The 144,179-nt window shown below is 41.5% G+C and overlaps 3 protein-coding genes across 4 annotated transcripts; 1 reads left to right on the forward strand and 2 right to left on the reverse strand.

Annotated features, from left to right (window-relative positions):
• Window positions 1-16,513: 16,513 nt before the first annotated feature.
• rnf144aa (ring finger protein 144aa) lies at window positions 16,514-67,882 on the reverse strand. Of its 2 annotated transcripts, none has more exons than XM_033642566.2 (8): window positions 67,307-67,882; window positions 30,755-30,905; window positions 27,598-27,702; window positions 26,517-26,577; window positions 24,514-24,730; window positions 21,639-21,786; window positions 21,232-21,321; window positions 16,514-17,842 (listed from the first exon to the last, which is right to left on the reverse strand). In XM_033642566.2, exons 2-8 carry the CDS (start codon window positions 30,887-30,889, stop codon window positions 17,711-17,713), a joined length of 888 nt encoding a protein of 295 aa, XP_033498457.1. In that variant the 5' UTR covers window positions 30,890-30,905; window positions 67,307-67,882; the 3' UTR covers window positions 16,514-17,710. The 2 variants fall into 2 exon arrangements, with proteins under 2 accessions (XP_033498457.1, XP_078031200.1); XM_078175074.1 differs by lacking the exon at window positions 67,307-67,882 and adding an exon at window positions 31,007-31,125.
• A 3,165-nt stretch (window positions 67,883-71,047) lies between these two features.
• Window positions 71,048-74,190, reverse strand: rsad2 (radical S-adenosyl methionine domain containing 2). The gene is made up of 6 exons (XM_033643332.2): window positions 73,788-74,190; window positions 73,544-73,705; window positions 73,206-73,435; window positions 72,961-73,110; window positions 71,597-71,629; window positions 71,048-71,455 (listed from the first exon to the last, which is right to left on the reverse strand). The coding sequence occupies exons 1-6, from the start codon at window positions 74,107-74,109 to the stop codon at window positions 71,291-71,293; spliced, it is 1,062 nt and encodes a 353-aa protein (XP_033499223.2). The 5' UTR covers window positions 74,110-74,190; the 3' UTR covers window positions 71,048-71,290.
• A 2,697-nt stretch (window positions 74,191-76,887) lies between these two features.
• Window positions 76,888-83,892, forward strand: cmpk2 (cytidine monophosphate (UMP-CMP) kinase 2, mitochondrial). The gene is made up of 5 exons (XM_033642253.2): window positions 76,888-77,572; window positions 79,292-79,406; window positions 79,814-80,015; window positions 80,222-80,455; window positions 82,530-83,892. The coding sequence occupies exons 1-5, from the start codon at window positions 76,979-76,981 to the stop codon at window positions 82,648-82,650; spliced, it is 1,266 nt and encodes a 421-aa protein (XP_033498144.1). The 5' UTR covers window positions 76,888-76,978; the 3' UTR covers window positions 82,651-83,892.
• The last annotated feature ends 60,287 nt before the right edge of the window (window positions 83,893-144,179 follow it).

The raw sequence follows: 144,179 nt of genomic DNA on the forward strand, positions 1-144,179 counted from the left end.
TGTCAGGCTCAGTATCTAATGTGGTTTTATGCTGTGCTGAGCTTGGTGTATGCCTGTGGTGAGTGATGAATCAAAGTCTAAACACCAAATATCATCTTTAAACATATTCTGTATTTACATAGTCGTCTACCTGAAATGGAGGAGAGTCTAAAAACTAGTCAAAGCACACATATACAAAATACATCATGTGCATCATTTGGGATGTCTGTGCTCTACTCACTCTTTTACTTAGCTGTATGCTGCTGCTGCTGCTGCAGTGCTCATTTGCAAATGCTTGCTCTTACAGCGGCTGCTGCAGCTGGGTTTGTACTGCTGAGCTTATTATAGCTACTTCGTGTATGTAGCATTTCAGGAGCCCCGCTCTCACCCTAGGGTCCACCTGTAGGCTCTGAAGGCACCAGCATTTATCAGAAGTGCTTGTCGGATGGTCACCTCTCTAATGTCGGAATCTAGGTGCTGCATTCAACAATGTCTGTAACTTTCAGCAGGCAACAATCTGACATCCACACCCACTTCACACCAGATTGGCCTGTTGTGTGGAGATGAGCAAGTGGGTAGGGTCTGAACTCCTCTCTTAAGCCCTCCTTTTTCATTCAGCACAAAACAAATATATATCAGTTTTTGTGTTTATAAATGAGTATGACTTATCAAATGCTTCCCAGGAGAGACTGTATGAAAATGTGTGCTCTTAGCGCCTTTCTCCCGAGACAATCATCATGTCCCACACTTGTCTATGACGGCATAATATTCAGCCCACCTGCAAATGTGGTCATTTGGAACAGCTATAAAAACATTTGGTGTAGATATGGTCAGAAGACAGGTTGATAAGCCAGTTCATTTTAAGCATAAACCAGTTCAGTCAGGAGAGACAGAAGAGTGATGTAACGATAATGTTTAATACAGAATAAGAGTGTACAGATTACCAGATATTTTTTGCTGCTTAAGGTTTAACAGAAGTCTTTGGCGCTTGGACACCAAAGGGAGATATTTTGTGATCAAGGGACATCTGAGCGGCAGCAAGATAAATCCCCCTATGGAGTCCAGACACTGGTGGTGGTGGAGGTGGCTGATGACTCTGAGGCTGATGACTGCTGAGGTGTATGAGGCTGATGAATCTGTAAAGACTAGGTGGTGATGTGGAGGTGGAGGGCGCGCACAACTGCAGCAAGAAAGAACTACGGCAGACAAAGAACCATGTTTAAAATGAGGAGCAGTAAGATGATAGGCTGACAGAGAAGGTGTGTCGCTGTGCTATTGGTTGATTGTGAATCAGCTGAGGACTCAATTGACCTACCGAGACAATGACACCTAGAGATAGTGAGTGAGCATGCGTGCAAGGAGTGAATGGCAGCGTAAGAAAGAAAACGTACGGCCTGAGCATGAAAAGTATTGTCTTCCTGACTGAGGAAGACAATACTTCGCCAGAGCCTCAGTTCTCATAGTGATGGAGTTTTTCCAAAGGCCAAATATGAATCGCTTTTGCTTTGAGATTGTCTTCACGGTAAGACATGGTCACTTTTTGTTTTAAACCTAATTCAGTGTAGCTCATCTGCACATTTGTGGTCCCCTTGGTCTCACTGAGATTTCTATAGAATACCAAAAATACACTTATATGAGATGTTGATGGCGGGTTTTAAAGAAAGAAAAAAAAAACACAGTTTAACTTTATATGATAATGGACATTCCAGTAAGTGGAAGAGTAAGACAAGTACCTTGAGCATACGTGCCTTGTGCGCCTCAATAACACAACCACTAGTCAGGTAGTTATATTTTATAGAGTGGTCTTGGCATTCTTGGTCCCATCTTCATGAAGCGGAATGGGATAACTTGTTGTTGTGCATGTTTGTGTATCTTTTCAGAGGGAGCACTTTGGCAGGCACCATTACCGCCCAGCAGTAAATTGCCTTGTAAATTACAGTGCCGGGGTAATAAAGCCAGATTTGTATATCACCGGGAGTGGAGACTGTGTCTGTCTTGTAAATTTAATTAAACAGCAGGTGCAAAATCAGGTCATATGGCTTTGATGTGCCCCATGTGAGAATGACAACCAGACAAAGATTCTAATACGAGCAGCATTTACATATTTTTGCATGCGGCGGGCGGCTTGTATGGAGGTAGGGGGAGCCTTGCCTATCACCTTGTAGTGTATTAAATTTCTCCCAAATTAAAGAGGATTCAAATTAGCTGTCACCTTCAATTTTAATAGATCTACAGCGAAATGAATGGTTGAGCTCTTCGAAACGCAGCCTCATGCTTGCTGAGAGTGTGCACAAACTCAGCCGTTACCAGCACCTTGTGCCGAATGAAACACTTTCAGACTAATTGGCTTTTATTGCCTGTCTACTGTACATTACACAACATCAGAACCAACCCATTAGAATGAAATTAACATACTTCTCAGGAAGTTCAGATAAACAAGATGTGACATTAAGCTAAACTAGCGCCTGCAGTATAGTATATTGGCAAAACTTACTTTCTTGGCAAGTAGAATTGTGCTTTAATATAGATCTCTGCCTGGCTGATGTGCACTGAAGCCAAAAATCATCCTCTTATGGCTGTGCTTGACCTATGACACTGTCAACGTGCTGTCTGGGCTCCAGAAGGCCCTTTCCCGTACGTCGGTTTGAGCTCACTGCCAGAGAGCCTACGAAGGTGTCAGCGGCATCAGTTGACCTGACGGCAACACCTTGGCTTGTTTCTTTTTTTTGTGTGTTGGGAGGTAGTGGTTGATAATTACCACCTAGGATGTAGCCATCTGTGCCGCCCTTTCACGGCCTGTTAAGCTCGCTTTTCAGAAAGTTTACTGTTGACAGAGGGCACGCGAGAGGAGTGAACGCCAGAGCGCGTTAAAAAGACTGCACACTCAAGCATTATTAAAAGCAGCGCTAAGGAGCTGATTTACAAGCAGAAGGTGGAGGGGGAGGCGGTAAAGAATAGAAGGAGCAGGGCAGGGGGGGCAAGGAGTAGGTGCAAAAATATGGAGCGGGCCTTGGAGGAATTGGTGAGACTGGGCACACACATTCATAAACTGAAATTGGGGAAACATATCTAAGTACAACTAGTGAACGTCAAAACATTTGAACCAGATTGACGGAGTATTGTCATCGTTGAGTCAGTTTCACAGTGACCTCACACAGGCTTGTTTTTGTCCCAGCATGCACACTTTCCACTTGTTCCAGCTCTGTAACTTTTCATCAAACCCGTCCATCACTCAGAGCTGCCTATTGTCGTCAGCCATGAGGGACACCTGTGTTTCTGCCATAAGGCAGCAGTTATCATCAAGCTGTCGGATATCTGTCACTATGGCAGGATCTATGTGGAAACCTTCGCTGTCAAAGCCTGTCAAATTTCACTGAGTCTTTAATGAGAAAAAGCCAAGTTGAAACCACAGGCGCAGACATGTATGTGTGTGTGTGTGTGTGTGAGAGAGAGAGATACAGCAGGCTGAGGGAACAGGTGCATGGCTGGAAGCTGTGGTGGTGGAAGGAGCAGTAGGGGCTCAGTACAGTACGTCATCTCTGATCGCTGACGGTTCCAGTCCCACTAATCAAACATACATCAACTGCCAGTGACTAAAAGACACACGACTGACATTACATAAAGAGCAGTGGGCTGTAAATTGATCCAACTCCATTTCACACGTTAAACCCACAGACGGGAATATTTCTTTCTACTGTAGCCTCAGGTATGTAAAAAAAAAAAAAAAAAAAAATCAATTTGTTAGCTGTATGAAAAGAAAAAGTTTCTTGCTAAACCAAATATAAATAGAGCTTGAAAACACTTTTTGAGTGATTTCCCCACAGTTCTCTTTCCACCTGGCAATATCGTAATCAACTCCAGTCTGTTTGTATTTGACTGTGCGCTCATTGCGAAGTGAATCCCTAAGGTCTTTGCTGTTCTCAGGTATGTCATCATGACAGAAAACAGAGTTTGTTACTTTCCCCTGCGGCCCTCGACAACCGTTATCCTCACCAGGCAGGCCTGCCGTCCCAACAGGCCTGTCAGAGGCCAGGTGAGGAGGCTCAGGTGAATGACCCCAGGCAAACTTCTCCCAGATAAAATTGAGAGGAAGGAGGGAGAGCGGGGAATGAGACAGGAGGCAAGTGGAGCAGGAAGGCAAACACAGAGGGGCGTTGTAGAACAAGAAGTGGGATGAGGTAGATGAGTTTTCTTAAGGTGCAGAATGTGGCAAGAGGATGAGTTGAGCAAAACTGAAGCTATGTGACACATGAAGAGGGGTAGAAAGAGAGTGGAGGGAAAATGGAGGGCATGCAGTTGTTTCTCTCAGTGACACTGACAGGTCCTTATGCAGGAGCCTCGTGCAAATCTACAGTTTATTTAATATTCTGACATATGTCATACAGTGCTGATTGTAAAAGACAGTAACCATTTCACATTCGTTTGATATGAGCATGATTTTTTGTTTTTAAAATTATTATTAAAGGAATAATTTGACATTTTTGGAAAAACACCTTTTCACTTTCTTGCTGAATTAAATAAAAAATTGTAACCACTCTGATTTCTGTCCATTAAATACGAAGATTTACAGCCAGCAGCTAAGTTGAGCTTTGCAAAAAGATTGGAAACAGGACAAAATAGCTAGCCTGGCTTTGTCCAAAGGTTTACAGAAGTCCACCTGTCACAGTGTTAACCGCTTCCCCCCTAGGGTAGGTTGCTAAGTGTACAAACATCAGTTTGGGGTTTTACAGAGGATTATATGTCGAATCATTTTTTGGCCGGGAGCAGTGACTTCTTGGAGACTCACAAGTATTCAGGAAGATACTTTTTTGTACAGGTTAAACAAACAACATATTGTACAAAAAAGTAGTTCCCGATCAAGGAATCTGATTGGTCGACAAGACATTTAGAATGTGCTCAAATCAGCGTAACACCACACCTGACTCATCACTAAAAATATTACTCCGCCATTTCCATGACAACGTTTATCTTATACATTTTTGTTCTTTATTTCAAATGACCTTAAAAGCTGATTAGCAAAAAGCCACAGAAAAATAGGTTATTAGGATATGCAGATGACACGGCGCTACCAGTTTGAAAATACATGTGAAGTGTGTGGATGTAGGAGCTAAATGTGTAAATGAAAAAAAAACATTCTCAGTAGATATCTTGGTCGTAACAAGACTGAGCTAGCCAAGCAGTTTTGTGCTTATATATGTGGTATTTATGTAGTGTGGGAAACCTGATGATGTCTAGGAAGTAATGAGCTCGTATTGGCTGGTGGACTGAACGGGGACTAGAAAACGGGTCTGTTGCTAGGTCGTTACTATCATTCAACTTACTTGCTAGAGTGGTTTAATAGGTTTTATTACATATATTAGTCTACTGACGTGACTGAGTCTTTTCCAGTTATCAGACCCTATGGCTTCTAGTTTCCTGGCACGGTGCATGGTGGCGAACCCCATGCAGAGCTAGTTTCGAGCAGCGCAACCCGAGGTGCACTCAGTTTGGTAGTTTGGCAGACCGAGGTGCGCTGACATGGGTGTGGCGGCGCAGCAGGGTGAGGTGTCGACAGATCCAGCTTGGCGCAGTGACAGTTTCGTGCCAAAAGGCTTCGCTGAAGGTGCACTAAAAGCTCGCCAGCTGAAACCAGGTCTACTGTCAGCGCAGGTGGAGCGCAGCCGGTGTAAGCCGAAGTTTGGCTGACCGGCGGACGGTGCGCACACGTCACCAAAACCACACAGGCAGGTTTCCAGAATGTCAGGCACATTAACAATAAAATAAATAGCCACAAAACCACTATTCAATGCAACTATCTGCAATCAGCACATAAATGTATCTCAATATCGACTGTCCCGTCACATCTGATGTCAGATCAAAGGTGATTGGCACCGTTTGGCACGTTTGGCACGCGTAATGGAAACCCAACCTGATTTGATTAACACAGTTGCAAACTAATGAGTTCACATCCCTCTCAGCCAACCACAAACAGCCACAGCATCAATATAGGGAGTATATATTCAGCATCTGTCATCTTAGAAAAGTCAAAAGAAAAGAAACAGTGAGACTGCAAGAGAGAAAGAGAGAGCGCGCACGAGAGAAACGCAACATTGATTTACAATTGTGGTGACCTCCTCCCAGGCTACCTTTGCATCATCAGCCCGTAGAGGTCTGCTCGTATTTCCGTATATTCGGGCACTGTGAGCTTGGACCTCCCGGACCAAAACATCAGTTTCCTCCTGGGAGAAGTTTGGCCGTCTGACGCTGCTGCTCTCTTCTGCCATGGCGAATTGAGTAAACTCTCATTACGCCTTTGTGCGGCACATTTAAGGGCGAGGAGAGGGGCTCATTTGATTGGTGTGATGTGTGTAAAACCCACTCCACGCCTTCTCTCCTCCCTCTTTCTGACTTGCGCAGGTAGGAGGGACGGAGGTGGGAAAGAGGAGTAGCTGCGCCAGCCAAACTTGCAAAATCCGCCTGGCCACACCCAGTTGGCGAAGCGCAGGTGCGCCGCGCCTCCGCCTCGCCCGGTCTGTGAAACTAGAAGCCTATGTATTTCAATGTAGACAGAGACAACAGTTGCAAAATGTTTTTTTATTAATATATTCTTTCATTATATTTCCATATTAGTCTGGATAAAGCAAATTAAATATGTGACCTGAGTTTGTCACATCACAGAAAAGTTTGTAATTAACCAGCCGAATTTGAATGATTAAAAAAAGTATCATGAAATTAGGTGTAAAAAAGATTGTCAAAATCAAGCAGTATTCTCTGTTCTGAAATGCTTAGAGTGTCCACTGTAGATGCTCAGCTAAAGAACGAGCTGCTGCAAAGCGACTGCCTCTCATTCAGCAAATAACAGCAGCTAACTTTGGCACAAAACACACAACAGGCAGAAAATGCTGTGTCCGGTTGCCAATTCGGGCTGATAGACTGAAATGTACATTTGTGACGGCATTTGACAAAGATGTCAATTTATGTATTTATTAGACTGAAAGAGCGAAAAGAGCTTATGAAACGTAGCAAACACTCTATTGTTACTAGCTTTTAGCAGGGGAGGGGTTATGTTAAGGATAGATCCAGAGATCGAGCTATGATTTCATTGCTGCTCAAAAAATCCTGGACACCAAACTGTTGAAAAACAGTTTAACAGTCTCAATTGTTTCACGTTTTCAACAAGTAGGAAAGAAATAACTGATTGCACTTTACCCAACTTTAATTGACACACACAGACGAGTGGTATCAATCTGCTCGTCTAACACTGAGCAAGAAAGCTAATATTGTTATTCGAAATGTCAGACTATTCCTCAGATGTGTACTATACAGGAGTTGGTTAGTTGCTGTTCAGTCTTGGCCCATCCTCAATAAACTACTTAGCTACTATTGTAGAAATGTTATATTTGTTTTAATAGAAAAGCTGATTCTTGAGCAAGCTACAGTAACCTAGCTAACTGCTAGCACCTACCTGTCCAACAGAATACAAGCCAACTCCATGTTGCTCACCTACGAAAGTGACAGCCAACCCAAGATTCACTCACATTTTGGAACAAGCTTTGTTCTCTTGGTGTTGTTTCCAGCGCTGTGTTCGTGGTTTGTGTAGCTTCCTCATGGATGCGAGCCGCTACTTCCTGATGGCTGCCTTTTTATAAAGTTCTTATCTCGCCTGCGTACAGTTATTGGCTGGGGGCTACATGCTATAAATGTCCTGAAGACAACAAAATATACTGCCACAGACCTCTAGTGGGTCATAAGTGATGATAGATCTGAATCTTTACATTGTTTTTTTGTAAATCCTGCACAGCATACTTTTGAATCTTGCTCTAATATTCAGCTGATACATTCCATTGATGTTCTCTGTGTCAGTGCTGTTTCCTTGAAGTGAATTTTTCCAAGTCACAACCTAAGCCAATGATTGTTAGAACAACATCAACAAATACTGTACATCCTTTGTTGCTGATTTGACAGCTTGTCTTGCTGAACCACGGGGAGCTAATGAGGGCTAATAGGTGTCCGCAGGCTTAAGGGACAATGAGCAGTACAACTGCACGCTGGGATAAAATAGATCAGAGGCGGGGACCCTGTCATCTTATGTCAGTCACTAGCTGATGTACAATGGCCCCTGGTCACAATTAGAACCCTGTGTGCTGTGTGTGCAAGTATGAGCAAATGCACATGCCTATTATTAACCCTTAACCCCCCATCGAGAACTGGCAGGGCGCTCTTAGCTTTTAATGTCAACGTGTGTTTACTTGAATCCTTCCTCGGCAGGGGCAAACGCTGCCCGTCAGCGTGACACCTCGGGACTGAAAAAGGACCCTCTAAAATAGGCATCAATGCTCAGTGAAACAGAAAACAGTGTGTTGCTGTATACTACACTGAAGACTGCCCTCAGTGACACATGAGCGAACAAATAAGAGTGACTGAATCTCTGACCTGTTTGACCCTAGCTGCTCTGAAATTTTGTGGCACTGAGGACATTTCACCTCTCAGTATTTGATGTATCAACAGTCAGTGTGTGTGTCATTGTTGACAAACAGGATGTGGTGTTTTTACAGCTCTCTAGTTCCCTCTTCTGGCAAACAGATTTACCTTTAACATCAACACAATTATAATATTACTCACAAAACAGCTTTGTAATGACCTTCTGCCATACCACTGTGCTGGAGAACTTACCTGTGGGTACTAAGATGCCTCACTATGAATTCTAGTCATGACATTCTTGGACTACATGTTGCAGATAATAAGGCAAACATTAGGTCATCCTAGTTTTGTACATGGAAAAAATATCACCACCAGCTTTGGTCACTACCAGTTTACTAGCAGTAAACTGGTAGTGTAGCTGCTGGTGTAGACTAACAAAGAGCCATTAATCAACAGTTATGATGAAGACAACTATGATATATTTAACTTTATGTGGTCTTCTTTCTTAAAGGTGTCTCTCCTGCTCAGAGTGCTAGATGGCTTCCAGGAGGTAAGGTTTTCCTGTTTCTATAAACTATTGCTGAATTTGCATTTATTTACTAGATCTTATATGGACTAGTGGTTCCCAACATAGGGGTTGAGACCCCTACCATGGGTCATAAACTGAATCTAAGGGGTTGTGAGATGATTACACAGGCAGGAAAATAATAATTATAATGATTTATGCTACAGAGTGTTGTGAATTTTTCAAACTTTTTAAGATCTGCCCTTTTTCCTGTGAAATACTGAATAGTTTTATCTCCTTTCACCTCAAAAAAAGGTATGAAAAACAATCTAATAAGGTAAAATATCAGTTTTGATTGAAATGCTAACAGTTCAGAGACATGCATCCTGTGATGAGGGGTCACAAGTAGGGCTGTCAATCCATTCAAATATTTAATTGTGATTAATCACATGATTGTCCATAGCTAACCCGCTATTAATCGCAACTTAATTGCACATTTTTTAATCTGTTGAAAATGTACCTTAAAGGAATATTTCTCAAGTTTTTAATACCCTTATCAACATGGGAGTGGACAACTTTTTTAAGCAGCTCGATGTACTCTGGCGGTAACTGAATTCACATCGACAGTAAATACAAATAGCTTATGGCAGGGCTTTGGAGCTGAACTTGCCATTCAAAAGATGCCTTTCTTTATCTTTTTCTGCTAACAAAGGTCGTTTCTGCTAGCCATCCATAAAGTCACTGCTGCATCGCTTCCTGATTTCCCAAACAGGTGGGCCAAGGGTCATAATTATAAAAAAGGTACATGTGTTAATTGCATATCAAAAAAATTAGTGGCCTTAAAAAGAGTTTGCGTTAAATCGTCATTAAGGCGTTAACTTTGACAGCCCTAGTAGATTTTGTTTCATATGTAGAGGTCATGTGAAAAAACAGACAAGAAACAGCTTTACTAGACCACAGTTTCCCAAAGGGGTGCTGCAGGGCGTACATGTCATTGTTTTTAAAGGTCTAGCATGTAGGATTTAGTGGCATCTAGTGGTGAGGTTGCAGATTGCAACCAAATGAAACTTGTCGTGTGTGCCAAGCGTGAAGGAGAACTTTAGTGCAAAAACATTTATTTTGTTCATTCTAGGCTACTGTAGAACAACATGGAGGACCCGCTTCATACATAAATGTAAACGGCTCATTCTAAAGTGATGAAAACAGAACGATTCTTATTTCCAGGTGATCATCTTACCTTAACAGATTAAACATAAGGCTTAATGCACCCAAAAAAAGCAATCATGACCTCTGACTGAAATCAAATTTTCTACACTCCCTCTCACAGGGCTACAAGGTTAAGAGTTTTTTGGTTGGTTTCTGAGTGCAGAGCAGCAGAGGAGAGGATGCTGAAGGGGAGCAGGAGGAGGATTTGGCAGCAAGGTGTTGGAAGGTAAAGCCAGAGCAGACCAGCCTGATCGGCCTGCAGCCAGCACACGTGTGATAGCAGAACCTTGTGTTCTATACAGAGCAGGTGCAAAGGCCTTGTCTCTTCTCTTTTCATCCATCCCTCTCCCAGCTTGGCTCTTTGTCTTCCAGGCGCTGCACTCCTCCCGGTCTCTCTCTGTCCATCTCTCCATTTCCGTCCTCACACCCCCTGCCCCCACCCCCACCCTTCTCTCTCCCTGTATCATACTTCATTTGCTCCAGATAACACATCAGCTTCAACGCCCATCCACAAACTCTGTCACCATGATGCCCACAGATGGCAACTTCCTGTGGTCCTGCCCGGTGATTGGTGGAGAGACTTCCAAACAGAGAACAGCTGGTGAGGGATGATATATCACCGAGCGTTTGCACTTTCATTTTCAGGGTTGTCTTGTTAATGCTCCCAATCCAGCATCTGGCAGGAAATAGACACAAAGGCAGAGAGAGAGGGAGAGAACAACCTGTTCTTTGGCAGACCTTAACAAAAGGCTGACACACGTCTGATGAACACACAGAGCTGTAATAGAACAGACAGAGCTGCCGTGAATATGAACGAAAGATGCTTGACGCAAGTGTAACAAAGAATACATAAGAGGATGTGAACGTCCTCTACAAAAGGTCATTGTTAAGAAAAGGACATGATAAATAGTGACAAAAAAATTCCCGTCATCTTTTTAGCATGAAGTACAGATAATTAAAAAGCTGGTTTTATTCATTGTTATTAATTTTGTAATCTTTTGCAGACTGATTTAGAAATATAATCTCTTGTTTTACCGAAACTAAGGATGTTCTTGTGCCATACAGGGTGTCTGCATGGTCTTAAAAAGTATCAAAAATCTTAAATGCCGTTTTCCCAAAGATTAAATCTTGCAGCTTCTTTTCAAAATATATATTTGTCCAAATTTTGTAGGCTAAAATTTTCATGATTTTATTCATTGCATAGGCGTGTAGCGGGATTCTGTTTCAGTTTTTATATGGAATCCCACTAGTGCTGCCATTGAGAGTTGTAGTTTGTGAAGGCCGCTTGGTGCGTCTGAGGTTGTGTTTCAATCCCTGTTGAGGGTTAGTAGTACCCAAAATCAAACAAAAAAGTATAGTATGTCAAATCTTTTTCTTTTTTTCATACTAAAGTAAGACGTATTTTATGGTTTTTTTTATTTTTTATTTTTTTTAAAGATTATTTTTGTGGGCCTTTTTGCCTTTAATGACAGGACAGAGAGTTAAATGGGGAGAGGGAGTGGGGAATGACATGCAGCAAAGGGCCGCGAGCTGGATTCGAACCCGCGGCCGCTGCAGCGAGGCAATGCCTCTGTACATGGGCAACCGACGCCCCATATGATACTATGTATACTATACTATGACATATTTTATGATTTTTTGCGACATACTATACTATAACATTTTTTTGGCATACTGAACTATTACTTTTTTTCATGATTTTTTTTTTAAACACTATAACTTTTTTTTCCCCATACTGTACTGTATGTATTTTATGATTTTTTTGCGACATGCTACACCATGACTTTTTTTTTGCATACTATACTATGACATTTTTTTGGCATAGCTAACTATGACTTTTTTTGCATACTATACTATAAAGTTTTTTACTTTTTTTGACATACTGTACATACTGTACTATGACTTTTTTTGGCATAATATACTATGACATTTTTTTGGGGATACTATACAGTATCATTTATGTTTTTTTTTCCCCGACATACTATATTATTAGATTTTTTTCGACAAACTATACTTTGACAATTTTTTTGCATACTATACTATGATGTATTTTATGATTTTTCTCAACATTCTCTACTATACCTTTTTTTTGGAATACTATGCTGAGACTTACTTATGATATTTTTTTCGACATACTATACTATTCCAACTTTTTTTTTTAGCATACTCTACGAAGATGAATTTTATGATTTTTTCCAACATACTACATTATGACATTTTTTACAACATACTATACCATGACTTTTTTCATGATTTGGTCGACATACTATACTATGACTTTTTTCATGATTTGGTCGACATACTATACTATGACTTTTTTCATGATATTGGACGACATACTATACTATGACTTTTTTTCATGATTTTGGACGACATACTATGCCATGACTTTTTTCATGATTTGGTCGACATACTATACTATGACTTTTTTCATGATATTGGACGACATACTATACTATGACTTTTTTCATGATTTGGTCGACATACTATACTATGACTTTTTTCATGATTTGGTCGACATACTGTACTGTGACTTTTTTTCATGATTTGGGACGACATACTATACCATGACTTTTTTCATGATATTGGACGACATACTATACCATGACTTTTTTTCATGATTTGGGACAACATACTATACTATGACTTTTTTTTCATGATTTGGGACGACATACTATACCATGACTTTTTTTCATGATTTGGAACGACATACTATACTATGTCTTTTTTCATGATTTGGGACAACATACTATACTATGACATTTTTTCATAATTTGGGACGACATACTATACTGTGACATTTTTTAATAATTTGGGACGACATAATTTACTATGACATTTTTTAATGATTTGGGACGACATACTATACCATGACTTTTTCATGATTTTGGACGACATACAATACTATGACTTTTTTCATGATTTTGGACGACATACTATACCATGACTTTTTCATGATTTTGGACGACATACAATACTATGACTTTTTTCATGATTTGGGACGACATACCATACTATGACTTTTTCATGATTTGGGACGACATACCATACTATGACTTCTTCATGATTTGGGACGACATACAATACTATGACATGTCTTTTCAACATATGATAGCATAACATTTTTTGGCATACTATACTATGATGTAGTTTATGATTTTTTTTTACATACTATACTATGACATTTTTTTTCAACATACTATACTATACCATTTTTTTGGCATACTGTGCTATGACGTATTCCATGATTTTTTTTTTTACATACTATACTATGACATTTTTTCTGACCTGCTATACTATGGATTTTATGATTTTTTACAACATACTATACTATAATATATTTGAAAATTTCACAACATATTTTTTTTATAACATAATTTACTAGGACTTTTTAATGACATACTATACTATAACATTTTTCATGGCATACTTTACTATGTCTTTTTGTGACATACCAATGTATTCCATTTTTATGGTATGATATACTGTAACTTGTTACATTTTTAGTAAATCACTGTAGTATGATATGGGCCATTTTTGTGCAGTGTATTCTTCTATGGCATGAAATTTTTCATGTCATAGATGTAAAACATTTTTAATTGCATACCATACTATGACTTGAAGGTCTCTCAGTCAATGTAAAGGAGAACTATACACTTTCAACACCAGAGGGAGTCATTTCACAATCACATGGACTAAAACACTTCCTTTTTGTGTGTCTGACATGAAGAATTGTAATATCTAAACACATTGGTGTGAATCAATGAAGAGAACAGAATCACAAAAAACAACAACTTTTATTATCTGGTGTCACAGTGTTAGTGGAACTGTAGATATACTGAGATGCCGAGTCTAAGTTGTACAGAACTGATCCAAATATGTCATTTTACAGTGTTGATATCTTTGTATCACCCAGGTCAATTAACTTTCAATTACTGACGACATTGTTTATCATCTCTAAATACAAAAGTCTTGTGTACAGACAGCATTTCCTTTGACAATAATCCACTTACTGAGGTGACTGATTGAAATTTAATTGACCAATCAGGCCTGAAGAATTCTGCTCTTTTAACAGATTATGCAAATACAACAAACTATGATGTAAAACAGGCGTATAAAAAAAGAATCAACAAAAAAGTAACAGACATATCAAGCCAACCTGCTGAACGGAGGAAGGCCGGCCAACACTATATAATATGGCTGTAAATCAAAACATATTTTCTTACAAAAAGGGGGGGATCAAACAAAACTAAAATAAAACCCAGACAGCTGAGTGACAGAGTGACAACGCTACCATTCCAAAGATCTTTAGAGGCTACAATATTGTAATATTTAACATGTAGAAGTCAGAGAAAAATCATGCAGCTTCATCTCTTGACACAACTGGTTATAAAATATAAATCGCTGCTTGTAACCAAACATGATCTTAGGATAGTTGCAAAGTAGATCAAAGTGAGCTCTTGTAAGATAAACGTTGCCTTGCTTCTCATTCAAGGGTCAAATCTCAGAAGCAAGCCCTTAACTCCGTCAAACTGTCCTAGTCCAACACCTGTGCTGATGTTTCATGTAGGTTTTTATACAGGCCTTTATATTGGAGCCCTGACAAGCCTCTGGTGTAGAAAACAATATGCAATGTAACACTGCCGTGATTGTAATGTTTGCTGTTTGGCCCTTTTGTGTTTGTTGCATAATACAGTATCTACCTGGTCAGTGGTGCCAGCAAACATAGGTAAAGGAGAATGGAGAAAACAATGGAGATGGCCATGATTTTGTTTGACTTTAGTTAGTTTGTGCCTGTTGACATTGATGATGGTGATAGTTTTGTGTTTAAATGAATATTTTGCACTATTTGAGCTTTGTCTTTACCCTGGTGATATCAGAGCCCTGATGACCTTAACCCCTTTAAAAAGTACATTTGCAGTTTCTGTTGAGTAGACATTGATTTCAGCTGCTAACCTCCTCCATTTAAACACAGCAGGCACCATACCACGCACATCACAGATCATATTAAGAAGGAAAACAATGAAACCTCATATACAGTGCAGCGTTGACACAAAGAAGCGTTAAAATATTTTTTTTTCTTCCACCCTGTAAAAACTGTTAATACATTACAAATACATGGTCAAAATGCACATACAGTAGACAGCTCTGTTTCCTTATCCCTTCCAGGAAATCTGCTTGGCACGATTGTCATAAAAACAACAAAAGCTTGGGGAATTTAAACTATTTTTTTTTTTGGAGGGGGAAAGCACCAAACTTCAAAAGTAGAAAATTGGCCTGGCTTTGATATCAAATTATGCTCGTAAAGCAGGTGAGGTCAGTGAACGCAACACAGGCTACAGGTAAGGAAATGAAAATTTAAGGCTACTAATAATTAGAACTCCTGCACTGTATGTCGGAGCTAAATATATGAGGATTGGAGATTGGCTACTGTTTAGCTTTGATTAGCTACTTTTGTTAACTACTGATCATCTTTTTTTTTTTTTTTTTTTGGTAACTGTAGCCACACGTGTCATGAAATGCTACATAAACACTGGTAAATGACACCAGAAGGAAGGGGGAAGTAAGCAGTAGTAAATGGCTTATTTAAAACATTATAATGGCTCTGCATGGACACAAAAAATGATCCGACAGAACACCAGCAAACAAACTGAAATCATTGTTTCGATCAACGCCCCCCACCCCCCAAAATCAAGACATTAGCAAGTGAAAAACGGCCAAACTCTGTCCTGCTTTTCAAGCTCTCTAACTTCAAATATCGCTAAAAGACAGACAGGTAACAGCAACGTAGAAGATGAATATAAAATGGATAGTTTCTAAATAACTCCCTGATTAAATAAAAGCCATGATATGCACATATATGGTGACATTCTGCAGCTTTCACTATATAAACCTACTCATGACGTACAGTTGTTTGACAAATCGATAGAAGAATGGTAATGTACAAACTTGCATAGATAAAGTGATATAGTATAGAGCAGCTTCATATTTAATGTGCCCAAAAAACGGAACATTCGTTTTTTTTAAACGTACTCCATAGGCTTTTCCGATGCCCCTGCAGGGAGTAGCTGCTTGTTGTTGGAGGTCTAACTACCAACAGAAGAAAACATCGACACTCGGACCACTAACATATGCAAGTTTGCAATTCGGGGCAGGTATTTGTTAAGCCTCTAAGAATCGGAGATCTGAGTTTGGATCATTTGTGATGACGATGCAGCTCTCCTGCTTTAAAAAGGCTTAGGAAATACAAACCCTGGGTTACACAAAACATTAGGACTGTTTTTTTTTTCCTTTTTTGTTTTTTTAACAGTATGGCTATTAACAGTGTGGCATATGGATGACATCATAGAATCATCTGGATATAAAGGGACTTCACTGACTGTCTGTAATGCTTTTAAAATACTGTTAAACATGCTTTCCCTGGGATTATTTGGACCTTTTAAACTCGTTTGTAATGCACAGGGGGGAAATGCCTGATTTTGGCTATTCTCAATTTAAGGCTATTCATTTCTATTTGGCTAAACCACCACCTGGGGGGACTGAGAATTACAGGAGTGACATCTCTTTTAGTGTTGTATTAAAATGGCTCCACAACACATAGATACAAAGTCCTCATAGACTTGAAATTTATGTTGAACTTAAAGGGGAGCACCACTCAATTTGGGACATTTCTGGATCTGAGATTGTGGAGATCTTTCGGAAACACTCGCACAAAGTTGTACAATGACTGGAGGATGAATTTGGAGAGAAAACAGAAGCTGAACAAAACTAGTCTTTGTCACTTTAACCAAAGAAACTAAGTGTATTTTTTTTATTTGAGTGGCAATCCCCTTTAATAAGTGTACCTTACAGTTTGGAAAACACCCAAAAGTACAACACATAGACACTACTCTGAGCACAGTTCTATTAAAAGCAACAGGTTATAAAACATTGACATCATCAAGAGGACGTGCTGTACATTGAGTTGTGAGTGTCAACAGCCTCCCGTCTCTACCTCAGTCGCGAACATGACGTAGGAATCATGTCCCGTGTGCAAATCGAGTGAACACCAAACATGCGTGGTGTAACTCTAATGCTACTGACTGAACCTGTAGAGCTACATCGAGTGTGGTGGTGGGTTGGGGGGGGGGGGGAGCTTTTGTTGCGTACGACAAACTGACAAAACAGAGCGATAAAGTAAAGTTCTCTCTAAGGTGGCTCCTGCATTATGTTGTCCATACAAGAAGAAAAGCATTTCTTAACTTTGATTTTTCCTTTGTTTGTAGTGACCCACACCACAGTAACCCACTACTAAGAACCACCTGAAGTGGCCCAGACTTCCTCCACGTGCCCAAACCAACAATGTCTAAAGCACGGACACAGTGGTCCTCAGACAACGCTGACCTCCTCTGACCTTCGACCCCGCACCTCTCTTCAGGCCAAGGTGTAGGGTCCCTTTTCTACCATGCCTCTCTCATGCAGAGCGATGGATCCCGAAGCGGCCAGGGCTGGTGCAGGCTCAGCCCAAAAACAAATGAAGCACTCAAAGCTGGTGGGAGGAGAAGAACATAAAGGGGTGAAAAGGAAAGAAAACATGGCCCATCCATGAAGCGGCTCTGCGCTCCAGCTCTGATGGTGTCTTTAGGTTGGCAATGGGTCGTCATCGCCCTTGCTGCACTTGCACTTGCAGCAGAGGACGATGGGAGTGGCCAGGAGGAGGAAGGGGGAGGCAACCAGCAGGAGCAGGCCGAAGCCGGCAAATATCCCCACGACCTGTAGGGAGACATCAGGAAGAAAAATGTAAGTACAACAATCTTTTCCGTACAGTAGCAGGTACATGCTGTGGTTGGGCACACTTAAAGTGACGGTTGGTAACTTTTGTAAAATAACCTTTTGTCATATTTGCAGCACATACAGCAGTACCATAAGACAGATGATCTGTGAGAAAAAAAATCACATTGCTCTGCCTCCTCGTATTGCTTCTAATGACCTAAACACAAGTGAACAAAAACATCCAATCAGAGCTGGAGTCTCTAATGCAGCTGTCAATCATTTCAGTCCAGGCCGCACTGATCGAATATGAACCCAGAATCTGTTACTGCAGTGCCTATTTCTCACCTCAAACCTTTACAGAAACATATTTTAGTGTACTGTTTAACTGTAAGCGATGTGGGAGATACTTCATGCATCATTTCTCTTTTAACAGCTAAACAGTACACTAAAGTATGTTTCTGAAACATCTGAGGTGAGAAATAGGCAATGCAGTAACAGAAACCTGACTTATTATTAATCTGTGCTGCTAGTTTGACAGTTTGACCACAGTTCACAGAATGATTGACATGATTGACAGCTGCGTTAGAGACTCATCAGCTCTGATTGATTGTCTTCAGTGCGCTATGGTCAACAAATATAACCAAAAGTTATTTTCATAAAAGTTATCAACTGTAGCTTTAAAGTGGACTACTTGACGGAACTGGGCCAAAATGTATTAAGTATTTTTTAAAACTTTATGTTGTGCAAGTTATACTGAACCAAATGTAACCCTCTTTTCTAGATTATTGGTGTTCCCCAGTTCTTCCAGGCAGGCTACAACATTTGCTTCATTTAATTTTCACCAACACGACAAGACAGTATTGATACACCCAAATTTAGGGGTACAGCAACTTTTCTTCACTGTCAATCATGAGGCACTCTCTCTGGTGTATCAGTCATACCTGTCCCCACAAAACAAGGGCAGGTAGGAACCAATTAGCTCATAACCAAGGAAACCTAATGACCCTACTCAAACACCTCACATGAAAATACAAATGAAACAATATACAAAGTGCTATAAATGACAATGAAATAATAATTTACCAGTAACCCTATAATGCTGAATCTATTACTACTTACATATAAATAATGTACCCATTAATAAATAACACAATAACTTAAGTAATGAAAATAACCCAAAAATGTAATGTGTGCAGTAATTATGGATACAAGACTTTCACAAGCTCTTGCACTGAATCCCTTTAACAACTGCAATACCACAAACTGGCCTGCAGATGGCACTCAATGCTTGAAATCAACAAAACCTTTTGACCACAGTCGATTCAAAATGCTTCACAAAGCCTTTTCCCCCCAACTTAACAATTAAAGGCGCATTTATTTTTAAAACTTAACAGCAAATTAATTAAGCTCCCCTTCCTACTGACTTTCTCTCCAGGTACCAGTAACTTACATTCTACTAATTTATGTTACAAGGACAGGTACCTCTTTGTCATTTTGAGAGAAAACACAGGCAAAGATATGGGAAGTGTTGGACGAACCCACTTGATCTGGTGCAATGGAAGCAACATTTTTGAAAAAAACCCAATACAAACTACAGGCACTGAAAAATGTTGCAATGTGCAATGCAAGGGGAGGAAGACATTTTGACTTTCTAGATTCAGTGTTAGGACAAAGACTGGCAAACAAACTTGACTGTGACATTTAACTTGTAACAGCCATGACAGCCATTGAGTTAATTACCTCTGCCAAGGAGGTTATGTTTTCGCCGGTGTTGGTCTGTTTGTCTGCAAAATAACTTACAGAGTTCTGAACGGATTTTGATGAAATTTTCAGGGAAGGTTGATAATGGGACAAGGAACAGATGATTTGGTGGTGATCGGTTGAAGCGAAGTGGATAAAATAATAAAAGGGCGGGAAATCTGAGCTGCTTGGCGGAGGTCTGCGCTCTCTGAGTGCTCTAGTTTACCTATGTATTTTGGTGTTGGAGGTTGAAATATGCCATGGTTAATGTGGTGCAGTGAGAATTTGCTGGGGATCTCCAAAATCTTGTGACATTAGTAAAGCTCTACAGGTTCTCTGTTCAAGCATTAACACCAGTAAAGCTGTTAATGGGCATATCTAATTTGGGTTGTGAACACATAATGCTCTGAACAAATATTTGCATATCCTAACTAATCATGGATTTAAAAAATATTCTGAGCAATCCAACATTATCGAAGCAGAACTCTTCACTGTTACGAGCAAATCAAGTATTTATATTGACCACATGGGGGAGCCAAACACCAACAAGTCCAGAGCCTCAAAATGGAATACATAACACGCAGTCACATGCAACAGTGACTTATAATAGCGCAGTGCTTTTCCTCCCATTGTGAGGGCAAACAGACACCTTTCTGGGGTACCGCTTGCAAACAGGTTTCTGCCAGTTATTCAAGAACAAATTACTAACGGTACGTCTTACAGCCTGGATACAGGCCGTGTTGTACAGGAGAGCACAGTGTGCTCTGATTAACAGCCCCACATGATGCTTACATGTTTAGGACATGACCATCCCTTATCTGATGGTAGACATGGATGTCAGAAGCAGATAGGGAGAGATTTCTTTCTTCTTCTTTTTTTTTTTTGCAAGATAGGTTTGCCCTGGTACATGTTGTATTTGTGAGGGAGGCTTTTTAGATGTGAAAGAGCAAGGAGGGGGGGTGAAATGAGGAGAGCAAGAGAGAGACACAGAGAGCACTGAAGCTATAGCTGCCTTCCACCAGCTGAACTGTAATCATATGACTCAGTCTGCCCCACTGGGCAACAGATGCCAGTGTGTATGCTAATGTTGACAAAATAACAAGTATGTTGGACAAAGGGACGTGCCACCCCATGAATACATTATTTGGCTAAGGAGAGATACTGAGGAGAAATTTGGGGACTGAACAACAGAGTGGCCCTCGGTGGAAGACTGGAACACATGTCATATCTAATCCTGGTCATGTGTAATTCACAATTTCACATGTGGGAAATTATGTCATTTCCAATCCTTTATATGTAAGCTGTCATTACATTTGCTAACCTATCTGTAAAGAAGACCTTGGGTTACGTAAACATTTTTTTCTAAAGTAAAAGGTGAACATAATAGGCTTAGTTGAAAACAGCAGGACGCTGACCATCAGCCACTTGTCACCGCACGCGGACCAAGCTGTCCTTTTCCTATTGTGCCGTCAAGATAATGCGAGTCCATCATTGAATGGGAGTGTGCGAGCCAGAAAGAGGCAAAGCAGGGAGCACGTGTATGGCAACATGCTGCAGTGTGGTTTAAGGAGGGGAGCCCTGAGTGAGTGTGAGACGGGGGGGGGGGGGGGGGGGGGGGTTGTTCTGGTTTTGGCAGATGGGTTTCTCACCTGTGTTCTGTGCCAGATAACGGACGCCCTGGAGTGTCCCAGTTTGTTCCGACAGGGCCCTTTGTCATAGTGGATCAGGAGAAAGTCGTCCTGTCGCGCAAACACACACATGCACACAGCACAGATAAGATTGACCATTAGCAGCCTGAAAGACGCTGTCAGCTGTTCTGAGAAAATTGCTTTCTAAATGACCTGTGTGGTCCGGTCCACAATTAAGATTACATAAGGCACTGCGGCTCATAAGTCACCCTTATCCAAGCTCGATTTATAGGAGGAAAAAGCAAAAAAATCCTTTCTTATCAAGGTTAAGCTACAGTTGCTGTCACGAGGAGACAAATGATATCTGCATCCAGGATTATCAAAAAGCAATACGAAACAAAAGTTAGAAAAAAAATGCATCCACTCACATCCAGGGACTCCAGACAGTACCAGCAGAAGGCGTGTTTGCAGTTCTTGCACATCATCTGTGCACAGCCCTCGTCCCTCTCGATGTAAACTTTACACTTAGGACAGCGCTTGATCGGTGCGTCGTCCTCTTCATTCTTATAGAAAGAGCTGCGAGGAAGAGAGACACGAGGCCCGCTGTGATTTTCATTCCAAACACGACACAACATCCCAAATCACCCAACATTCACTTTACAACAAGTGCTGTGGATGAGATTGCTTTAATGCAGCGATCAATATTTACAATCTGTGGAGTAACAGGATTGTGTGAAGCCGCGAATGGCTTTAGCTCAGGCGCTGACAACTCTTCTAAAAACCACCAGTCGCTAAATGGCATTGAACTCCCTCCCGACACTCTTATTCTTCCATCCTGTTGGTGTCAGTTTGTCTCTGTCTATTTCTCCGGTGTCAGTAAAATGCTGACACCTGAAATCTGGAGGCGAGCAGGTAGCTGTCATTCTGAACACTGTCCTGCGACAGGTAACATTTCTAGCGGAGGGCACAGTCATTTTTTGTGAAGACGAATCCAGCTTTTAGAGACAAGTGTAGTTCAAATGCTGAGGCTCTTTACAACTATAAGAGTAGACCTGCTAATCCTCTCTCCCTCCACTGTGGCCTTTGAGCTTGGTCCTGAACCTGTGCAGATAGAGAAAAGCTCTGCAAAGCTAATGACGTTTCCAGAGTAAGAGGATATCGCAAAGAAACGGGTCAGCCGCACATGTCCCCCGGCGGCCCTCTGCTAACCTCACAGGCAGCTCCTGTATCATTAAAAAGGAGTAATAAGTCCATCCCAGACTGCTTTACTGCAGTTTAGTTTCAGCTGGTTGTTTTATATCTGCCTATTCATTTGGGCTGGAGCCCTGGCTGATGCTCAACTGAGCAGTGGCTGCAAAACAGCCAGCCAGGCAAGCTGTCAGTCTGTATTTAAGGACGCGCTGAATGAATCCTGCTGTGTATTGACAAGTCAGAGCTCCACTCAGGTGAACTGAACATGATGTATGGATCGCTACTCCACTTCTAAGAAAATGAATATCACTTCTAGGGATTGCATCTGCAGTGACTTTATAGCAGCTGATTCGGTTACAGATGCCAAAACGAGATGAATTAATATCTTTCTGAAGAGGAAGTAAAAACATTCAACTGATGTAAACAAATCATTACCAGAATAGATACTGCTACTTTTAACCAATGATGTAATAAAACTTTAAATAGATGGATGACTTAAGTAAACATTTTTGATCTTTGTTGTTAAAACTTTAATTCATATTTTTGTATCAGTTAAAAGTAAACTGATTTTAAGACAGATAATAATCAGATATGCACATTAATTTATACCTACATGACAGAAAAATGTGTGTGTACAAAAATATGTTTTCCATCTGACCTGTAGAGCTATTTATATGGGTTATGGGAAAAACATCAATACAGCAAAGTATCGCGATACTTTTGTGCAACAATACCATATCGTCACACAGTGCAGAGTATCGATTTTTTTTATAATATACCTAATTGAATATTAAAAAAATCAATTGCTTTTTCAGTCCACCACATACATTTTGCTGCAAATACAATGAGTGAAATGAGATATAAAGAATGAAAACTTAATCTTACTAGATAAAACAGATGCTGACAAAGTGTTCCTAACTTACAATTGAAAAAAGGTAATAAATCGCCATATATCGCAATACTATTGTATCGTGACTAAAGTATCATGATAATATCGTATCGTGGATCCTCTGGCGACTCACCCCTATTATTTATCAGTCTAAAATGTTTTGGTGTGAGTTGCCGAGTGTTGGAGATATCAGCCAAAAGATGTCTGCCTTCTCTCCAGTATAATAAAACTCCATGGCACTGTGCTTGGGGTGCTCAAAATGCCAAAAAAAAAAAATACATTTGCAATGTGCGTCTACTCATGGACGTGGTGCTTTTGACAGCATGAGATGTAACATTAATGGCGTCTTCTGTGGCTGAGCTGTAACTTTAGCTAGCTCAGTGGTGCTAGGTGAGCTAGCAGTAGATGCATGCTACCTTCTGCGCATTGATACAGTTGGTGGGTGTAGTTCAGTAAAGAGAAAATAGTTCCTACATGAAACTGCTCACAACAAGGTCTGTGGATTATCTTGAGTAACCGGGTCAGGATTTCTGGAAAGAGACATTGCTGTTGAGTTTTTCAAATGTATTTTTTGGGCACTTTGAGCACCACAAGCTGAGTGCCATCTAGTTCCATTATATTCTCTACTGCTGATATCTTCAACACTCAGCAACTCGCACCAAAACAATCTAGATTGATGAATAGCACTATAGGTAAGAGGAAAAATATGTATTTTTGATTTTGGGATGCACTGTCCCTTTAGTAATAGGGCTGCAACTCACAATTCTTTTCTTTGCTGATCAATCTGTCAAGGATTTTCTCAATGATTTATCTAATAATTGTGTTCTTGATTATGACCCATAAATAGTCAAAGTCCAAAACCCAAATACATTTTGTTCAATATTATAAAACAGTAAGAATACCAGCAAGTATTCACATTGGAGAAGTTATAACTATATAATTTTTGGCATTTAGTTTAGTCAATTGTAAAAATACATGCAGAATCATTTTCCAAATTGACTAATCTATTAATTTTGAGAGCCTTAATGACCTGGGGAGAAGCATGTACGAAGTGTTAACCAGAGTATAAGGTATGTGGAGGACAGAGTACACACCTTACACAGAAATATTCTAATAACTCATCTGATAAATAACATAGATGAGAGAGAAATTGGGAAAACAAGTATCTCAAATTCAACACAACTCTTAGTCGTAAACGGATGAACACATAAAAAACGCAGTACCTGTTTTCTCCTGGTAAGAAGGAGGTAATAGGCAGGTTGTTCTCCTGGCAGGCCTGTCCGGGGTGCCAGTTGGCCTTGCAGGCCGAGCAGAACTCGAGGGCACAGACGGCGCACTGGACCAGCTGGGGCAGCGCAGGAGAATCTGCTTCCTTTAGTTGGCACACGGCCTGGCAGGTCGAGGAAGGGCACCACGTCCGGCATGGGTCCAGCAGCACCTCTAATGGAACAAAAGAAGTGCCAGCGTCATGGACAGCAGCTCTCTTAAGGGTAACCAACATCACAAAGTAATTGTTTTTATTGAGACTTTTTTTTGGTTTAAGGTAGTTGTCAAGTTCAAATATTTCAGATTATGCTTATAGCAGCACAGCTCTACTGTTGTGGTGGTAGCTGATGTTGAAGAGACATCGAATCTCAGTGCATATGTGCGTGGCTAGATACAAGAAAAGATACGAGATATGAGAAAATATATCTCTCTGGGATTTGGGTGAATTTTAAGGAAGGTATGACTTACTAACATGACGTGAAGGTGACCTTGGCATCTGGTAAAAGGCTTCCTCCTCATACATATTTAATGTAATACACAATTTTCAAGCTTCATTTTGGTTCCTGCTTATGTTGAGAAATTGCTCTTATACAATCGTTCATTTTTGTTTTGCTGCACGACTTCTCCCAACTCTTTTGAATATGTGTGAAAGAGCCCATTTTGTTGTATGTTTTGCTAGTTCTGTTCTGAGTTCGTAGCGTGATGCACTTGCCCTTGTATCCTCTCCTTCCTTCCCCTTGCCTCTCTGCCAAGAACTCCGAGCACACATTCCACATGCACTCTTGGCTCAGCCTGAGAAATATGGAACGGTTACAGCAACTGTTCTGCCTGACTGGATTGGGACATTGATGAGACGGCTGACTGCCCTTATCCAGGCACCATCAACAGCTATTTCTGAGGCTTTTTTTTTTGAGGATTTGTGTTCATTTACAGGACCCCCCTCTGTGCTCCTATGTATGTTTTGTGTTCTTGCATTCACATGCGTAAGTGAGATCAGCGTGTTCTGTGTACAATTTGTGCCTTTGTGTAGGTGGTGAACCTGCAGGGCGAGTTCAATCAAAGAGTGATACCACAGCTAAGCTTTTTTTCCAGTAGCTAGGGAACTCTAATATCGCTGATTAGCACGTCTACATTGACAGCATGGAGGGACACAGACCCGCCATTATCTTTCCAGCACTGATATCCAAACCTTTTACCAGCTGGTTAACATTTATTCTACAAACAGTGTAAACCGCAGACACTGAATACATAGCTGCACACTGAAGCAGAGATAAAAGGATTTAACTAAAATATCTTGCTATGCTAAGAGACCTGCCCCCATCAGAGTCAGTCAGACAGTTTACGAGTCTAGAGCCGAACCAATCCAATTAGAATTTCTTTAAACAAAGTCTGGGAGGCTTTCCCTTTCATGTATATTTGATGGGAGCTGGTGTTACGCTTTGATGAGGATGACAGGGTTGAGTCAGAATACTACAGTACAAATCTGACAAATGTTAGGCCTGAGTACCTGTCATCAGAATATGCCTTGTCTGCATGATTATTTGTGGTCCGTGAATGGCGTTGAATCCCTAATTTTTAGTGTCAGAGGGAAAAATTTAAAAACTTAATTCCGGAGCAGTGGACTGCTTTTTGGCGCCGACATGGGGACGATAAGAATCCACTAAGTAAATGAGCATTGTTTAAGTCTGTCTATTAGCTTTCCCTGTGGCGTGATTCGAGTACAAAAACGTCCACGGGGCGTGAATGACTGACTCCAGACAGAGTGAGCAGCAGTTCGGCTACACTTGCAAGACAGGATTTGCCGTCATCCTTTTGTGTGTCACGTTAAAATACAGTATTACCCTTGGAGGACAGGAGGGTCCATGCAAGTGCATGATTGACAGCCGTTGCCCACACACCACCCACCGAGGAACGCTTAAGATAACGCTGACGTACCACAGCCGCTTTCGCGTTGACTCACCCCTTTCAAACTGAAGCTTCTTGTATCTCTGCATCATCTCCGTGGCCACCATGCACTCGATCTACGGGGAGAGAGGAGACGAGGAGTGGGAGGGAAATAAGCAGGTCATTGTGCATATATATAGACAGAAGCTGCAGAAAGCAATTATACATTCAGTGTGTTTCCAGAACAATGTCAAATTCAAATGTCTACAAGATCACAACTTGCACCTTGCTTACCAATGAGGCCTTTTATGCCGTTCTTTAAAAGGAAATGAGAACCCAAAATGTATTCCAGGTGCATATGCAGGCCCACTCAAGGTTAAATGCACTCATTTATTGGGCAATGAAATGAGCATTCGGGCTTTGTAAAAGAGCAGTCAATTACAAGGTGAGGGCATTGCTGTCAGAGCTGACGGGGATGAGGCATGCTTTGCTTGAGTGGCAGGAGTAGCTGGGGTTCCATTAAGGGCCGGTGACACTGATTGATTAGAAACATAAGGCCGTGGTGTGCTGGAGCATGCTGTGCCTACGGGGGCCTCCGAGACCAAGTGAGAGAATCGTCGAGTCCATCAAGCAAACTGCCTGGAGGATAAGGAACGCTCTGCCCTCACATTGACCTCAGCTGCTCATTAGAATGGAATAAACACAGTGGCAGGTGGAGCACAGTGGTCATCTTGAGTGAATCAAGAGCTTTGAGGGGGCGTCGAGGTGCTAAACTAGCTGTTAAACTAAATGTTAGTTTTACCAATTTGTACTTTTCTGCGTGGGAGGAAAAAGCAGCGTGATAGGAAGATCGTGACATGGAAAATTTTGACCTGCAGAGATAATGCCACTATTGTTTTTGTCATTCAAAGCACGTGCATTTCCAATTATTGCACGTATTACATTTGCAATTCAGTACTGCAGCTTGTTGTTCAAGGTCCATGAAAAATTCTGCAGATCCACTTTGTGGAAATAAAAAATTGCTGCAGTGATCAAGTCACATCTGTTGGGCATTGTCAAACATGGGGATTGTTCTGATATCGACAACCACTCACACCCTACAAGACAAGTCAATCTAACGACATAGCAAAAATCTGACTTCTCCTTTTTGTCAATACCTCATTTTCCTGCAAGTGTCCTCTTTTGGGACAGGCAGAGTCTGGACAGCTAATTGCAGTTTCAAGGCCTTCTTTAATCAGGAGTTCCACATACTGCTTCAGGCACTGAAGGAAAAAAACACAGACAAATACAACATTGACAGAGTTCAATATCCAGTCAGTCAAGTCAAATGGAAAAAAACAAAACAAAACAAAACACACACACTGCTTGGTAAACACACACTGGCCTGAGAGTCTCTCTTTATCACTATGTGTCTGTCGCCTCAGACAGAGCTAGATAGCTGGTGGAGAAAATGGCGCATTTAGCACTTAAAGAGCCAGATAGTTCCCTCAGGAGCAGTTGGAGGAGACCAAAACAGAGCAAAAAGAGAAGTAAATATTAGATGTACCCTGATTTGAATTTTAATAAATCACTGTTCATAGTTTTCCCTTGTTATGTTTGGTTTCTATTTCATCCTTCCTGACCGCCAGAGGCAGTGCATAAGCACTAAATGTCTTGGTCTCGCAAGACATTTAGGGTTGTGCCGGTTTGAAAATTTTCCAACCAGTTTGATTTAAAGCCAAATATCTAACCGAACCGATATATCGAATTATATACCTAATTTTACCACTGGGGGTCGCATTTGAGCTATTTTTCCCAATAAAAGCCCATTATATGTGTAATGCGCTTCCAATCCACTAGGTGGCGGTAATGCTGTATTAACCGCCAATACACACAAGGTTACACAAGAAGAAGAAGATGCAGAAGGACACCAAGGAACCTTCCTCCGACTCCGCTCTCTCAGTGGAGACACGGCGGTTGAGAGGGCCGAGCGAGAGGACGTTCCTGTAGTATTTCCAGCCCCCCAAATAGTACCAGGAACTTCTTCAGTGGAAACGGGTTACTAGGGCAACAAACTGAATGACTGCTGACTCCCTCGCACTTTTCCCCGCCCCCAATAAAATTTGATCTCTCGCAGCAGCAGCAGACAGCAGAGCAAAGCTGCGGAGTCCCTCTGAAGCCTCTGAGACAAACTAAACAAAAGACTTGTAGGCTCCTAAACCTTATTAAGTTGTCATAATGCATGTTACAATGCAAGATAAGTTGAATATAGTCCCTTGACACGCCACCGATGTGAAAAGCTCTTTTTTTTTTGTTCTCTCTCCTCCGGTTTATCTGGTTGACGTGAATTAAACCGGATGGAGCTCTTAAACCGGACCGAACCGGTTAAACCGGAAATCGGCACAAGCCTAGTAGCATTACCAACAAAGTCACCTGTGACCCCCTGATGACCCCGGCCAGGCTATATCTTCAGAAGATCTATTCCTGCAGTTTCTACCCTTTTTTTTCCCCCGTTAAAGGGTTTTTTTGGGGAGTTTTTCCTTATCCACTGTGAGGGTCCAAAGGACAGAGGGATAATCGTATGCTGTAAAGCCCTGTGAGGCAAATTGTGATTTGTGATATTGGGCTTATAAATAAAACTGATTGATTGATTGATTGATTGAATTGAATCTTCTGGCAAGGCCACAAGGATTCTGAGTGACTGAACGCTCTGGCAATCATCCAGGATTCATAGAACTGTAGTTACATACGTAACTCTAGTTTTATTTAGGTTTTTTTTTTTTTTTTCCTGCTTTCTATACGTGCCTCTAAAACGCCCACTATGGGATCTGTGACAAACATGAACATCTGATGTATGCATACAATTCAGGTTTAATTTTAACCCTTTGTGGTCAAGGCTATAAGTGACCGTGTTTGACTACTTTTGATTGTACCTTTAAATTTCATCTTAAAAACTGTTTACCTTGCCTTGTTTGGTGTCATTTTCTTTCAGCACAACCTCACCTGTGTGACTTTACAGTTACTTTTTCATTTAGACATACTGTATTAACACATTGGACCTAAAATCACACAAAAAACACCACCACTAGGAAAGGGGGGTGTCATGGGTTTTTTTTTTTGCTTGCAAGCACCAAATGTGATGACAATATTCAGGAAAAAGCTTGGTGTAAATTATTTATCATAAACCTGGTTTTACTTGGCCTATCAACACAATTTAAAACTGGTACATATTTTGAAGTTTGCACTTTTGACACAAACGGAGACTCAGCGAGGCTGCGTCTTGCTGATACGTCAACTTAAATTGGTCATGTGATTTGGACGCACCAGCGCGTCTCCGGAGGGTTAAGGCCAATAAAGAGTAAAATACACACACACACACACACACACACACACACACACACACACAAAAAGGCTTACATTTGCAAGGTGTCAGGAAACATGACCCCAAATGAATGCTTATGTTGCTGTCTGTCTGGTGGAATTTAAAATAAACAATTTGCCAACATATATAAAGTGAAGTGAAGTTGTTCTGCAGCCTCCCAGAAAATAATAAATGCTGCCTCACAGAAAACCTAAATTTGAAGTATATAACTTCTATTAGCTTTTTTTGGGAAGCCAGTAAGACATTTCCAGTTGCAAATTTACATTCATAAAAACAACTTATTGTTACAAAGCTGAAAAAGTGAGTGAGATTTAACATAATTTCTTTTTAAAAGACATACATGACCTCATCTTCTATTCAATGTCTTATTTCACTACACTGTGTATTTTGTTTTCCATTAGAACAATGTAGAAATATCAGTATCAAAATGGCTTAAGTGAGATATCAGGCAGTGCCTGTGTTTACTTTGTGGTTGACCACAGCGGAATAAACTGTCCTAACTCAACTTTGGTAATGACTGCCGCCGCCCAGACTGTGTTCTAGGAAGTAGCTTCTATTTTTAGTGGTCATTCTTGGACATTGTTTCCTCCTCTCTGGACTAGATTGGCTAAGATATGACAGCCAGTGGGTATTATTATTCCTCTGTCCCAGCCTTTTCACACAGGACCATGGTTTCACGGGGAGGGAAGTGTGGTAATAGATACCGAGGTCATTACTGATTTAATGCAGAGAAAATCCTGTGTGGCTTCTATTAAGTTTAAACATTTACTTCTGAAAAATGCTTGCACAGCGTTAAACAGTCACAGGCGACTTGTGCTCTTTGAAGTTAGTGAAGCCTAACATTTTTTCTTTGTATCAGCTTTGAATATTGCTCCATAAAAAATATTTGACACTGTATAAATTTGATTTGTGAATCTGTTGACAGCTGCAGGAAGCCTCTGCGTCTTGCTCACCAGTGTACAGAAGACACATTGGCACTGTGTGATGGTGGTCATCTGCTCCAGGGGGAACTCTCCAAGGCACAGCTTACACGAGACCAGGGGGTCCACGGCCAGCTCCCAGGTGGGACGGTACCGTGCTGTGGTCATCTTCACCGCCACAGAGCTGAAACACAATGCAGAGAGAGGGATGTGAGACAGATAGCTACATGTTAATGAAGCCAAATGCGTCCTGAAATAAACCGAACAAAGTGGAACGGGTAATACTCATGATCCTGCTGATGACAAAGAAAATCCTTAAAGTGCAAATACATGTGGCTCCGTTCTTTTTTTGTGTCAGTCTGTCTACATAATAAATCCAGAGTCCAAGCTGGGCTATATTTGTTGTGACACAATCAGCATGACCGTATGCAGGCAGACTGAAAATGCATTGTGAGTTGTGTCCAGTGAGGGTGCACACACACACATGCACGCGCACACACAGGCCTGCTGTATTGTCAGATGTTCATTTTTATTCCAGGCCTCATACTTTCTGGCAAATAAAAAAGACCAAAGCACCTGAAACTCCTGTAGCTATCAGTTATCTCAGCTTCTTGTGAAATTTTCACTCGAGATGAAGTAACACTTTTTTTCCCTCTTCACTGCACGTCATCGTGTCTCTTTGTGAGAGTCAGAAAGGGTTATTTTAGGCCGTCTCGTCTCACTCTCTCCTTTCCCTCTACTGCCGAGAGCGAAGAACACCCACTTGGCTGTTTACAGGAAGTGGCACCACGCACACAACGTCAACACCGTCAAGCTCTCCCCGTGCTGCTTAGCAACCAGCTGAAGGAGGATTTCGGAGGCGGAGGGGGCAACAGATAGGAGGGAGAGGAGGCATGGCAGAGAGAGATTGCAGTTTGCTTTCACTGGTCACAGTACAGTCTGCCTCCATGTGCAGCTGCCCATTCACAGACGTACAAGAAGAGGACAGCGAGTGGGAAGAGAGGGGCTGGAGAGTTCACATGATCGCTCCATGGACTCTTGTGCTGTGTACTTGTGTCACCCAGAGAGGGGAGTGGAGAGAAGAAGAGACAGTGTGTTCTGGTTTAGCAGAGACATGGTATCTCTTCACACCAGCGTTTTTAACAACATTTAAGGAGGAGGAAAATGCACCCACCAGGGATCACCTTCATTAAGGTGCCAGGTGAAGGCAATCCACAGATGATACGTGCAGGAGTGATACATTAATATGAGACAGAGACCAAGCTGTTGTGATAATGAGGCAACCTCTGGGGCTGAGAAATTAAATCAGCATCATAGTGCCAAAAACTGCAGTTCCTTGAATGGCCACTTGGGCCACATAGACCCCCCCATGTTTACAGCAGAAATAAACAGGTGTACAGCCTGGTACAAAAAACGGTTTTGGTCTCTATAGCTAATATCTCCTATCGTGACAACTGTACGTGGGTGATTTTTACGTAACTCACCCTTTTTAATTAATAATAACGAAACAATGTCTTTATAGGCACCTGGCATAGGACTCAAGGACACCTTACACAAAACGCAGTTAAAAAAAAAAACAAGCAGCAATGTATCCATAGATCATACAATCAAACAATTCCAAAACATAACAATGAAAATTAATGAAATGACTAGCCAAAAAAAAATTGGAATTATTAATATTAAGTATAAAAGACCAAATATGGCACCTTGAAAAGGTGTGTGGGAGGTGTGGAAAGGGAGTCAATATTGGGAATGTCGTTGGGGAGAGAGTTCCAGAACGGCTGAAGGCTCTAGAGCCCATGGTAGATGGTGATGTGAGCTGGATTGCTGAAAAGGATCTAAGAATATGGGAGGGTGTGTAGATATGAAGGAGTTCAGACAGGTAGGAAAGGGCTCGATTATGAACGGCCTTAAAGGTGAGAAGCAGAATCTTGAAATTGATGGGATATTTAACAGGAAGCCGGTGCAGTTGCTGGAAAACAGGAGTGATATGATCTATGGAGAGGGTTCTGGTAATGATACCAGCAGCTGAATTCTGGACCAACTGGAGTTTATAAGGACACTTGAGAGGGAGACCAAAGAACTGCAATAATCAATACGAGATGTAACCAAAGAATGAACGAGGATTGCAGCTCTCTGAGGTGTAAGTGACCATCGAAGACGATTAATATTTCGTAGATGAAAGTATACAGACTGAGCAACATTATTGATGTGGGCCTCAAAGGGCACTGTACTGTCCAGGATGACCCCCAGACTGTTAGCCAATTATATTAAGACTTAAGGTTACACATAATTAAGCGTGTGGCTGCTTTCACAGGCTGTCTGCCAGGCATTACCAATGTCTGAATCAGGTCCACCTTCTCATCCAAATATGGTCACTTCTGGCTCCAAAAATCCAATATGGCAACGGCCAAAATGCCAAACTTGAGGCTTCAAAAAGATGATCCACAAACCAGTGGGTGACATCATGGTGGTTACTTTCCTCATTTCTATATAGTCTATAGGCAAATCAAGGGAGTTGTGTGATGGGCTGAAACCTTTGGTGCAAATCTCAGGACCCATGGGTCATCGACCTGATGACGATAAGCCTTTGGGGGATATGGCTAACGTTACAGGAGATCTGATGTAGCAAGCAGATATCCAAGCCAAGACGTCATCTTCCATGCTCTCTATAAACAGAGGCAACACGGTGATGCAGTGGTTAGCACTGACGCCTCATGGCAAGAGGATTCCTAGTTTGAACCTGGGGTGGGGGGTTCGAACTCAAGGGTGGGGGAGCCCTTCTGTGTGGAGTATCATGCAGTGTGGATTTTTTCCAGGTGTTGCGGTTTCCTCCCAAAGTCCAAGGACAGGCAGGTTAGGGTGACTCTAAATTGGTGTGAATGTGAGCATGAATGGTTGTCTGTCTCTATGTTTCAGCCCTGTGATAATCTGGCGACCAGTCCAGGGTCTACACCACCTCTTGCCCAATGTCAGCTGGGATAGGCTCTCGCCCCTTGGCCACCCCTTACAGGATAAGTGGTTACGGAAAATGAATGAATCTATAAACAGATAAGTGCATATGAAGGAAGAACGTTCTGCCACTGTACACAGACTATTCACCTTCTACTCAGATGTTACTGGTCAATACCACTCGAAATACAAATGGGAACCAGAATCCTTCCGATAACAACATCTTGTCCTTTTGCCTACAGATTGCCTACAGTTTATAGAGAGTACCTTGGTCCATGGATAGGGTTTCAAGAAAAACATGTTGTTCTTTTATTTCAAATGTTGTTGTTTCTTTGTCCTCATATAACATAGAAAAACACTGGGTCTGCCATCAGTAAGGACATCTCACTGTTCTCACTGCTGCTCAAGGAGAGAGGAGAGAGGAAGATTCCCAGTGGAGACTTCAGTGAGGATACACGAGTGCATCCTATGTGGGAGTCTATTAATAGACAGACACTCATTGGAAATCTGTGAGTGATTGGATACTGCAGGCGAAGCACATCACTCCACTCCACTGCAGGTTTGACAAACTACAAGCAGAGACAGAAGGAGAAGACACGTAGGTGTCGGAAGATTTTTTTTGTCCTTATTCATCATTGAGACAGTTATCGGATACGTGCTAAGTGAAGGTTTCAGAAGCCAGATGGCATCTTCTTTTCCCTACTTTAACATGCATCTTGGCACAATCAAGGACACTAATAAATAGAGTCCACTGATTAACTCCCCCAACCATAGGCACACTGTTTTATTTAGAATATCTTTAACTGACTTGTGTCTGGTGTGTTTCTGCAATTAACAAATTTTAATTGTCAGCAAGTGTAGTTTCCAAGGGTTGGGGGTGGGGGAATCTTAGATATTCTTAGATGCATTGTGATTCTCTCTTTAAAGATTTTGATGCAGAAAAGTCAATAATCATGAATTTAAAACCCAATTCCCAACCCAATTTGGCGTCCCCTGGCTTAAAAGCTGCTGTATGTAAGTATCGGAGCTTGAACTATAAAGTTGAAGTGAATCAGAAATACTTTATTGATCCTCGAGGGGAAATTATTTATGTTACAGGTGCTCCTTGCAAGAGAGAAAAGATACATGAAAATATAAGAAATTTAAACAATAGTATTAACAAATATATAGTTAAATAAACAGGAATTATTAACAAACATAAACGTAAATATATATATATATATATATATATATATATATATATATATATATATATATATATATATATATATATATATATATAGTAAACAAAATTTACACAAACAGAATATATACAGTCAGGGTGAATGGGGTTATTGCACAAGTTAAATTAAATTATTGCAGTGTGTGAAAGTCTCAGGGCCACTCAGAGGGAGGAGTTGTACAGTTTGATGGCCACAGGCAGGAATGATTTCCTGTGGCGCTCAGTGGTACATTTTGGTGGTATGAGTCTCCCACTGAAAGTACTCTTGTGCCTGACCAGCACATGGTGGAGTGGGTAAGAGACATTGTCCAAGACAGTTCGTAGCTTAGACAGCATCCTCCTCTCGGACACCACCATCAGAGAGTCACACTCCGTTCCCACAACGTCACTGGCCTTGCGGATCAGTTTCTTGAGTCTGTTGGCGTCCGCCACCCTCAGCCTGCTGCCCCAGCACACAACAGCATAGAGGATAACACTGGCCACCACCAGAGACCTGGACAAGAGCCACACTGTACACAGTAAAGCTGAACCCGACTCAGAATTAAGTCAGTCGAATCAGATTTGGCTGTTCAATACAAATATTCCAACAGTTCGTTCCTTTATTTCCCTGTAAGCTAACTGAGCTAATGACGGATCAGGACATTATTTGCCGACACTAGATATCAAACAAAAGCCAGAGACTGTATCTGAAGTTGCTCTTAGCTGTAAATTCACCACCTCTAAGCAGATGTTATGACCCAGGTCATTATTTTTGTACATTAAAGTGTTTGTATCGGTCTGCAGTGATCTGTCATATGTTCTCTCTCCTCCCCTCAGAGTGTGTCCAAGTGGTTGAGTGTGATTGGATGCTGCAAGGCAGGTGGTGTTTGCTGATTGGACCATTCGCAAAGATTGATGTCACCGGATTGGTCCAGTGTATGTCAGAAGATTCTTAAACGCCAGCTGATAGATGCTGTTCCCTCCTTTTCGCTCTACCACTTCCACCAAAGCCAGCACTTAGACTGTGAATGTAGATTTTGTTTGAGTACCTGAGGGCAAAAACTTTCGTCGTTGTTAACTAGTGTGTGTTCTTGATAACTTTGTTATTAAGGAAAGTATTTTGATTGAGTTATTAGTGGGTTTTCTTGTATTCCTTTGTTTGAGCACTGTAAATAAAGCAGTTTTAGTAACAGTGAGAAGCCTTTTTTTGTTTGGCATTGCCATGCTCTCTCTTGTTTTGAATGGTAGAAGTTTAGGTTAGAAATGTGTCTTTTGTTTTACATTTGTTTTTGCTAGGTAGGTTTAGTCTAGGTTCCCCTAGACCGTGGACGTAACACAGAAGACAACTAGAACGTCATTTCAGAGCCAAATACTGCATTCACTATGAGCAACAATGCAACAGTGTGACCAGCTACATTAGTGCCGAATCACTGTTGAAGTACTGCTCAAGCGCTCGTTAACATAGTTGTGTCATCATGGGCTTGTGTGCGTTTGCTACTTACTATTGAGCACTTTGACCGAACATCATCATCGGTATGTATTTCGTCATAAAATCAATGTCTGAGCCCCTTTTAACATGACATTTCCGTGTGCACTGCGATACACAAAAAGCTATTATTGTGTCAGCTAACAAGCGAAATAACACAGCACCAAAGCTAAAAACAAAAACATATGAATGCTTAACGCATCACTGCGTCATTGGAGCACTGAAAAAAGTTGAGGCCAGCTCAGCTTTTGTTTGTAGCCCGTCACACCCGACAGCAGCGACAAGTCTCAGGTATCAGTTTGTAGCTTCATGTCACTGCCTTCCATTGAAAATGAATTGTAGCCTGTTGCTGTGTCCCTTGTGGTGTGAATGCAGCATTACTAAGCAAAGCCCCTCCTCTTCTGGGCAGCTTCCTTCACGTTCACAGCAGCCTGTACGAAAAAGTGGCATGAAAGTGAGATGCACTCACTCTGTGGCAAAATCTGGGGACTAAAACTGCCCCAGAAGTCCACTGCACACCAACTGACAAAAACATACAAAAGATAATGCTTGACTTCAAGCAATGTCAGTCAACTGAGGGGTCTGCAACTGGTGATTTGATCTCCCACTTTCAGGGGACACCCCTGGTATGCCAGTAAATTCACCTATTAACTTTAATTATGGATCATCACATGGAGAAAAAATCAATCCTGTATAGAAATAAAATATTTTGATAACTAAAGATGCATCAATAACTATTTCATAATCACACAGTAGCCATCTGATTTGAGTCATGAGAGATTCCCACCCCTATTAGTTTCCCATTTAGTCACAGTGAAGTATCAGTATTATATAATCACATTGGGCAGAAACACCATCATTTAATTTCTTTTCCCCTAAAATGATAAGTGACCTATTTAAATGCATAATGAGACCAGTCTCATCATACTTATTTAGCAATTAATTTACAAGGGAAAAAAAAAACTGTAAGTAAGCATGAATAACTCCAGATGCAAATTTGAAAAGGCTAATTAACAGGAAGGAAACAACTCGTCAAAAAAGTGCAGATTTAAGTGACAATATGCAAAATATTTCATTAGACTGTGTAAACAAATTCTCGTAGACAACAAGACAACAAGTGCAGAGCAGGTGATCCAAGCGTGCACCTGTTCTCACCAGGGCGCCGTTTGACTAAGAAAGATGTCTCATTTAATGAAATCTGATTCCCACGATGTTTCCTCCTTCGCATCTCTTCATCGTGTCCTAAGTAGGAGGGCCGAGGAGGAAATTGCAAATTGAGAAAAAAAAAAAAAGAGATGCACCTCGTGTTTGACTCACTCAAATCAGCTGGCATTCATCCATCTGTCCACCATCCATCACGCTGACCAGAAAGCACTGAGTGGTGAGGAGGCTCTATTATGGAGGTGCTGAGCTCATATACAAAAGCTTAAATGGCAATTTGTTATCAGGATGGAGCCAAAGACTTACAAACATGACCCTCTGGGGAGTGTGTGGGAAGGCGTGTGCTTTGGTGGTCCAAAATAATACACGGAAGACAACTTAACCACTGAAGTAATTAAATACACGGAAGACAACTTAACCACTGAAGTAATTAAATCACACAATTGGAAATGAGCCGTATGTACGTAACGTAGCTGAGTGGAAATGAGCGGTATGTGTCAGCTTTAAAGCAGGTCTAACAGGCAAAGAAACATGATGCTCCAAAGGGGGGTAAAGTACAAGTTACAGCAGCATCAGGCATAAAAACGTCAAATGATTTAATCTAGAAAAAGAAGTGATCTCAACACGGACAAACTTCACAGGCAAAGAGGAAGACGTTGCATGTGGAAGTTCACTTATTAGCACTGACAAACACTTCAGAGGATACATTCCTAACACTGAAACCTAATGCTAGGGGAACCTTATCAACACCTCTGTGGTAGAGTCTCAAACTGTGCACCTGATGACTTGAATGACATCACTTCCACGAGGACTGAAATGAGTCTGTTTCTTATCAGTCTCCATGTCTAAGCTGCTGAACTCCATTAGCCCTGTGGCAAAAAAAAAACTACCGGTAAAAAGTAATTTGCACTGCACAGAGTAGGACTTTCTAATACAGTGTATGCTTTTTTACATTCAAATCTGTTTCTCTCCTCCCAGACTTTATATTGGCTGTGCTAATACTGACAGACTGGGTCGATGGGGACAAATGAAATAGTTTTATAAGGATGGCCCGCGGAAAGGAGGGGAGAGAGGGGGAGAGAGAGCGAAAGGGAAAATGAGTTTTCATGAGAAAAGGTGGTGCAGTGCCATCCCTCTGCTGCATTATTAACTAGATGGTCCATTATCACAGAGAAACACACACACAAACACACACGTATACATTATATTCCCAGCAATGGGACTGTGCATGCGGGCCTCTCATGCTCCATGTGTGCTCATTTCAAATATAGCCCTCCAGAATACTATACGTCCGTAAAGGTCAGGTCACGGAGCTAAAGATCAATAAAGCGGGAGTCACAAGTGAGTCAGAAGTCAAGCATCCATCCTGAGCAGTGGTCACCACGTGTCAGTCATCAGTCTGAAGGGACTCCACTCATCAGCTTCACTGGCTGCAGCAGCACTTATGCGATAATGACTCCATAACCAAGAGACAAACACACACATACACACACACAGACGTGCATTAACAATCCATTGCATAACGGGGATGGAAATGGTCATGAAGGAGCAATTGAGGAGTAACTGTCCAGGGAGCTTGAAGTGAAAGGGATTTCTTGCTGCAGTATACATGATATCATCCATTAAAGGAATAATACACCCACGAAATGATCATTTGTTTATCAATTATTCAGTGTTGGGTTGAGTTTGTGAAGACGACTTCGCTTTTCTCATATGTCTCAATGGTGAACGAAGAATCCAAAAACTGAAAACATTCTTGATGAACTGGATTAAAAGGGGGCAGCGTTTAACACCAGGAAAACTATATCACAACATCTGCTTACAAACTCTGACACAACCCCTACAGTATAATCCAAGTCTCATTTATCCAGTCGAATGCTCAGTACTTCCCAAACATGTGAAGTCTCACTAAAACCTTTCTATTTAAAACACATCTGCATAAGAGTAGAGCAGAGTTCAACCACACTCTCTTGCCCAGGCCTGCTATCATCCGTGCATCAGACTGTTTATGCGGAGGTGTTTTAATTTTTAATGTTTTAGTGGAAATGCATGTGTTTGGGAAGTACTGAGCATACCACAGGAAAAATTAGACTAAAATTATAATGTCTGTGTTGCTTGAGAGTTTGTAAATGGCTGTTTTGATACAGTTTTGCTAAAGTTAAACGTAGTCGCCTTTACTCCCTTTTATTCAGATTTTTCTCCATTTTTGAATTTTTCATTCACCATAGAGGCATGCAAGAAAAACAAAGTCTTCTTCGGGAATTCAGTGTAACGCGCAGTTAGTAACCGTTATAGAAATGATCATTTTGTGAGTGAAGGATTCCTTTTGTATCTGTTCAACCAACTACATTATCTGTATCTGTACTCAAAATGGGCGTGGTTTAATCAGGACCTGGGTGGGACTTAACCAGAAGTTGTTATTTTAAGCCTGAAATTGATATGGGTTGATCGGAAGTTGCTGTATTTATTATTTATTAGAAAACTGTTTACAGAACAGCCTCAGAATTGAGTGTCAGATCATTTTTGATCACAAGAGTGAGAGACTGAACATGTCTACCCAAATGAGGATTTTCCTTCATCACAAGTACAGCAACACACATTAACAAAATTTACTCGGGTGATACTTGTACTCATAAAAAATTTAGTATAGCATTAGTTCAGGCAGGGCACGATGTCAAGCTCAGCACAAATCCCAGCTACACCAGCTGATCTCAAACAGCCAATCAACTGATGGAGCAGCTGATTGATGACAGGGTGTCAGCTGATAAATCACATGATTCCTTTCTATGCAACCAATTAGTGAATGTCATTCAGGGCGCCCTATTTAAACTGCTCTGACCTGCCTACTGATGCTGCTTCCTCTGCAAGCCACTTTTCAACCGGCCTCCACCCCAGCTCCTCCTTTTCATGCTGTGTCTGACTTATCAATGTCATTTCTGTTTGGCATTTATGTTGGCTTTGTTCTGTTTCCAAGGAGTCTTTGAGGCTGCTCTTCCTGCCTTAGGCTTTCCATTTAGGCGCATGGAAGGGCAGGGTGGTTTGCTCTCTTTGCCGTAGGCTTTCCTTGTTTGCATGTGGAAGGGTGAAGAGGTGTGCTCTCTTCACCTTAGGCTTTCCATGTAGGCACATGGAAGGGCAGGGAGGTTTGCTCTCTCTTCCTCAGACTTTCCTTGTTTGCATGTGGAAGGACGGAGAGGTGTGCTCTGTTCACCTTAGGCTTTCCACTTAGGCGTGTGGAAGAGGCTTTCTGCATAGGCATAGGAAAGGCAGAGAGGCCCCAGCACAGAGCCATACCACCAAATATAATACTGGAAATGGAAATAAAGTTTTCTTTGACTTAAGTGTTCCTGACTGAAGTAAATGATCTGTACTGGGTACTTGTTTCATCCAAGTATTCGGCTGATCCCCAACAGATATTATACCAAACCACTTGAATGGATGCACACAGGAGCAATTGCAACATACAGAAAACTTAGTTTTAGCCTTGAGACTAATTCTAATCTTAAAAGCAAACTGGTCCATATCCCTAAATTTCCTCACTCCAGTGATGTGAACCCTCAACTGCTCCATACAAAACCAGACAAAAACTTAAACACATACAGTGTATAAGCATTTCTCATTTAATTAGACTGTGAAAAAGACTGTTTACTGTGGCTTCGGTATAATTTCATTTTGATTGAATGTAAAGATAACATGCTGCTTCCAAGAGATATCTCAAACTTCACTAATCAGTTTTAAAGCACTACTTGTCAACACAGGCCTTTGATGGGTAAAGTGCAGATATTGCCTAATACTGTGAATTCATTTTAAGATAATGTTTACATAAACCAGCACCAGTCAAGTACTGATTTATTATCAAAGAAAATAAAATATCCAATAATTAATTATGATCTTCTTGGCACTGAATGATTTGGCAATTCTTTGATATGTTGATGATATCAGCTTTTTTTTTATATATAATTGTAATTGTCAGTGTGAATATAAAGGCTCTGATTAATAACATGGGAAATGCTCATTACAGTCTATCAAACAATAAATCAAAAAAATAAATAAATCAATAAATCAAGATTTATTTTGTAATATAAATGGAGACTGATACTGCTCGACTGATAATGAATACAATACCCTTGGTGTTTTTTGTTGTGACACTGTCAGTGTCCACACAAGAGAAAAAATCCTGCTCTGCTTTAAAATAAATGCTGCTTCCTACTGTAGAAAGCAAACAATAAAATGCATATTCTCACCTTAATAGACTCAGAATATATAACACCAAGCCTCACACTGCATAGCGATGCAGGCTTTCCATTCACGAGGAACTAAACTCAACTAAGTGCTCTCAATGCACCATTGTGTGCAAACTACCTCGCCATTCGCTCCCACAAAAGAGAGAACACTGTCAAGATGAGAGAAAGAGAAAAGTAAGGGTGACACAATCTTTCAGCTCTCCATTTTCACCTGGCTTGACAGCTTTTACTGTGTGTAATTACATAATGTCACATCAAGGCATTTGCGCAAGACTCTATTTATATACCACACCTATGGCTGATGTGAAAGAAAGCTGCTAACAACTGTTAGCTGATCGGAGAGCGGAAGCAGCCCACACATTTTTCTCACTCATTCTCCTGCACACACATAATAGACAGATGAACATTCTTCCAACACATGCACAAAGCTGTCCTTCGGCTGATTTACAAGAATGAGGAGTGAACCAATTAGAAAAGTCATTTGAGAGTGTAATGAAGGATGGAAACTGAAAGCCAGCTGGAGACAGTGGCAGGGCTGGAATAAAGGACTTGGATCATGCAGATAATATTCTACCTGAAGTCTGGGGACAAGCCAATACAGTAGATGTTCAATTGTGTCATCATTTGCTGCAGCAGAATAAATGTAGTGAGAAGCATGATATGATACCAGCCGACTCGAACAAACTTTGTTCCGACTGGCCTTATCAGCGAAACCTAATCTAACCTAAAGTTTGTCACCATTTCTGTCTGGCATACTGCTGCTCTAATCATTTGCTAAGGTCTCAGTGGACTTGCAGCTGTAAACAAATACGTATATTCATTAAGCATGTGATCTCATCCGCCTAAAAATCCACATACATTGAATCACGTGAAATCATGGCACAGCAATTTGATCCACGGGAGCTCAGGGTCTGTAATAAGCACTTAGTGATCCTGCTGTCTGCTCTTCCCTCCCCTGTTCCTTCCTGCCATCAACAGCCCAGCCCTGCTCTTCATGGCCAATTAGTGGGGCCTTTAAGTTTAATTTATGTCATATCCTGTCTGTGTCCACTGCTGCAGAGAGAAGGAGAGAGACCGAGTAAAGAGGAAGAGAGAAAGAGGAGACAGTGGCAATGTGCCAATTTCGTCCATTTTCCAGACTCCCTCTGATCACCTTTACTGCCTGCCATTACTTCTTTGTCACCTTGTGAAAGCTCCCACTGGGCAAGATAACAAACAGGCAGAACCGATCACAAAGAAAACACACACACACACACACACACACACACACACACACACACACACACAGTCAAGCTCATGTGCAGACAAATATGGTTCTTCTACTGTAGATGGACAGAAGCATACTGTGGACTGAAGCAAGTAATCCCATAGGAGGTGTCAACACCAGGGGGAGCATATAGTCACCATTAAGGAGCTTTCACACTGCTGTGCAGTAACTCACAATCTCCAGTCGTTTTAATGAGGGAAGGCTATGGGAAGGAATCGGTTTCCAACACGGCGGTAAGGGTACGAAGCTGTTGCTCACGTGCAGCGCACAGATTTTGCCGTGCTGAATTCACAAAGTTGAGCTTCTAGTGGTTGTCACTTGCGCGGACGACCAATTAGCGGGCATCACGGGAGCAGACAGAAGACAATACAGAGAAGCTAATAACGTTGGTAACTGAAGATCCCACTTATACCGCTAGCAACTTACTGTATGAGGACAACCAGCAGAATAACTGGGCCTGGGATAATATTTCCATCAAACTTCAGAAGACTGGTAAATTGTCCAAACATAGAAATCTTTGGTAATTACAGGGATTTCTACATAAAAGTAGAAAAATATGATGTGCTACCCTGATAATAAGGTAGAAAGTCCAACTTTTCTTATGTTTAAGATTTGTTACATTTTGAAGCAACACATCAGGGTTTATTATTTCCATTTCTGACTAATCTGGCCACTAGTTTCACAATTGATTGTTCTGTCAACAAAATGCCCCTGTGTGATTTCCACAGCCCAAGGTGAAATGTTCAAATGGTTTGTTTAATCTGACACACAGTCCAAACATCCAAAGCTATTCAGTTGATCATGTTTGACAAAGAAACGCATTAAAGTCTCACATAAATCAAGCATTGTATTTAAAGCTGTCCCTACTATTCCTATTATTTTGTCAGCTCATATTGTGTCGTAGAGCCGGTGTATACATTTTAATTAAGGTGTCTCTGTTGTATTATACTCTACCAACAGTTGTGTTCACTCCCTGCTGAAAACATGAAAGCGTGGTTGTTAAATATACAATGTGACCAACACAGGGTACAAATCACACCTACGGCAGACTCCAAGTTCTGTACAACACTACTATCATTAAATCCTCCGCATCTTACAGTGAGCACTGCAGGGAACCTCGAGTGGACCCTGCAGTGCTCAGTCTTGCAAGACGACAAATAATAAGCAACAGTTTACCTTTAGATCGCCACCTAGAGAATAACTGACGGCAACCAGCTTGGAGTCCCAACATGGGGTATTTACAACTTTTACCTTAGCCAGAGACAGAAACATGTCTTCTCTCTCACATATAGAGTCAAAACACGCTCCATGTTAAAGCAAAAATGTATACAGCACATCGCCCATATACAACAGTAATTTCAGGCACAGATTCTAGCCTTGCCTGGACAGTAATCGACACCTCTTGCATTATTCATACAGCAATAAATGATTCTTCTCAAACAGTCGTGCAAGTGCAAAACCAAGAAGTACATTTAAGGCGACACCCGAGTCACAATAAATAAAATTAATTACCTGTCAGTACATTTACAACTCCCAATATATCCACATAGTCTATCTCCTTCTGAATTATAACACTGGTGCTACATTAAAATAAAATCTATGTGTGACAAGTCATTACAACACAGCAACAACACATCAATGTTAAGGTCTCCTGATGGAAAAACATTGATAAAATCCTGCCAGTGTCTATTTCAGGCACATTTATTGTAGGCAGTATGTAGGTCATGACTGTATGTGGGCCATAGGTTAATGTAGATCATACAACACGTACAACATGATACAAGACCATGACCCATGTACTCCGTCCACTTACCCACATCCATAACCCAAAGCACACACATGGGGACTTTATTTTTGGACGGCTGAATCGCTGAATGTGAAAGGTGACATGCCTTCATGGAGGGACAGCGGTTGGGGACAGTCTCCGTCTGTCCTTGACGTGGAGGGGGAGCGCTAAGAGGGTAGCTAAGAGTGGTGATAGGCCTAGTTTTTCCATGCCCTGAGGAGTTACACAATTACCCAGATGTATTTTGGCATAGTGAGTAGTGTGGCGACTGTGTGGGTGTCAAGCAAGTCAAAGTCCGTTTTGCAGTGTGGGCCAGACAGACACTGACAGTGGTCATGGCTGGGTATGCAGAGCAAAAAACCCGTAGTCTCATGTCTGCTTGGTCTCTTGCCATTTTTCTGCTGCAATGCAAGCTAAAGATCATCTCTAAGCAGAGTGCACAGTCAGTGCGAGAGCTGTGATTGGTCTGCTTGAACTGGTTTGTATTTACTTTTAGTTGATAGTTGACATTTTTTCTCAGAAATGCTAAATGTGTTCCTCTGATCTAGCAAACCTGGTCTCATCCTTTTCACAACCGCCGCCACAGCACTGGATCAATAAGTCTGCATAACCATTACAACACTACAGAGAGGTATTGTCTGGCCTCAAGGACCAATTGATACTCCTTATTAGTGCTCCCGTATGGAGGGCGACAGAATGATCGAAAATGGCAAATTTGCATTCAGTTCTTAGGTTATAATTGCTTAATGGTCAATTTGTTTGCAACTATGTCAACGGAAACTATAAAGTTGAAGATTCCAGTCATAAGTCGGAGACCCCTCAGTCAGTGGAGATTCTTCACATCGAACAGTCAGGGTTTTTGTTTGTAATTTGGCTAGTCGGTGTGCAGCACTTCTTGGGACATTTCGTCTCCCAGACATTGCTGCAAAGTGAGCGCTCCTCGATTTTATTCTGCTCTCCGGTACAGGCAGCTGCAGACCCAGACCCAGGGTGAGTCTGAGTGAGACGGAGGCAGCTGCTCGGAGGAACTAAGGCCTAAGCCTGATGGGGCTAACCCCATCAGGCTCCGAGAAAACTCCATCTCTTGTCCTATGCGTAGAAGTTGCAAATTTCAGCTCACAGCAACTTAGTACAATAGTCTCTACATCTAGTGTAAAAAAAAACCATCTTGCACATTTCTGATCCTTCGTTAGCATAGTACGCACCAATGTTGGGCTCATTACTCTAAAAATGGAATTCATTACTCATTAGGGCTGCAACGGTTAGTCGACTAATCGACTATTAAAATAATCAGTGACTATTTTAGTAGTCGATTAATTGGTTTGAGTCATTTTTCATAGCAAAGTAATATAAAAGTACCCCAAAATACTCTTATTACAGCTTTGTACGTTTAAATATTCTCCCATGACGGTGAACTAAAACGCTTTAGCGTGAGAACGAAACAAGACATTAGATGACCTAATTTTGGGGTTTGGGAGAGACAGACTGACATTTTTCAACTTTTTGACACATTTTTCGATAAAATGATTAGTCAACTAATCGAAGAAATAATTGACAGATTAGTCGACAATGAAAATAATCGTTAGTTGCAGCCCTATTACTCATTACTTGTGACTCTTTTCAAAATAAAAATATAACTTTACTTATGACTCCCTGTGAACAGTAATTTGTTACACTACTCTAGGGCTGTACCCAAATATTCGGATATTCGAATATTCTTCTCTATGGGTAGGTATTCGTTATGAAAATTTGGTATTCGTTTTTTTAATTTACTTTTTTTTGGTGCTAAATGTAGCCTTTTTGTTGTTGGTAAATGTAGGTTATCAATAAAAATCAAAACTTTTAAACTGCATTGTTAAAAATGTGAAAATATAGTATAGCCTACTGAGCTTGTGCGCACGGCACGCTTGAGCACATCTGTCTGAGGCTGTGGATCAATGCCAAGTTTTACCACTTTATCACTATTCCCTCTAACTTGTAGCTGTTTTTTCGTTATCTTTTGAATTTAATATGAATTATGGAACCGTTTTTGTCAGCGTTTGTTTCCCCCGTTTTGTACAATAAATTATTGTTTAAAGTTTCAACAAGTTTCTTTTGGAGTGCGTGACACAAGTGTGTTTTGAAAACAACCACGGACTGTCACCTGCTCAATGCATCAGTACCTTCGGATGCCATGACAGTAATAGATTATAGATTAATAGATTATAATAATAATGTCAAAATATAATTTACAGACCGATTTAACAGACGATCACTGCTGCCCGACCCGCAGGTCCATTTACAGGTCCCGCGGGTTACTGGTTGACCCGCGCATCACTACTCAGTCTATAAATGCTGTACACAACAGTAAGGCTATAGACATTATATTCTATTCAGGTCGGCAGAACCAGCAGCGCATCGGCTCTACAGTGCACAGCACTGCTAATTAATCATTTTATTGCAGCACAGAGTGTCTGCCAGCAACCAATTACTTGCAGAGGCTTCCTACAACTTGTTTCAATGGTTCCGATTTAATCAGAAGACAAATTAAACAGGATGACTAGCCAATGTGAAAATCAAAAGAAAGCACAGAATAATGCACTGAAGGAGACTGTTGTGCCATCACATTTTTTTGTGGTTTGAGAGCGAAGATCCGGTCGCCACTGTGCAAAACTCCGCAATACAATTAAGTCCGAATAACCCCCGGAGTCCGGACAAGGTGGAATCCGAACATTTCATTCACAACAAATCCAGCCACAAGCTTCATTACTTCTCTGTAGCTGCAGCTGTCCATGACTAAAATCCAGTTTTGGTTGTTTTGCTAGTGTCGAGCTACAGCCGACCTCCGCAGCCTAGGAGGGCTAACTCTTGGTGGGGTGTACTACCTGGAGCTTCACCTTGTTGTGCTGTCAGTCATAGTAACCAAGGTGTTACAGACTAGAGGTTTCGCAGTGGAAAGAGTTTTAGTTCTACTACCTGCAGCAGCAGTGTTCTTGTCATCTTTCCTCCCGGCAAAATAAAAGTAAAGGGAACATTTCTAGCTGTTAAAGTGAGTGTTTCCATCTTCTTCCAAACTTTTATTGGTAATTAGTTACACTACTTGTTAGTAAGGAATGCCCAACAGTGTTTAGCAAGCATTAGTTCAGAGGGCCAGCTTGGCTTGTTAACTAGGGATGAGCAAGTACACCATTATCTGTATCCGTATTTGGAAGGGGCGGGTTTAAAGTGTGTGGGACTTAAAACAGGAGCGGGTGGAATCTAACGAGAAGTTGAAAATTGATATGGGTTGATCAGAACTACATTTCATATTCATTAGAAAACAAAAAAAAAAAAAACAGCCTCAAACACAGCTACCCAAATGAGGATTTCCTTTATCATATGTACGTACTCCTAAAAAGTTCATTGCCTGTAGCTCATACTTGTTTTATATGTCACTGTCACAACCTGTTCAAAAAGAATAAAAAAGGAACTAATAGTTGAATATTCACATTGACCAGCCAAATCTAATTTGACTTACATAATCCTGAGTGAGGTGTTGCCCTACTAAGCACACAAAGCTACACCACATTTACCAGAAAACACTGTCTGTCAGCAGAGATAATAGTCTCACGGCGTTAAGGCCACCCAGGCGTAGAAACCATACAGCTGCTCTGAGACAAAAGTCAGAGACAAAGTGGAACATAAACAGACAAGTGAGTTGGGACAAAAAAAAAAAGAGGAAGGAAGATGGGGAAGGAAACGTCGGTGATCATGCAAAAGAGAGTGAAATGGGGCAAAAGGGAAAAAACAGAGAGTAAGAAAACGGGAGGAAACGTAAGAAATGATATGAAATTGTAATAAAAATTTTCCACAGCCCTGTAAGCCTCCTAAGTGCACTCCTAACTAGCCGAGGCTTTGGCAGTATTTAATGACCGGCTGTAAATATTCATGAGATTCAGTAGCATTTGAAATGTTCTGTGTTTCTCCCTTTAACTTTTAAAGAGTCTCCATTGAAGAAAATTTCACTGCTTGCCTGAGTGGACCTCTGGTCGGGCGATGCTCATTGACTTTTAAGTTCCTAACGCTCTTCTCCCAATTTAGATTTGGAGAAAATATTTTTCACTTCAGTTCATTTCAACACGGCAGATGACTCCTCAGTACCTGGAGGAGACAGAATACCACACCCTGCTGTTTTGATTTCACAAGAAAGAAAGCAGACTTGATGACATATTGGTGAGCAACACGCACAGAGAAAAACCTTCAGACTACTGGCTGAGGCGAGAGGCGATTCTTGCCCACAAAGTCTCATTGTTCAGGGCGTCAAAGCCAGACTGTACTGAACAAGGGTGACAACATACAGGAGAATAACAAAGAACATAAAAAACAAGATAAGACAGCTAGAAGAGTGTCCTTAGTTCAGACAGTCATATATCGCCAACTCCACATGTGCTTAAAACAAGGCTCTGAGCAACCACAATAGGCTTGCTCTCCCCTCCAAAAAGCCATCTAGGCTCACATTAGCGTCTCGGATGCTGAGTGAAGACGACAGGCGCGCCACATTGAGCCTATTTCTACTGACAGATGCAGAGAGCCCGAGCAAAGGGTCGACTTTGCTGGCAATCTGTTGTCAGTCAGTGCACTGCAGCTTCAGTCATTGTGTTTAAATGCACACTGGGACCAGATTACATTGGGTAATCTGATTAAGATCTCAGGCCATTAACATGGATGATCTGACCATCTTGAAATGTTACCTATAGAGGCAAAATCTTTCACACACCCAATCCAGACATTTCTCTAATGCCATGAAGCCACTCAGCTGTCTACGAACGTTTGGACTCAACTGATCTTTTACTTGTTATCAAGGGTTATTTTCAGTTTTTCATTTAAAGACATTTATATCCATCTATCCATCCAGAATTCCCTCTGTACTCCCATCCAAAACAGAATCCAACAAAAATAAAACTGGCAAAACTTCCTGTTTGGAAACTCCCTGAATTTTGTTAGTTAATGTTGTTGGCCTAATTTGGATTATTTCATAGTGATTTTTCTGCCAGGTTGTTTTTTCTTTTACCAGTTTCATCTTTGAAGTAAACCTCATTAGAATTCCTTGTGAATTTTCATCCAAAATAACATGCTAAAAAAAACAAACCCACTTGGTTGTTTATTAATGGGGGGGCTGAACAGATGTACAAAATTGACTGTTCTTTTCTCCAAAGAAATCGCACTTTTCATCAACACAGCAAACAAACACAAGGTCACACCTACCGAGGGCAATGCCTGAAAACCATCAAATAAGGGCTGTATTCACAGGCTGTCTGAGAGTGACGTAACTGGTGGACACTTCAGTAAACTGTTGGCAGACTTTCTGAAAGAAAATAAAGAGGCTCAGTGGCTACTAGCCAAAAAACGCGTGGCAGCCCATAGAAAACCTCTTGTTAAAGCCATAAAAATAAAGTATAAATAGAATATTTGCTGTATTTGAACTAATGTAATATGGATTTCCATCACCACTTGCAATGCTGCTATTTGCGCAACACTGCAGTTCATGACTGATGTATCAGAATCCAGTCATGCTTACTAAATTACTTCCCTAATTTGACTGAGATAACCTGATAAAAATGTAACACAAAGAGCTCTTCCAGGTTACAACAACATGGTCTGTCTTACAATGTCTTACAACAGTAACACTTTTTATCCATTGTCAACTGTTTATGACAATGGAAGCAAAAGTTATACCAAACTGGCTGCGCAGACAATAGTTCTTAGTAGGATTATTCCTCTGATAAACTGTTGTTAATAATAATTAAATAAAAAAACTGTCAGCATTATCTTTTAATCATCAGACAGTTGGTCTGACTGTGACTGATTTGAAAAGCACACAAACACAGCAGGACTGAGCAATTAGGCACTCAAAATGCCACATCATGCTAATAAATCAAGCAACTTACTTGCCTGATCATAATCTTATACAGTCTCATAATCTGGTGGATATTTGGAGGCTTCTTAACCCTACAGGGAGAGATTTCTCCTATTTTTCAGCAGTTCATAAGTCTTATTCGAGGATCGATTATTTCATATTGGATTCTAGATTACTGTCACAAATAGTAGAATGTACTTATCACAATATTCTCATATCGGATCACGCCCCAGTCTCTTTAAAGCTTAAATTGAATCATAAACGAGGACAATTCAACTGGCGCCTAAATAACACCTTACTGAAAGACAAGGAATTTTGCTCCTATCTTTCAAGCAAAATAGATTTGTACATAAATACTAATGACACTAGCGAAGTTGACGACTCAACGCTTTGGGAGGCCATGAAGGCCGTTCTTAGAGGCCACATCATTTCCTATGAAGCAGCAGAGAGAAGAAAATCTAAAGAAAAGTTAACTGAAATAGATAATCAACTGTCTGTTCTAGAAGCGCTGTATAAGGAAAGTAGTAAACTTGAAACATTAAGGAAGATCACTGCATTAAAGTGTGACTATAATTCTATACTGTCCAAGAATGTTTCACGTTTACTGGCCCAAGTAAAACAAAAGTATTTTGAGTTTGGTGATAAGCCCCAGAGATTACTTGCCCGCCAGTTGAGGCAATCTCAGGCTTCTAGGGCCATACATTCTATCAGGACGAATGACGGGGCTCTCCTGACGGATCCTGAAAAAATTAATAAGTGTTTTGCTAATTTTTATGAGGGTAATTATCAGTCACAGGGTGAACCTGATCTTGGAGCGATGGAAGACTTTTTTGAGACTCTGGGATTGCCTAAACTATCAGGAGAATCTTCTTCCTCACTAGATGCAGATATTAATTTGAACGAGATTAAAGAAGTGATTTCCTCTTTCCCTAACAATAAGGCAGCGGAACCTGATGGTTTTAGTATTGAATTTTTCAAGGTATTCAGCTCTAAACTATCACCTCTCATACTACGCATGTTAAATCACTCAGTGCAGAGCTCTAGGTTACCTCCAACTCTGTACAAGGCTAATATTTCACTCATCCCCAAACCTGGTCGTGACCCTAACTTGGTCTCTTCTTATCGTCCTATTTCTTTGCTGCCTATTGAAACCAAAATCCTAGGGAAAGTCTTAGCTAACAGATTAAAAGAGCACATTCGTACTATTATCCATCCTGACCAAACAGGTTTCATGCCAGGTAGACATACATATTTCAATTTGCGCCGCTTATTCCATGTGTTGTTTACAGAACACACAAAGGAGGCTGTAGTGATCTCTTTAGATGCGCAGCGTGCATTTGATCAGGTGGAGTGGCCATATTTGCTGTTTACGTTGAAAAAATTTGGATTTGGACCCTCCTTTATGAAGTGGATTGAGCTCATTTATTCACGCCCTACGGCCTCTGTTATCACCAACCAGAATATTTGATGCCCTTTTGCAATCAATCGTGGGACCCGTCAGGGGTGCCCCCTCTCTCCTTTTTTATTCTCTATAATTATTGAGCCATTAGCTACCAGTATTAGAAAAAGCCGTATAATATCTTCTATTGACATGAATGGACAGGAACATCATATCTCGCTATATGCGGATGATATTCTTTTGTTTGTTTCCCAGCCTCAAACATCAATACCTCATCTTTTAACATTAATCAATAACTTTGGCAAATTCTCTGGATTTTCTGTGAACTGGTACAAAAGTGAGATAATGCCAATTTCTGAGGAAGTTGATATAACATATATACAATCCACTCCCTTTAAAAAGGCTTTTGAGGATTTTTCTTATCTTGGTGTAACAGTGACGAAAGATCCTGAGGACCTCTTACGGAAGAATTGGCATAATAAGATCGAGCAACTTAAGCAGGGTATACATTTTTGGAAGACTCTTCCTATTTCTCTAGCTGGAAAGATAAATGCAATTAAGATGATTGTATTGCCTCGTTTCCTATATCTCTTTCAGTCTATTCCATTTTTTATTCCCCAGTCTTACTTTAAACAATTGGATTCAATTATTATACCTTTTATTTGGAATTACAAAGCCATTAGGATTTCCAAAAAAACATTTATGTAAACCTAAAAGTTCTGGAGGCTTTGCTCTACCAAATTTCAAAATGTATTACTGGGTGGCTCATCTGTCTATACTTGCTTGGTGGAGAAGAGGCCCCCCCTCTTCATCATATTGCTGCCCTGCGTGGCTACGTATAGAACGATCACTTTGTAAAAAGACCTCCTTGCTAGCACTGCTCAACAGCCCCACCAAAGCCAATAGGCTATACTACAGTAACAGTTTTGTAATTAATGGTACTATACGCATATGGGAACAGATAAAAATGCATATCAAGGCCCCAAGTATATACATTGATACTCCAATTTGTGAAAATCATGCTTTTACGCCTGGCCTGAATGATGTAGTTTTTTCTGCTTGGAGACAGAGGGGCATCAGTAGTGTGAGCGATTTATACAGTACAGGCCAAAAGTTTGGACACACCTTCTCATTCAATGCGTTTTCTTTATTTTCATGACTATTTACATTGTAGATTCTCACTGAAGGCATCAAAACTATGAATGAACACATGTGGAGTTATGTACTTTACAAAAAAAGGTGAAATAACTGAAAACATGTTTTATATTCTAGTTTCTTCAAAATAGCCACCCTTTGCTCTGATTACTGCTTTGCACACTCTTGGCATTCTCTCCATGAGCTTCAAGAGGTAGTCACCTGAAATGGTTTTCCAACAGTCTTGAAGGAGTTCCCAGAGGTATTTAGCACTTGTTGGCCCCTTTGCCTTCACTCTGCGGTCCAGCTCACCCCAAACCATCTGGATTGGGTTCAGGTCCGGTGACTGTGGAGGCCAGGTCATCTGCCGCAGCACTCCATCACTCTCCTTCTTGGTCAAATAGCCCTTAAACAGCCTGGAGGTGTGTTTGGGGTCATTGTCCTGTTGAAAAATAAATGATCGTCCAACTAAACGCAAACCGGATGGGATGGCATGTCGCTGCAGGATGCTGTGGTAGCCATGCTGGTTCAGTGTGCCTTCAATTTTGAATAAATCCCCAACAGTGTCACCAGCAAAACACCCCCACACCATCACACCTCCTCCTCCATGCTTCACAGTGGGAACCAGGCATGTGGAATCCATCCGTTCACCTTTTCTGCGTCTCACAAAGACACAGCGGTTGGAACCAAAGATCTCAAATTTGGACTCATCAGACCAAAGCACAGATTTCCACTGGTCTAATGTCCATTCCTTGTGTTTCTTGGCCCAAACAAATCTCTTCTGCTTGTTGCCTCTCCTTAGCAGTGGTTTCCTAGCAGCTATTTGACCATGAAGGCCTGATTCACGCAGTCTCCTCTTAACAGTTGTTCTAGAGATGGGTCTGCTGCTAGAACTCTGTGTGGCATTCATCTGGTCTCTGATCTGAGCTGCTGTTAACTTGCGATTTCTGAGGCTGGTGACTCGGATGAACTTATCCTCAGAAGCAGAGGTGACTTTTGGTCTTCCTTTCCTGGGTCGGTCCTCATGTGTGCCAGTTTCGTTGTAGCGCTAGATGGGTTTTGCGACTCCACTTGGGGACACATTTAAAGTTTTTGCAATTTTCTGGACTGACTGACCTTCATTTCTTAAAGTAATGATGGCCACTCGTTTTTCTTTAGTTAGCTGATTGGTTCTTGCCATAATATGAATTTTAACAGTTGTCCAATAGGGCTGTCGGCTGTGTATTAACCTGACTTCTGCACAACACAACTGATGGTCCCAACCCCATTGATAAAGCAAGAAATTCCACTAATTAACCCTGATAAGGCACACCTGTGAAGTGGAAACCATTTCAGGTGACTACCTCTTGAAGCTCATGGAGAGAATGCCAAGAGTGTGCAAAGCAGTAATCAGAGCAAAGGGTGGCTATTTTGAAGAAACTAGAATATAAAACATGTTTTCAGTTATTTCACCTTTTTTTGTTAAGTACATAACTCCACATGTGTTCATTCATAGTTTTGATGCCTTCAGTGAGAATCTACAATGTAAATAGTCATGAAAATAAAGAAAACGCATTGAATGAGAAGGTGTGTCCAAACTTTTGGCCTGTACTGTATATTGAAGGAAATTTTGCCTCATTTACACAACTACAAACCACTTATAATATTTCTGCCTCAAGCTTTTTTAAATATTTACAGATAAGAGATTTTGTTAAGAAAAATGTACCAAAATTTGAAGTTCTGAGCAAACATGATATTCTCGAGGCAATGAACCAATTTAACCCGGCCACACGTGGGGCGGTTTCTCTTTTTTATCGAATCCTTCATGAGAGAGCTCTGCCAAGTACAGAGGTTTATAAAAAGGCATGGGCAGATGAGTTGAATATTGAGTTGAATGACGAGAATTGGAGGGAATGTCTTCGTAATGTTCATAAATGTTCAGTCAATGTGAGACACAACCTTATACAATTTAAAATATTACACAGACTCCACTATTCACAGGAGAAATTACACAGATTTTACCCTACTGTTTCACCCATGTGTAATCGATGTAAATCCATGTTAGGTAATCTTTCACATTCCTTCTGGTCATGCAGTAAACTTCAATCTTACTGGAAAAGCATTTTTTACTGTTTTTCTGAGGCTTTTGGAAAAAGCCTGGCACCCAGCCCGCTTGTAGCGGTTCTGGGAGCTTCTACCAACAAATATGAGAAGAAGGCTATTCAATTCAGGATGGTGATTGCGAAAAAACTGATTTTATGTTTGTGGAAAATGGACTGTGTACCGACATATGACTTGTGGCTGGGAGAAATGTCTAACACACTACGTCTCGAGAGACTGAGGCTTTATAACGAAGATAGAGGAGAGGTACTCGACAAGACATGGGACCCTGTACTGAGATACCTTAAGGGGCACACTTAATGCTTCACTGTGCGCAGATGTATATGAGTTTGCATATACTTCACTTTATTCTTCTATTTGTTCATAAATGTTTTTCTTTAGTTGTTTGCCTTATTGTCTAACTATGACCATGGACTGATATCATAATTTTAGATGTGCTATGTTCTGTATGTTATCTTTCTTTTCTATGCTCTTCTTTTTCTTCTGTCTCTCTGTCCTTTGAAAAATAATAAACATATATTCAAAAAAAAACTTACTTGCCTGATCAGGCAGGTGGCAAAAAGAATTAAATGATTTTTTTTCTGGAACTGATGAGGGAAGGAGCTAAGGATTGCCATCTTGCTTCCTTCTCATCTCTGTTTAGAGTTGCAAGGGCGCAGTGCCAATCGGACACTCACAAGAAAATGGCGGCATGTAAAGATTAAGTTTATGAAATTAAGTAGGGCTGGGTGTCACCACTGATTTCCTGAATCGTCTCAATTTCGATTTGATTTCCGTTTCGATTCGATTCAATTGGGGATATTTCAGTTAAAATCCTAATTTTTGCTAGTATGTGAAAAAGATTCTTAGAGAACTACTACCATAAATTTTACAGGGAAACCTTTACACACCCGTGGGAAAAGCACATATTAAAAGATTGATTTCGGATTTTATGAATCTATATCAGGTCATTCAAATGACGATCGATTTAAATCAGATTAATTGATTATAATAACCCAGCCCTAGACTTAAGTGCGAGCGTGCATTTCAAGTCTCGTGGAAACACGTACGTTTAGTTAGAGGTGGGAAGGTCTGAGAGGATCCATGATATGATATTATCACGATACTTTAGCCATGATACAATATTATTTTGATTGTAAATATGTTGCAAAATGCTGAATATTGCGATAAAACATATTGCGATATTACCTTTTTTCAATTGTACATTATGTCCCCACAGGAAAAGTTGGTCAACATCTGTTTAATCTAATTTCTTTTTTCTTTCTTTTTTTTTGCAGCAAAATGCATCAAGTGGACTCATTATATATATGATTATGTTATTCTAGTAGGCTACCAAAGTTTAATTTTTATTTGTCATATTAATAATTCATGCAATTAAAAAAATCGATACTTGGAACTGTCTGATGATACAATATTTATTTAGCACATCCCAGACATACTGTGTGTGACGTTCTTCTCCAGACATGAGACACACATCTAGGACGCCATTTTTAAAGGGACGCCAGTGGCGGTCACATGACCAAAGATAACTGGGGGGGAATTCATGTGACCCCACTGGCGTCCCTTTAAAAATGGCGTCCTAGATGTATGTCTCATGTCTGAAGAAGAGCGTTTGGCTCAAAACGTCACACACAGTATTTTTGGGATGTGCTAAATAAATGCACGTGAACTGGGAGTATTAAGTGTGCGGACTATCCTTCTTGACTTTATGTATGTTTTTTGGTCCAGCACCTATTTAATTGGATGTGTGTGGCTGCTCTGTTTTTTGATGATACAATATTGCCACACAAAAATATCGTGATACTTTGCTGTATCGATTTTTCCCCCCACCCCTAAGTTTAATTGGGTTGGGGGTTGTAAATTAGAAAATTACAATTACTTAAATTAAAAATATGCAAGTGGCTGTTAGATTTGCTTCACTCACCAGGCGAAAAAAAAAAAAAGGTTATCTACTGAGTGGCTGGCAGATTGAAGAATCCACAAGCCAATGTGTCAGGTGGACAAAAAAGTTCATGTCCAACCAGTTGGGTGGCGTTAAAGGATGTGGGCGAAATTCCAACTATGTATCGCACAGTTTGCCACAAATTTGAGAGCAAGTCCGATTAAACAAGGCAGTTTTTCTCAAAGGCACATCAAGTTTCTGAAAAATGTCGCTGAAGTGTAACTGCTAATAAATAAAGCAATTTTTGTACAGAGATAATTAAAAATTGACAAAGGACAGTGAAAAAAAAATCCATTAACAGTGAATCATGCAGCGGCTCTCATAAGGTCATTCATATTAGTGGAGGTCACCTAAAACAGTGTGTGTGTGAACACTCACAGGAATAAGCACATGAAATTGATTTCTTTCACACATCATGAGGAGATAGCAATTCAGTGTGTGATTGGCGTATCTTCACTTTTAATGTACACACTCTGCTTCATCAGCTTTATCGTACACATACGCACAAACCACCCTGGGGAAAACCCATTATGCCACCACGCATACAGAGGCTAAAAGAACTTAGCAGGTCACACTGAGATCTGCATCAGCTAACACAAAACCAGGCAGGAAGTAAAAAACAATGTGTGCCATTTCACCTCACTTTCAAAGTGACTGCATGCTGATGGAGACACTCAAATGGAGTCATATCACATCAACAGTGTTGTCCTTTTACTGGAATGACTTTAATGAGACCACTACATAGCTAGTGCTAAACTAACGAGGGTGACTGCAGCACGGTGAGGACTGCCGTCACTCCACTGGACAATGGAGTGTTCATGGTCATAGGAGGAGAGCGCCACTCCAACAGAGAGGCACTCAGAGCCTAATCTGCTGGGTACGGTGACACCCTTTACCGGCAGTGGGCAAAACAATTCACAAGCAATTTCAGTAATCGCTGAGTTGGGGCAATTCAGGCAAAACAAAACGGTACAGAGTCAAGAATTTTCATTGTTTGTCACCCAAGGATCTCAGGCATCCTCTTTTGCTTCCTTCAGTCTCCATGGACACGCAGACATATGATCTTTCATAGAGATAGAGCTGGGCAATACATCAATATTACACTGTGATTTGAGACTAGATATCGTCTTTGATTTTGGATACTGTGTGATAAGTGTTGTCTTTTCCTGGTTTTAAAGGTTGCATTACAGTAAAGTGATGTAATTTGTTCTGGCCCTTTTATTATTTGCCTTTATCCACAGTATCACCATCAAGGTATTTGGTAAAAAATATTGTGCCGAGCCCTACACAGAGAGCTTTCTCACATCTTATACATCCCACCACAACAGCACAATCTGTCTCTCACTCATTGTTCTGCCCTCCACCCTCATCCTTGCTGTTCGCTGAGCTGCTGCCTTGTAAAGCAAACCCAGCCTCTGAGTCCCTTTGCAGGGGAATGGAAGGAAGCCAAAAACTACCTTAGGAAATGCGCAGGCATCCTGTTGTTGGGTTTGTTGCAGACACACAAAGGATGTAAACCCGCTAAAAGTGAGGAGGAAACACTCCAAAAGGCAGATGTCTCCGTGTGACTTTACATATCAAAAGAGTGAGGAAAGGAGAAATTACAACACCGTGCTGACACATTTCAAGGAAGTGCTATGAGCAGCTCTTGCATTCATCTATTCATCTTCTTCTGATTAAATGACTTTATAACCCGTAATCAGACATGTTGTACTCTCTTTGGGTTTTTTAACATTTAAGATCTCCAGCCTGAGTACAGGTAGAGCTGCCACGAGAGAGGTACTCATCATTGTCAGGGTTGGGACATAATGGATTATACCACGGGGATATTAGACAGTAACAAGCAGAGGGAGGAAATTGTTATCAGAATTACTGATTAAACTATTATTTTCAGATAACCCGAGAGAGCTGGAGTCTCATTATCCTTCCTAGCACCCTGACACTGTGGGTCAAACTCAAAGAAGTAGCAGTGATAGGGGCAAACTGATCAAATACTTTGTGACTACTACTACAGATCAGTAATGTACATGTATCATCATATAAGAGGTGACTGAAAAGTTCTGAGTCTAACCCAGAAAATGGGTAGCAGATTCTTGAAGTGAACAGTGGTCAGTGATTTGTTGAAAATTGAGAAATTGGGAGCATTGCGCTGTGATCAAATATCTTCATCTCAAAGGAATGTCACCATCTGAAATCGACCAAGATATGCACAATACTTAACATGACAATGCCCCTTCATGTGCCACAGTCTAACACTGGGTTCATGAATTCAAGCATGGCAGGGAGAGTGTGTATAAGGTCCAAACCTGAAGAGCTTTTTCCCACTGGAATAAAGGCACTTCAGCACCACTGGTGCAAGAGTGTTGACTTAGAGGGGGATTATGTTGAAAAGTAAAAGCACTGAAAAATCTGTATCTTGTTTTGTTTCCTTGAGACTCAAAACTTTTTGGTCATCCCTCAAGAACACAAATCTAGTCAAACATTTTTACCTCAACTAAAGTCATAATCCTAAAATCACCATGAAATAAACCCAATGTTTGATACCATCAACAAGAACCAGTTCCAGCTGACGACTAGTTCTAAATTGTCCAATCCATTGGAGTGGTACGCCTCAGAGCTTTCCTTTCGTTTCATTAATGCTGGCATGTTTTTCTGACAGTTGTGCATTGCAATACAATGGCATCAAACTCATGCGTTTAGCTGCTGGAAATTTGTGACAAGAAGGAGTCATGGCAGAGATGAAGAAATGGTCTAAAGCAGGGGTAGGCAACCTACGGCTCCAGAGCCACATGCATCTCTTATGCCCCTCTCCAGTGGCTCCCTGTGGCTTTGACGAAAAATTATATGAAAATGTATAACCATTCTTGTTTTTAACATTTTCATTTACTGTTGTAAGCCTAAAGTGATTCTTGCATTCTCCAACTGTAAAAATGCATACCCTTTACACCTATTTAAAAATATGTTTTGACATTTTGTCAATTAAAATGAGTGTTATATGTCTAGTCTGGTGCCTTTTCCTCTAAAAACATCACTAGTGATGGTTAAGGTAGTCTTGAGTCTCCCTAGCTAGGCTAGCAGTGGATTTCAAATCCAAAAAGGGAGAAATCTCAGGGTAAAATTTAGAGAGAATTTAGTGCAAGGACAAATTTGTTTGCTTTTATTGGCAATGCTGCAAAACTGAAGTACTAAATAATCAACGGCCCACTGCAGAGTAGCTACCTTGTGCTAAAACATATTAATGAATGCTCATTTAGAATCGGTGAAGATTCTCAGTCATCTGTGTCATGGTAATTGTAAGTGCTATATAGTAGGCAACTGTGCTTGCTTGAGTTTCTTGAAGACGTTTTGCCTCTCATCCAAGAGGCTTCTTCAGTTCTGAATCAAAGAGCTCAATTAGCTCTATTAGTAATGTTGGTAGGCTAAATTCGACTTGAACGGCTTTGCTACCTTTCTTAAGAGGCTCAAATATGTTTTGCAGCTCCAGACAGATTTTTTCTTTTCTTTTTTGGCTAAAAGTGGCTCCTTCGATAGCAAAGGTTGCTGACCCCTGGTCTAAAGCATGGCTTCATTTCACAGAGATAGATGATAACTGTGCTACTTGTTATGTCTGTAAAATAATAATTTAAGCTAAGGGTGGGAACACCAGCAATATGCTGAAACATCTCTCTATGCAATATGAGCTGAAATTCCAGGAATGTCATGCATTTGATACTCAATGCACAAGCATGCACGAGTAAATATCCTGTGGTATAACGACATTAACGCCACGTCAAGTCACACGCATGCATTTTTCTCTTCTCTGTTTCTACATTGTGTTCAGACTCAGGGATGATAAAACAGTTGCACTGGTGCTGAAAACCTACTGATCTAGAATCAATAAGGAAATTGATACAGAATTGGACCGAAAAGCAGAATCAGTATAATGGCATTGGCATTGATAAAATCTTATCAAATCCCATCCCTATCTCCAGTTGGCATTTTTTTTGCAATAGCTTTTCGATGTACCTGTGATCAGAAATGAGCTTTCTTTATTGTAATTTTCATTGTCAGTGGCGGAGTCCGCCATTTCCTCACTAGAATTAGACTGCCTGTAGATCATGGGTGCAATTATTTTTGACTGACATCTTCCTTAAGACACCAGAGTGTTTTTGGCTGCTGGCTAAACAGAAACATGAGTTCTTCTTCTATTGTTTTTCTGACCAAGTAGCTCCTCCAAGGCTTTTGCTGTTATGTTAAACTGCACTTGCTGTTACCACGGTAACCACTGGTGTTGCCAAATCAATGAGGATCGAAATCTCAAGGATTACAACTTCAAACCTTTTGTTTAGTTTGAGTAAATAAGTCATGATAGAACTAGCAGGCTGCAGGTTTACTGGAGGCAAAAAATAGTCTCCAGTAATAAGACCACTATGGTTTTTCAAGTATTAGTCAGGCCCCTTTCCAAAGGGAGAAGAAGTAGCAAGGGGTTTAGCATGACAGCATGCCAAGTCATAATGTAATCAGATCTCTCCTGAATGTGTGTATTTTACAGAGTCATTGTGCCGTTCATTTGTTTTCCTTCCCCCATGGCATTAGCTCGTACTTAATGCCAGGTTGCACCAGCTTTTGGCTCATCACTGGCACTCCCAGATCCCAGCCTACCTCCTGACTCATCTACTTCTACCTCAGTTAGTGATTTCCAACATTTCAGAGAATGACTTTCAGCAGAGCACGAGCCTGAACGTGTTTATTCTGCTGTTTTCATGTGTAGGTGGGGAGCATCAGCAATAGAGACAGACATAGTAAGAGCAAAGGGTTGGCTTATTCCCAGTCGAGCTGAAGTGTGAGTTGTACCCCTTTAATGAACATGAAACATCATTTGTTGTTGGCCTTTAGTCTATTGAGGCTACCGTGGGTGGAAAAACTACTCTCTCCTCCAATATAATAATCCTTCCTGACTTTTTTCCAAATTAGGAACTTTAGCAAGAAGCCCATGCAGTGTGAATGCGTGGGACGAACGCCAAAATTGGAACTGCAAATGGTTTAGAGAGCTTTTCTGAATTTCTCTTCCTCCGGTAAAACTCCATTATAGCTGCGCTGGAAATACCTTGACATAATGATGTTACATTATCTATTTTCAGGCCATTTTCTGCAGGAGTCAGTAAAATCTGCCACCAAATAAAAATGCATCCAGAGTTGCAGTGACATCTGTTTCTAAAAACACGTTGGCTGTGGACCTCAATAGGCAGTCAGTACGTATAGATGGATGGAGTTTCACTATCACGGCTTAAATCCACTTGACAGTCAGTATGGCGCATTTGAGAGTCAAAACAACCACAAAGACCACAAAAAGACCCCAAATAGATGCACAGGATCTGCAAAGACATACAAAATAACTACACAAAAAGGGCAAAACAACCACAATGAGACACAAAAAGACCACAAAGAGATGCACAGGAACTGCAAAGACACACAAAATGACTACAAAAAAGAGCTAAACAAACACAGACACACAAAAAGACCCCAAAGAGATGCACAGGAACTGCAAAGAGACACAAAATAATTACAAAAAAGGGCAAAACAACCACAAAGAGACACGAAAAGACCCCAAAGAGATGCACAGGAACTGCAAAGAGACACAAAATGACTACAAAAAAGGGCTAAACAACCACAAAGAGACACAAAATGACTACAAAAAGGGAAAAACAACCACAGAAAGACACAAAAAACTACAAAAAAGGGCTCAACAAACACAAAGAGACACAAAAAGACCCCGAAGAGATGCACAGGAACTGCAAAGAGACACAAATTGACTACAAAAGACACAAAATTACCTAAAAGAGATTTAAAAAAAATGACAACAAAGAGACACAAAACAACAAAAAAAGAGGCAACACCACCACAAAGTCTGTGTGTGTTGCTCCTATGGTGCTTCACTATCACAGCTTAAAAGCTACTCAACGGTCAGTATGGCGCATATGAGAGGAGATAGAATATCTCAGTAGAAATGTTTTTTGTTTCAATGTCCGAAAAAGATGAACACAACTTTGAGCTCATAGGCAAAACCTGGATGTTCAGATGAAGCTTTTCCTCGTCTAAAACGAGTTGTGCTTGCTTGTGTGGGTCTCACTCAACCCCCAAGGGCTTGCTGCAATTTACACATTCCCGAAATGCTAAATCTTGGAAAGTGACAGGCGGTCAGCAGAGTCGGCGGTGCACTGATACATGACAGTGTCTCACTTCAGGAGCTCTACCTGTCTGAGAAAATGGAGCCCGCGAGAGCAGTTCAAAACACCGAGCAGCCGTCGGGAAGAAGCACGGCACACACGAGCATGGCATAATGCTCTCATAACAATCCCTATCTCATCCTAACGCAATCCTAACTGGCTGGATACAAGCCATGACACACAGAGCTAAAGCGCTCTCTGAGCAATGAACATCATTTTCAGGAGCTATTTAGAACTCAAGTGGTTGCATTGTTGACTGTCTAGTTTGTACATTACCCTCCCCTCACCCCTGAGACTCTCTTTCACACACACACACACACACACACACACACACACACCTGGAAACCGGCACCACCCTGAACCCTCACTCACGAAAAACCCTGCTGAAATGGCATTTAAAACGTTGCATAATCCTTGGCAACCTGACTGCACAAAGACAGGCTACAACCCCTGGAGTCAGATTACACCAAAATAACTTCTCTAAACATGTAAATGTTGCTAATATAAAAGGAGTGATTCAACAAGTGTACGCTGCAGTAAAGTACTGTACATCTGAGACAGCTAAGTATCTTTAGAAATGCCAGTTACCTAACCTCGGGAGATTTATATTCAGCGTCGTCCTGCCCTCACAGACCCTCCTCAATTCGATGAAACCACTCTAACAAGACTTAGGTAACGAGGAACTGACACTAATTGAGTTTTAATTACTGGTTAAGTGCATTTACACAAAATGGGTGCCACATTTCTAGATCAACTCTGTCTCAGGCTGACTAATCTCCTTAACCTCAGGTGCTGCGGTGTGATCTACAGTACAGTTATAACTCTTAAACTGTCACAGAGCGTCTTCAAGTCTGCAAAACCAAAGCACTTCCTCGTGAATTCCCCAGACACACTTGTGTGATTACGACAGAATGTAAAATGACACCCTACAAATCAAGCACTACGAAGTATTACAGTATATATGGCAGTGTAAGGTAACAATATTGCAGTTTACTACCCTCACTTTGATCCATAAATCTACAAGTCTGTTGGGTGCTGTGTTTTGCAGAACAACAGTTTAAAGATTGCTTAAAAGGCCCAACCCAACGCTGACTCAATGTAAAACAAATCCAGTTACAGACGTTCCTGGAACCACAGTATCTGTTAGTGCCTTATCATCACCATCACAATAACATATTCAGCAGATATCCTCTCAAAACGCAGCAGTGATATTTTTCAGTGCGTGGTGATGCTAAGGTCAGGCAGCCCCATGAAAGGCTTAGACAAACATTAAGTGTTTACTGAGAGAGGGCCTGTGCTTTGTGAGGCTAATACAGCACACCAAAACAATCACAGCCCCTCCCCGTCTATATAAAGTGCCCTCTATGTGTGTACGCCTGTGTGTGTACGTGTTTCCATGTACATTCATGTGTGTGTATTTTTGACCTGTACTCTCTCCGGACTAGCATGCTGAGTTCTGGGCACCATAACCTCATTCCTTCTCACTCCTAAGTAAACTCATCTCCACTTTCCTCTGGGAGCGGGCCGACTGCCGCTGGTCACTCTGAGGAATGTGTTACTGTTTTGTACGAGACCATCTTTCTCTTGTTTTGAACAAATCTGCAGCTGCAGCAAAGTAGCGCGCTTGATGCATTTATTCCCCCGATGGGAGCCGGGCTCTTTCTGAGGAGAGGGGAAAAAGTGCATCACAACATTGCCTGCATGTCAGTCAAACTCCACAAGGAAAATACAGCATTCCCTAAATGTGTGAGAGAATGTGTGTTTCACTATGTAGCTATGGTATGGCTAGACGCGTGGATGGATGAAACAAGACTAATGGGCACAGGTCAAGGGGCCCAAAGTGTCAGTTACATGAACTGACACTTAAAATGACCTCAGTGTGACACAAAAAGACCACAAAGAGATGCACCGGCACTGCAAAGAGACATAAAATAACCAAGAAAGAGGGGAAAACAACCACAGGGACATACAATAACTACTAAAAAGACACAAAATGACCTCAAAGAGACACAAAATTACTACAAAAAGGGCAGAACAACCACAAAGAGACACATAATACCCAAAGAGATGCGCAGGGAGTCTAAAGAGACACAAATTAACTACATAAAAGGGACAAAACAACCACAAAAAGACACCAAATGACCTCAAAGAGACACAGAAAACCCAAAGAAATGTGCAGGAACTGCAAAGAAACACAAAATAACCAAAAAAAGGGGCTAAGCAACTAGAGAGAGACACAAAATGACTACAGAAAGACAAAAATTACCTAACATAACCAAAAAAGAAAGGGAAACAACCACAGAGAGACAAAATGACAACAAATAAGGGCAGAACAACCACAAAGAGAGACAAAATGACAACAAATAAGGGCAGAACAACCACAAAGAGACACAAAATGACTATAAAAAAGGGAAAAACTACCACAGAGACACAAAATGACCTCAGAGAGACACAAAATGATCCCAAAGAGATGCATAGGAGCTGCAAAGAGACACAAAATGACTACAAAAAGACACAAAATGACTACAAAAAGGGAAAAACTACCACAAAGAGACACAAAATGACTACAAAAAAGGGAAAAACTACCACAAAGAGACACAAAATGACCTCAAAGACACAAAATGACATCAAAGAGACACAAAATGACTACAAAGACACAAAATGACCTTAAAGAGACACAAAATGACTACAAAAAAGGCAAAAACTATCACAAAGAGACACAAAATGACCTCAGAGACACAAACAGACCCCAGAGACATGCACAGTAACTGCAAAGAGACACAAAATAACTACAAGAAAGGGGCTACACCATCACAAAGTCTGTGTATGTTGCTCCTATATATGTGAGGTGGTGGGGCCTTTTTCACATCTGTGCCCAGGGGCCCATTGTCTCATAATCCAGCCATGGCTAGAAGCATGAAACTGGAGAGAGAATCAATAGCAAACAATGAGAGGGCTCTTAAAAGCCAAGGTTTATGACAGGATGGACCTCGTATGTTGCATGTTGCATGTACTTCAGCTGGCACAGGGACAACACCAGGCACTTGAACACACCATGTACAAGTCTTCCTCCACATACTGACCTATGACATTTCACAGACATAATGCCTTCACAGGATGTCGAACATAGTTTAGCTTCCTTAGTAGAAAAGGATAAAGAAAATAAAAGGCACAGACATGTTTGGCTACCTGAGATGAGCTAAGACGAGAGAACACGATGTACAGGTATCACACACATTAGAAATGAATTTCATGTAGCACACACACACACCTCACAGCCTTGGTCAGCGCTGACTGCAGGAGAACTGTGTTTGTCTAGTAGCCTGCTTTCAAAGCTTTGCCTATAATGTGAGTGGACCCTGAGGGGGGGAACCTGCTGCTTAAAATGGAAATAGCAGGGCACTGAGTGACCTTTCACAGCCATCCACTCTGAGCATGTTATGTTCCGAGTTCAGATGCAACACTGCAGCTGCTGTAAGGCTGTGGTGAGCAACAATTACAGCAACTTTGATCAGCAACAAACACAGTACACACACACACACTGAAAGCCTCTCTGATGTCATTAGGAAGCAGCTACCTGCAGCCACTGCTTTGTCATCTACCCACCACAGCTGATCACTCCTAAATAGGCCAACAGAGTTCACAAATACACTCCAGCCGTCCCTAATAGCCGCGGCCGGGAGCCAAAGTGCTGCATATCTTGCTGTAAAAACGAGGAAATGGCGAAAAATAAAAATGCGACAGCAGTTTTCTAACTGATCCACATCACAGGCTGCTCCAGCTCCAACTGTGTTAACGTTACACTGAATAAAAAAAGCACCCAAACCCTTACCTGGCTTTCTGAGATAACGCCGTCTTGATGGTGTAACCTCAGCAAAAGGTTGAAAAGATGATCTCCTGAATTGGATTAACGAAGAGGCAGCCAACCAGTCAGGCAGAGGAAGAGGAGGAGGAGGAGGATATCTCTGAAGGGGTGATGCCCATGTTCATTATGTGTCCCTCCAACGTCGGGGTGGAAACATTTGACCTGCTACTGTCGCCTACAGCGCCTGAGATCAGGCCCTGGTGAAACACTAACACCAACAACCATCGGCGGAAAGCGAAACAAAAACAGCAGCGTAGGTAAATAAGCAGAGCAGAGGGGAAGCACAGGCTGCAGCTGACACTCTGCTTTCTGTTTGGCTTGACACTGGGATTGTTTGTATACCGGAACAGCGGTCTAATCTCGACTGCTCAAGAGTGCGCAACGTCCAGCCGTCTCTGCTACACGGATCCTGCGAGAAGCAAGGCGCTATCTTGTTGCAGAGAGATCCGGGGGCGGTGTGTTTACCTCTCCACCGTCCGTGCCGCCGTGCTCGGTGGGAAATCAGCTGCTCTGCACTGGAGAGACGCCATTTGTTCGTGAGAGGCTTCCCGTCTGCTGCCGCTTAAAGGAGAGCGCAGCACCTTGCAGCTTTTCATAAACGACAGCTCCCCCTGCTGTCAGAAGGCCGCAATCGCCTTTTTCCAAGAGTCGGTTCAGTTTGCAAGTATCATATTGTCTCACTTCCATCTAGTGGTGTAGGGCCATGCTGACACTGGAGTCTGCACACTGCTGGAAGTATTCAGATTTTTAACTAAAGTATACACCAATCAACCAAAACAATAAAACCACTGACAGGTGATGTGAACAACATTGATCATCTTGTTGGGAAACCTTGGGTTCTGACATTCATGTGGACGCCACCAGATACTCCACCCACCGAAACACCAGTGCAGACCAGGTACCCCCCCTTATGGCAGCAGCACTCCCTAGTAGCATTGCCCCGCAGCAAGACAATGCACCATGCCACACCACAAAAACTGCTCAAGAATAGTCTTAGGAACATGACAGAGACCTCAAGGCATTGACCTGGCCTCCAAATTCCCCCAAACCCCAGTCTGATCAAACATCTGTGGGACATGCTGTTACCCCACCTCACAACCCACAGGACCCAAAAGATCTGAAGCCAACGCATTGGTGCCAGACACTATAGGACACCCCACAGAGGTCCTGTGTTCATGCCTTGACAGGTCAGAGCCAAGTCCAGCCCAAGGACCATTGAACGGGGGTACCTCTGGGGTACCAGCAGGTCCCTCAAATCTTTGGTCAGATTGGGATCTGGGGTATTTGGAAGCCAAGTCAACACCTTGAGCTCTTTGTCCCATTCCTTGGGCTATCTCTGAGGAGTTTTTCTGGTGTGGCATGGTGCACTGTCCTGCTGGGGGGCTACTGCCATCGACAAGTGCCATTGCCATGAGGTGGTTACTTGGTCTGCAACAGTGTTTGGATGGATAGAGCATGTCAAGTAGCATCTACATGAATGCCAGGACCCAAGGTTTCCCGGTGGAATAAGGCACTGTAACAAGACGATCACTGTTATTCACTTCACCCGCCAGTGGTTTTAATGTTTTGGCTGATCGGTGTAAGTAGCAATATAAGCTGTATTTATTTGCCAAACATCAGACATAAATGTCAAATGCTTCAGCTTTGGAGTAGACTTGTGAAGATGTCGGATCAGAGACTTACTAAAAAGATATTTAATTGGGACATCTCCCACTGTCATCCCTGGGCCAGTGACTTAAAATCATTATTTTATTCAAACAACTTGTAATTTATTTATTTATTTACACATTTATTTACATTACTCTACAACCAGAGCAAAATAGATAAAAGCCCACTGCCTCCATCTGTATTTTACAGTTGTAGTTCATGTCAGTACAGTGTCTAGCACCTATGACGTATTTAGTCCTTTTATAAAAGACAAAAACTGATTCCAGACAAGCAAATATGATTCTCTACGGTATTGCAGATTGGCTATCATTAACTCAAATGGTGCATTCTCTGTCATTAACTTAACCCACTCTCTATGTTCATGTCTAACTTGACTTTTCCAGTAGCGAAGGATGACTCTGGCAGCTGAGATAAAGCCTGGAGATCTTGGGTAGACATGACCTGTCCCCTAAGAGGCAAAGTTGAACTGATTCAGGAACAGGGAACTGAAACTTGTCACAGGTTACTTTGTGATTTTCGGAAGATTAGGAGTGAAATATTTTACATGTTTTTAGAGAACAATGGTCTAACATATAGTAGAAACCAAAACTACAAACTTATTGTCTCATAAATAATAGCTACAAAGAGACTGGAAGGTCTAACACCACGTCAGAGGAGGACAGAATTTGTTTGTTTTGTAATTTAGGTGAAGTTGAGAATGAGGTTCACTGTATATGAAGACATAAGGAATGTACTTTTAAGTAAGATGACCTCTATCTACCTTTGTTGTGGCTGAATTTCTTTATCAGGCCTAGGATAGAAGGCAGAGTATTCTGTTTCTAGACTGAGTAGTTAAATGACATGTATTTTTGATTGTTACTGCAACGCAATCAATGATGCCTTGTAAACCCATGAGGGTTGGGCACATGTACGCAAGTGTGCATGACACAAATAAAAATCAGTCAATAGTATTGTATATTTTCAATGACAATGTTGTGCATTTGATAATAAATAACTTGAAACTTGAAACAAGATGCTTATACAGTGTAGAAATAATCAGTTACAGGTAAAAGTCCTGTATTCAAACTCTTACCTAAGAAAAGTACAAAAGCATCTGCATCTGAATATTTTTTAAGTACCCAAAGTAAAAGTACTCACTGGATAAATATAACTAGAGGTAAAAAAAATGTTTTGGGTGAATTTGAGTTAATTTGTTAAAAACAAGCTGATAAAATAGATAAGGTTCATTTGAACTCCAGGGACCTTCAAGTCTGCAGAGTTTCAGTTTTGTTTCATTTCATTTACTCGGATGAAGTACTAATGAAGTCTCAGCTGCAGGACTCTCGATTGAAAATTTGTTAAATGACCTCTTGTGTAAGTTTCTGTTTTGGTTTGTTGACAACAGAAAGAAAACAACATATCAGACATCATCAGATAGAGCATCAAAGTCCTAGACTCTTTCAATTGTTGTGTCTGGTTTTCACACAGTCCTCCAACCTTTATGAAGACGGAGACAGTCATCAAGAATATTATTTATTCTCACGAGTTGAACTTCCCTACAAAATATCCATTTATAAGTGAAAGACAAAGTAGCACAGTATGAATGTACTTTGTGTTTGAACAGCTGTAGCCAGGTTGCTAACCCAGTTTATCAAGTAGCGGCCTGTCCTTAACAGCATAGATAATCAGACAGGCCACTCTGCTCAGCAGGGTGGCCTGGTTCCTGAGCATTTAATGTTTAGACTTCTTTTCATTTGTTTGTCATGTATGGCATCTGTTCAACTCCATTCACTGTAACTCACTAACTCACTGAAAGAGCCAGTGTAACAAGTTTCTGCTCTAGTGTGGTGAGATGAAATGTCACGAAACAAACTGTTCATAAGCAGATTTAGTAGGATTGAAGTCAATTAACCAAAAGTGATGTATAATGTTGTTTCACATTATCTTATGCCAGGACCTTTGGGCTGACTTTTAACTGGCCATAACTGAAGAAAGTGACTTTTCATTATAATATGGTGCAACATGCTGACAGAAATAAAATAAAACACTTTGACAAAGTTATACATGACAAAATATATTTATTATAAATATTTCCTCATATATGTCTCTACAGTGCAAGGAAACAACAATCTATCAATCTATTTATCTAGTGCAAAAATATTAACTTTGAATACCACGTGGCTTAACACTTCTTTTTTTCCAACAACAATAAGTAGTGCAGTGAGTTATAAAAGTAACACTCATACTATAGAAGTTATCTGTGCAGTCTCCAGCAAAGTGAAAACAAAATCAAGCTGCACATTTTCACCACTCCAGCCTCATGTCGGCTTTGCTCCACACGTATTTCCCTCCTCTCTTGAGAAACATCTTTTCATCAAAGCCACTAAAGCGAATGGCCTCCTTCACGCCGACATCAAGGATGGACTTGGACGGGTCCTTCCGTCCCTCTCGGCAGTCCAGGAAACGCATCTGAAAAAAATTAAGAGGGAGTGGATTAGACAGACATTTAAATGCTCATCAGATGCAGTAAGTTACCTGGATACTGAACAGTGAGAAGGCAAAAAATGAAAAGTAGTAATCTTAAGTGTGTTTACAATATAAGGTACTTACATATTCATCCAGGATCAGGTAGGAGTTCCTCATCTGTGAAGACAAAGAAGATTACAGACTTTTAATTTGTGAGCACAGGGCCTGGCATCTGATTCATGTCATTTCATTTTCCCCGAGTTATATCAAAGGGTGTCAGACATTTGTAAAACGCCTACCCAAAATTTAAACATATCTAAAAAGAATCATCTGGTTCAACCTTAATAAATTAAGGTAACGATGTGCATGCATCTTTTTTAAGTAGTTCCAAATCTGGCATCCTCCGAGTCTTTCATAATCTGACAAACTCAATTAGTTCAGTACAACCAACATGATTTGCTTTGACCTAAAAAAGCTTAATTAAGTTGAACCAACTTAATATTTGTCCAGAGGTTGTGATGATATTTAGTGGTCAAAGATATTTAAAGAAATTTATTTTACTTGCATCCTACTCAAAAATGCCGAAAATATTTTGATTTTGAGCAACTTATTAAACTGACTAAAACATGCTAATGGAACTAACGTCATTTTGTTTTATGCTGAAAAACATCTTTTTTTTTTTTTTTTAAAGCTTTATCCACTGACTATATGAATCATTTTTAGAGTGCACTCTGAACAATGTGCATGCATCTTTTTAAGTAGTTGCAAATTTGGAATTTGAGAAACTCAATACGTTTAGCTCAACCAACATGATTTGCTTTGACCTCCAAAAGCTTAATTAAGTTGAACCAACTTAATATCTATCCAAAGGTTTTGGTAGTCAAACTATTTTATTCAAGATATTCAAACCTATTTCTTTTAATTGCATCCTACTCAAAAATGTTGGAAAAAGTTTGGATTTTGATCAACTTCTTAAAATAAGTTGTCAACGGGCTAAAACACGTTAAAGAACAAACATATATTTTTTATGCTGGAAAAACATCTTAATTTTAAGTGTTATCCACTAACTCCATGAATCTTTTTTTAGAGTGCAATCTAAAATGGAATCTTTTGGTTCAACTTTAAAAAACTTAAAGTAACAATGTGCATGTATCCTTTTAAGTAGCTCAAAATCAGGCAATATTGAGTTAATCCTATGACTCTTTCATAATCTGAGAAACTTAATTAATTTAGTACAACCGACATAATTTGCTTTGACCTCCAACAGCTTAATTAAGTTGAACCAATTTAATATTTATCCAAACGCTGTGATGATATTTAGTGGTAAAACTATTTTAATTCCATCCAACTCAAAAATGTTCTGATTATGATCAACTTTTTAAAATAAAAAAAAACGTTAATAAAACAAACATATTTTTTTATGCTGAAAAACATCTTTAAGTGTTATCCACTAACCCCATGAATCATTTCTTAAAGTGCAGTATTATTTGTTGCCACTGTAATGATACCTTCTCATTGGACTCAGGAACGAGGCAGGACACGCTGCTGTGTCTCTCCAGAAACTCCTGAAACATCTGCTCGCTGATGACGAACCTCTCTGCCTCCCTCAGGGCTGCCTCTCCTGCATTTTCCCCATCAATCAGCAGACACTGGAACACCTGAACACAGGAAGCACACACACAGAGACAGTGACGATGTGTGTCAATATGCCATAAACCCAAATGTACGCACTCTCCCTTTCTCTTGTTGTTACCTTCCAGCGGACTGGGTTCAGCTGGAGGATGTTCTCCGTCATGTCTTCATCCACATTGAAGGTGTTGATGACTGAGTTGATTTTGAAGGCCACTTTGTACTGCTGGCACCAGATGCGGATCTTGTGAAGGTTTTCAATGTGGCTCTTCCTGCCTTGAGTTCTGCCAATCAGCTGGTTGGTTGCTTCATCAAAGCTGTCACAGGAGATGGCCAGGATGTCCAGATCGTCACCTGGTGGAGTGAGGTTCATTTTTTAGATCATTCATTGCTGCCAAGACTAAATTATGCTCCCCACTAGTGTAGGATATGAAACACTAATACACTAATTTGGAGTCTCACCGTATTTCTGGAACCATTTTTCTTTGATCATGCTCCCATTGCTGACGATGCTGACACTTGGGAGCTGGAGGTCCTGTTTACAGAAGTGGACTAATTTACCCAGAAATTCTCCTTTATCGTGCAGGAAGGGCTCTCCTCCAGAGAAGTTGATCTTTTCCATGCCTAATAAACAGAGTGATACATTTAACTGCATGCAACAGGTTTATAACCACACACACAAAACAACACAATGTGTAAAATGTACCTGATTCCTTCAGGAGCTTGAGCCCCCTCTTGGCTTCCTCCAGAGGCAGCACGAAGGATGTCTTTGCAGTGTGGAAACAAAATCCGCATTTGTAGTTACACTTGCGTGTAAAGTGATAGTTGACACTTGTTGGAGTCATCACATTTTGAACCTCCTTTTGGTCCACTTCTCTGTCAGCAGTTGAAACAACTGATGCTCCCCTGCAGACTCTGGGTGTCCAGTACCAAACAGTTGAAAAGAGGCTCGCTGAGATGTCGTGCACAGTGCGGATGCAGAGCTGCAGCAGCAGCCTCAGAGACACGAGCGCAGAGGAGAATTTCATCTTCAGACTGGACCAGTATTGCACCTGCTGTGTTTGCACCGTGGATACTGACGCATCTTAAATAGAAGGCTGCAGGGCGCACCTTATAAACAGAGGAGGGCAGGCGATCAGCTGAGCAGCTGAGTTTCTATTTACAAAAGTCGAAAACGAAACACAGCTGGGTGCAGATCTACATATCTGACGTCCTGCCTCCTGCCTGGGTACATATCTGCACCAAAGTGGCTCTCGTATTCGATGTTTGGAAACAGAAACTTGGCTGCTCAGCTGACTAAGGTCCCTATCTGTATGGAGCTCTTTATATAAGATGAGTCAATATCCACAAAACATGACGCTGCAGCTTAAATTATAATGCGCTCATTATTTATCATTAGTGTAGTAATCACAGGTGCAGAGGTGATAAGAATTAGAAACTTTATGTAAGTCTTATGATTACATGGAAATTATCGATATAAGATGCCATTAAATAGAATTCTTGAATGCTAAAACTAAAACCAGTCAAATGCACGTGTGTAAAGTGTCGTGCATGTGACGTTTACACAACATTATTAAAACATAAAGTAGTCCCTTATTATGATATAGGCTATATAGAAGGATACATAAAAGCATCCTTGTCTTGTTTTAAGCACTTTTCACAGCACCCAGTGAGCACCATACAGGATTTCAAAGGTGATTTCACCCTCTTTTCAACCAGCTAAAAGATGGTTACAACATCATCATGTCACAAATGCAAATTTGTTCAATTATTTTGATATTTCGATCAGTTGTAGGTCAAAAAAGAGACGATACTTATTAGTGTGTAAGGTGTTTCTCCAGTCACAATGCACTGGTGGGTGAAATATGGCCTACACAAAGACGTAATTTCAACGTTTTAAATGTTTAATATAAAATAACATGAATATGAAAATATATAGTCTGTATGCTGCCAGCAAGAAGCTGTCAGAATATTTTTTAATATCAGATCTGTACATTCTACATCTTTCATGTATAACCATACCTGCGCTTACTGTAATGCGCATGCGCAAGCTACCGTTACAGCTTCGACTAGTTCAGTACAGACGTGTCACGGCTAACCGAAGAAAAGGAGCTAACAGAATAAACACGTCTTCCCTCCACCTACATACTTTGTTAGTACCTGTGCTACTGTATTTCAATAAAGCAAAACAGAAATTAGCACTATTAGTTTTATTTTATGCTGCCAAAGATGCGGGCTACCCTGCTGTTGTGCCAAGCTAGCTTGTTGTTAGCATGCTAGCTTGTTGTTAGCATGCTAGCAGGTAGCATGCCGCGGTTGGGAGCTACAGTAAACATAAAGTAAGTAAGTAAGTAAAGTTTATTTATATAGCACCTTTCACAGATACTAGATCACAAAGTGCTTTCCAGTAGACAAAACAAGTACAACAATGTAACACAACATTAAAAACAAAGCACAAAACAAAGCAAGGCAAAAGACAAGGTGTCTGCAAAGTGCAAAATGTAAATAAAACATCAGATAAAATAAAAACAGTAAGCGATTGATGGGGTATAAACATGCTGCCTTACTATTTACATCGCATGTTTGTGTGTATTAATGGATTGCTCATGTGATTGTCTACATGGGCTGTTGCTGTAGCCTGTAAAATTGAATGTTTAGGTCGTTATTGTTTTTATTTTAATACTACACACATCCAATGTGCAATTATCCTGTACAGCTGTCAAAATAAGTTATACCCATACATATTTATTCCATGTGTGCATAAGTAAAAGGTATATATAGCGTAAATAGTATTGAGTGTATAGTTGTGTCTAAATTTAGTACTTTATATTTTTCTAATTCTGATATATACCTTTTGTATTTTATATTAATTCAGTAAGTACTCTACTGCCAGAGTAGAGTACTAATGATGCAATAATACATGTATTATTTACAGGTTTCCAGCATATCAGACCTCTTCCTACAACCAGAGCGACAAACCAGAGGGACCCTACATCAATTACATATTTTCTGTCATCGTTATTGTATTTAAAAAGCATTTTCCATGTTATATTTAAATTGTTGCTTAATAAATACAAATGTATTAGCAGGTGTCACATGGACTTATTTATCTTTCAAGTGGAAGCTGTAAATGTGTCAGTATGACCAAGTATATAACCACATTTACACATTTACATATAGTTTTATCTTACAGTGAGTATTTTGAGGTTTAAAAGAAGTCCAGAATTGGCTCAAAAGTGAAAGTATTTCCACCGCCTATTTGAAGACGCTGACTGAATGGTTGCATTTGGACCATGTTTCACTGAGATTTGCAATTTTGGCTTTCAAATGAGAAATCTGGATGTGATTTCTTGGTTCTTGGTGAAGACAGACTATTATTTAGACTATTATTTGCACTGTGGAGGATGAAAAAGGTCACTATAGCAAATCCTGGTGAAATATGGTCTAAATATAAACATTACTGTGAATATTATTGCATTATTATTAAGGTTGTTTTAGTTTTCAGAGCTATGTAGAGGAATGCTATTTTCTCCCAAGTCTCTGTTTCTTTAAGTAAAAAGTAATTTCATGCTTGTCTTTTCCTTCACTCACTTTATCCCTGCCTAAATGCCCTACCCAAGGAGCACCTGCCAAAATACTACCACAGAGACACCACCCTGCTGTGACACAACCAGCAACTATGTCCTCTGACCTGTCCACAAACATAACTTAGAGCTAGGGAAACATGTCTGTGAATCAGCTGTACAGACCCAGCTGATAGTGACTGTTAAGTTTCGTTTTCCCAGCTTTGCTCAGCGCAGTTTCATTTTCCCCTCAGCACCCACTTTATGTAATGCCTCGCAGTCAGTGTTATTATAGCAGACTGAAACCGGTCAATACGACCTATAGCCCAAACAAATGGCACGGCGCACTATGTCTCTGCTTCCTCACTGGTCCTCTCGTGTTTTCTCCGTGGAGCTAGATGGAGCATCCGTCTACTTTTCAACTGGTGAGAAGCACCGGGGAGAAGAAGTGCCACGGGTGTTTAGAGAGATCCACAACTACGGAAGGTGTTACTCTCTCCTCGTCTGCAGCAGCGACACAATCAGACGTGCCAAGTTTTACGGGGAGCTGAAAGACAAATTGTTGAGAGACTTGCCTCCGGAGTGTCATTTGTCTCCCATGCTCTCATTTCTGCCAAATGTCAAGGATTCGCTCTTAAAGGGCTACTTTTTAAAAGATTATTCTCAGAGTTCATCCCCGACAGAGAGACTTCTGAGAGGTTTGATACAGCACGATGATCCGGTGCTTGTGTGTTCGTACTCTAAAGGTGAGGACGGTGAGCCGTGGACTCAGCACCTGTGGTCTCATGCAGACAGACACGCGATGCAAATGTCACAGGATTACTATGTGGTACCCTCAGAGGCTCCAGAGTGTCACCCATCTACTCTCAACATCATCAACTCTGATGTGTTCTACAGTTTCCAGGAGGCTTATGAAGTACTCAGAAAGGTTATTATAGTCACTTTATGATATGCACAGGCTTGTTTTACAATAACATAAACATATTCCTTCATTTGCAAAATATGCAATATGGCACCCTCTTGTGGTGAAGTTAGGTATTGCAGTGTGGCTCACAGGCTCTCTGTGTGTAGGATTTAAAGGGATATATTGGCAGAAATGGAATATGATATAATAAGTGTGTTTTCTTTAGTGTATAATCACCTGAAATTAATAAGTGTTGTGTTTTTGTTACCTTAGATTGAGTTGTTTATATCTATATATAGGGGGTCCTCATCTATAGACATCACCTTGTTACAGCCGTGTTGTTACAGTAGCCTGGAACAGACAAACCAAACACTGGCTCTAGTTAGGGCTATTTGCGATCTCGTGTTGGCCCCAGTAGACAGAAGCCCCTCTTTTACAAGAGTGTCGGAAAAACACTCATTTTCTTAATGTAAAACTGCTTTATTCAGTGTTTTTACCGGTCTTTATCACCTGGGGTCTCATTTATTAAACAATGTGTAGGATCCATACTAAAAATGTACGTACAGACAAAAGCCAAAAATGCCTTGCACCAAAAAAAATATTCAACAATTTCTACAATCAGGCTCCCACCTCACCATCTATGTGGCCAATTTCCTGTCTCCAAAATGCACATGAGCATGAGTCAAAGTTTAGATCACAACTTTTGCGTGTGAAGTGGCGTAGACATCTTTCAGGCCTCGTTTTGTGCGTACAGTGTTTATAACTGAGACCCCTGGTCTGTTTGTTTTGGAGAGGAAGCTAACTCTATGGATAATTTAGCTCCTGGTAAAACCTCCTGAACATCTGGAACTTAAGTCACCAGAGAAAAAAGTTTAGATGCCAAACAGCATTGGAGAGACAGTGATTTGTAATGTAAAACTGCTTTATCAAGTGTTTGTACCTGTTTAAATCAGCGGTTCCCAACTGGTCCAGCCACAGGGTCCAGATTTCTCCTTAGTCATTAGTTCAAGGTCCACAAAATTTAATATATTCAGTGACATACTTGTGTTTGGCCATGTCTTTGAACTAGTTTGCTGCCTCTCAGAAATAGCTGTCCATTAATCACTCACTCTACAGCAGGAAACGGCATTTCAAAAGAAAAGCTTTGTGCCAGAAATCCATTGTACATCAAAATACAGTTTTTTTTTTTTTTTTTTTTTTTTACAAACTTGACACATCTGCAAGTTAACTGTGGTCCATTCAGAATGGACCCTCGATCCACTTTTGGACCGCGACCCACCAGTTGGGACCCACTGGTTTAAATCAGTGGGTCCGTTTGTTTTGGAGGAGAGGAGACCTCTGTGGATAATTCAGCTCCTGGTCAAAACCTCCAGAATATCTGAATCATAAAAAGGTGAGCACACATTAAGTTATTAGAGAAAATAGGTGAGCACACATAAGCAGGTTTATTGTGGAGAGGAAGCAACCTCTGTGGATAATTTAGCTCCTAGTTAAAACCTCCTGAACAATAACCACTGAAGGAATTCTAACTGGGAGAATTTTCAGCTGGTTGCAAGCTGTAATCCTCACCACTAGATGCCACTAAATCCCTCGAAATGTTACACACTGCTCCCTTAATGCCTCATTTATTCTTCATTGCCAGGTGGCCCACAGTTGTGTGTGTGTGTGTTCATGCAGCACCACAGTCTATGACTCCCTCCTGCCTCCTCTCACAGCAGCAAACTGATTTTGTCTGTTCTGCAGTGCGGTGACATCATCCCAGAGGCGACGTCTGTGCTGGAGCTGCTGCCCAGCAGAGCGGAGGCCAGAAGTAAACCAGACTTCCCTGTTATTGTCATAGAGGGCCTGGATGCCACAGGTTAATGCCATTACCTCATAAATAAATATGGGGATCAGTTTGATGTATAGATGTCTCGCTAAAGTGATGGCCAGTTGTTCTCTGCTAAAGCCATTATCTGCCAGCGAGATTCGCCTAATGGAATATCATGTATCATGACCTCAGGAAAGTTACATCACTATGAAAATGGTTTATTGAAGAGCTCGTTCATCTAATACTCTTTGCAAACCTCATGAAAAGTCAACCATGTAGGTAGGATGGGAGGTTGAACTTTTCAAGAGTCACTTCACTCCTGTATTACATTTAAAGAAAAGAAAAATGTGGTGAATTCAACTTTTTGTTCTCTGAAAGAAAAAACCTCTCAGTCTTTTTTTGCTTCATCTTTGTACATGACATGACTCTGTCCTTCCTCCTTCTCCCCATCACAGGTAAGACCACTCTGACTGAGTCTCTGAGGGATACTCTAGGGGCCACTCTCATGCCGTCCCCTCCCCAGTGCCTGTCCCCCATGAGGGCCCGCTTTGATCGGGAGCCGCCACTTATCCGCAGGGCCTTCTATGCTCTGGGGAACTACATCACAGCGAAACAAATCGTCCAGGAGGGCATGAAGACACCTGTCATCGTTGACAGGTAAAGACACCTGAGATGTCGCAGGTGTTGTGACGTTTGCCTGTTTCGTGACCTGTTTTGTGATAGAGAGACAATAGATACGTTCCACTGGGATCTAGACCTGCAGTTCAATATTTAACATGTCTCACTCTCCCTGTGAGTCACCTGAGCATCCATCCATCCATCATTCACCTTTCAATCCACCATTCACTCTCTGTCGTCTCCAGATTCTGGCACAGCACAGCAGCATATGCCATCGCCACAGCAGTGAGTGGTCCAGTGTGCAACCTTCCAGCGGAGGGTTCGGAGGTTTACCGCTGGCCCAGTGACCTGCTCCAGCCCAGCCTGGTGGTCGTACTCACACTGGACCCTGAGGAGAGGATGAGGAGGCTTAGGGACAGAGGTCAAGGAAAGACTGAAGAGGAACAAGAGCTGGACCACAACCAGCTTTTCAGACTCAAGTGAGACATTTGGATTACAAGTACATAATACGTATATGTCAAGGATACATACATACATGCTTCAGTTGACCATTAAACATTTAAAATACCATGCAGGGCAAACCAGTTAATCTGCTGATTGCTTCTTTGAATAATTTATTTATTGTTTAGTCTACAAAATGTCCCGAGGTGATGTCTTCAAATTGTTTATGTGCAGTCAAAAGTCAAAACCCAGAGATATTTAATAATAATATAATAGAATCTCAGACACCTACAGAACTATACTTATGTTGCAGTGAACACCTTTAAAAAACATCCATCTTAGCAAATTATTTAGGCTTTAGTTTATATGGTGTAGTGATTTTCGGTCTTAAAACGTTGTTGTTTCCACTCTTGTATCACTAATAAGGCAGATGACTGATGGTATGATTGTGACAATCTGAAAGAATACTTCCCCCACAAAATGATCATCTGTATTATATCAATTACTCATCCTGTGTTACGTTGAATTCAGAAGGACAACTGTTTTCTCGCATGCATCCACGGTGAACGAAGAATCCAAAAACTGAGAAAATTCTGGATGAATTGGAGTAAAAAACAAATCAAAACATGTGTTTAAAAACTCTCACACAACTCATGCAGTATAATCCAAGTCTCATTTATCCAATCGTATGCTTAGTACTTCCCAAATACAAGTAGTTTTGCTAAAACCTTACTATTTAAAACACTGCCACCTACAGGTAGTACATTACAGCAAGGATGTGTTTGAACTCTGTGCGTTCCATTGAGCAGTGTTATAACGCATGCACTCGCCCAGACATGCAACTCAACCGCTAGTAAGACTGTTTACGTCAAAGGGTTTTGAATAATACGTTTTTAGCGAAGTATACAGCCGCATAAATGAGACTTCGATTATAGTGCCAAAGTTATGTGAGAGTTAGTAAACAAATATTTTGATAAACTTTTGCTGTTGTTTAAAATGCAGCCCCCGTTTTTGGATTATTCGCTCACTGTGGAGGCATGCAAGAAAAACTTTTCTTGACAAATTCAATGAAACACATGGTGCATAGGCAATATACAAATAATCATTTTGCGGGTTAAGTTTTTCTTTAAACTGTAACAATCATACCACCAGTTATTTGCCCCATTAGTGAAACTGAATTGTAAACTATTTCATCAAAAATTTCCACCAGTTGTTTTAAATAAAGTTTTAAGACTGAAATCACCAAACCATATCAACTGGACATTTTTAGTTGGCATACACTGCAACATAAATATAATTCTGTCTGTGTCTTTGAGACATTATACACACATTCTATTAATCTAATTGAGGCCCAGTATGACAGTATTGTATGTTCCACAGAGTTGGCAATGATGGAAAAAGATAGAGGAAAAAAAAACAAACACAGTAGACACCCTTAGCGATGTGACATGTGTGGACAAATGTTCCACAGTCTGTGATGAAAACAGTTCTCTGTGAGTGTGAAAACATGAAACCACAGATGGGCTACAAACTGTACTCCACGTTCCACTGAGTCAGGTCAGCTCAGTCTTAGTCTGATCCATCAAACACTTAACAATCAATTACTGTCCCGTGGGGGAAGCAGCTGATGAGAAAGAACAGGTGATTAGTTGCTGAGCTGTTGTGCTCCATTAAGCTGGTCAAAACTCGCAGGGCACCGGCTGCCCCGATAGTCGCTACGCAGACAGGTCGATGGCTAGTTTCATTCATCCTCTGTCCTGACATAATGGCCTTTCCACACGGGACAGCCAGATGTTGGGCCAGCAGAATTAGAGAACGGAGGGAGTTGACTGTCTACCGCAGAGTGTGAGAGTTTCTGCAGACTTCAATCACCATCACACGGACTATTCTTCATTTGTCTCAGGAAACGGCTGCTCTCCGAGCCATCTGTGTTGTTTCTCATGCTAAATTTCTCACATGTTGTGCTTTTTATCACTCTCCTCACTCTCCATCTAAACTGTGAGCAGTCAAAATACTCAAAGTTGTCAGGAAAACAGATTATTCTGTTGCATGCAAAGTGTCATTTACTGTTTATATGCTTATTTTTTTCACCAATGTGTTTGTGTGTTGCAGAGTGGAGAAGGCTTACCAGAGGATCACTGGGCCACCATGCGTCACTGTGGATGCTAGTCCTTCTGCAGACCAAGTGCTCCAACAAGTGCTGCTTTTAATTAGGGGCAAATGCCACTTGTAAACAGTTCTCCATCTCCCCTGCTGTCGGCCAAGCATCAAGTGGATGTAGTACCCCCTGTCGCCACTGGGTGCCAGTAAGGTGTTGTGGATGCCTCAGTAGGGGGAATGGTGGCCAGACTGGAGTGTGGAGAAGAGATTCTTTTCAGAATGAGTAAAGGTTGAATGGCCAGGGGCCAGAACTGCATGCTACAATCAGACATACATATTCATGTAGACACACACATGCATGGACTGATTCTGACACACATACACACACGCACACGCACAAAAGTATTGTCAAGAAGAAGTGTGCACTTAACTGCTGTTGTGACCTCTCAGAAATCAGACAGTGTAGCCTTCAGACACAGTGTAGCTGCACTCATTGACTACCATTTGTGTTCGAACGGACACTGAGGAAATGGATAGAAATATTTATATAAGCACCAGTCAGATAGAGTCCATTTAAGTGCATAAGTGTGCAAAAATCCAAATCTCAAAACATTTAATAGATCCACAAGAATAAAAACAGTGAAATACACTCCGATAACATGCTTTTAATTTGTTAAAAACATGTTTCAAATTAAAAGACAGTGACACTATCGGTTTGTCGTTTACACTTGACTTGTCGACTTGGACTTTAACGCCAAACACTCATGACTTCACTTTGACTTGAGCTTTTGACTTGAAAATGCTTGATACCTTCCCCCCAAACCAATTTGGAAGGGGAAAGTTAAAGACATTTTTTCCAATATGAGAAGAGTTGAATACGAGACAGGACAGACTACAGAATTCCTTCTGTCGTGGTATTGGTTAATCGTGCTATATGCTAAGAAAGTACAATATCAGCGTTGTGTTTTATGCTTAAGTTCAGTCGCACTTGTTTCAGTGTTTAAAAAGCATTCATAATTATTTTAAATGCAATATACTATTAGTCTGTGGTTGAAATAGCAGTACAACATTTGGTGAAGAGCGCACTGTGACTTGTAGAGGACCAGAAATTCAGTGGGACTTGACTTGGGATTGGTCAGCCTTGACTTTGGACTTAAATCAGAACTTGCATGTCTTGACTTGGGACTCGAATTAGGACTTGAGTTCAAAGACTTTACACTTACTTGTGATTTTCAAAACAATATCTTGGTTCTACCTCTGTTTTGGGGGTTCCTGTTTGTCTTATGTAAAGCTATCAATAAGTTATACAACCTGTATGTAAGTGTGTCTGTGTTCAGCTTGATTATATACGTGCATATAAACTCTGTGAACACTTTTGCTTTTATTTTCTTCTTTCCTACAAAATAAGAGTCCTTGTTGCACTGCAGATAACAATTCCCTTTAGTTCAGCTGTGATATTGACACAACTGATGCCACTTGTATTGATAACCTGAGTGGCTCGCAGTGGAGCCACAGAGCACACTGAGAACATATAGTGCTGTTTGTACTTGATGTTCTCATGGGCGCACTCGCAAGTGAGCACACGTAAATGTACATACACACTTGCGTAAACACACAAACACGCACACAGGCCCGCGCATTTACTAAAAGCATATACTGTAACCCATACATATATATGGAGGAAGTGTATATTTGGCCTATGTGATGGGAAGATTAATTGGAGGTTTTAGTAATTATGAGCTTGGCAAAGCTGCGGGCTGGAGAAGACAGAGTGACCCATCTCTTTTACTGTGATGCATCAGCAGAGCGCCAACCACTGCAGACCCTATTCATATGGCAATTAATGGAGCGCTGTATATCAATGTCATTCCGGTGCTCCCCCACATAAGCGTATGGATTACTCCTACTACCAATTACGGCAATCCAATGTTTTACTGAGTGGAGAGGTGCCGTGGATGCAAATCATACCATCACATGTAATCACATAAAGCAAAATAAGGTGTCATTATGTTTATGGAGTATGGATTCCTACATGAGGTAAGTATCTCCGAAGGGTTTATTGAATTCGTAGGCTACCCGGTGACGCTGCGGATGTGCCGTACGACACAAAGTGAATCTGGAGCTGGAGCTGCGTGGAATTTTGATTGCCATTAACACAGTAGCCTCTGTCTCAAGAGAGTCTGAAATTTATGAAGTAGGAGAGCAAAGCAATTAGGCTCCACGCCGTACATCATACCTGAATGCAGAGCTGTGTGTGCCTCTGGTGTCAGCCATGTTTCCATGTCAGATGTTATGCTTTGTTATTCTTGGCAACAAAAAGTGAGTGGTGATATCATGCCATTACTGCCCCTCAACACTACTGTAATATGACATTAATGGCCCATAATCACACTACATTACACATGCACTGAAATAACTCTCTTTACATTTGCTAATAGTGTTTTTCCATGTTGAGACATTAAGGATTTGTTCGGCTGTTTTTGTCAGATAGCCAGGATACACTCCGAGGTCTTAACAATAACAACAACTCGCACATTGAAGATATGTGTTTCCAAACTGCAGTTTGAGGGAAAAACTTAATAACTAGCACAATCTGCTTCCAATCTGTGACCTCACTACTGAAGTTGCGAGATAAAAAAGTCCAAACCGCATTTACGGAAAAGCTAAGATCCGTCAGGAGCAGCTCGCACATGTCTATACACACAAATATACAGTACACTACACACACACACACACCTCACACTGTATGGGGCCACTTTGCACTACACTCCTCAACTTCAATATTTCATCTGCACAACAGAGAAGGAGCAGCAGAGAGGAGGAAAGCCCTCCATGAAATAATTAAAGATCCAGCAGGGATGCAGCAGCACAGCAGCCGCCGTCCCATTCTAAGTAATAGATCAAATGAAAGCTGTCCCTCAGATCATTAATAATGAGTGTGGTATGGAGACTGAGGGGGTAGGGGTGGGAGGGCATGGAGCTGGTACAGGTTGGGGGAGGGAGAGAGGGCATCGGGGGAAGCACAAGGTGTTTTTATGTATGTGTGTGTGTGTGTGTGTGTGTGTTAGGGGGGTGGGAGGGAGGGCTTGAATAGTAGTCTGAGTCCCCTGGCAAAGACCCCAGTGGGCCTCACTTGGCAGCCACATGAAGCGGCATGGCAAGAGGAGTCATGCATATGATTTGGAACCAAGTGTCTGCCAAACTCTAAAGACCCTACAGCAACGTCTATATACATCCCTTGTCAAATAAACAACATTTTACACAGTGAATGAGCAGGTTAGCAGGGGCTAATAATGCTCCTTTCAATCAGTAGGGCCTTAGAGCAGTGACTGGATATGATGGTGGATTTTTTTTTTGGGGTGAGAGCTGAGTTAGCTAGACAGGCAGGGATGGGCTGTCTGCGTTGGGGGAGGATGGGGGGGATAAAAGAGGGAAGCCAAGGGGAAGACTGGAAAAGGAGGAGAGGATGGTGGATAGAGGATAGAGGAAGAAGGGGGGGGGGGCAGGAGTGAAGGGAGACGCTGCGGATGCTGTCATCTGTGGGCTCAAGTCTCTCCAGATTCCTCCAGCTGGCAGGTACGGCGTATTTCCCAAACCCTATCCTCACCCCCAAATACTGTATGTAGCATTCAACGAGCAGCTTCAAATACCATCTGAGGTCTCTCCTAAATATTCGCCAACCTCAACCTCCTTAACACACGAAACAGGGGTTGGTGTGTAAAGGCATTACACCAAATTGGATTAGAAAAATCTGATTAAAATAAAGCGACTGCAAAAACTAAACTCCAAAATATGTCTAAGGGGGTATTTAAAACACGAGATTAAAATACTCATGTTTAAAAGGGGAAATAATCAGATTATATTATTGAGTTTGAGATATCCAGGAGACTAAATTAAAGTACATGATCACAATACGAATTTCTCAGCCTTCTCTTGACCCACACTTCCTACTGAACCTCCAGCGTGCAACCCCCCCCCCTTCCCTCACAGTCTTCCACAGTTGCACTCATAAACACACCACATGCATACACAGCACTACCACCTCCCTCTGAACACAGCAGGTGGTGGCAGACACCCCAGCCCCGTTCTCCGTGAATGACGGGTGGTGGGATGTAAAAACACGAAGGGTGTAGGAGTTGAACTGATCGGTGGTGAGATGTTTGTCAAAAAGCATCCAGCAAAAGCTCAAAATGAGGCGGAAAAAAGGCAAAAGCGAGGCAGAGATGGGGGAATTACTTTGTTGGGAAGGGAGGGAAAAAAGAAAATAAAGTTTTTAAAATATCCCATCAAAAAACAGATGTATAATTCAACAGCTTTTCATCATCATGCTCACCCTTTGTCATGGTGTGTGAATACTTATTTGCAGGGGCAAAGACAGCATCTCTGTCGATAGGTGCAGGCGTTAGGCACAGCAGGCTGTGTATTCAGGATGCCATTATATATTCAGGTTGTGCTTATTTTCTGATGTTTTCAGGGGATAGGTGCTGTACAGTCTGTGATGATTGCATGAAACCTCACCAGTTTTTGCCTGGCGGCTGTTGGGGAGGCTTCACCAGGAACGGTTAAATATTTAAACACTGCTGTGAGATCTCATTAAAAACGGCACATCAGCCCCCATAAGGCCCCTACAGCACTCCCTCACACACTCCCCGAAAACCCAGTTAGAACTCGGTGGAGTGTGACAAAACAGTTATTGTCTATTTACTGTGGAGAACTTGTGATAAATCATCATATCCTGTCAAATAAGGCAGCTGGCAGTGGTGTTGACAAGTGGCAAGTCGTCATATCAGGGAGGGAAATGATTGAGAATTCAGTTCTGTTTTGACAGCTGCAAAACACGCAGAAATATGCCAAAAACAAAACAACATGACAACTAGACCAGACTAATATTTCCATAACACACATATGAAAACAAGACTGAGAACAAACTTTGGCTCTCTGGAGTCTTCTTGCCTTTGCACAAAATCTGGGCAATTAATTCCAACTCTATTGTTTGGGGCTTCCCTATTTTTAGCCTGGCTGCCCTCTCAAATAAATTGATTTCCTGTGGCGAACTTGGAATGTTCCTTGTGTGCCATGTTTTTTTTCCCCCTCCTCCAAACACACAAATACCGTCCTTCTTCCCCCAGAGGAATAAATCAAAGGCAACACTGCCAAGTTCTACGCAGCTGTGTATGTGCATCTCTTTTTATACTTGGAAATGGTTTATTTTTGTTTCAGTTCCATTAATGCTTAGGCATGTCTCTTACTTCATCTGGCATCAGCAGACAGCTGAGAAGCTACTTGCTTGACAGGCAAGTGGCTGACTGACTCTGAAATTACCTAAACTGACTGACTCTCTCTCTCCTCCTCTGTATCTCCGGTCTTTGATTCGATCTCTCCTGAGACACAGAGGTCTGATTTTTTTTGTGGTCCCTACCACAGAAATAATGGCTGGGTCAAATCAGTCTAAGCTCTCAGATCGCGAGAAGATATTTAAACACACAGCCCTACACATAAATAAAAGTAGAGCAACTTGATCCTGGATTCTTGTTACGGCGTCAGGGGAGCCACTGGTCTTTGATGAGCGCTACTAAAGACAGATGCATAGCAGTTGGGGGAAGCTGCGCTCGCAGGGATAGCAGAAATTACAATGCACAGACTGACAAAGAAAGTGGGAGTAATACTGAGGAATATGAATCATTAAGCAGAGCAAATGTTTGCTCAACTTCAGTGGGACAACTCTGAAAAACTGCACCACACATTGTCATATATCAAATTACTTTTTAATTATAATGCTGTTAACTCAGTGTACCAAATGCTTGCTTAAGTTGAGTGCGTATTGTGAATTCATGAGTGCATTTTCTAAAAGCAGATGACCAGGGATTTTGTGAGGCTTACGTTTCAATTTCTGTTACCCACTGCCGCCGTCGCACACTGCTGCGTGAGAAGTAAAGGATTGTAAATAAGGCCTTTGGGGGTGTGAAAACAGATAGTGATAGAGGGAGAGAGGCAGAGAGACACAAATGAGAGAAACATACCACTAGATCCCAGTTCCTTATCCTGACTAAGCCATCTGAATCCCTCTACACCCATTTAGCTTGCTCACTCTATGGCTCTCCTGTGAGAGAGACGAGGCATTTGCCTACTTTACAGTCTTCTCACCGCACCTCGGAAAATATTGAGTTTATAGCCGCTCATCTCCATAATCAACACCATATACCCGGCAGCCTACAGGAGGGACTGCAAGCTAACAGGGGGAAAGGATTCACACTGGCTTTACCTCCCAACTCTTCCCACAAGTCACTCCTCCTGCTTTCTAAACAGAGTTTAGCAAAGCAGTCCTCGGGGCCTGATATGAGAGTAGAAATGTTTCCACAAGTCTTTGAAGCACTTCCAATGCTGTCCATCTCTGATAAGAAAACTTTAAGAGTCAAACCTGTGGTCAACCATGTGTAGAATACGATATGGAGAATGGATATTATTCTTGTAAAAATGCTACCATCTCAGCCTCTCGGTATTTTCTACATCTTAAAGGCTCAGTGTGGAGGATTTAGTGGCATCTTTAGTGGTGAGGTTGCAGAACTCAAACTCCCATGTGCCAACCATGTAGGAGAACTACAGTGGCCGATATGAAAACCTGAATGGCCCTATCTAGAGCCAGTGTTTGGTTTGTCCTTTCTGGGCTACTGTAGAACAACACAGTGGACTTAGTGGATGAGGACCTGCTCTCTGTATGTAGATATAAATGGCTCATTCTAAGGTAACAAAAATGTAGTGATTCCTATTTTCAGATGATGATGCCACTTTACTAGGTACACCTTGCAAGTACCAGGTTGGACCCCTTTTGCCTTCAGAACTGCCTTAGTTCGTTGTGGCATAGATTCAGCAAGGTGCTGGAAACATTCCTCAGAGATTTCAGTCCATGATGACAAACCTCCCGTTCCACCGCATCCCAAAGGTGCTCTATTGGATTGAGATCTGGTGACTGTGGAGACCATTGGAGTACAGTGAACTCATTGTCATGTTCAAGAAACCAGTTTGAGATGATCTGAGCTTTGTGACATGGTGCGTTATCCTGCTGGAAGTAGCCATCAGAAGATGGGTACACTGTGGTCATAAAGGGATGGACATGGTCAGCAACAATACTCAGGTAGGCTGTGGTGTTTAAACCATGCACAGTTGGTACTAAGGGGCCCAAAGTGTGCCAAGAAAATATCCCCACACCATTACACCACCAGCACCAGCCTGAGCCGTAGATACAAGGCAGGATGGATCCATGCTTTCATGTTGTTTACACCAAATTCTGACCCTACCATCTGAATGTGGCAGCAGAAATCCAGACTCATCAGACCAGTCAAGATTTTCCAATCTTCTGTTGTCCAGTTTTGGTGAGTCTGTGTGAACTGTAGCCTCAGTTTCCTGTTGTTAGCTGACAGGAGTGGCACCTGGTGTGGTCTTCTGCTGCTGTAGCCCATCTGCTTCAAGGTTCGATGTGTTGTTCGTTCAGAGATGGTCTTCTGCAGACCTTGGTTGTAACCAGTGGTTATTTGAGTTACTGTTGCCTTTCTATCATCTTAAACCAGTCTGGCCATTCTCCTCTGACCTCTGGCATCAACAAGGCATTTTCACCCAGAGAACTGCTGCTCACTGGATATGTTCTCTTTTTCGGACCATCCTCTGTGAACCCTAGAGATGGTTGTGTGTGAAAATCCCAGGAGTTCAGCAGTTTCTGAAATACTCAGACCAGCCCGTCTGGCACCAACAACCATGCTATGTTCAAAGTCACTTAAATCACCTTTCTTCCCCATTCTGATGCTCAGTTTGAACTTCAGCAGGTCGTCTTTGCCATGTCTACATGCCTCATTGCAATGAGTTGCTGCCACGTGATTGGCTAATTAGCTATTTGCATTATTGAGCAGTTGAAGAGGTGTACCTAAAACAAGACAAAGTCGACCGTTTGAGTCTCTGATTATGTCAGGTGCCGTTATAGAAACCTCATCCTCAGGACTTGAGATAGGAACAGTCCCACCTCTCTGTAAAGAGGTAAACTAAAACTGCACCAGTGACAAAAAAAGAAAAGGAAAAACATCTTGCCTTCCAAACATCCTCTACAAAGCCAAGTGATGATGTAGCTGGCTAGAGCCTGGCTGGAGCAGTTATCCATCTCGCCCTGTGCTGCCAGCTGTCAGAGTACACAGCTCCAGCTAGCCGCCAGTGGCAGGTGTAATCAATATGGACTCCACAGAGAGTTGCACTACCAGAGGCCAGTCTCCACTCTCTAACCCATCTCTGTCTCTCCAGGGGAAACAGTAGGCAGGCGGGCAGGGAGAGTACGTTTGATGTCTCCTCCGGGCCACAATGGAGCAGCCCACTATAGCTCGGTAGAAGGGAGATGATTAATCCTGCCTACTGGATGCACCATCATGTTTTGAGTTAGGGTAGACTGTTGTTTCTTTTTATCAGACTGAGGTGAGTATTGTGCTACTGCGAAAAGTTGTCTTGTTAGAAGTACTGTGAAGAGGAAACAACTGTCACTTGGTGCTTATAAAGAATATTTAAGCTGAAGCACACATTGATTTTGTGCTTTAACTGTGAGGAAAAAGTCATTACTATGATAACATTTATGTCATCCTCATCCCAAGATACACATTAAGGAAGTACAAAGGATTTACAAAACAATGTATAGACTCACACAGAAGTATCCCTTTCAATCATCTCTTATGACCCACTAGAAGTGTGTGGTGGTGTATTTATCTGCAGAGACTCTGTCCTCTCCCTGTATACTCATATTTCCTTTGCTCGGGATGCTTATGGGTGTATACCCCCACAGCACTCAGGTGAGGTCGGGGCTTTGCAAAAAGGTAGCATCAGTTGCCAGACAGTGAGCAGAAGGCATCCAAGAGACACAGCATCAAAATTGCAAATATAGCAGGGTGAAATGCCAAACGAGAGCAAACCTGGGGTTGGCTTTTACTTTGCCTACAAACAGTAACAGATAATCCTGTATAATATACCTTTAAAAGAACAAAACAAAACAACTAACACTACAAAAATGATAGAAACAGTCCCTTTTCAACTGACAGATGCAATGGATCTTTTTTCTACAGTCACTGGTGTAGTGCTGCCAGAGCCCAAAGGAACAGTGCTCTGCCACTGTTTTTTCGCCAAGTGAGGAAATAAAACATTCAGTTGGCATAATCTGATTGAAATTCATATATATATTTGAAGCATTTGAAGATGCAATCGTCACTAAAGCATAAGTCATACTAGAGAGCCACTAAGAACAACTGGAATATTTAGAGGTGTCATGTGGACATTTAAAGGAACAGTGTGTAAGATTTATGGGGATTTAGTGGCATCTAGTGGTGAGGTTTGCACATTGCGACCAGTTGAAACTTCTACTGATTATAATTCTTTAAGTGTTCATTTTTCAGGAGGTTTTTACTGGGAGCTGAATTATCTAGAGAGGTCTCTTCCTCTCCAAAACAAATGGACCCAATTTAAAGCGGGGAACAAATTATCTACATTAAACCGGTAAAAGCGCTGTATACAGCAGTTTCACATAAAAAAAAAATTGTGTTTTCCTGATGCTGCTCTTTGCGGAGGGGTGGCTAACCTACGTGGCTGGAACAAAAAATATAAATAGCCCAATCTAGAGCCAGTGTTTGGTTTGTTCATTCTGGGCTACTGTAGAAAACATGATGGTGCAACATGGCGGACTCCATAGAGGAAGACTCAACCCTAAACCCTAAACCCTAAATCATAAACACTGGGCCTATAATGTGTGTTGGTTTATTCACGACTCATGTATTAGGTAACAATGCTTGAAGAATGAAAGCTGGCTTATTTACGTTTTCATAGTCTGGCCTATTAGACGAGTTTGACCTGCGCCTGCACTGCAACTTTCCTCAGGATGGATGGATGTATGCGGCGTATGTAAGTTAATGAAATCATTCAAAGCACAAACTACTTGTGTTTAATTCGCCTATATTACTTACTTCCACACTAATACAACTTGGTGTATCCATCACCTTTACTGTAGCTAGATGTTTGGCTTACTTCTGCATAATTTTCTCAACATGACGAAAATCTTAATATATATATATATATATATATATATCTTAACATGAACAGCTGTTACATAACCTTCAAAATGAGTCACAACTTAACCATGCGTGTATCCACATCTATGTAAGTGGTACTTAAACAAATAGCTCTACATCCTTTTTTTTCTTTACTGGTTTTAAGTTTGTGCATGCACCTAATTTCATATTAAAGCTATCCTACTTACATACTGTATAGAGTCATTAGTATTAATGGTAATATACGGTGATAACGGTATAGACTTATTAAAAATTCACGATGCTGTCAAGTTGTGTAGGAGTTTTGACTGATGCATCATTAGTGTTAATTCGAGAGAGGGGCTGACACACACACACACACACACACACACGGAGTTATCTATGTGTGTTGCTGTGCAGAAATATAGAGATGGGGGATTGGAGGGGAAAATGTTGGTGTCACAAATGAGCATCCTGGTCTCTGGAGAGACCTCTGGCAGTCATGGGACACTCTACATGTCAGCCACACAGTGGTGGAATGCAATTATAGTATATTTACTCAAGTAACCTACTTAAGTATAGTTTTGCCTACTTGTACATAACTTGAGTATTTGTATTTTCTTTGACAGCAGTAGATGCTTGCAACGTTGCATATTTTGAAGATCATTTTTCATATAGAACACAGGCTGCTTTTAAAAAGTGATGTGCTGTTTGGTGGAAAAAAAACTCCCTCTAATCAAATCATTTTAATCTGGAATTTGAGTTTACTTCCTATATAAAATGTAAAAAAAAAAAAAAAAAAAAAGAAAAAGAAATAATCTATTATATATGGTTAGGGCTGTTTGCATTAACACATTAATCACCCCCAAAAATAACACCTAAATTTTTCAAAATGCGTGCTACTGTTTTTGCTGCCACCAGCCTTTCAGAAGCAAATGATGGCTGAATTTTAAAGCTAATGATGATAGTGATATCATACAAAACTAGAAGACCTAAGGAATCCAGTGGTACCAACTATATTCTCCAGAATGGGGTCTAAATAAAGTTGCAAAGTTACGCTACATTTTGGTGAGGGAAAAACAGCATGGCCATTTTTACAGAGGTCCCTTGACCTCTCACCTCAAGATATCTCAGTGAAAATGAGTTTTGTGGGTACCCACAAGTCTCCCCTTCACAAACATGTCCACTTTATGTTAATCCCACACCGTTTTGGGCTCAAATTATGCACTTTTTTTTGCATGTAATCTTTTTTACAGATTTATGTGCAGAAAAACTTGACACACAGTGCTGAGCTGTGATACATTCCACTTCTATGTAGCATTTGTGACCTGCTATCCAACCAAAAAGATCCCCTGTCCCCCGCTTAAAAAATAAAAGAAGACAAAAATGGATCTACAGTATGTGAGTTTTAAAGAGTTAATTGCATGCTGGTATTTTGTCTCTTTGACCTTTGATTTGAAAGAAAGAAATCTAAAAATCAGGATCATAAAGTAAATTTATTTGCATTCATTTGATCCCCAATCAAGACCCTATGGTAAGAATTATTTGACCATGTTAATTTAGACTTCAAAACTGTTTTCAAATGCATAATTATGGAATTTTAAACCTGCTATTAAAATGTGATGAAATGCAATTAACCATGGAAATTCAATGATTAATCATGATTTTAAAAAACTTATCATTTTACACCCATATATATTTAACTTAAAAAGAGGTTGAAATATTCCCACTGCACTGCAAAATATGATTCTTAAGATTCTGTTATGGACACACATGTCTTTATAACTTAAAAGGTACAGTTTTAAAAAGGAAAGTCACAGTCATTTCCTAACCCTTCTCAGACCTGTGGGTACACTGTCAGGCTGAGCCCACAATGACAAACTAGGAAAAACAAACAAAACACAGTCTGAAATATCAACCATACACTTTAGTGTCCAGACCAGACGTTGTGCTAGACTTTTTCGTCGGAGGTCATTTTGACCAACAGGGTCATAAAAATCCGGTCATAATCTATTTTTACTGGTCATTTTAATTTTCGTTTTTAAATGACAATAAAGATATTCAAATACATTTAGTTTTCATTCGTTCTTTTTTATAAAAATCCAACAAGCAAGTTATAAAGTGTGCATTAATAAGGACATGAACGAAAAGATGAACAGACATCCACAAACCTGTGCCATTAGGCTTCGCCCTGGACACACCGGACGGCACTAACACATCACTAACGCGTCCGGTGTGTCCAGGGCGTTATGTAGTTATGCCTGTAGGCTCGGTGACACAAAATTAAAATTGTAATGAAGTGATTATGGTATTAAAAAATGTGTTCGGTTATGCACTGTTGTGTTTTTTTAAATTATAAACACGGTATTTTGTTCCTCAGTGCGTGCTGTTATTTTATTTTGAAAATTGGCCGGATTCTTTCGTCTTTTCTGTGTCCGACTTCTGTTTGGTACGATCCGCTCTATCTAGCTTGACAGAAGCGCTCGTGGCTCCCGTGAAAAATAGACCAGACGCCGTGCTTCGGTTCCACGTCCAGTATGTCCAGGGCGTTATGTCAACAACGCTACATGAAGCAGATGAATGACTTTTTCTCTGCAGTGTGAAAACGGCAGCCACTTAAACCACTGACTGTGCACTCCACTGCCAAGTGGGCAGGGATGGTAATTGCAACCGGTCAAAATGACCGACGGCCTTCAGATTTTCCGATCATTGTTGTAAAAAAAACGGTCAATGACCGAGAATATCCGGTTAACGCGACCCCTGGTCCAGACCTACGTATGTCTGCCCAGGTGACATTATGTAACAAAGTGCTGCTCCCCTACGCCAACAATTGAACATTCACTACCAACAATTTGAAGATAAAAGAAGTAACCAAACAACAGAAGAGGGAAATTACTCCCAACAAAATTGAAAAAGCATGAAAAAAACATGACATGTTACAGCAGTCAAAGGACAAAGGGGAAAAAGTGTGAGTGCTATATAAGAATAAAAATATGACAAAAATTTAAATTTGGCAACACTTGTCGCACCTGTTTACGTAAATGCTTGCATATCTTTGACATATCAGGGTCTTGAAGAGTTGTCCCACATCACAGGGGAAAATTTCAGCCACTACCCCTTGTAATTCTGATCTGAGGCGCAGGGCAACACTGCATAATTAGGGGCTGGGGTAAAAATATGAAAAAGGATTGGGCTTTACTGCTGTATGAACAGTTAGATTTTGACGGTACAACTGGACATCTACAGGATGAAACCGAACTGGAACGTGAGTTTCTCGGTTTTTGAGGGAAACAGATCATCAGTCTGAATCCTGATAGCTTGCCTTGGAGGCTGCCGTTTTCATTACAGCCACAATATGTCCAATCTTCACCCAGAGAGGCGGCAATGCTTGATGAATGAGGTTTGTGATGGCCGGAGCACTTCAAAGTTTGGACATAGAACTCTCCTGGTTGAATCATCAGTACAAGAGATGAATAACTGTTAGAAAATATCTGCTTCCTTGATTAAAAAAAACAACCAAACCAACCCAACCTGTGGAGAAGTTAATTATGACTTCCAAGGTATATGTCAGTAAGAAAAATCCAATCATAGGACTTTAAATTCTGAGTGCGCTGTGCTAATGGTGAAAGAATGCCGAAGATTGCGCTTTGATATAAACATTCATCAGTTTAAATGATTTCACTCTGAGATTCTGGGTCATTTAGGAGCAGCAAAAACACTGACTCTAGCCTATGTTTCCCACGGGACCTGAACACAACAGCAGCCTCCTCCTTCCTAACACACAGAAGTTGTACACACAGCAAAACATACATCAAAATGAAATCTATATATCTGAAATAAACAACCAAATTAAAATGAATCAGTATTGTGGGAATAAACATCTATTATTTACTGATTTTTCCGGATTTTTCCATAGTTTCTATTGTAAAATTGCAATATCACAAATTCCTAGAGGGATTGTAGTGAAGGGAGCTGCGCACGCACGCACACACACACACACACACACACACACACACACACACAGTAGCGCCCCTGGAGGTATTCACTTCTCCACCTAATTTAAAGTGCTCTCAATGCAGAGCAACAGAGAAGAATAAACAGTGAATTTAAAATGATCTTTCATTTTAATGACTTGTTGTTGTCTTTAAAAAATCATTTTCTGAAATGTTTTCAGGGGATCTGTGGAGGAGTCAGCTAATTTAAAATAGTGTAGATCTTGCCCGAAGACAGTTATCTTATGTATTTGCATGTACTATGCATTTTTTTCCCCCCGTACATTCCACTCTACATGCACGTATGGAAACACTTACGGGAGCGAGATATTTAGGTAAGCGAGCTGGGATTTCTTTTTCCAAATTCTTCGTGTCTCAGAGGCATTTGTACTTTAATTAGTACATTCTTGGTTTTGCTGTTTAGCGAGAAAGTAACTTCTGTTTGGTCTAGAATTTAGTTTGTGTTTAAAGCCAACGGTGTGGCAACAGTTCTGATTTAAAGACAGCAGAGTAGATGAGGCTTTTGTGTTGTAAAAGAGAAGACGAAGCGCTTCAGACAGACAACTGTCATCTTATCCACCAACTATGATGCCCTATTTTGTCAAACTAAAGGTTTTCGAGGCTGCTTTCTCTTCACCTAGTTTGTATGTGGGTGAGGCTTGGTTAAAAGTGCCCTTAAAGTCGAGTCTCTTTACATGACTGGGGTGAAATCCCTATTTGGGATGAGGTCTACTTAGGGTTGGAAGATAAAACGTTCTCGAAACCGGATTGCAATAAAATGTATGTCGATGATGATGATAGACTACAGTCATTTTTACTCAATACGGATAGACCTGGATAGATTTAAAGAACATGTCAGGCAGCAGAAGTTAACAGACAGCTGACAGTCAATCTTCCCTGTTGGGGATGCGCGTCATTGCACACGCCCGTTCTTTACTGCAAAGTTTGTGCTGAGATGTGTGAGTCAAGGTGAGGGGTAATTGAAAGTAGCGTGGACATAACAAAAAGACGGGAAAATGAGTGGCAGTGATGTTGAAGAAGAGCTCATGTTATCCTCAAAAACCGACGACAATGTGGATCAAAAAGCTTACACAACGTCAACAATTTGGAAGTGGTTTGGCTACTTGGAAGGTGATGACGCATGGACAAAGACAGTCTGCAAAATATGTCCCAAAACAAACCATCACCTGGAAAGGTGGCATTCCTGTTTAAACAATCTACTGTTTATTTCTTTCAGTTATTTGACAGTAATTAGTATCTAGTTCCTGAAATGTTCAGGCAGAGGGTACTTGCTGTAGCTCTGGTTGAGGGTGAGAGGCTGTCAGTTAATAGTTTGTTGGGCACAGGGAAACAGAGATCTGTGTGGGTACACGAGACCCTCAAAAAAGAGGGTGGGTCATGGGGAGTACCACCAGTTGGTCCAGGAGCTTCTCCTCCATGGTGGCCGTTTCCAGGCATATTTTAGGATGACTCAGGGGCAGTTTGACAACCTGCTGTCTATTGTTGGGACGTATAGCTCTAGGTATCCAGCAACTGCTCCCACCAGTTTCTCCTCCATTGTTAATCAACTGTAAACTTGTTGTCATGACCACCACAGAAGGCCCGCCTCTAAAATCATTCGATTGGACAATGGGGGAAAAATGACGCCTCTAGCTGCTAAAATGCTTTCTGTGTGATCGTCATGTTACATGTATGTCTTGTGGTACTGGAGCACCAGCAGGCCTCTACTGAATGATGGTACTCTGTGTTGTTGGGTTCATCTTATATATGATTTTTATATTGTTTGGCTCCAAATCTTTTATTTGTTTGTGTCAATGAAATACCTAACAAACTAACTATTCTACCACAATGGCCCAGCATTCCCAGAGAGTCCTAACCAAATGGTCTTAGTTAAAAAAACAACAGAGTCATCTTTCACAAAAGACTTACAGAAAAATGCAACTGGTAAATCTCAAAAACACATGACAAAGACTGACCTCTGGGTTACCCTGAAGGAAGTCTAGCAACAAAAGGCAGGGATCTATTACAAGGTTAGACCTATCTCACCCCTACCTCTTCACTCACACTCACACACCTACATGAACACATGCACTCATTCGTAACAGGGGAGGAAATTCCATTCCACTCTGAAATGGTGAAGATGTACAAGAGCTAAAAATAAAGGAGTGGTAATCTAGTCTGAGACCACTGACCATCAAACTGCTTTTAATATGTAAGCTAAACCAATTCTAAATCAACACTCCCACACTGAGGTAGTCCATGGATACTCGCCAATAGGCAGGTAACTGAAACACCCTCAGGGTGTAATAGTCCTCTATCTCAGCGTGATTAATATGCGCAGTGCAACATTTTAATTTGAAAAGTCACTGGTCCATTGGATTTCCGTTACAGCCATGTCAGCCCTGAGACACCCACGCTGCTCTCCAGGAGAATCTGACACCACGTTATTTGGCCAAAAAACACTCTCTTGTCTGTCCGCTCTGTCTCTTCACATGTTTTCTTTAATCTCTAAGTTGTTTCTAAACCCTTTCTCTGTCTCTTTTCCGCAGTCTTATCTTTCGTTATTTCCTGACTCGCTGTAAAGTACAAGACCTCATGAAAGCTTCAGCGGGGAGAAGCAGCCAAAAAGCAATAGATTAACTGCATGTTTTGGCGAGATCGCCGAGAGAGAGGAGCAGAGAGAAACAAGAAATGAGGAGAGGTGAGATCAAGTGGTGGTAAATTAGATGGAAAATAATCTATCTATAATCTAAAGTCTGTCTCTATGTAACCATCACTATGTAGTGGCCTTGGGCTGCCCCAACTAAGAATTTTCCTAGTTGTCCAATAGTCGTCATTTAGGGCCATTAGTCGGCTAGTTGCCTGAATGTTTACGATATTCATTTAATTATTAAATGGTTTGAGTTGAAGGTGTGAGAAAGAATAGTATCAGTAACATTGTTAACACTGTGCTACATTACCGAGAAATACAAAACTGTACTAATAAACCTTCATTAATATAGGCCTATATTTTATCTACAAGTGCACGTCACACAATGAACAAGCCGCCTGTTAATGACGCTGTGGGCAAAGCAGTAATGATTGTGCTAAGTGGCTAATGGGCATGTAGCTACTTCCATGTTTCAGATGATACGTCATGTTTGTAGTCGACCAATGAAGATGAGTTTACATATCACCTTGGGTTCGTCCTTCACCTTCTCAAAATGATCCCACAGTTTGGATTTCCTGCCCGACGTGTTATTAACTAGCCTGTGGAATAACTGCAGGTACCAGCCCTGGAAATTAGAGGCCGTACGCATGCCACATATTTAACCGCCTGGAAAACCCGAGGTCAGGTGCTGGGCACTACTCTTGTGCCTTTTCTGTGCCAGTTTTCAAGGTCAAGAATTGTATAGCCTATTTACCTAAAATCCTGAGCACAGAGCTGATCTCCTTACAGGCGCTGTAGGCCTATCGTCCGTGGGACAGATGTAAAGCTCTGGGTAGCCCTGATGACATGATCAACTTTTCAATTTATCAGACTGAATATTTACAGAAGAAGGTAAAGATATCTGTCGGCTGTGATTGGTTTGTAACGTGACTCCTGTCTGACTGCTGAGCGTGGCCACTCCCTGTGTCTGTCCTTTCAAATTAAATTCCCACATGGTCCAGTCATATAGGTTTTGATTCATTTCGACAAGGTGCAGCTTCTAACAGAGTTTCACATTTGGCGACCAATGAAATCTTGCAGACTAACGACCTTTCTAGTCGACTAACGTTTGGTCGATCAATAGGGGGCAGCCCTATTGTGGCCAATGGGCAATGCTGACAGCTGAGTGTAGCTTGGTAGACAAATGTTGCAAAATCTTGCATGTACAAGCCGAAGTTGTCTTCATTAAAATCTGATGTCCCAAACCTCACTTGAAACTGATCTTTTAATTCACTGTGACATACCAAAACCCTGATCTCACTCTCACCAAAGTACTGTGGTCTTCAACAGTCGATGACAGGCACCAGTGCTGAACTACAAAGTCAAAGGAAGGTGCATTCGGCATCTACAATGAAGACCACCACAGCTGTGTGTGTGTGTGTATGTGAGTGCTGGCTACGTGTCTTTCTATCACTTTCACTCCTATCCTCCCACACTCCCTCTCCTCCTTCCCTCTGACCTCGATTCTCTGCCCTCCTAAACGACTGATCCTTTTCCCCCTGACCTCAAACTAGTCAGACCGCTCTGAGGATGATGGATCGGTGCAACATGGTGGCCCATTTAAAGTTAAGTCTTCTACTTTACAGCGTGTCTGATGCAATAAAGCGCTCCGCCTTGCAGTGTGCAAATGTGTCAGCTACACACATGCAACAATGGCTCAAAGCTGGCGAAGTTTATTTAAAATTCAGGCAGTATTTATAGGATGACAATTCACAAGCTGTTATTATACAGCATTAAGAAGACCATCATTTGGATATACTTCAAGGAGAATGTGTTGTTGCAGCCTGTAGCAGAATCCCAAGCTTGATGTCTCTTATTACTTCGAACAATTGTTTGAAAGCAGAGAGGCAGAGTTCACACCTGTTCACATGGCATTAAAAAGGCTTACTGGAGGGCTGTTCCTGACTCTAATGTTTATACCATCCTCTGCGTCGTCCCCACAGGCCACTGAAAACACTGTGGATTATTTAATAGTGCTGTATACTGATGGCAGGCTACAGTTTCACTGCCACTTTATGATCCAAAGCTGGGAAAGCTATCTTTCAGCTGAAAAAGATGGAGAAAGCATGAAGAGGAGGCATCATTCATCCCCCGTACAGTGTGCTTTGCACGCCGTCGCTACAGTTCCTTATTCCGATCTGTGGTGTACACAAGTCACGGGGCAAGACAACCTCCCTGTGCACATTAAATCTAGGTCTGCAGATAAATTGGTCGGAGCTTGGCCGGAGATTGCTTTGATTTACGGCGTAATTACAGAGTTTTGCTGCAGCATTGATATGCCCGGCTGTCTGTGCCTCGCTTCTTGTGTATGGTTAATAACAATGAAGCTGTCAGGTCTCAGAGGCAAGCAGACAGGTCTGATGTTACCGGTGGTATGATGTGTGCGGTGGCATATCTCATGTAGCAACCACAAGTCATATAGGCATGTTATATTACATTGCAGTCTCCAGTATGTCTGAGCATCCCGGCTGAGAGAGTAATCAGATAAGATAATGTAGTCAGGAGAGGGAGAGAGAGAGCAATGACTATAACGCTCATTGTCAGGATGGTAGTGCATCCCTGGGAGGGACGATCTATCACTCTCAACACTCAAACTCACATACACAGTCACGCCTCATGCACACACTCGAACACACACCCACACACAAAGTTGAGCTGGAGAGACGAGGCTGTGAGCGTTCGCAGCAGACAGGGAGGATGTTTATAAAGCTACCAGGCTCAGTGCATCTTTCAGGTTGCATTATGGGTGCTATCTAATTGGTGGTGGTGGAGGCAGAGGTGGGCCTCATTGGAGGTTCAACCAGAGGCTAGCAGTCTCACAGCATCTCAGCAGCTCGTATTTCACTGTGCTCAGTGTGCTAAGAGGGTCAGTCTGTCTGTCGCTATTATACACACACACACACACACACACACACACACTGAAATGTGTGCATGCGCACTATATATGAATATACCTGCACATGCAGATTCCCAAAGTAAAAGTTATACTATACAATAGATATGCAGGGACACCACATTTACACACAAATTCACACTCCTACAGATGTATTGTGCGTGTGCCACACACACATACACACACTCAAACTTTCCTAATTCCTTCCATTGTAAGCACTTCAGTGATTTAATGTAAAGTGCTTTTCTTAATCAAGAAGATGAGTAAGTTAATCTCTTTTTAATTGTGTTGCTTTCTTAGTTAACAAACTTTAATCAGTGTTCTTACTGTAGACTTTAAAAGTCCCACCCTCAGCAAAAACATGACACGACCTCTACAGAGCAAACTGAAACAACACGATCATCATCACCATGTTTCACATTTAAGGGTCCTGACACCACGGATACAGCAAAAAGCTGTGTGACTGTGTAAGCTGTGTCACCAGGGGCTCCATAAGAGGAGATTTCATTGAGGAAAAAGGCTTGTAGCCAGTCAGCCTGGTCTGTGAGAGGTTCAAGAGAGTGGAGTACAATTCCAATTCATATGAGAGAACTGAACACTGAACACTATATCTTTCAGTGATCAATTAAAAAAATGGATGATTAACACATACACGTCAGCACTAAACTCTTTTCTGCTGCTGCTAATTTCCTACTTGTGTTGTTCTATATGGAAATATGTCACTGCTGCCTAGTGCTTTTAAAAATGTATGTCCTTTTATATTACATCAGCTTTGCCTCAAGTTTCAGCACTGAATCACACATTTGATGATTATGACATTGTTGTGACTAAAAATCATGTTTAAATCATTTCTTATTTATGTGTTCAAAGAAGTCCTTTAAACTGTATGTCCTGTTTTTTTTTCTTTTTTGAGTTTTTGTGTCTTTTTTGTGCTTAGTTGTATTTTAGGTAGACTTGTGTAACATCTTGGCCAAGAGACTACGGATGAAAAATAGCCTTTTTAATTCTGGCTTTTTTATACCATGTGTATTTATTCATTCACACTGTCCCTTCTAAACCAAACTAAACTAAACTTAACTGGTAAAAATATGTACATATTAGGGCATTAACAGAAAAGCCGATTTGTCAACGTGTTAACATCAGTGGCACAAGTCAACACCCCCCGGGAGGAGTCGACAAGTCGTGTGTTTTTTCCCTCTCTCTCTCTGTGTGTGCTTGTGTACGGAATGCAATCACTGCCTCTGATTGGCGTACTATAAGCGGAGCAGACTCCGCGAGGAATGTCCGCAGTCATTCGGGCTTTCATAGTCGAGCGCACTTCCGCGTTGTAGTTTCCTGTAAAAATGTCCGTGAAAAATCCCCGCAATGTGAAAAATACATGCCGAGCAGTCACTGGTGTGCGGAGCGGAGTCCGCGTGGTCGTAAAATCTGAGCTTTGCGCACACAGGGCTTGCGGATGTCCGCTTTGAGTCCGCGCAGACCTCCGTTGAGTCCATTCCGCGTACGTTCCGCCCGAGTATGTTGGGGCCTTGACAGACACACATCACATGTGTGGAGATACTTCACTTTCCTCCGCCGTGTCAATGTGATGACGTCATCAAATGACTTGTCGACTCAACTTCAACTTTGACAGGTAAGTCGACCTGAAAAAAATCAAAGTCATTAATGCCCTAGTATATATACAGTACAGGCCAAAAGTTTGGACACACCTTCTCATTCAATGTGTTTTCTTTATTTTCATGACTATTTACATTGTAGATTCTCACTGAAGGCATCAAAACTATGAATGAACACATGTGGAGTTATGTACTTAACAAAAAAAGGTGAAATAACTGAAAACATGTTTTATATTCTAGTTTCTTCAAAATAGCCACCCTTTGCTCTGATTACTGCTTTGCACACTCTTGGCATTCTCTCCATGAGCTTCAAGAGGTAGTCACCTGAAATGGTTTCCACTTCACAGGTGTGCCTTATCAGGGTTAATTAGTGGAATTTCTTGCTTTATCAATGGGGTTGGGACCATCAGTTGTGTTGTGCAGAAGTCAGGTTAATACACAGCCGACAGCCCTATTGAACAACTGTTAAAATTCATATTATGGCAAGAACCAATCAGCTAACTAAAGAAAAACCAGTGGCCATCATTACTTTAAGAAATGAAGGTCAGTCAGTCCGGAAAATTGCAAAAACTTTAAATGTGTCCCCAAGTGGAGTCGCAAAAACCATCAAGCGCTACAACGAAACTGGCACACATGAGGACTGACCCAGGAAAGGAAGACCAAGAGTCACCTCTGCTTCTGAGGATAAGTTCATCCGAGTCACCAGCCTCAGAAATCACAACAGCAGCTCAGATCAGAGACCAGATGAATGCCACACAGAGTTCTAGCAGCAGACCCATCTCTAGAACAACTGTTAAGAGGAGACTGCGCCAATCAGGCCTTCATGGTCAAATAGCTGCTAGGAAACCACTGCTAAGGAGAAGCAACAAGCAGAAGAGATTTGTTTGGGCCAAGAAACACAAGGAATGGACATTAGACCAGTGGAAATCTGTGCTTTGGTCTGATGAGTCCAAATTTGAGATCTTTGGTTCCAACTGCCGTGTCTTTGTGAGACGCAGAAAAGGTGAACGGATGGATTCCACATGCCTGGTTCCCACTGTGAAGCATGGAGGAGGAGGTGTGATGGTGTGGGGGTGTTTTGCTGGTGACACTGTTGGGGATTTATTCAAAATTGAAGGCACACTGAACCAGCATGGCTACCACAGCATCCTGCAGCGACATGCCATCCCATCCGGTTTGCGTTTAGTTGGACGATCATTTATTTTTCAACAGGACAATGACCCCAAACACACCTCCAGGCTGTGTAAGGGCTATTTGACCAAGAAGGAGAGTGATGGAGTGCTGCGGCAGATGACCTGGCCTCCACAGTCACCGGACCTGAACCCAATCCAGATGGTTTGGGGTGAGCTGGACCGCAGAGTGAAGGCAAAGGGGCCAACAAGTGCTAAACACCTCTGGGAACTCCTTCAAGACTGTTGGAAAACCATTTCAGGTGACTACCTCTTGAAGCTCATCGAGAGAATGCCAAGAGTGTGCAAAGCAGTAATCAGAGCAAAGGGTGGCTATTTTGAAGAAACTAGAATATAAAACATGTTTTCAGTTATTTCACCTTTTTTTGTTAAGTACATAACTCCACATGTGTTCATTCATAGTTTTGATGCCTTCAGTGAGAATCTACAATGTAAATAGTCATGAAAATAAAGAAAACGCATTGAATGAGAAGGTGTGTCCAAACTTTTGGCCTGTACTGTATGTATAAATTCACAGGCACAGGCGCAGGTAAAAGTGACATACATGTGGGTGAAAACAAACATTTATCTTTTATTTTTCAGAATAAAACAAACAAAAATGATGTGCAGTATACGTGTAATATCATGACATCTAAATCACTATTATCACGCCACAATTCCTTTTATTTTAAAAGTCAGCGACACAAGTCAAACCTTTGACCCTGTAGTCACATTCATCACCAATGTGGATGACTTCAGCAATAAAACTTTGCAGCCTGAGGATGAGGTGTTAACCTACATAGAGTTCAAGACACCCAAGGAGGATCCTTTTGAGGTTTTATGGTGGTGGAAGGGGCATGCTAAAATGTTGCCTAACCTGGCAGTGATTGTGCCGAATGTTTTTGCCATCCTGGCCTCGAGCTCAGCCAGTGGAGGCGTTTTTCTCCACTGGATTTGTAATTCAAGAACGCAGAACCCAGCTCCTAGCTATTTGGGATCAGTAGGATCCAATAAGTGTAAAAAACTAAACATTGTCAACAATAATTAAGTCCCAATTTCCTCAAAAGGGGTAACAATAAAGTCCCAATGTCCTAAAACAAGAAGATAATAAAGTCCCAATGTCTTCAAACGAATACTGCCTAATTAACAGTGTCTTAGCTTGTTACCATTGCTAAGTTTCAACCCTAAAACCTGATCAGGTTTTGGACCTTGTCCACTTTTGTGTCAGGATAGGCTGCAGACTGACTTGGCAGAGATGGCTGCCATCTTGTTTTTACATGGATTGGTGTATTGTGCTCTTACTACCACTAGGTGGCACAAAAAAGTGTCCACGAACAAAGAAAATAGGTCTACGCTTTACGTAGAATGAAGTATAATGTTTGCCTGACACACCAACCCATTCAATGTCACTGTTGGTGAGCTTCTATCACCCTAGTTTTTGCGGTGTGTCTCGCACCTTTGGCACTAGTTGGCCTTTGTTGGCCTTATTTCGGTCGATTAAGCATGCTGAAATCGAGAAATTGAAATCTCTCTGATTGGCAGGTTACTGCATGAGAAGAGAAACAGCAGTGAAGAAAGCAAACAAACAGCTAAAGTCAAGAGGGCATGAGACTGAAACAAACTTGTTATACAAGATAAGATTATTTTTTTGCCATTAAGCTGTTTAGCAGAAACACTTTGTGTCATTGTTCACTGACGCATGGTAAATATCCATTGTTCTTTCAACATCAGGTTGTGTTGCTAATGTGCTAACTGGCTAACTAGCATCTTGAATCCATCCTGTCGGTCTGCTGGATTCCCTTTTTTAATGACAAATACATGCCCGCTGGTATGGAGAGTTATTTTCTCTCATGCAGGCACAGAACAAGCGTGCTAGTTGGCCATTGGCTGTCTACTTTGTGGTGCGTGCAAGTGCACCTTTTTGGCTGAGATACAGGCAACATGGGGCAATGCAACAGTCGCCCTTTGTTGCACTAGTTCTTTGATGTCAGTTTGGTCTACCTGGGCCTTTAATCTGTTAACGTTTATATATATTTATAATATTTGTTGAAATGCACTTGCTCCATCAAGCATGAGTGTTCAAAATCTCCACTGAAAGTTGCTGTTAGCTGGCAATATACAGAATAACAGATTGCATTCTGTAGCTGAAAAATAGTCTCAATATGCAGATTTGGAGTGAAAGCCTAACAACATGGTACAGAAGGCATTTAATTTTGAATTAACAAGCTCAACCATGTACAATTTCAGCACACTGAGCTCTCTCTGTCTTATAGTTTTTCAATTATATTGCGCAGCTAAAAATAGAGGGCAAAATAATATTCCAACATCACCTGCACAGCAGTAGACTTTTATAACTGTTCATTACAATATATTTCATGTTTATTAGATTGCATTTTAACAACACTGACTGAGTTCATTGGATTATTATGAATTGCTGTTGCTCTTCTTTGTTTAACAAATCTTGTGTTGTTACAGCTACACCAGTTAAAGTTCTCACACGTATATTCCACCTCCAGGCCATTCTCACACTATGGAGATACAGTTAAAACACTGTTTGCATCTTAAACATGGTTGGGAACACGGACAGTGAACATGATTCTGTTCACACATTTGCACTCAGAAAAAAAAAAAAAAGCTCTCTGTCTGCAATATGTTTCTTCTTCTTCCTCCAGAACTGTATATTACAGCCCTTGTTGAAAAGATAGACTGTAAAAATAATGGACGTAGCTACCGTGACATCATCTAATGCAAGACCAGACTGTTGAGCAGAGAGTGCAGGTCTTCACTGTGCCCTTATCTTGGATAATAACCTCAACTTTTAAAATAATAATTTCATTTAGATGTCTTCACATAAATGAATAAAATGCTGAAATACAGGCCTACTGTATATTTTTAAAAAGTTTTCTTACACCCCTTAAAAAGGCCTCGCTACCCACCATGAAGCTTTGGCAGCCCCTAGTGAAGGTCTGAACCCCCAGGTTAGGAGCCAGTGCCCTAACATTTCAACTGTTTTTTTGACTCCCGTTTGTAGCCTCAAGTGCGGCACTTCAGCCGTCTCCATCTTGTTTTTTTCGGAGCCAAAAATGACCGTATTTGGGCGAGAGGCTGGCACTGTAGAGGAGCAAGGGATGGTTCGGCAGACAGCCTGTCACTCAAAGCAGCCCACCCACAAATATGCGCAACTTTAAGCCTTAATAAAGTGGATACAGGTGAGTTATGAAAAAATCCATCCCGGCCAGCATTTGTATGTAGGACCCATATGGTTAGTAAATAGGTTGAAAAATGGGCCCTATATGGGACTGTCCATGGGTATTGGCCCTATGCTAATTGCCCACATAGATGGCTTTACTCAAGTCAGTCCCACATGGTTATGTTAGGGCTACTGGTTACCAAGTGGGTAAGAGCTCAAAATGGGCATCTTATCTAGGGCCCACTTGGGGAAACCCACCCATGTGGGAAGGTGGTATGGGGCCAATATATAACCCATGAACAACCCCATATATGGCCCATTTTTCATCCTGTTTACTACCCACGTGGGCCCCACATACCAATGTTGGCTGGGATGTCTATTAATACTGTAAAGTTGGGAAATGGGGCATTTAATAATGGGTGTCTGTAGAGACTGACTGGCTTCTGGGGGCAGCCTCAAGTGGCCATTTAAAGAACTGTAGTTTTGGCACTTCTGTGTTGTCTTCATATCTCAGTCCTGGAAGTTACTGTTTGCTTGAGACAGAGATAACTGATGACTGGTTGGTCCTTGATTTAGCATTAATATATAACAGGAGAAAATATGTGAATGCTTACATTGACATAACTTATTATTTCTTTTGTCAGCATAAGTTAGAAATGTTGGTTTGGTTGTGGGCCATAAAGCTACTGTACTTGATAACTAAGGTAACAGTCATTCCTAGGCTGCTAAAATAAGGCACTTGAACACAACACTTTCATACTCGTACAGTCATATAGCAATAACTGCAGAAAGATAGGAGGGGAGAGCTTGAGGCAATAAAGGCAGGTTCTAACTGTAGCTGATACAGTATGTGAAAAAGACTATGCAACAGTATCCATGTTTTATAAATGCATTTTGAAGTATTGCATTAGAACTTCCTCAACTGCACAAAAAAGTTTTTATGTTGCTTGAGATGGCTTTTGCCTTCGTTGAAAAGAGATGATGTGATAAATGGGATGTGAAAATGCCAAATAAGTTCCCACATAGCAAACATTGAACTCACATGACTGATCATCATCTTCATGTAGCCGAGGTTTAGAAGTTGCGCCTGTACTTATGCAGATAATAAAATAAAAACACAGAGGCTCTGTAGTCTAAACCAGCGTGAACCAAGACGGCAACACACTTGATTATTACTAAAGACAAAACAAAACAAAATAGCAAACAGAATTATTGCATTAATATATCATCGTCTCTGGACAGCATGAAACATGGCCAGCACTAGCTGATATGTAAGAACAATTAAAACTGAAACACATTCCTGAAGACCTCTCTCTGTTTTTCTCTTGTAGATGGATTAACTGGCCGACGCAACTTGTTTTGTTTCTGGTTCGCAACCTTTACTTCTTCTGCTCTGTTTACTTTTGGATTACAGCCATGCATAATGTGTAGCCTATCCTGCCGACTTCTGATGAAAATAGCCTAGGTAATTCACTAAAACCAGTTGATTGACATGTATTGAATTCACAGTCTTAGTTAGCTTAAAATTGCTTGAGCAGAGCTCCATTTTCCCGGTCTATACAATAAGAGTACACCAACTTTTTCAAATGGATCCACTCGTTTAAGATAATTCAGTTTTCAAGAGTAGAAAGTGTCCATAGAGGCCTTAATGAGAGAAATAAGCTGTGGCTAGTGCACATGTCCCACTAATAGACCTCTGTCTGTGTCGACTCTCTTCGTCTCTTTTCAGTCAGATTCTTTCACTGCCTTGTTTTAACTTCTACTAGATATGGATGAGGTTTTTTTTTTTTGAGTGCGAAGTGGCCAGCTCTGTCTGATCACTGGGCTGAGCAGATCCCACTGCGAGGGACTTGAGGGGCTCGACTGTGTGATTAAGCAAGCCTTGGTTCCACCAGAGGGCCACCGGAGCAGATGTTCTCATTAAAAATGCAGGCTCTGTGAGCGAAGGAGATTGCCTTGTTCCAGGCAGAACCTGGCCGGAGGTTTAAAGCTCTCATTCCTCTCACTTGTAAGGCCAGCCAAGTTTCAGTGCCTATACACCCTCTAAGCAATGTGGCAACCGCAAGAAAAAAAAATGAATTATTCCAACAGCATCATGCAATCTTGGGTTATTCTCTTTCCTTTGCTGTTAAAAGGGAAAGAGGGGATCACTTCAGTTTCTGTGTTAAAAATTAAACTTAAACCGTAAAGCTTGTGGTGTTTGAGGTTTTCCACTGTTTCTGGCATCGCTGCCTTACAGATCTCGGTCGGGTGTACTTGTTGAACGTCTCATCTGGTGACTGAAGAAACGAGAAGCAAACATTTAGTATTTTCAGTCCAGTAATAAAGTGCAGACTGACTGAATATGAACACTCTGGGTTTTTAGAGCTTAAGAACAAGCTGCTGATGACAGCTTGGGATATTCCATCCTTTCCAGCTGGCACCTAGACGGAGCCTGGTACAATTAACACGAAACTACAGAGCAGTAAAGAGTGATGCAGCACTCCAGAGGGTACTGCTACACCTACAGTACACAGCTGGTTAATAGATTCAGAGGGTATCCATCAAAAGCTTGTGTAAACCCACGATGAGATGGCAGCGGTCTAAATTCTTTGTTGAACTCTGAGGATAATCCCTGGGCATTAAATATTGTCAACACAGACACAGTTTGGCCTATGATGCTAAAGTTGTTGGAAAGTTAAAGGGGGATTTGTGTGATCTGCTGGGGCATTCTGGTTTTCATCAAACGAAAGACGCTGGGCTGGGGGTTTGATGCTGGGGTTAAATGAGAATGTGTATGTCAGTGTGAGTGTGTCTGTGTGTGCTTATGTGTACAGATGCATGCTCCGCACATGGCTGTATGCTGGGTATGTGGGAGGAGAGGTTACTGATGGATTATAGCCCTCACCTTTGAGGCTGACCCCATTACTGCCCTTCACCCTCCCCTTACCTTCCTCACCACCCCTTATCCTCCTGCTCTCCAACCTCCTCTCTTCTGTCCTACCATCCCAACACACACACACACACACACACACACACTGAGAAAGCTGCCCTAACAGCACACAAGCGCACACACATGTGAACTGTTGGGTTGTGTCACGAGGCAGAGCGCACATTTAAAGGTACAGTGTGTAAGATTTAGGGGTATTTAGTGCCATCTAGCTGTGAGAATTACAAATTGCAACCAGCTGAAACGTTCCTGCTTAGAATTCCTTCAGTGTTTATTGTTCTGGAGGTTTTTACTGGGAGCCAAATTCTCTGCAGATGTCTCTTCCTCTCCAAAACAAATGGACTTGGTAATTCAAAAGTGGTAAAAACACTGAATGAAGCAGTGTCATGTTATGCGGGATTATACTTGTGCGTTGAATCAACGCCATACCTACAGTGTAGGCTCTGCGTCAACGTAGAGAGTCTGACGTGCACCTCCCTAGAAATGTCATTACATGTTGCAGCGCCGCAGACCTCCTGTCTATTTTTGTAAGCTAAAACCATTTCCCTCAGTGGAAACGAAGCTTTTATGTACTTTAATTTCATAGATTAGAAACAATACATTGTGAAGACAATAAAGCCTCCACAAAATAGCATTTTAAGTCTTGTGTGATTTATCCTGGCTTCATAGGAGTAGAGGAAATCTCCGCTTGTCACTAGGCTAATTTATACAATGTAAAACGCCATAGGCTTGTGCTAAAAATGTTAGCATATTATATTTGTTTGGAAAACATGTTTAGTATAAGACAGTTGTTTTGTCAGTGAACCTTGTGAGTTATAATGGAACCGATTTGTGTGCCGTTACCTTTGTTAAATGTTGCTGTTGTCCCTGCCTTCACATGAGTAGAGGAAAAGTCCACTAGCTGCTAGGCTAATTTACACAATGTAAAATGCCATAGGCTTGTGCTAAAAACATTAGCATGTTGTATTAGTGGGGAAAATGTGTCCAGCAAAAGACAAATGCTTTGTCTGTGAATGCTGCGAGTTATAGTGAAGCTGATTTGTGTACTTATATTCGAAATTATCACTATTAAGTCATGTTTAATGTGTGTTTTGAATCAACTAAACTTTACAGCACTTCACAGAAACCCTGACAACAACTAGTGATTTGGAGGTGTAACTGCAGAGTGACACAGAGACACCACCGCACAAGTATAAATGCTCACAATGAGTATAAATCCTGCTTTAGAAATCAATGTTTCTCCAACACTGTTCAGCATGTCAGAGAGCCCACATTAGCAGGCTGCTAGCCCAGCACCTGCTAATGTGGGCTCACCTTTTCACGTTAAAAAAAGTGCTGAGTTTTCCAACGTTCTCGTCACAGGAGGACTTCTCTAACTGATGCGAAAATGCAAAAAAAATGCTGATGAACCTATCTTGAGTCAGTGTTTGATTTGTCTACTCTGGGCTACTGTAGAAACATGGTGGTGAAACGTGGCGATCTCCATGGATAAGTTCCCTATGTAGATATAATCAGCTCATTTTAACATCACAAAAATGCGACAGTTCTAATTTTCAGGTGAAAAAGCGAACATATTTATTATTCTATATTCCATTTCTGCTAATAAACCCCCCTAATACACACTGGACCTTTTACTTGACATGCATGCCAATCCCAGTTCCCTCCCTGCTGGTGGCTGTAAACCAGAGAGGCCTCCTATACTATGTCCCAGTGTTATTTCAAAAATATTATTTCACATATTTGTCTGGCAGAGAATAGTGTCAACGTTTCGGCTACATGTTATGGACACTTTACTCACACGTTAGGTAGAGTCACGATAAGGCCTTCAAATAATCGAGTAATGAAAGATACCAGGGGTGAAGGAAAGTTCAAATGTTGTCAAGCGCTTATCTTTTGTGCTGCACTTGGTGCCTTGTTTTACTTTTTTCTCCAATTATTTCCACAGAGCAGCCTGGGAAACACTTCCATAGAGTAGAAGAAAAAAAAAAAAAGTTATTGTGAGATACTTCAATCGAAGCGTACAGCAAGAAATTGCTGGTTGCTCTTTTGAGGAACACAAAAGGTCACAGAAAAGAGCTAATGATTTCATAAACACTTTTATTACTAGAAATATGTGTAACTTGCCCCAAATTGGCAGACAGTGACCCCAAAAGGAAGACACGTCAGCATCATTAGGGAAGGTTTCTGGGACTTTAGTCTAATGATACAAGCACACACACACATACACACACACACACACGCTGGCATAATACACACAATTACAGAAACACAGATTTATGAAACATTCTTGTTTGTAGCAGCAATCTCAATGATGCTCTCTAATGATTTACCACAGCAATATGAGGTGGGAAATACTGCCAGACATTTTACATAATTCACTTTTTCCCCTTAAATATGGTGCTGATGTCACTTTGTAGATTATTGGGGAGGGAGGCAGTTCATTATGCTCAGCTATATCTCTCCCGCTGTCTGTCTGTTGCTCGTGAGTGTAACTCGGAAACTTATATAGTCCATAAAACAAATGGCGGTTGTGTAGAACAGATTGTGTTGTTAAAGCAAACACTGTTTGTAACATTCGATGGCAAGAAGAATTTCAACATAAAAAGAGCAATAACCTGTATGTTACAAAGATTTATGTATCCCTGGATGGCGTGCTTCCTCCACACTGAGGATTGCCAGGTAGTAAATTAGGAAATGCCTTTTGGCAAAGAGTGTACCCTCTGCCCATACACACACTCACACACACTGTACTGCATGCTCAACACTATGTTTAGTCACAGCATTGAGCAGCACTATTGCCAGTATGTAATGATATATACTCATAGATATATGTACGAACACACACATACTGAAATACACGTGTAAATAAATGTTAAAGAAAAAAATCCACCCCACCCCTAACCACAATATTTGCCTCTCTCATGAAATCAGTTTTCAGTCTTTTAACAACACAAGGTTTCACTCTCTTTTAAAGGGCTCATGACGTCACTACAAAAGGGGTTTAGAATCACAGTCTGGAAAAACACTCATTTCTCACACTTAAACACACACCCACACACAGAGCCCTGGGAAAAAAGCCCTCATGACACCTGATAGGGGAGAGAGATGGTAGTGACAGGTCTTTAGGACTTAAAGTGAACTGTTGTCTGTCACATTCACATACGCACACACCAGACTATCCTCCTCCCCAAAAAGTAGCCTTATAGGCAGTCTGTGGAAGCAGCTTAATAGAAATATATGTTTATTGTTTGGCGTCAACCTCTAGTGGCTGTAATAATTATGACAGAATCATAGGAGGAAGTCAGGTAATTAAGAAAAACAGTGACAAAGTTCATGTAAGACGGAGGTCAGGGCGGATAGATGGGTAAAACAAACGTAGGACTTTCACACAGGAAACCGAGTTCATGTCCTGTTTCAATTCAAAATTCAACGTTTTTCTCACTCGCAACTTTTCAAATGCTGACACTTGGTCAGTGGCCTCTGCGTCAGTTATGACACACAGAGGCACGCTTTAGAGGCGATAGGAGACACACCAGACAGTGAAATTTTCTGATGTTTCCAGCAACTACCATAGTATAAAGTGCAAGAACGTCTACATAGGGAGAGCTGAAGGGAGGTGGATAGGTCAAACAAATTCTGGACTTTCATCCAGGACACCGCTGTTTCGTTTGTAAAACCAAAAGTCAATTGAGTTTAATTACAATGCAGTGTGTGTAGCGTACTACGCTACTGATGCTTGGCATGTGATGTACTTATTTTAAGCCAAACTCTGATGTTTTTTGTTTTTTTTTTCCTAAACCTAACCACATACTTTTGTTGCCTTAACTGAAGGATGTGTGCTTAAAAACAATGTTTTTTACCAGTGTTCTAAGTTTATCTCGAAAAGAGACGGCATGCATTTAATGAGCAGAAAAGTACATTCCCTATAAAACAGGAAGTTTATTTTGAAAACACACAATGCATGTAACAAGCATAAATTGACACGCTGTCCCTAAATGCCCAAAACTGACCGACCTAGTCACATATCGACGTTTGTCATGGACTTTCTATGTCCAGATACAACGTCAAATGTAGCCTGGGTGCGTTGGTTGTTGACGTTTTGGGACGCCGTGCCAAGTTCTGCCTGTTACATGCACTGTCTTCTTTAAAAATACACTTCCATATTTCAAAATAAATGCACGACAATGGTACAACACAGCGAATTGACATCTTTTTTTTCCTTCAACAATTAATGCTCGAGGTTAGGTTTGGGCAACAAAAACACGAACAGGGTTTGGCTTTATAGGCAGGACAGGATGCGAACGCCGCTCTCCAGGGTGAAAGTCGGTGTTTGATGGACCCATCCACCACTTCTCCCAACCACCCTACTCAGACTTTCGCTGCCTTAACTTTCGCTTTTGTCCCGCAACGTTTCACCCTGATGTCGCAGCACGTCGGTAAACTATAATGGCAACCGGCTTTGTATCATGCCACTGTTAAAGGACGGCTTTTTTGTGAGTGTCTTATGCCACAAGTCACTGCCCAAGTGCCAGATTTCAACGACTTTTGAGTGAGACCGTTTTGGACCATCATAGTTTGATGTGTAGGCCCACTGACTGAGCATTGGTATTTGATGAGTTGGGAGTGAGAACGTGTTGTTTTTCTTAACAGACGTACAGATAAAGTTGACTTATGTAGTGTAATTAACTTATGTCATGTACGTAAAGTAAGGTAACTTACACACATGACTTAAGTTGGATAACAAACATACTTATTTTAAACCAACACATTTTTTTTTTCCCTAAACCTAACCAAGTATTTTTGTATGTCATTTTTGGAGTCATTGGCAAACAAGGTTGTATTGGCAAATGCACTGTACACATACACACACAAACACACATTAATTCCCAGTATGACTTTGCCTTATTGATGGAGAGACAGGGCTGCGTATCTAAAGTCGTTAGGCAGTGAGAGTGAAGAGGCTGCTGGGTATGATCCATTTATATGCAAGCTAATAACAGAGCACATTGGGCCTGGGACGGGCACAAAGATCTCTCTATAATCGACCATCCATCATTAGGATGTGACTCCTCGGTCAGACACAGTGCATCATTACTCTGCACGCACGCGAACACGCGCACACACACACACACACACACACACACACACACAGTTCATCTGCAATTGTTCATTTTCTTTCATCACCCCTCTACATGCTGTTTATTTGTAACAATCAGGGAGAATCAGCCGCACACAGAGGAACTAGTGAAAGTCAGCAAACTTTAACGATGGCACAGCTCTGTTCAAAAGGGCATTTGTAAGCCAGACTTCTCTCTCAGTAATGAAGCATGTAGCAAAACCTAGCTCACCACTGTAAAAAAAAAAAGAATGTGACCTGAAACTACACACACACACACACACACACACACACACACACCCATTTGTCTGCACACATATACAGCTTACGAGATCACTGAGGGAGCAGTGAATTCCGCTGCACAGTAAATGTCGTTCACACGTGTTCCGAGCGAGGGTGGCCTCGGGAGTCCTGCAGTGTTTTCGGGGTCAGGGTTGAGGTTAGGGTAGCTGGTCTCCAGTGGCCCAGTGTCAAACCTCAGCTCTCACAGCTTCTCACTGCTCTCGAAGGAGGAGCTGGGCAGTGGGATTTGGCTTTTCGCCCAAGGAGTGAGAGCACTGAGGGGCCCATCCGTTCTTGGAATACCACATTTTTTTTAGCCGCTCAGTACACCGTACCCAGCAGAACAGAAAGAAACTGCGTTTGGTTATATGAGCATAGTTTAAGTGTGATTTCATCCTTTTTTGTTTTTTCAATGCTACCCATCTCTGGCCTCCTTGTTATCTTTTACACTAGAAAAAGGGCAATTCAGGAAAGTCCTTGTATCTTATTTTAGGACTACTGCATTTCAGTTTTTCCAGTCCAAGAGCAATAATCTTTACATGAATGAGCTAACAGACCTTGATTTTCCCAGAGAGATATTAAATCTATGTTAGTCTAAAAAGTTGATTGGGCAGAAATATAGACTGACTGTATTAAAATAATGGACGTGGCCAATGTGACATCACCAATTGGGTTTATGTACAACTGTTTAATAGCCTGAAGTGCCTATATTTGGATGAGAGGAGGGAGCTGGGGAGGAGCGAGGGGTGGATCTGACAGAGAGCCCGTGGTGATGCCTAGCAGACAGCGTGTTACTCAAGTGGCCACGCCCTAATTATGCATAACTTGAAGCCTTAATAAAATTTTAATGGATGAGTTGCATAAAAATTAACCCCCGTACAGTTGGCATGAATGGGAAAATTAGCAACAGAGACCAAAACTGTTTTTTATACCAGGCTGTAAACATGTTTAATTCTGCTGTAAGGTTGGGCATTTTAGTCCCTCAAGGATTTTGCAAGCTGTTGTTGTGGCCTGAAATGCCTGATTTCACAGCACCTTTTCTAAAAAAAAAAATGAAGATGCATGTAGCAATGTTTTTAAATTGTTGTTTTTTTGCAATTAAATAGCAGGAGCAAGTGACAAGTTACAATGCCATCTCAGATTCGGAGCTTATCATTATGAGAATTTAGTGTTTCCCACGGAATAGAACAGAACACACAGCTGGTTGAATATTAGCAAAGTTTCCCTGCTTTCCTTCACTACCTTCAGTAGCTAGCTAGCTAACCCTATACTTTTCAGAGTTTGATTTTGGAACAGGGAAGAAACTTATATCTTTTTCCAATCTCTCAAACCAGGCACAATATTTGGCTCCAAATCTACAAAACCAGCCTGAAAATGAAGGAAATCTGAAACAATTGCATTAGAGTCAATGGAGCACAGCTGTGTTGTTGTCGGACCCTGGACTGAGCTGGCCGATGTAACGTTATGATCGGCCAGTCTGCGTCCGGGGGCGGGACTTAGCAAAGGGAATCTATTTGAGATAGTGGGGGAGTCAATGTGGGGGGGAACTAGAAACAGCCCTGAAGGACCACCTCCTTGAGCTGCTCTCTTTGCCCAGTTAGCACAAGCTAACACAGCAGCAGCGGCTGAGATTTCACACCTAGCTGTTTAATGGTCACCCAACAAAGTCAAACCGACACTGAAATGGGTTGACTGTCAGTAAACCCATTAATAAACGTTGGGTAATGTTAGCCGTGTCATGCTAACAGTTAGCCCTGTTAATGTGTGCGCGCCTCTGTCACAGGTGCAGCAGTAAGCTAGTCTAATGATAAACAGAGAAAGAGAGGAGAAAGACAAGGCCAGTAGCTCTACAATGAAATGAGATTTTACCCATTTTAAATTGCCAAATTTGCTGTAAAGTTGCTGCAATTGGACAAAATTGCAAGGTCATGCAGAAGTCAGGGACAGGGGTTGCTGCTTAGACAAGACTTTTTGTCTCAATAATATATTTCACTCACGGCTAAACTGAGCAATAAATGAGATATTCTTCAAGAACATTTATTGAATTTCTGAAGTTTCATTGCTGCACTATAACTTTTTTAGTTCTTAGGTCAGACAGTGTTTTGAAATGACCTGATTTTTAGTTTTCAAGTTTCCAGATGTTCCTGCTTGATATTCATGATCACATTTCTCGACATTACACAATGTTTTTCTCATTTGTTAAAGTTTTGGATAGTAAACCCCTGGGCTAAGACGAAATCCAGACACTTGTGTGCACGTTCACATCGACTCCAAAACACACTCACGCATGCATCATTAAAACATACACACACAGTCACACAACTTGCTCACACTCACTCGCACTAAGACCTACATATGGCAGACTGTGAGCAGGCGAGTTGGGCAGCTGGCCGGTATTAAATTGGATCCCTGGGTTCCCCACTGTTCAATGGGACTTAAAGCCATATTAAAGGCATCTCCTACAGTCCTGCACCAGTGGGAGAGCATGGACAGTGGCCAAGGAAAGCAGCCCGGTGCCAGCCACACCCCTGGAGGACTGCATCTGCTCTCACTCTACACCGTGGCCCCTTTATGTTCAGCATGACATATCGTCCCATGTGCCCATATGCCAGTGGTGCCAGACTACATGTGCTTTAATACAAGATCACGGCGCTCCACACTGGTAATAAACTTTGATAAATACATCTCTGATTATGTGCATCAGGGTTTTTTATATGACTTTGTGTATGTTTATGTGAGTGTGATGGGAGAAGTGTGTTTATGCATGCAGAAGCACTTTTTTTTTTTTTTGGGCAATTTACGGGTCAGCATATAAACGCTCAAATCACACTATCTGCTGAGAGCCGAGTCCAAATTTGGTGATCCCCTCCCTTCCTTTAGAATTTATGTCGAGCATTATTTAATCTGTTGAGGCACTCGTACGAAAGGGGAGTGTGTTTGTGCTTTCAGGGGCTGCTGAAGACTGGACACTCAGTGCAGTGCAGATTGCGTGGGCAGATGCTGCTTTATGCGCCAAGTTCATTTTTATCGCCGGCTTGTACTATACACCAGTGACATAAAGCTAGTGGTGCAGTCATGCCTGAAGAAAGTGAGAAAGGGGACGCTTGTGGAATCATTTCCCTTTGTATCTCACACATAATTGAACTGGCCTCATTTCCTGCCAAAACAAATACGCAGGCTACATTTCAGAGGTGATTAAAAATGTTCTGTGAAAGCGCAAGAATGAGTGAGTATCATTCCACACGAGGGCGGTCATCAAGTATGCGTAAGAGTTTGTGCATGTTTCTGCCATCTGACCGGAATCAGCATGCAAAGGTGTAAAATCTACAAAAGAAAAGCTGTCTCTCAAACTGCCACTTTGGCGGCGGCCCTGGGAGAGCAGGAAGGATAATGGAAGTAGTCTAATAAGTTTGTTTGGCTTGTTAGTGTGATTGTTTTCTCACAAAGCTAATTAACTGTCTTGGCCTTAGGGACCCTCCTACGTCCTATATCCCACTATCACCACCCATCCACACACACCCACACACATAGATACGCAGTCATCTATCCATCCACACCTTACTCACCACCACCCCCACCTCCCTTCTTTCTCACCCTCACCAGCGGCAGCTCTCTGTCTCTCTGTCTTTGGTTCCTGTCATGTTTAAATTGATGGAGGGTCTAGTGATTGTCTGTATGGTCCCAAGGTGCCTTTCCCCACTACACAGGCATCCTCGGGATTCTTCCTGGTCCGCAGTTGATTACGATGAATCAATCAGAGGGGTCAAACACTTGGACTGGGGCACTGTCATCTCCAGTGGCTGTGGGGGTAAGCCAGCCCGGGATAAGAGGGCATTTCCAGGAACCCCTGTGACCCCCAAGACCACTCTCGTTTCCGTGGTAAGACCTTCATTAGGGGACAAATCCGTTCCCGTAGTTTAAAAAAAAGAGAGGGAAGAAAAAAGCACGAGGAGGGGTGCTCTTGTTTTTCATTTCATCCCTCTCTCTTCTACCTCTGGTGGCCTTATTTCTCTGTCTGCTCAGGCTGGCAACTGACAGGTAACGGCAGAGCAGAGCAATAACGCCATCCCCCTGGCCTGTACAGCAAATAATGCCGGAGATTTAATCAATGGCCGAGAGGAAAAGCAGGGCCAAATCAATAGGAGCCTGGCTGTTTGCTCCCCTGCTTTGAAGGTGAATCCGGGCCTTGCTACATAAATTGGACTAATTGAAGAGCATGCTAGGAAACAAGCCCCTTACAAAGCATGTCTGTGTCAGCATGATACTCGTATGTGAAATTCATCAACCCAGAAGTGCAGGGGCTGAGATAATAAGCTGCCATAAGCCTGGAAAAGAAAAGTAGAAGGGATAAACACAATATTAGCTTGCATTTGAGCGCGATAACATCCGTCCACACTCATTTGCGTGATAAGCGTGGGTGTGCTGCCGCATCAACAGCAATACCACTCAGTTCGGGAAGTACGGCTCACATTTTATTCTCTGAGCAGTCGAGAGGATTTGTTTCATGGCGCTGTGTATCAAGAGTGTTCCTCTTCATTTATCTATCACAGTGTATCGTCAATGATCTATGTTTTCATACTGTACAACGCGTGTGAGCGTTAAAAGGGCCCCTTGCATGCTGAGCTGAGGACATAAATCCAGTGACAGTGATACATCTCATCAGCAGAGACAACAAATTAAAAACACTCACCCATGAGACACTGCTGCTCAATAAATTGGCCTTATTTTCAGGGGGAAAATGGGGCATTCTCAACACAAAACAATCAATCAAAGTAAATGACCCTGCTATTCACAAATCTGTCACAGCCGAGCACTGCTGTATTAACCATCGGCCCTATCGGATGGTCAAGTCGAGATCTTCTCTGAGACCTCATTCCATCTCAGGGCTCTCATGGGGGTGGGGCCCAGAGGTCTTAGTCCTCTGCTTGGCTTTAATTAATAAGTTTTGTAGTAATGGCGAGAACAACAGGAGGTGTTAACCCTGTTAGTAGAGTGGCATGTTATAGCATTAGGCTCCTCTGAAGGGAGAAGGGGAGGGGGAGAATTAAAAGATCTCTGCCGTGGATTGGCTCACAATGCAGCAGGAAGGAGATTTGAGCCCAAATGAAATGATTGTATCAGATAGAAATCGATAGCAATCCATGCCTTCCTTAATCCTGCACTAGCTCCCAGATCACTCCCCGGTGCAGGCAATCTCTCAGCCATCATTACGACACGCAGATCGATAGCCGGGCAGCGAGGCCTCTGGTTAAGTTTCTGGCTACACTGCAAAAGTGCGGGCGAGGCGAGTAAAGGAGAAGAGAGACGAGACAAGATGAGGAGAGAGGCCACGGGGTGTTAGTGTGGCTTTGGGTGTCTGACAAAGTACAACGCCACTGTTGTTAGAGGTAATTAACAAGAGAAGACAGCAGAAAACAGGTAATCTACCCCGCGCCAAAAAAACTTTAAATCCTGCCAAAGCTCCAAAGTGCAAAATCTTTTGTTGTGTTATTATCTCACAATAGGGGATTTCAGTTAAGCGCCAAGCATATTCCGCTTCAAGAGATGGATGATGAAGCTTGGAACTGTGTTTTATGGTTGTAATCAGAACAGGTGCAAATCATCTATCAAGGCATAATAAAATTTTAACAAAGTGCTTTCTTGTCTGCAATACTCCCGACATTCTGTTTCAGTTTACGCCACGACCAATGAAAGAGACCATCGTGTACGTCTCACTGGCAACATCTCAGGGGATCTGAGTGAAGAGAAACAGGCTTGAGTTATTACGGGGGATTTTGGTTGTGCAGTGACTGCATTCGTGTGATGTAAACCAGGAGGAAAAAACACCAACAACAATACAACAATGATAAATCAGAACATTTGCAGACTGGGAGCAACACCTGCAGGAAAAAAAAGCATCATGGAGTAAATAAAACAACTCTGATGAGATGTTTGTGCATAAAACTCACGGGGTATTTGTCATGCGTTTTCTTTTTGAAAAATTAATTGGTGTATTTATCATTAACACCAGTGGCCTTAACAGCAGGAGGATCCATCATTAACACCAGTGGCCTGAGCAGCTGGAAGTACAGAGAAAACGCCTTTGGGTTCAGCCTCTGCTTTTCTGCGTTTTGTAGTCAAGTCACAGTGTCTCTTTAAAACCCCTCAATTAAAAACGGCGAGTTGGGCGCTGCTTTAATGATAGCTGTGATTTTAATCAGGAGCGTGGTATTCCTAGTAGGTCCTGGAGGTCTGGAGGCCTCACTGCACACATCAACTTATCTCTTCCTTAAAGCTCCCTTTCTAATTTCCCACCTCCTTCAAAGTCTGCTCTGCTGTCCCAGCGCTCACCTCCGTCCCCCCCCCCCAGCAACAGACCTCGCCGTTAAGATGTACATGTTGAAAAAATACAACACACCACAAGTAATTAATTCCATTAGCATCAATATTCTGCTCATGAGCAGCTAACGGGCAGGGAGAGCTTGTACAGGAAATCTCAGTGATGGAAAGCGGATTGAAAGAAGGATTGTTTACTCTCTCCCTATTCTCTGTCTCTGTCTCACTGTCTTTTTCCCTCCATCTCTCCTCCTCTCTGAAGAAGGCTGCTGGCGCGAAGGAACTTCTCCCAGCAATTAAGAGGGGCCGCAGACGCTCAGCGTAATTACCGCCGCACATTGCTGCTGTCACAAAACTCAGCTTGCCCTCTGGTCATAAAAAACACACTGAAGAATATTTAGAAATGAATTATTCAGAGTGATTGTTCGCACTCAATTATTCATGGGGCTCCGGCGAAGAGAGATTTGCATCTCAACGCTGTAAATATTATTAATCTTGCCAATTACAAAATTCTCCGCCGCTCCAAATTCTTCAAATGATGTTCCAAATGTGTGCGGCGTTTTATAGCCTTTAATGTTTAAGTGGCTTGAAATGAATGTGCTGCAGCTTTTACAAATCATCTGGAAAACAAATCAAGCTCTCCGGAATGAGATTTCTCATAAAGTGTGGGACATAGTTACACCACAGAACTGCCAAATGTTAACATCCTAAATTTAAACCCAATGGTCAGATTGCATGTAACAATAAAAGAGAAAGAAAAATACAGAAAGACAAAGCTGTACGCTATTATGTTCAGCATTGGATAAACCAAACTGTGTATGCACAATGTAACCACAGAATGCCTTTGGTTGCTTTAAATATTTGGGGGAATTTTTCAGATTTCAAATCTCTTTGATGATCTTAGAAAGCAGACATTGTACTTGTATGATATCATTATCACACTTGCACAAGCACTGTCACATTGTAGCAACTAAAATGCAGGTACACAAGAACAATGTTTTAATTTTACCAGTACAACATGTCTCTGACTTCAGAGAGGTCTGACACAGTATTCGCCACTTTTATGAGTATTCAAAGCCTTGTAACACAACTACAGCGTGTTCCAAACATTCAAATGTATCCGAAACTGCAGGTGCATCAGTTAAAGCAGGGGTGTGAAACATACGGCCAGTGGGCCAGAACCGGCCCACCAAAGAGTCCAATCCGGCCCCACAGATGACTAGACTAGGGGTGCTTTCACACCGGCCATGTATGGTTCTCCTGTGTGAAAGTCCTATGTTTGTTTTACCCATCCATCCACCCTGACCTCCTTCTTAAGTGAAGTTTGTCACCGTTTTCCTTCATCACCTGACTTTCTCCTTTGCTCCTATCGCAATTACTACAGCAACTAGGGTTTGACGCCAAACAATAAACATATATTTTTAATAAGCTGCCTCCACATACAGCATATAAGGGTGCTTTCACACTTGCCCTGTTTGCTTCGGTTCAATCGAACTCAAGTTCGTTTGCCCCCTAAGTACGGTTCGTTTGGGCAGGTGTGAACACAGCGGTCACACTCAGATGCGCACCAAAACAACCGGACCGAGACCTTCTTGAAGAGGTGGTCTTGGTTTGGTTACAATCGTATTCTGGTTGTTCCTCGATCTGAACCAACTGCAGTCACATGACACATTGTTTGTATTAAACATCAGCATGTTACAGTCCTGGAGGATTATTAATGCGCACCTCCTCCTGTACTGCCTTAATATGCACATTCAGCACATCCAATGCATCAAAACATTGTTTTCTAGTTGGAGCCGCACCTCGTTTTCAAACTGTATGGTTTGACTAAAACGAACAATGACAGCAATATAGTCCATGATGACCAGCGCTAAAATCAACCTGCGTAGTTGTCCCTCCATTGTGACATTAGAAAGTGTCACATTTATCTTGCAAGTGTACTCTTCTTCAAGGTTTTGTTTACTTCCTGGATTTTTCCCGCATGGAAATTCTGACCAATCAAGAGCAGGTTTCTCACGCAAGGTATTTGATCTGGTCCGCTTGTAAATGCTGCCGTGAGAACACAAAACAACTCTAGGCAATTATGCAACTTTGTGACAAAATTAGTCCCTGATTCGGACCAAAGCAAGACAACTCTAGGTCTGAAAGCACCCTAAGAGGTGCCATGTTTCAGGAAAAATAGTCAATCAGCAGCTTCAGTTCAAAATAATCTGTATCAGGAAATGTAAAGATAAATGCACATGTAATGGCAGTGAGAAGTAGACTGGCTGACTGTGGAATAACAGACATATTTTTGAAATTGCACTTATTTTTCTTAAGACATCTCAGGTTGTTTATGTGTTTTGTAAAAGGATGAACATCTACACAATGTAATTCTTTACAGAAAAAAAGGGAAAACATTGGAGCTGATGTTACTTACGATGCAATGCTTTTAATGGTCTGGTCTGGCCCATCTGAGATCAAACTGGACTGTATGTGGCCCATGAACTAAAATGAGTTTGACACTTCTGAGTTTAAGTGTGGCCTATAGTCTCCAGTGTTTCCAGCCAACTGGTAAGGAAAGTCTCATTAGTCCAGCTGATACAGCATGGTTGACGTGGCCAAAATATGTGTGATAAATACAGTTGAAGGTGAGGCCATTTTGCAGCACCTGGTGCCAAGACCTCACTTATATACAGTATGTGTACATATTGTCTCCATACACACCCCATCTGTTTGGCTTTTTAAAACAGAATATATCATTTGTTCTTTATCTTTTTTTTATCTTACCTCTTTTATTCCCTCCAAATGCATGATAGAACATGTAATTTATGAATTGAGGTCCATGTCCAGACACTTAATTAAACCTATGTCAACTCTGATACTACAGTAAGCCTTTCTGTTCTTGAACAATGTCACAGATTGTAATAAATGGAATACATGCTGAGCTACAGTAATAATTTGTCCAGGCTGGTGGAAATTTCACTGTATTAGGTCGGAGAGGTTGGCGGCTACAATCCTTCAGTTGTGTATTCGTCTATAGGGATGGATAAATTTCATGTCCTTTATTGCACGACAGGAATTTAATGTGTGCTAAAAAATATTCAAATAAGTATTTGAACCAACAGACTTAAAAGAACACCCACGAAATTACCATTTTTATTTCAGTTACTCACTACGTGTTACCTTGAGTCCATGGAGAAAGCCTGGTTTCAGCTGAATCTAAAAAAGAATATTCTTTATGAATTGACCCTTCGCTAAGTCCCGACCCCGGACGCAGACTAGCCAATCATAGCATAGCATCAGGCCGGATCAGGCCAGGGTCCGACAACAACACAGCTGTGCTCCATTGACTCTAATGCAGTCGTTTCAGATTTCCTTCATTTTCAGGCTGGTTTTGTGGATTTGGAGCTAAATGTTGTGCCTGGGGCACGTCGTGTATTAATGATGCTCGTTACCTGGAGAGGTTGGAAAAAGATATACGTTTCTTCCCTGTTCCAAAATCAAAATCAAACCCTGAAAAGTGTAGGGTTAGCTAGCTAAGCTACTGAAGATATAGCCTACTGAATGTATACACATGCTGCTTTTGCTTTTTAATGATTATAACAGTTAAAAATGATCTACCCTGCTGTACAGGAACCAGCGAAGGGAAGCAGGGAAACTTTACTGATATTGAACCAGCTCTGTGTCATCGCATTGTGAGCAGATACATGTTGTTTGACTTCCCCTGGAGGTCCCTGACAGTCTGGCGGCAGAGGTCCGACCGCTGGCAGCAGCACAGCGGTGAAGCCAAACATTGCTCATCTGCACACACTGTGATGCCACACAGCTGGTTCAATATCAGCAAAGTTTCCCTTTATATTCATTGTCTTGTGTGGCGATCAGCAGTGATGTGGTGGTTCACTTTTACACTGTGATCTGTAGCCTATAGTTCGGCTTTAGCCTCTAACTATCTTTGTCTTTTTAACCTGTTGTTGCTGCTGAGTCAGTTTGACATCCTGGATATATCCTTCAAACACAGACTGTAGACCCCTCTGTCTGCTTCTCTCTGGAATCACTCTTTCATTTTTACAAAAATATGATAATATTTCTTCAGGGAGTGCCGTTAGTTACAGTGTGGGCTCCATGCTTACTGTGACAGCTTGTTGGACCATCACAAAGGGGCGGGGCTTAGCGAAAGGTCAACTGATGGAAACAATTACCACATTCACTACAGCAAAACTATATATCTCAAACACATGCATTTTCACTAGAACATTATGATTTAATATCATGTCAGTACAAACGGTGTTATACATGGGTGTTTAGTGTGCCTGCCTGGGCACGTGCATGCGTTTAAACTCTGCTCAAGCAGAGTTTAGAGTGCTCAGGCACGACTAGAGTGCGCCAGTCGTGGGTGTAAGTGTTTAAAATCATGATGTTTTAGCAAAAATGCATGTGTTTGGGAAGCACTGAGCATACGACTGGGTAAATGAGACTTGGATGAGAGTTGTGTGAGAGTTTGCAAAGGGATGTTTTGATAGAGTTTTGCTGTTGTTAGAGTCAATTCAATTGCTTTTTTGGATTCTCTTCACAAATTCAACGTGACACGCGGTGTGTAAATTATATACAAACGCTCAGTGTAAGAAAAAGGAGCCATTTTTTCTCAGTTAACTACTACATGTATTTCATTAGTCTCCTTGTGGTCACATATGTGAGACATACAAAACTGCAAACCTGTCAACATCTAATAACAACATGTAATTAAAGTATGAGTGTGCTTATTTCACAAATACCTACATACATTTAAAATGTATCTGACGCATAAATTACATGGAATTAGCGATGATGTACAAAAACAGCCTCCAGTGCTTTTGACCTGTGGATTAAACTCATTATTTATAGTTAATGTTAATGTACCATCTTAAGTGACTCCATAAAAAATTGCCTTGGAGGAGTATTACTGTAAAGCTAAAGGAGAGCACTTCCCTGTTGGTAACTCAAGGTAGGCCAATAGCGAGCCGACTGCATCTATCCATTCATAAAGGCATCCGTCCATTGAGCGGTGTACACAGGACATCAGCAATCTGGATTTTAATAGTCACCCCGTGTCTGTCGGTTGCCTGCCTGCTGCTTCTCTGGGTCGGAGAATGAATGGGAGAGTGACACTTTGTAATGCTCGAGGCTGAGGAGCTCACTCTAATAGGCCTAGACTTAATTAGTATGGGACTCCCCCTGTACGCAAAGATAAATCCTAACCCCTTGAAAGTAAGGCTGCTGACACACGTACTAACCCAAATATACAAACAGAAACACACATACACTCGCACACAGATTCAACATAGATGTATGCATTCATTTTCAGCTTCCAATGCCCTTTGAGCTCTGATGTGCTGCTGATAATATTTTAAAGTTACGCAGACTTCCTTCTCTCTTTCTTTTCCCTCCACCTCCACCTCCACCTCCACCCCCTGTTCCCTATCCACTGTATCTTTCTCTTATTGCCTTGCAGGCTGCAGAGTGATGTGTCATTTTATAATCCTGCGCTGGCTAAATTACATTAGGAATATCCTCTCATTAATTAAACCTGCTATTGGCAGCACCTGAGATAAAACAGATTATAAGAGCCGAGAGTGAAAACACAGAGCACGAAATGCCAGCGTCAGCACTTTGCATGTGTGTGTGTGCGTGTGTGAGGGGAATTGTGCATGCGTGTGTTCCTGAGAGCATGGGGAAGAGAGGAGAGACCGCAGGAAGAAATGGCACAGTTAAGATCTGTTGGTGTGCTTTTGTCTATAGATGGTGCTGCAGCAGTGAAGCCGTCTGCTTCACCCGTACACCGTACACCCTGTGTGATTTAAGGTTTATCCTTTCAGAGGTGGTTTATCCATAACAGGATTAGTTTTAGGGTTAATGGACGCTATTCACATGCTCTTTTGCACCGCTTCTGACAGGTGGTGTACATAGAGTCCACAGTAAAACAGCTCCTATCGTCAACACATTCTGCAACTCTGGCACCAGCTGCGAGTAAGACTTATATTCCCTCAGAATGCTCCTAATCTAGTGGAAATACTGTTTGCGATACGATCTTTCAACTGAAGGGATAATCTCCTTACAGACACATAATATCTGTGCAAGTGCAAAACCTGCATTTTACTTACAGAATGTGAAATTCATCAGGTGTTGTTTCGATATACTAGTCTGGCTTTGGAAAGCGTATTCGATTTCTTTTTGGGGGCCGGGGTAAAGTAACCAACGCTGAAGTCCATGCAAGGAGAAATCAAAGCTAGATACCCCATTAAAATGTATCAGAGATACCTCCTTCAAACGAAATTAATCATGATAAAAATTCACATTAAACACACTCTTCTCGGTAGCTGTCAAAACTGATTAATGCAAAGGAAAGAGGCGCGAGGGGAAGGAAGAGAGCCAGAGAGAAAAAAAAAAACTTGTATAAATATGAAGTGAGTCCGAGTGGGAATGCATGTTGCCTTTGTATGCACACCGTGTAAAGCCATTGTGGAGTTCACGCGGGTCCCTTACAAACGAATAAATCACTGCCTTCGGACAAATTAATCAAAGTGCCCAGCTGTTGCTGTGCATGGCTAACTGGCGACAGAGGCTGAGACTCCTTCCCTGGGTGTGTTGTTTGCCCCCCCTTCCTCTCTCGATGCAGTCGACCTGAAGTGGCAGATTGGGTTTGTCTCCCTCTGAGTGATGTAGTGCCACTTCCCACCTGATACTTTATCACCAGGTCAGATGTTTGTTGCACTGATAGGCTTCTCTCCTGTTTCCCCAAAACAATTCGGAGAATGGATTCTGACTTCTGTGACTACTTGTGTAACACGGTTTCACACATTTCATCCTTATAAGCCATTTTTATATCATTGCACAAGGTAAAATATAGAATTTTATTAGAAATGATGGGGTCTATCCTTTATGCCAAGAACTAGCATCTTATGCAGCCAAATGACAATCCATGTTTTGCTGTAGACCAGTGGTCTTTATGTTTTATTAATGCCAAGGTCCCCTTAACTCAAAGAGAACCCTACTTCATATACTGGATAAAACTGAGTTGCCTGTCACTCTGCAGTTACACCTCCAAAACACTAGTCAGCTGTGGGGTTTCTGTGAAGTGCTGTATGGTTTAGTTGATTCAAAACACACATTAAATATGGCTTAATAGAGACAGTTTCAAACACAAGTACACAAATCAGCTTCACTATAACTCACATTTTCCCCACAAATACAACATGCTAATGTTTTTAGCACAAGCCTATGGCATTTTACATTGTATAAATTAGCCTAGCAGCTAGCAGACTTTTCCTCTACTCACATGAAGCCAGGGACAACAGCAACATTTAACAAAGGTAACGTTACAAAATTAGGCTCCATTACAACTCACAAGGTTCACTGACAAAACAACTGTCTTATACTAAACACGTTTTCCAAACAAATACAACATGCTAACTTTATTAACGCCAGCCTATGACATTTTACATTGTATAAATTATCCTAGCGACAAGCTCTGCTAATATGAAGCCAGGATAAATCACACACAAGACTTAAAATGCTATTTTGTGGAGGCTTTGTTGTCTTCACGATTTATTGTTTCTTATCTGTGAAATTAAAGAAATAAAAGCTTTGTTTCCACTGAGGGAAATGGTTTCAGCTTACAATAATAGACAGGAGGTCTGCATCACCGCAACATGTAGTTACATTTCTGGGGAGGTGGATGACAGGCTATGGCATAGGGTCTGCGTCAACCTAGAGCCTACGCAGTAGGAACAACATCGATTCAATGCAGAAGTATAAATCCTGCTTAAGTTAGCAGCAGTTGTAGCATGGCTAGATGCATTAGCTTCCCCTTCTGCATTGTTGCGAGTGGAGTCTTTTGCTCAAACTGTTACAAAACAATTCATTGTGGCTCACAGGAATGTCTGGACACTTGGAATATTAATAAAGCTAATTGGCTAATATGTTGCGTAAAGTTGACCTTACTTGTTCACCTTGCTGTTGCAGATAAGTGATGCATAGTGATTTTGCCTTAGGTCCCATAGGTAACAGTTGGCCTATCAATGTTGTGTACTGTAAATTTTTTATTTATTTATTTATTTTTTTAATAAAAAGGCCGATTTATCTTTGCTAATAGTATATTGTTTCATGTTAATGTATATTTTTAGACATATTTAAATTTTAAAGAAAAAAATAAATAAAATAAACTACATATATATATATATATATATATATATATATATATACACAGTACAGGCCAAAAGTTTGGACACACCTTGTCATTCAATGCGTTTTCTTTATTTTCATGACTATTTACATTGTAGATTCTCACTGAAGGCATCAAAACTATGAATGAACACATGTGGAGTTATGTACTTAACAAAAAAAGGTGAAATAACTGAAAACATGTTTTATATTCTAGTTTCTTCAAAATAGCCACCCTTTGCTCTGATTACTGCTTTGCACACTCTTGGCATTCTCTCCATGAGCTTCAAGAGGTAGTCACCTGAAATGGTTTCCACTTCACAGGTGTGCCTTATCAGGGTTAATTAGTGGAATTTCTTGCTTTATCAATGGGGTTGGGACCATCAGTTGTGTTGTGCAGAAGTCAACTGTTAAACTGTTAAAATTCATATTATGGCAAGAACCAATCAGCTAACTAAAGAAAAACGAGCGGCCATCATTACTTTAAGAAATGAAGGTCAGTCAGTCCGGAAAATTGCAAAAACTTTAAATGTGTCCCCAAGTGGAGTCGCAAAAACCATCAAGCACTACAACGAAACTGGCACACATGAGGACCGACCCAGGAAAGGAAGACCAAGAGTCACCTCTGCTTCTGAGGATAAGTTCATCCGAGTCACCAGCCTCAGAAATCGCAAGTTAACAGCAGCTCAGATCAGAGACCAGATGAATGCCACACAGAGTTCTAGCAGCAGACCCATCTCTAGAACAACTGTTAAGAGGAGACTGCGCCAATCAGGCCTTCATGGTCAAATAGCTGCTAGGAAACCACTGCTAAGGAGAAGCAACAAGCAGAAGAGATTTGTTTGGGCCAAGAAACACAAGGAATGGACATTAGACCAGTGGAAATCTGTGCTTTGGTCTGATGAGTCCAAATTTGAGATCTTTGGTTCCAACCGCCGTGTCTTTGTGAGACGCAGAAAAGGTGAACGGATGGATTCCACATGCCTGGTTCCCACTGTGAAGCATGGAGGAGGAGGTGTGATGGTGTGGGGGTGTTTTGCTGGTGACACTGTTGGGGATTTATTCAAAATTGAAGGCACACTGAACCAGCATGGCTACCACAGCATCCTGCAGCGACATGCCATCCCATCCGGTTTGCGTTTAGTTGGACGATCATTTATTTTTCAACAGGACAATGACCCCAAACACACCTCCAGGCTGTGTAAGGGCTATTTGACCAAGAAGGAGAGTGATGGAGTGCTGCGGCAGATGACCTGGCCTCCACAGTCACCGGACCTGAACCCAATCCAGATGGTTTGGGGTGAGCTGGACCGCAGAGTGAAGGCAAAGGGGCCAACAAGTGCTAAACACCTCTGGGAACTCCTTCAAGACTGTTGGAAAACCATTTCAGGTGACTACCTCTTGAAGCTCATCGAGAGAATGCCAAGAGTGTGCAAAGCAGTAATCAGAGCAAAGGGTGGCTATTTTGAAGAAACTAGAATATAAAACATGTTTTCAGTTATTTCACCTTTTTTTGTTAAGTACATAACTCCACATGTGTTCATTCATAGTTTTGATGCCTTCAGTGAGAATCTAAAATGTAAATAGTCATGAAAATAAAGAAAACGCATTGAATGAGAAGGTGTGTCCAAACTTTTGGCCTGTACTGTATATATATATATATATATATATATATAAGAATGGTTGTCTTTTTGTTACCTTAGTATTAACCATTTAAGGAGTAGGTCCTCATCAACAGAGTCCACCATGTTGCACCGTCATGTTCCTGCAGCAGCCCAAAATGGATAAACCAACCAACCAACCAGCGCCATCTGTGTTTCCGCATCATAGTTAGCAGCCCCTCCATGACGAGCCACACAGCGCCTGAAAAAACACAGATTACAGAATCTATAATCTACAGATTAGATTGCATTCCTCACCACTAGATGCCACTAAATCCTACATACTGCTCCTTTTAAACTTAAATTATAAACAAAAATGTTGCATCACCCCTGCAGTCACTCTGAGGACCCCCTGTTGAAGACCCAGGCTGCAGACAAACAAAACATTTTCAAACTGAATTTGTGTAAAAGGGTTGATGTGTCCTGCAAGAGTTCGTACTCATAAAAAAAGGTTATTGCAAAGATTTTTTTTAGAACCTTTAAGTCTACAGAGACAAAGGAAACACTAAGTGCTCAGTGACTTATGTCTTTTGCTTTAATTCCCCGCTGTACCCTTGAGAAACACTGCCAGGATAACCCTACACTTGTACTGCAAGTCAATGAGCGGGTGCCAACATCATGGATGACAGTCATACATGTGACATGACTGTCACCTGCTCTGCCTTCAGCGTCACCATGCACTTAAGGTAATGGAGACGTGAGACATTTTGCCCGTCGCCTGCTCTTTCTTCTCATTTTCCCCGAGAACATTTAATACCTTCTGACCTGCCGCGCTTTGCTATTTTCTCTGATTCCTGAACTGATGGTGAACCCGCTGCCCCACCCTATTCTTCCTATTCTCTCCGTCTTGCTGACTGCTGATGTCCTCTGCAGGGGGAAATCACTCTAAGAAGAAGTTTACTTTGTGCTAATCTCATAAATGCCCTGCGTCTCCCCTCCTTTGTCCCCCCATGATGCAGGCACGCAATAAACCACTTACATAAACCTCTCCTCTGAGACAGACCTGAAAAAAAAAAACAGCTGACATGTTCAAAGTTCCACTCTGCCTTTCGCTCTCTCTCCGGATGCTTGTGATTTCCACCAGGAATGCTTTATTTGGATCCTTTATTACATGGGCTGTCCCAAAGTCTTGAAGGGCGGTTTTAATATGTGAATTCTCTGCTTTGTAGCGTGTGAAACAAGTATGAGGTGCACTGAAACACGTTGACATTTATGAGCACAAATGCATTTCACGGGGCCACTTGTTGTTAAGTGATCAATGCAGGATGGCATCGGTGCAGATAAGTAAGTTACTGCTTTAGTGGCGAGAATGGGATATTTTACATTCTGCTCATAAAGTCTATGATGTGAATTTCTGAGTGTGCAATAGCTCCACAGGAGGAGTAGGAATACTAAAAAATATCAAAAATGTAGGGGAACATTTTGAGCCTTCTCTAACAACCACTTTGACAATACAAAAAAGAATATGTGTAGGCACAAGGGCTTGACAGTAGCACCCACCCACCTAATGTGGGTATAATTTGGCAGTGGTGTGTAACACAGTCACTCTTATTCGCCACTTTGGCAGGTGGCATACATGAATACGGACACATCTCCCGCCCACGTCCAGGCGCTGTCTCACTTGCTCTCCCTCTCCTTGCAGTTCTTGCCTACTCATAGAACTTAAGTTACATCCAATGACTACGATTACTAATGGCCGAACATTACAGGCAGAGACACTGGGCATTTTTCCAAATTCAGCAAAGAAGATTGTGATGTCTGTTACACTGTCAATAATATATGCTGCCTTACATTCAACAAAGTTCCTCTAGCTCACCTGAGCAGTCTGTGTTTCTCTTTGCCTGTCCATGGCATGGTGGCCATGTAATTAGTCAGTCCCTAATAACAACACAGATGCACTTTAAAAAAGCAAGACTTGGCACTTAAAGGTTAAGTGTGCAAAGCCCCGTTTCCTCCAAACACTTTCGGTATGGTACCTTTGGAACCAAAAGTAACCCTTCACACATGGTACCAAGACCCTTGTGTTTCCACCGCTAACAGTACCCTTATAACTCACTGCTCCATCCAGCACTCACTGTATTTCCTCATCACCGGTGACACAGCAGGAAGTCTGCACCTCCTTTATTATCCACAGAATGAGGCTGAGTGCAGACATTTTTGGAACAAAATAAAACAGGCTAGCCTGGTTCCAGACCATAGACCCCGCCCACTCAACTGAGTAGGCTTGCATCTCTGGTCTGGCATACTGCAATGAATTTGCGATTTATCTCGTCCAAACGATGGACGGACCAATGAACGCCGGGGGTCTAGCAATTAGCCAATCAGCGCCACGCTGATGTCAAGCTGTGCGCCGGTGGGTAACTGGTGAGGATAGCAACAATGGCAACCGCTACAGATCCTACAGACCACATAAACGATGCTATCGAGGTATTTTGCCGCTACTCGCGTTAATGGAGGACCAAATTAAGGAAGCTGCGAAACTGGATTTAACGGCGATGCAGCTGGGCGTGCACGAAGACGGAGACATTTTAAACGGGCAATGCTCGCTTGTTTTCGGGACCCCTGAGGCATGGATACTAATGATGTCAGATTCTGGGTGAGTCGTTGATCTCTACTGATTGGTTAGGGAAAAATCAAATTCCCTCCCCCTTGTAAATCGCCTTCAATGGAGGCAATGTCAGACTGAAGGTTCTGGGAGCTTTAGTCTGACACTCAGGCTAAAAACAGGCGACAGTGAGAGTCTCTCTCCATGGGATATTTAAAAATAGCTGTTTTGTGCATTTAGTCCTTCTAAGGCAAGCTCGGGGGTTTAGTGTTGCCAGAGTCCACAGGAACGACACTCCGCGATGCTGTTTTTTTCTCACAGTGAGGAGTGACTGTATGTACATGGTAAATTTCCTGTGAAAACCTAAGTGTATTTTTGAAAGAATGCACATAACAGGCAGAACTTGTCACGACATCCCAGAACGTCAACAACCAACGCATCCAGGGTACCTTTTACATCGTATCTGGATGTGGAAGGTCCATAACCAGAGGGGTCAGATTGAGAATGCGTTGTCACAGTGGCTGGTGAGCTACAAAGTTGATGTCTTGCAGTGTTCCAAGTAATCATCATGCTCAACAGATATAGTTTCAGTGCAGAGCACAACTAAACCTCTCATGATGCTGCCTTTTCTAATCCTCAAAGTGCAGAGCCACATATGTGTGTTTAAAGCTGTACTAATCAATATTTCCATATGAACATTGGGTCAAACGACTATGAGTTAGCAGCTAAAGAGCCAGATATTTCCCTCAGGGGCTGGTGGGGACCAAAACAGAGCAACGAGGTCAGTCTATTAACTATTCAACATTATTAAGCCAAATGAATTAATACACTTACCCAACAGAACAGCATGGCTGTTGAGATTTTACTATATAAAATTATATTGTTTATCCAGCCATGCTTCCCCTGCCCTATACAGCATGGTACTGATCAGATTTGTACTCAACTAAACTGACTGACATCATAAATGACACTGATGTTCCCAAGAGCAGCCCCAGATTGGTTTTATTTAATGCACCAAACATTTTCCTTCAATATGTGCGAAAATTAATCAAGATTTATGTGAATATGTTTTGAATTTACCTATGAAACACCCACAGTTATGCCCATTGCTCGACACATTCAGAAGAAAGTTTGCATACCCTATATTCAATCTGCAAAATGGAACACAGCTAATTATCAAAGAAGCAGAAGTTCACTAATGTAAAAGCTAATATTTGGTTGCTGCCGCTGCAGCCTAGAGAAATATCTCATTTTGTACAGCCGCCATAAAAACAACAAAAATGCCAAGCAGTTATCTGTCAGCAGTAATGCCACCGAGAAACGGACACTCAACAGAAGTCCAACTCCAATTATAAACCAGGCTGTATTAATTCTCAGGTCAATAAACTTTCTATAAAGGTTTAAAAAGTGATAACATAACAGAGGTGGACTAAATCATTCATGCAAAGTTTTTTGTTGTTATTCTAATCCTGACTGTGTGCCGGTGTGTGTGTTTGTATTTGTTGGCTTTCAGGCATCTCTTCCCTAATTTCCACACGACCTTGTATTGGAAAGCCTGCGCTCACACAGTACATTCTTTCTCACTCTATTCTGATTGGTGAGTCAGGACACATAGGCGCCATCATCATTCATTACCTGTTCTATTCCACTCCTCTTCTCACATCTTTCTATACCCTCACACCTCTTTCCATCTCCTTTAGTCAATTCTCTTTTCCCTCCATCTCCACAGAAGCTCACACTCCACCCTGCACCATGTGATGTGCCATCATTCACCTCGAGAGAGCTATTCTCCCTCTGAATGGGATCATAATCGGCCCAGCTTTGCTTTTAATAACCAAAGTGACAATACCTTGCATGTGCATGTGAGCAAATGTGTGTTTGTGTGTGCATGTGAGCGAATGTGTGTGTGTGTGTGTGTGTGTGTGTCTTCCTGTGTCTGACACCTCTGTAGCTGCATGGATGAGCATGGACAGATGTGCCCACTGGAGCAGAACTGCCTGCGCGTGCGGAGACTTGGACATTAATGAGATGGTGACAAAACTTGCACTCTCCAATTAAAGAAAGTGAATGGAGGCCATTTAAAACAGAGGGAGTGGGAAAGGATGAGAAATGACAAGGATATCCCATAGGGGAGGTGACGATGGTATGGAGTGATGTGAGAAGGACTAGCTGTAGCGTTCGAGAGGAATTACCTAGAAGTGCCCGGACACATTCAAGGAATAAAATAGTGCAAATAATTATAAAATAACACAGCTGAAGTTGTTTGGCTCTGTTGCAATTACATATACAGAATGGCTATGTCCATAAATACACATATAATAGACACCGTTCTAAACTTTGACTCTATTTAGATCCTGCTAAATGCAAAGATGCAAACTATTGTCTGAGGTATTTACATGCTGCTGTTCTGTCTGGCTTTATCTTCAATCTTCCTGCCTCAGCTCCACCTCATTAGAGGTGTAGGGGCCTTGAAGTGTTACAGGGTCCAATATGCGATAACACCACTCTCCCCGCATGGCTCTCCCCTTCCCACAATCACGCCTATCAATCTGCAGGTGTGTACTCTCAATCAAATTACTGCTGAGGGGCTGGCATTCTTGGCCTCTTCAATCATTTTCCTGCTTTTATTTGCCACTTTGTCAGGTGTTGTCTTATGGGCTGCGCACATGATACTGTGCAATGAAGTTTGGCAAAATATGCACTGTGGGTCCCGAAAAGCATAACGGTGCAGTGGCCTTCAACCAAGCTGTTATGGTTCAGGGACATTTAGTAGACGTGTTGCTTCTTTGGGACGTAGGAGTCAGTCACTCTTGAAATTTAGGTGCACTTCTACGTTTCTCTTCCTATCATTGATATTTGAGAACAAGATTACAGTGTTTTTCATCTGGTTTATGTCACTGCCATGTCCCAAACAATAATGAAGTCTATTTGTTTCTTGTTTTGCAGAAAACAGCTGCAGGAAGTGTTTTTTAAGAGGATTAGGAGCCTGTTTACACCTGGTATTAACATGCGTTTTGGTGCGCCAAACACAAGTGGATTGGCAGGACACAACACTGTTTACACGTGTCTATCATGCATCTCCAGCTGACAACTCATGTTCAGATTTCGTTACTCTCTACGTCACTTAACAGCGCTCGACAGTGCGAGCGTTTCACTCACATTTGCGACTAAAAATAGGTGTGTGCGAACTGTAAAAAATATTTAGGGGCACATGTGCGCATAAAAAAAATCAGCCGAAGCAGCCTATATTTTTGTCAATAAAAAATATGATAATCTAACCGCAAATGTTGGAGGAACTCCAGCTGCCTTCCTTCTGCCCTCCTTCCCGTGTGACACAGTTATGGGCGGTTTTCCAAGCCACTGTCGGCACAATGAATATAAGTCCCACTGTCGGTAGGGTGGAAATAAGTCAAAGTGTGGAGGAAGCGGCTGACCTACGGTGAAGCCTGCTCCGTTCTCCCCGCAGTTAGGGACTGTTCTCCATGGCCAGGCTGTCGGCTGGGTGGAAATAAGTCAAAGTGTGGCGGAGACGAGGGACCGGGAAAAGCGGCGGACCTCTGGGGAAGCCTGCTCCATTCTCCCCGTAGTTAGGCACCGTTCGCCACGGTACCGCTGCTGGGCAGGGTGGAAATAAGTCCGGCAGAGTTTCAGAGGACCTGGAGAATGTTTTAGGTTAGTAATAACATTATATAAGATAATCATATTGCAAAGATAATATATATAAGATAATAACATTAAAGACAAAATTAAATTGAAATCCTTTTTCAAAACTTGATGATTTTACCTTTCTGTACATTTTGTATACAAATTCATTAAATAATTTTGCTTGTAAATGTCTATTTGCATCACGTTTATTACGGAAAACACATTATTTGATCAATTTACATTGTGCCCCTAAAGTTCTTTGTGCGCTCCTTACTTTTTCAACTTAGGAGCACATGTGCTCTTTGGGAAAAAAGTTAGTGTCAAGCCCTGCTTAAGTTACAAGGTCAAAGGGATGCGTGCACAGTTATTACGTCCATAATCTTGCTAGCTGCTCGCTAGCATGCTCAGTAGTCATGTTAGCGGTTGTGTCAGTACAGCTGTCATCAAAACAACCACCATGCTGCGCTGATGATGTAGTTTTTATCTTTCGTGCGGTGAAAAAAGTTTCCGCCCAGACTTTGACCCCCGCAGAATTCACCGGCGGAACTACACAGCTGGGCAAATGAAATTGTTTGTTTATAGTTGCGCAGACCCGGGAGAGTCTAAAATCCAGTCAGGCAGGACAGTATGGGAGAAAGGTTGATAAACCTCGTTTCACAGCACCCCGTCCTTTTTGATAAAAGACAGGATGAATTTATGAGCAATGAATTAAAGGACAACGTCTGGCAGTCCATTGTTCAGCTTGGTGGCTGCAGTGAGAGTGGCTAAAGAAAGTTGCTGTTGATGTTTGTTAAACGTTAGCTTGCTAGCTCGCTGCTGCTGCTGCTGCTACTCTCGTCCACGTTCACCCACACCCGTTCACGCTGCGCAGAATTGGAACACACACCGCACTGCACCTGTGTGTATGGTTTGAATGTGGAAAAAGCTGCGCAAATATTCCGCAAATCCATCCCGCATTTCTGCATCGCGGCAGTGAGAATAAACCTTTGAAATGTTATGGCAATGCATCCAAACTTCGCGAAGACAATTTGCCAAGGAAAACAAAAATGTCAACCCCACAGTGGAGCTAGAGGAAAAGTCAGGGGGTCACTAAATCATCAGGATTCATCCTCTGGAGAACATGGATATCTGTCCTAAATGTTATGGCAATCCATTTAACCTCATCCTCTGAGGACGATGAATGTCTGTACAAAATGTTATGGTAATCCATCTAATCCTGTTGACATATTTCAGTCGAGACCAAAGTGGTGAAACAACCCACTGACAGACTGACTGACCTACCAAGAACATGGCTGGAAAAACACTTGGCCACTCTCCTTGAAATTATTTTAGGTTTTTATTACTAGATTATCAATCATGTGTTGGTCTCATTTGTTTGTGCAGGTGCATGGTTGGCTGGTTCTGACCATCATGCCTTGCTCACTGGAGGTCTGCCATTATACTCTACTTGTTCTGTTGTTTTGTTCAATATAATGTAAGAACTGACTCTGAGCTCTGCGCTGGCCTGTTTGGTGTTGTTGTAAACATTCATAATTAGAGTGGGGTTCATCACCTGGAGATATCGTGTAGGTGTTGCACTGGGTAGGCAGTGTGTACACTCTCTGACCTATATCTCCCTTTCACACTTCTCACAGATCATCACAAGGCTGTGTGTTGTTACATGTATGGGTGGTCACTCTTGTTATCTGCACTGTGCAGGGGGCTTGGTACAAAACAAGAAATACCATACAAGTGGCATGTAGGTACATGAGCTGCAAGTCCTGCTTCCATCATGTATATAGTGTGTGTGTGTTTGGTATGTTGGACCCCTCTGCAGTGAGCATTGATCGGCCTGCCTCCCTGGACACTCGATGCAGCATGACCCCTCCAGCAACCAGCCAGTAATTGATCCTGTAGTACTGCTGTGGATTCCCATGGCACACCAAGTCTGCATGTATGTGTGAGATTGTGTGTGTGTGTGTGTGTGTGTGTGTCTTCTACATCTTCCTTTGGCTGGGCTCCTAGCAGCACGCCCCACCTTGCTAACCTCTCTATTGCATTCAGAATGTGTCCAAAGGCCATAGTGATGGGCAGAGTATAAGCCTGTACTTACATGCATCTATTTTCACCCTCCTCTCTTTTGCACCTCACTCTTCTTTTATTTATTTTTTTCTATACAGTCCGCAGCACTTATCCGACGCCTGATGAAACCTCTCTCCTGTCGGTCAGGTTTCATTCAGACTGCAACGCGGGTTCGCCTGGTGATCAAATAGCCCTGTGATTTTATGTAGATGAAAGTAAATCACAGCTCCTCCAAGTTGTTTCAATGCTCTGCCACGCTCGATTGTCTAGCCATTTTGAGCGACTCGCTCACCATAAAAGAGCCCATTTCACTTCCATCCAATTTGAGACAGACAGAAAAAAGAGGGGTGTGCCAAGTGAAAGCCTCAGTCTTGCTTTTGGTGGAAGATTAGCAGCTGCCAGGAAGCTTTCAGATCCTCCAAAGAAAAAAAATACTCACACATTCACACTTACGCTACATATCTACATGCATGGCCAAATCCACACACTTCTATACAAGTGAACACATACATACACACAGTCACACCATCAGATAGTCTCACACACACACACGCAGAAACTTCAATCAGAGCCTCGTCGGAGCAGTTGCAGTTTCTTTCAGCCTCTGTAGCAGTGTATCTGCAATTCAAAGAGCTGTGGGTTTTGCTTCTGCCAAATTACAAGCTCCATTTGCCAGCCTAATTAACGGTTCATAGCATTCAGTGAAATTTATTGCCGCAGCCCGGGCGCATGCCAAACCAAACAGGATAGACCTCACAGATAACCGTAAACTTGGCTATGGAACCTGACACCTTGAAAAAACAAACTTGTTACAGGGAGTCTGTTTATATACTCCTCTTTCCCTCTTTCTCTCCCTCTCCCTCTCTGCCTCCCTTCTCGCTCCACTGTCTCGGCTGACAGTTACTTGACTGTTTCACTTCACGGTCTCCGTGGCGATGGTTGTTAAGAGGGAAAACCCAGACTCACAACCTATTCCTTTTGACCGCAATTCATTGTATGTTTGTCAGTGAGTGCCCTTGTGGTCAATACTGTTTAGATGCACAGCTGAAATGTGAATCCAGAGGAGAGGACACAACAGGACAAGACAAGGCATGAATTTCAACCTTAGCACACAGACATCACCCAAACAATCTCCTCGGCTTCTTGGAAAACAAAATCCAATGCAACATAAACAGCTTGAATATAAATCGACGCAACTTGAGAGTAAAGTCAGCCTTTCACACTGTGACAAAAGTAAAAATCGAGCCACGCTGAATAGAAGAGACTTCAAGTCTTAAAGTCTGCCAGTAGTAACCTGCTTATGTCTTACACACATAACTCTACCCACACACATGTATGATCACTATTTGAGGAGTAAAAAACACTCTGCCCAGCAACTGACAGAGTGGTGGTTCTAATCCAGGGAGCACCAATTGCTTCCTCCGCCAAGCTGTCCCTGATGCTTTTGCTGTTGCGACGGAGGTGCTGAAGGTGTCCGAAAGGGACCTTTGTCATGTTGCTGGAGTGTTCTGTCAAATTCTTGCATCATGCAGGTATGACATTGTCTGGCCAGTCTGGTGTCGTTGTCCTTGGTGGGTCTTTTTTTTTTTTTTTTTTTGGACTGCAGAAGTGACAGCAAAACAAATTATCTGGAGAAATGTTCAACACGTCGACCTGTGAGTCGTCCTGAAGATAAGTGTATTATTAATGCCTCAAAGTTGTGACAATTTGTTCATTTGATTAAGTAAACGTCACAATGTACGGCTGCAGAAAGCAGGGCCTGCTTTCTAATCTATCAAAGAAACTTTTTGTCCTTTAAAAAGCACCCGTGTGTAGGTTTTAGGGGACTATATTGGCAGAACTGGAAATATAATTATGTAATGAGTATGTTTTCTCTCGTGTATAATCACCTGAGGATAAGAATCTCTGTTTCGTCACCTTAGAATGAGCTGTTTATATCTACAGTATATAGGGAGTGGGTCCTTGTCCGTGGAGTCCGACATGTTGCACTACCATGTCTAAAGTAGCCCAGAACCCAGAACGGACAAACCAAACACTGGCTCTAGATGGGGCCATTCATGTTTCTGCATTGGCCACTGTAGTTAGCAACCCTTCCGCGACAAGTGGCATCCAAAAAACACTGATTTTTTTTTTTTTACGTGAAACTGCTTTATTCAGGAATCGACCTCTTCTGATGACGTGGTTCTCGATAAAAACCTCCTGAACATCTGGATTTTAATTTAGAAGAGAAAAGGTGAGCACACATTAGCAGTTGCTCGCATCGGAAAAAGACTGATTCGTAACATGAAACTACTTTATTAAGTGATTTATTGGTTTAAATCACCAGGAGGAGGGGATCTCTGTGGATAATACGGGAAAAGCTCCTGAATGTCCAACCTGGTCTCACTCTGAAGTCGTCAAAATCTGGGGCTTGAGCAGTGACTTGTGCCATCAGACACCGTCCAAAAAAGCTGGCCTTTAACTTCGGTCGGTCACCATTATAGTTAAACGGCCGCCAGCAACATCAGGGGGAAATACGGCAGGACAAGAAAGAAGGATAAGGTGGCGAAAGTCCGAGTTGGGTGGGTGAATGGCCCCAACAAACACCGACTGTCACCCGGCAGAGCAGTGTTTGCAACCCGTAAGATCATAAAGCCAAACCCTGTTCTTCTTTTTTCCTAAACCCAACCACGTTTTTGTTGCCTTAACCCCACCACGTGCGTTGTTGAAGGAAAAATGTGAACGGTAAATTTCCTGTGAGAGCGCAAGTGTATTTTGAAAGAAGACAATGTAACAAGCAGAACTTGACACAATGCCCCAGAACATCAACAACCAATGCACCCAGGGTACCTTGCACATCGTATCTGGACATGGAAAGTCCATGACCAAACGTCGATATGTGACGAGGTTGGAGTGAGAATGTGTTGGAATGTCTTGATCAGAAAAAAAGTGAGCACACATTAGCAACAGTCCATCTACAATGAACCGAACACCGTCAGAGAAACACTGAATTGTAACCTGAAACTGCTGTTTGTTTTGGAGAGGAAGAGACCTCTTATAATCTCTAAAACAATGAACATTGAAGGAATTCTAACCTGGAGTTTATGGCACATGGGAGAAGTTTCAGCTGGTTTCAATCTGCTCTCCTCACCACTAGATGCCACTGAAACCTACACACTGCTCCTTTAAAGGGGGTTTGAGTTAAATGCCCATGTGATGGATAGCAAGCTTAACTCATTCTTGAGTAGGCCTCTGTGTTTCAATCCCAGAAATCCTCTAAATTGTCTCCTTTCAATTACCTGTAGTTTTTGTTATTGGGCCCTCACAGTAGCCTTCGAGTTCTTTTGGATTAATTTATT

Source organism: Epinephelus lanceolatus, chromosome 15, assembly GCF_041903045.1.
Source record: "Epinephelus lanceolatus isolate andai-2023 chromosome 15, ASM4190304v1, whole genome shotgun sequence".
In the NCBI taxonomy this organism is placed as follows: domain Eukaryota; kingdom Metazoa; phylum Chordata; class Actinopteri; order Perciformes; family Serranidae; genus Epinephelus; species Epinephelus lanceolatus.

Bases quoted from the DNA above. Each gene is read 5' to 3' on its own strand.
- rnf144aa (XM_078175074.1), bottom strand. From the start codon at position 31,053: ATGTATTTGCACTTTAAGGATTTTCTTTGTCATCAGCAGGATCATGA. The intron at 26,578-27,597 runs GTATTGACAAAA...CTCTCCCCGTAG, and splicing joins GACACTTGCAGGAAAATGAG to ATCGAGTGCATGGTGGCCAC. The intron at 21,322-21,638 runs GTGAGTGGATGC...TTTGCGCGACAG, and splicing joins ACTGTCTGGAGTCCCTGGAT to GACGACTTTCTCCTGATCCA.
- rsad2 (XM_033643332.2), bottom strand. From the start codon at position 74,109: ATGAAATTCTCCTCTGCGCTCGTGTCTCTGAGGCTGCTGCTGCAGCTC. The intron at 71,630-72,960 runs GTATCATTACAG...TTGTCTTCACAG, and splicing joins TTCCTGAGTCCAATGAGAAG to ATGAGGAACTCCTACCTGAT. The intron at 71,456-71,596 runs GTAAGTACCTTA...AATTTTTTTCAG, and splicing joins ACCTGATCCTGGATGAATAT to ATGCGTTTCCTGGACTGCCG.
- cmpk2 (XM_033642253.2), top strand. From the start codon at position 76,979: ATGGCACGGCGCACTATGTCTCTGCTTCCTCACTGGTCCTCTCGTGTT. The intron at 77,573-79,291 runs GTTATTATAGTC...TCTGTTCTGCAG, and splicing joins CTTATGAAGTACTCAGAAAG to TGCGGTGACATCATCCCAGA. The intron at 80,456-82,529 runs GTGAGACATTTG...TGTGTGTTGCAG, and splicing joins AACCAGCTTTTCAGACTCAA to AGTGGAGAAGGCTTACCAGA.